This window comes from Puma concolor, chromosome C2 (genome assembly GCF_028749965.1).
Source record: "Puma concolor isolate L17-30 chromosome C2, mPumCon1.1.hap2, whole genome shotgun sequence".
Classification (NCBI taxonomy): domain Eukaryota; kingdom Metazoa; phylum Chordata; class Mammalia; order Carnivora; family Felidae; genus Puma; species Puma concolor.
In genome coordinates this window covers 2,531,412-2,675,590 of record NC_141675.1, presented here as the reverse complement: position 1 = coordinate 2,675,590, position 144,179 = coordinate 2,531,412, and the positions used below count along the sequence as shown (strand labels likewise).

At 44.3% G+C, this 144,179-nt stretch overlaps 1 protein-coding gene across 2 annotated transcripts; it reads right to left on the bottom strand.

Moving 5' to 3' along the window:
• Positions 1-66,322: 66,322 nt before the first annotated feature.
• PDCD6IP (programmed cell death 6 interacting protein) lies at positions 66,323-141,954 on the bottom strand. 2 transcript variants are annotated; one of them, XM_086720346.1, is made up of 18 exons: positions 141,596-141,954; positions 124,927-124,981; positions 123,169-123,238; positions 118,474-118,601; positions 115,430-115,583; positions 115,156-115,256; positions 112,625-112,756; positions 100,984-101,206; positions 99,849-99,972; positions 97,392-97,569; positions 92,973-93,084; positions 91,320-91,489; positions 82,832-83,080; positions 82,354-82,488; positions 81,093-81,187; positions 72,326-72,449; positions 70,969-71,189; positions 66,323-69,883 (listed from the first exon to the last, which is right to left on the bottom strand). In XM_086720346.1, the coding sequence occupies exons 1-18, from the start codon at positions 141,802-141,804 to the stop codon at positions 69,709-69,711; spliced, it is 2,655 nt and encodes an 884-aa protein (XP_086576472.1). In that variant the 5' UTR covers positions 141,805-141,954; the 3' UTR covers positions 66,323-69,708. The 2 variants fall into 2 exon arrangements, with proteins under 2 accessions (XP_086576472.1, XP_086576473.1); XM_086720347.1 differs by having other exon boundaries at positions 112,625-112,741.
• Positions 141,955-144,179: the final 2,225 nt, after the last annotated feature.

Here is a 144,179-nt window from a genome sequence, read left to right as displayed (position 1 = left end):
TGAGGAGACCACTGTACCCTGCGCGAGAAAGAAGTTTACAACCGTGGTGGGCATTGAAGTCCGGGTACGAGTTGGCTCTGTCCTCCCCCGAGAACCCTTGCCAAGAGGGAAGCCGCGTCCAGGCCAGGCTCCCGCAAGGACTGCATTAGCTCAGAAGGAAAGGGAGCCCAAGCCTGGTCAGGAAAGCCCTCCGTGACCGGCGCCAGCGTCCTCCCAGCCTCGGGCCTCACGCGCTCCCCTCTCCGGCCTCCCCGGTCCCCAGAGGCGCACGCGGATCCTTAATGAGCTTGGGGTCCCACAGCAAGCGTCAGGAGAGCAGGGCCCGGGCCTCTGATCGATGTGAGCAATATTGAGCCTTCCCCCAGCCCTACCGGTCGCTCTCCTCGTTCAGCAGTTCTGCAGTGTTATTTTTGGCGTGTCAAGTTAACAGAGCTCCCTGGAGTGATGTGGAAAGCGGAAAGTCACCAAAGGTGCACTGCTCAATTCGTAACCTGAGAGAGGCCTGCGGCTCCACGGTTTCGTGAGGGACACCGCCGGAGGGGGGGGGGGGGGGGGGGCGGGACGGACAGCACACCACTGCTTTGCATCTGAACGGGGAGATACCGTGTGAGGCCGCTCCGCTCCACGTCTGGGAGGAAGGGAGGCCAGCACAATTCTCCCGCTGCCCCAATGATAAAATAAAGAGACGAGAAAATAAAAAAAGAGCACACGATCAAATAAAATGAAAACGAAGGTGGTATTCAGGAAGGAGAACTCAGCCAGGAAGTTTACGTTACAGTAAAAGAGGTGTTGGGAAATAAAAATCATTCACTCTTAACTGATGTCAAACCTTTGGTTTCATATTTAAATAACCTCTACCCTAACATTCCTTCTGAAAAGCTGTCAGTATAATTAGAGCTGTAACAAAGGACATACAGGCTCACCCAGGAACAAAAATTATGACAGGCCTGATCAAAATTACCCTATAAATATCACTTCACGGTTTTAACTACCACGTTTTAGTTCTAGGGCCATGAAGAGGAGTCCTATGCTACCAAAAGTAGGCAGCGAGTTGAATTTTGATTCATTCCTTTGATGGCAGTGACACGTACAGGTGTGCCCACTAGATTTCCCCTGTGATTAACATATACGAGGTCCCTCGTAGGCATGGCCCATAAAGGCGAAAGGTATACTAAAAGGAAACGGGAGAGAATAAACAGAGAGACCGAGAAACTTTCCTCCACCTTCTGCCACTAACCCATGAACATGCAAGTTGAGGCTTCCCCAGCCACAGAGGTGGCACAGGTGGCCCCAGCCACAGAGGTGGCACAGGTGGCCCCAGCCACAGAGGTGGCACAGGTGGCCCCAGCCACAGAGGTGGCACAGGTTGGCGTAACTCTTGACCAAAGAAAGTCCTCTTGGTGGTACAATCCAACTGCTCAACAGCGTGCAGCATTCTGGCTTTGTATTCCTTGATAACTTTAGAAGGTGACAGCTGTTAATCAAACTTGGGAACTACACCAACAAACGCAAAGGCCATTTGGGGACAAAGAAAAAAAAAAGAGAAAGAAAAAAAATCTATAGTTACATCTGCCTTCTTGGAACAATAGATTGCCTAATGAACATTTTTCAAATGATGATTTTTGTCATTTTTGATGCTGTTTATTGAATGTCACTACGAAGATTGAAGTTACAAAGTAAAATGTTTCATGAAGGAGAGAAATGACGTATTTCCATCATAAAACAAAATGAAGGGAGCCTCTATACCATTTCCTAGATTTTTCATATAAACATGAATCGTTTTACCTTGTTTCTGGACAAGGACACAGTCATAGATCACTTCTTCTAGAAGTGGGAACCAGAAGCTCTGAAATTTGTTCACTGATGTAGGAATTGATTTTGGTGGACTTCCCAGAGGAAAACAGGAAATTTCCATCTCCCTCTGTCCAGAGGGAGTAATGGTTAGACTCTTTCATAAAGGCTCTTGTTTAAAATATTAAATATTATTAACTAAATTGAGGGAGATGATTGTGAAAAGCAAGACTTAGAGTTTCCAGAACCACTGGTTCAAAAAAAGTTGGAACCTAAAAGATCAATCCAGGTAATTTACTTAAAAAAAAAAAAAAAAGTTTATGTTCAGAGAGAGAAAGAAAGAGAGAACGCAAGCAAGTGGGGGAGGGGCAGAAAGAGAAAGAACCCCAAGCAGACTCTGCACGGTCAGCACAGAGCCCCACGTGGGACTCAAACCCACAAACCACGAGATCATGACCTGAGCCGAAGTCAGCCACTTAACCAACTGAGCCACCCAGGTGCCCCCAGGTAACTTACTTTTGAACAACGTTTTCCAGATTCATTTTGATTCTACAGAGACACGTCATCTACTCAATTCCTCTTTGGTATGTGGAATCTGAGAAGCTAGAAGGGGAAACAGGTGGACAGAAAGTGTCCCAGAATCCATGGTCATGTACATTCAGCCTCATCATCAAGAGGATGCTGCTGCTCCTGCCGGTTTTGCTAAGGAACACCAGCTAAAGAGGTGGGGGGGGGGGGGGGCAGTGGGGATAAGAGGATGCAAGGTGGGATGGCACGAGGACATTCTCGGGGGCAGAAAGATCTTCAAGGTGCCAGAGGAGGTCTCGTCCAATCCCCCTCAGAAACTGCGGGAGCGGGGCACCTGGGTGGCTTAGTCAGTTGAGCATCTGACTTTGGCTCAGGTCATGATCTCTCCATTCTGGAGTCCGAGCCCCATGTCGGGCTCGCTGCCGTCCGTGCAAAGCCCACTTTGGATCCTCTGTTCCACTCTCTCTCCGCCCCTCCTCTACTCACTCTTTCAAAAATAAAAAACATTTTTTAAAAACAGAAATTACAGGTGGGTAGGATTCATGATCAACACATCACTATCAGCTGGAATCACCTTCAGGTTTTGCCTTTAGCACCACAGGGAACACGGCTGTTTTCCAAATGTCATCGAGGCTTACCATCCGTCTACGCCACTGAGGAATTACTGGTTCTTACCGCCCGTCTGAATACACTATCTGTTCCCATCATCAATTGGCTTTTTGGTTACAAGAGCTAATAAAAAAGCCAGGCATCAAGTTTTTCTAAGCCAAGTCCCACTAATGTCTCATCAGAAGCTTTGTGACAAACACTGTGCCTGAGGTGCACTCTTTTTACAGTGAGACATCGGGAGGTTTTCGTTTTCCTGGAGTCCCCACTGAAGCCATCTGAAAAGAGAAGAAGCTTGAGAAGGATGGTTCTGGGCTTTTCCTAGCTTCTCAGCCTCCACCGTCTTGGCACATCAGCGGACTAACCCATTCTGCAAATCCAACGGCAGAGATTTCAGACCTTCTGGGCTCCATTCGTATAATGAAAAGGACCTTTTGTAACAGATGGCTTGAATTCCCCTGACCGCAACTTAAACGTATTCCCTCTTGTCCTCTCCCACTGAAGCACGAAGCCAAAAAGCCAGGAAATACAACCCAAAATGGCCACACTGCTAATCTGACCTTCGGTATTTCATTTGCAGATTTCGGTCTGACTCTCAAATCTAACCGAGGGTGGGGGAGAGGCAAGCAGATTAATAAGATTCACGGGGAAATAATGATTACCTAATTTAGCAGTGAGGGAGAATGGGAGCAACCTTCAAATGTCATCATCGGAGGCAGTGTTGAAATGCCTCCTTTTTCTGACACAGTTCTGTCAATTAGCTGAGCAGAGCAATTACCATTCCTTTCTCTTTTTTATTTGCAAAGCACCAAAACTTTCTAAGGATGATAAATGACTCCCTGGAAAATTCAATGCTAGTTCTGCTAAATTTGCACTTTCCGTATTGTAAGGGTCTGGGTGGACTTTTTCTCCCCCTGGTTATTTTTCGTAATCAATGGGGCAAGCCGCTAAGAAAGCGCCCTGTGTAAAATTCAGCGATGGGCGCCTTCCAAGAAACCAGACGCACTCAGATCTGTCCAAATGGCCAGCAAATGAATACATATCTCGGTGTAATTCGTACAGTCGAGGACATGGTTAGCCAAATGATGAAGTAAATTTCATTTTAATTGTTTTGAATCCCATCCCCATCCCCCTAAAAAGAAGAAAAGGCAGCATATTCAGATTAGGACCTTTGAGAATTCTGGACTCATTAGCATTTCATATAACACCGCACAGAATTAAAGTGGGAAACCGATCCACGACGTCCCCCTAACTGCAGCGTGTACATCATTAATGGCACATAATTAAGGAGGGGTCCGGGTCGGTCTCAGGTCTCAGTTGACAATGGCTCACAAACAGCATTTGCAGGCCAATAGAACAGCCAGCTTACAGTGGCTAAACCTGTTCATTAAGAGAAAGACAAAGGAGACCTAATTTGGCTCCTGTGCTAGGATAGCGACAAAAGGAAGGGGGGCAGTAATGCGTATCCAAGTCTCAGATGTTCCTGTAGCCTTGAGGGCTCCCCACAGCTATGCGACAGGAAGAAGCGGGAAGGCAAGGAGGAAAACCAGGTGTAGATTCAGGCCACGGGAGAAATAGGGAAGGGACAAGGAGAGACCAGGGAGACGGGTCTGCCCTCCCCAAGGCTGCCCAAGCCTCCCCAAGGCTGCCTCCCCAAGGCACAGCCTGCCCTCCCCAAGGCTGGGGCTCAGGACAAAGAAAGAAGTAACGAAAGAAAACGTCTTGGCAGAGGGGCCTGAGAGAGTTCCATTTTGGAGACTCTACCCAGAAAATCCCAACCGTAGCCTGGTTCCCCCCACTTTAATCTATCAGAAGAGGTCTGTTTCAGTTATCTGTTGCCGTATCACAAACCACCCAAAACTAAGTGGCTTAAAACAGCAACGGCTTGGGGGCACCTGGGTGGCTCAGTCGGCTAAGCACCTGACCCTTGATTTCAACTCAGGTCATGATCTCACGGTTTGTGAGTTCGAGCCCCACATCCAGCAATGTGCTGGCAGCATTCTCTCTCTTTCTCCCTCTCTCTCTCTGCCCCTCCCCTGCTCATGCTGTCTCTCTGAAAATAAATTAATTTAATTTAAAAAATTATTAAAAAAAAAAAACCAGCAACAGCCTGTCCTTCTTCCTGGTTCTGTGGGTAGACAGGGTTCTGCTCCAGGCACTGTGGCAGTGGTCACCTCTGTGGCTGCACCCAGATGGCAGCTTGGCTGTGCCGGAATTCAAGATGGCCTGTCATCACACACGGCGCCTCTCCATGCAGCGTCTCATCATGCAGTGGTCTCCCCGGGCCTCTTTACAGCCCGCATCCAACTTCTAAGCCATCTTGACTTCCAAGCCCCAAAGTCAAGAGCTTCCCTATCCTCGGCTTGCTTTGTGTACCAGTGTCCCATTGGCCAGAATAAATCACATGACCAAGCCCAGGGACAATGTGGGAGGGGCCATCCAATGGTGCGTGCCAAGATCCATGGCTTACTGGAGCACTCCAGTGAAGCACATGTGCACAAGCCTTCTCAGATCAAAGCCCCCTTCAGAGGCTTCACCTCTTATTTCCGCTGAGGCCTGTGGAATGGACCTAACAGCCATGTGGCAGAAACGGTCAGATTCAAGGTTTGCTCCCACCCCCCCCCCCCACACACACACACACACACAGACACACACACACATGCATACACACGTCTCCGATGGTCTTCACTTTGGGAATGGTACCACAATCCATTCCACTGTGCATGGTAGAAACCTGAGATTTCCCCTTGAACTTATCCCCTCCTTCTCGCCCCTACCTGGAGTCCATCACCAAATCCTGTCCATTTTGAACCCCGAATAGCTCCTGATTTGGTCACTTCTCACTAACTCCAGGCAGTTCTCCAGACAACCACAATGGCCTCCTAACTGGCCACCCCAAGGCACTGACCATGCTGTAGCCAGAATGTACTTTGTGAAACACAAACCAGATCACGCCATGCCTGCCTGCCTCTCTTCCACTCTTGGTCCCTTCAAAGTCTTCCCGTCACTCAAGATAAGCACCAAGGCCCTTGCATCACCTGCAGGGCCCTGGATGTTCTGGCTCCCTGCTGCCACTCAGTCGCTCTCTTCCTGGCTCCCAGCCACACTGGCCTCCTCAGACATACCCATGTCCCCTCCTGCCACACAGCCGTGGCATTCCCCACATGGTCACTTCCAAGCCCACAATCAAGTCTCAAGTATCCCTCACTCAGGAAATCTCTCCCTGGCCTCCCAAACCAGCTGAAATCCCACTCACATGCTCTCTCCTTCCCTTAACCCCAGCTGTTCTTTACATCTGTACGTCTTAGTTACTAGAATTCGAGTCTCACGAGCTCAGGAGCTGGGTTTGGCTTTGGTTACCTGGCATGGGTAATGTTAACAATAACTATTTATTGAACACTTACTATTTGCCAAGCACTATTTAGGTATGCAGCAGTAAACAAGACGAGGTCCCTGTCCTCACAGAGCTTCCAACCGGGTTGGGGAAGCAGGAGGGAAAAAAAAAAAACCCACAAATATGCATACACGTTGCGATGCCTATGAGGGATACGTACCAGGAAGAAAATTAGCAGAGTAAGGAGTCAGAGGCAGACAGAGGAGATGTGGTTTTAGAGAAGATATCAGAACAGCTCTCTCTGAAGAGGTGACATTTGAGCAGAGAAGGGAGTAAAGTCTGGGACCAAGACATGGGACTATCTGGAAAGAAGTTCCAGGCAGAAGAAATAGCAAATACAAGGGCCCTGAGGATGAAGGGTGTTCAACACGTATGAAGAGTAGTCAAGAGGCCAGACTGAGGGGAGGATGGTAAAAAGTGAGGCTGGAGGGGCGCCTGAGTGGCTCAGCCGGTTAAGTGTCTGACTTTGGCCCGGGACGTGATGTCGCGGCCCGGGACGTGATGTCGCGGCCCGGGACGTGATGTCGCGGCCCGGGACGTGATGTCGTGGCCCGGGACGTGATGTCGCGGCCCGGGACGTGATGTCGTGGCCCGGGACGTGATGTCGCGGCTCGTAGGTTCAAGTCCCACATCAGGCTCATCAGGCAGAGTCAATTTTGGATCCTCTGTTCCCCCCTCTCTCTGCCCCTCCCCAGCTCACACTCTCTCTCAAAAATAAACAAATATTTGTTTTCTTTAATTTTCAAGGAGGCTGGAGAAGCAGCCTCGAGCCTTGCAAGCCACCACGAATATATTGGTTTCCAAGAGCTGCTCAAAGTACCACAGACTAGATGGCTTAATGTAAGAGGATTTCATTCTCTCACAGTTCAGGAAACCAGAACTCCAAAAGCAAGGCGTCAGTAGGGTTGGTCCTTAGGGGCTCTAGGGAGGATCTGCTCCGTTTCTCTCTCACTTCTAGAGATTGCCAGTGGCTCGTGGTGCTCCTTGGCTCATACACACATCCCCCAACCCCCCCCCCCCCCCCCGCCAGTCTCTGCCTGCCTTTCTTCTGTATTCGGAGTCTCTTCTGTTCTTATAAGGACATCAGTCATACTGGATGAAGGGCCCACCCCACTCTGAGGCCTCACCTTAACTTTACCAATTACATCCGCCAACGACCCTGCTTTCAAAGAAGTTCTCACCCTGAGGTTCAGGGAAGGACATCAATTTGGGGAGGACGCCATTCAACCTAGTACAATTAGGACTTGGGGTGTTAGTCGAAGCGTGTGACAGCAACGAAGGAACAAAGGAGCAGGCAAACACACGAGTGCAGGAGTAAGTGGTAAACCACCCCGTCACCCGCCGAGGCCACCAGATGGGCCTTTGTGAGTCACCGACGGACACCGCTCTGTGAAGAAGAAAGGCTTCTGCTACGTTGGCTCTCTGACCTCCCTCTCTGAATGGATATTCTAACTATCCTAGTTTTTCAGAACCTTCTAGAAAGCGGGAAATGTCTGCTTTCCCGAGTCAAAAGGCAACAACGTTCACAGTGGTGAGCTTCCGGATTCCACGGAGGGGGATTTGGGGAGCACACGGTATTTCTGACCGGGGGGCCTCCTCCCTCGCCTTGTCCCTCGCACCCCCAAAGTCAGTTCTCCCGGCGCTCGGTGTTTTTTTTTTTTTTTCTTTTCTAATTAGACCCGACTTCAGGTCCATCCAACATAATGACAAGTTCCCAGAAAGGGCCAATCTTCTTTCCCCCGCTCAGCCCTCATTATAAGTCTCAGCTGATAAGCTGCTGAGTCCTGACACTGCACATTTATTTAGAATTGCAAACACCTGTGCACTAGAAAACCAGGCCAGCAGAAAGCCTTCCTCCTCGCCCACACCCCCTCCCAGCAGCCTCCACTCTCAGGGGCGGCCTGTCCTCCTGTCCCCCTCGCAGCCCGAGCGGGAAGCCAGAAGTCACAGTGATTCGTGCCCCTCTTGACGGCCAGCCTCCCCCACCCCCGCACCTGGGACGACCTCATTCAGCTTCCCTGTCAGTTCAGTCCCGTCCCCTGCCAGGGCGCCGTCGCACCAAGGGTTAAAGAAATAATTATTGTGGGGCCAGGAGACTTGGAAAATAGCGTTAGCCTAAGGAGGGAGCAGATTTCCCGAGCCCAGCTGAGAAATACAATTAAGTTGTAATATTTTGTCAGGGCTTTTTCCTCCTCCTTACTGTTTATCAGTGTTAAGAGACAATTTATACGTTGCAATTCTCTGGGATGGTGAGTGTACCTCACAGCAGGCAGGTAAGATTAAACTGTCTGTCACAAGGCACTGCCCTTCCCGTTTTGCCACACAGACACAGCTGGGGACAGGAGAGCCTCCAGCGCTGGAGAATCTGCCGACTTCCAACTCCAGCAACCGGAGTAGGGCCCACAATCGCCTCCTCTGCCGTCACTGTGGTCTGGAAACCGGAATCAGGATCCCCGACCCACCCCCAAACACACACACACACGCAATCGCCACCTTACACACTCGGAGGGAGGCAGCCTGTGGTCCCTCTTCACAGAGTGAGATCTCTTAACTTTACTCCCAAGAGTCTCTGCTTCCCCAACAAGTCAAAAGTGAGGCCCATGGGGGGCGGGGGGGGGGAACTCCCTTCCTGTAGGAAAATCTGCGACTAAGCTGAAGGCACCCTGATTAATTCATTTCCTCACACGGCCTCATGTGAGGAGCACACTCAGATGAGAGAGTGCATCTCAGAGGAGATACGTTTAGCCTGTGTCAAAATCCAGTCAGCCTTGGGTTTCTGTTGTAAAGGGTTTCATCACATCGAATAACTGAAAATCTGTTGACTCTCCTGATCTCCCTAGGTCTCATTCACTTCAAATTGAACGCTTGTGTCCACAAAAAGACTTGTACGTGAATGTCGATGACAGCTTTATTCAAAACAGCCAAAAGCTAGAAACAGCCCAAGTGCCCATCAGCAGAAGAAGGGATAGGCAAACCGATACTCACACGATGGAATACTGTCCATCAGTGAAACGGGACAGGATACGGATACATGCAGCATCGATGGTCTCACAGATGTTGTGTTGAGTGAAAGACCAAAAACGTATATGCCATTCGATACCATTTCTCTGAAGCGTCAGATCAGCCAAAACTGATTTTGGTAACAAGTCAGAATAGTGGTTATCTACGGCAGAGGGTGACAGGGGTGGGGAAGATTGACTAGAAGGGCGTTTTCTGGGATGACGGAAATGTTCTGGTGGCCGCATGGGTATCTACACTTGCAAAAAAGTCATCCCGTTGTCCTCTTAAGATTTGTTCGTTTTACCATATGCAAATTGAATCTCAATAAAGAACTTCTAAAATTCAAGCATGATGTCATTTAATTTAAATTATATCCTCCCCTCCAACCTACCAAACTGTCCCAAGCCTCCAGCAGTCTGCTCAAAATAAATTCTCTCAACACCCTGGGACTGTTGGCTCTTCTACCAGACTGTGAACTCCCAGCTCTTTATGGGGACCTCAGAAGTTTGCCGGACGGATGGACGGGTGCACGAGCGCATTACGACCTCTAACACACGGAAAGAGAATGAGCTGTCCCACAAAGCTCTAACGCTCTCCCAGAAGGGAGACCAGATCTGTGTCCATTCAACTAGCCACAACACGCAGCTGGGAGATGACCAGCCAGAGTCAGGCTAGGTGATCAAAGGGCAGACTTAGGTTAATGGGTCCACGTTTAGAAGACGCAGGAGGGTCAGTAATGTATCCTGCAGACAGAGAGGGCATTTTAATACTGAAAATCGAAGCAAGCCACCCCATACCATTCACATAGAGTCTCATTCAGGGTAACTTACTGACCGGGGGGGATCGGGCAGATGGACTGATGATCCAGGGTCCTAAGCAGCTCTACTGCGTAGCTCTCCTGATGCCCCTATCCTCTGCCCATCCTCTGCGGCTACGCAAACCTTAACCCCCAGCTTTTATGGAGTGAGGGGCATGGTGGTGAGATCACAAGCTAGTTAGTTACCTAAAGTGGTACCACCTGTGCGCCAAAGGCGCTCTACCAGTTATCTAGAATGATTCCACCTGTGTGCCGGAGGGGAGCCCAAGATGGAGGGCGGAAGACGGAGTCAGTGTTGTTAGCACTCCTACAGTCCACCAGGTGATGAAACCATAACTCGCTCCATTCATCTGAGCCACCAGGAAACCGCGTCTATAAACTGTGATGACAGAAACGCACTAACTTGAAAAATCCAGACTTGGTCCGGAAACAAGCTGCATGCATCTCAAAAATCGTTACTGCTGCCTAGTTCAAGATTTTCTTACTTGCTAAGTGGCTACAAGGAGCAGGAAGTGCACCAAATTAGCTAAGGAGATAGCAGGCTGGGAAAGCAACTTTCATAGGCAATTCATGTCTGAGCATCTAGCAAATGCAGTTTATCTCTGGGTCTCCATCGTTGGGAGTATCTTGTTTAGGCTGAAAATTGCCCAGGTCAGATCCACGTTTCTGCTTTGTACCAGATTTGGAGTCTTTATCCTTTTAACTCTGAATATATGCACAGGATTCTTTCCTCTGAGGAACAAGAAAAAAAAAAAAGTCTTGGCTATAAAATGTATTCTTCATTACTTTACAGAAGGAGAGAGAGACAGAGATCCCAAGGGAAGGGGCAAAGGGGAGACTACTCCCTTGCTTTAAACAGGGGTTCTGTTAACCTTCCACAGTAGAGTTGAGACGGAACAAAGTTTACACATGCGGAAATGTTAAGAGATCTTAGTTAATTGTTTAAAGTGCTGAGGTAACACAAAGATAAAATAAAAAATATTTTATTTTTTTAATGTTTAGTTTTTGAGAGACAGAGAGAGACCGAGCGTGAGCCAGGGAGGGGCAGAGAGAGGGAGACACAGAATCCGAAGCGGGCTCCAGGCTCCGAGCTGTCAGCACAGAGCCCAACACGGGGCTCGAACTCACAAACCCTTGAGATCATGACCTCAGCTGAAGTTGGACGCTCAACCAACTGAGCCACCCAGGTGCCCCGAAAAATATTTCATTTTTTACACATTAATTCTGAACCAAATTGGGCACCCATTTCTTTTTAAGTCCTGGCCCTCTGATATTGTGGACACAACCGGCTAGGCTTTCAGAAATGAAGATGATGTTGATCTTTAAGGCAACTAAGCTGTGCAGCCATAATGGATTCTATAGCTTCCAGAGGCCTGACCCTGGTGAGCCACTGCCTGTGTTGACAAAGCTACCCTATGCAGGGTACTATCCTCAGACAGCCAGGACTCCCGGCCTGCAAGGACAGAAGTCAGTCAGGCGACTGATGTTAGCGATCCCCGTTGACAAGCCCCCGCATGCACACACACATGCCCTCGACACTCCTGCCCAGCCCCCGTCCCATCACCGGGAACCAGAAAGCTCCCACCAAGAGCAGAACCCTTGGTCTGGACACCCCACAGACAGCTTAGGAAGACCTCTGAAGTGTGCATCCCTCCATCCGTAGACCCAGTTTCCCACACAGCCTTCCTGCCCGGGACCCAGAGAACCCCCACATCTGGTGGGGGGGGCCGCTGGTGACACAGGCCTCTCCCGTTGCTTTTTCCCCATTTCGCAAGCTTCTGACAGGCACAGCTGCAGAGTGCCTGCTTGGCCTGCTTCACTCTTGTGTACTTTAGAAACAAATCCCACCCTCTGCCATTTGTCGTATTCCCACAGGGGATATGAGGGTGTGGCCCACAATCGGCGCCTGAGGCAACCATGGGTTTGCCTGCACCAGCTGGGCTGACAAGGAACAGAGCCACACTGGACTGGACGTTGGGGCCAGCCAGTCTGGCTCCGGGTAGAGGCGCTCCCCTCTGCAATGAGCCGAGCAGTCAGGACGCCACAGGAGAACTGGCCCCATGCGGCAGGGGCAACAGGAAGGGAAACACCAGGTGGCCCCCATGAGAACAGAAGCCCAGCCTCAAAGACGGCGAGTGGCAAGACCCGCTCCAGATCGTGGGTCCTGACGCCGGGACTTCAGCTCTGGCACTCACTGGCCGGGTCACACTTAGGAGACTGTGCTGCTTTGGGCCTCAGTTGACCCGTCTGTAGAGTACAGACGATAATGGTCCCAACCATAGGCTTGTCTTGAGGGCTCAAGGCGTGATGTGTGGAAGGCCCAGAGCATCACGCTTAGTGCATGATAAGTACTCAGAAGTACATCACAGATTCACGCAAAGATAAAAATGGGCTTCGACGGGATTTGCAGAGCTGCTGTGAGCCCAGAGCTACCATCGCTGATACGGTTTCCCAGAGAAAAGGCATCCTTCCCATCTGTGGGCTCTTCTGTTCACACTTTCTGAGGGCAGCAAGTTGGACCCTCCTCGGGCTCAGAGCTGGGTCAGGATGTCCTGGGTCATCACTAGCAACATCTCTTGGGAACAGGGAGGAGGGAGACGTGGGGAACTGCTGTTAACCACCCTACTACCCGCCATCACCACATTCTCACTCAGAAACACCTACTGGCCTGCCATTCAGGGCTCAACACTCCCCTCCTGGAGAAAGCCCCAGGTTCAGGCCTGCCCTCGGACCCCGGGCCAGCCTCCTCGGTGGCGTCCTCTGCCTGCCCCTGCCCCACCACCAGCCCACCCTTGGGGCCTCGTACACGCACAGCCCAGGGAAGTGAGGCTTCTATAGGCAGGACACCTGACAGTTTCCAAGCCCTCAGTCAGCGCCTTTTGATGGGATCACTTCTGTTTTAATTCAAAATGGAGCGGAGAAAGCCATGAAATCCCCCAGCCCACCTCTTTCTTCTGCACAAGGGTCCTACCGGGAAAAGCGCGTCTTGTTCTCAACCTGAAAAGATCTAGTGTCGGATCCTGGAAGCTCACGGGCCTAAGAAGATCTGAAGCTGGCAAGAGGGAGAGAAATGGTGGCACACGGCAGGTTTGCGATGGGAAACTGAGTCTGGAGTGTGAAGCAGAACAGGAAAAGGAACTGGGGGGGAGGGGGGGAGGGGGGGGGCGGGGAGGGTGAGAAGTCTAGGGGCCCAGGACGGGCCAGGGAAGGGAGACAGGAAGACAAACGTTAGATGGAAAAGCCCGAATCTCCATCTCACATTCGTTGTCTGAAAAGTGGGGTGCTGGCCCACCGCCCCATCCTGATCTTGGCAGGGAGCACTTCCGAAGCAAGCCATTCCATAGGGGGGGCTGTAACACTGACCGCCCGTCGCCAGGCCTCCTCCCCGCTCCCTCCTCTCTTAATCACCTAAAGCAGGGTCGTTCTGTTTCCCAGAAAAGCCCCTTCTGAGTGCTCTCAGTGTTCAAGGACTGATGGCATGCCTTCAGGTTTTCATCCGTAAAGGAACATTTGTGAACGGCAGATAACATAAAAAGGGGAAATCCTGAAGGCAGAGATTAAGAGGGAATAAAGGGAGGTGAGTGAGTGAAACAGCTTCTCCATCCCAGTTTCTTCAATTAACTACTTTCTTCAATTAACACTTGGGTGGTTGTAACCTCCCCCAAATGCCCAGAACACTTGTTCCTTAGGATCCACACACTTATGCCCCCTACAACCCGGGAAGTGGCACCCCGTGCAGAGGGTGCTGGAACGTGCCAGAAGGTGCTGGAAGGTGGGCGCAGCCCCTGTTGACTGCAAGGCACCAAGATGACTGGGGGATCCTCAAGCTTTTCCCTTCCCGTCTTCATGATCCTGCTTAACGGGGTTATCCAGGCGCACCCCACACCGCGTCCACACCTTCATCCTCAGAGCCCGTCACTGGGTACACACCTCTGAGCTCAGGGAGTTCTCACGCACCGGTTTGGAAAAGGGGGCTCATGAATTCAATTTCACACGCCCCAACAGGGTGCCGATGTGACAGGTGTGGTTACCTAGTTAACCCAGCAACTTACAGTCCGTCTCTGTTATGACTGCGGAAGCGTCACAAAGAGCAGAGACGGGGAACAACCACGCAATCTGAAAACACAGCAAAAGGGGAGCTAAAGGAGAGAGACGCACATCGCAGTCCGGAGGCATTTGGTGCAAACCTGCGTGCCGTTGCTCACAACGTCTCCGGAGCGAAGCTACCGGAGCTGGCGCTGAACCGCAAAGCGAGACAAGCCCCATCGCACTCGTGCCGTAGGTGATGGATTGGGCGCACCTGCAAGTCCTCATTTACGTCTCAAAATCTTCCTAGGGGCGCCTGGGTGGCGCAGTCGGTTAAGCGTCCGACTTCAGCCAGGTCACGATCTCGCGGTCCGTGAGTTCGAGCCCCGCGTCGGGCTCTGGGCTGATGGCTCAGAGCCTGGAGCCTGTTTCCGATTCTGTGTCTCCCTCTCTCTCTGCCCCTCCCCCGTTCATGCTCTGTCTCTCTCTGTCCCAAAAATAAATAAACGTTGAAAAAAAAATTTAAAAAAAAAAAAAATCTTCCTCAAAAATTAGTGGTTTTCCATTTCTTGGCATCGATTAATAATGACTTCATTCTCAAAAAAAAAAAAAAAAAGGCACACAGTGTGATAAAACACTTCCATTTTTAAGAGACAAAAAGTGTTAAACCTCAGTCCTCCAGAAACAGCCTGAGAAAGCCCAACATAAACCCAGTGTTAACATCTAGGAAAGATGGCACCCGGCTGGCTCAGTCAGTGGAGTGATCCCCGGGGCGTGAGTTTGAGCCCTATGTTGGGCGTACAGCCTACTTAATTTAAAGAAAAATGTTTGTTTGTTTGTTTGTTTGTTTTTCAAATCCAGGTAGGAAAGGCTCTCTCAAATCCCGTGGGCTCTTACTTGACGCAGGATTTTAACCACCATAGCTATTATGCCTTCTGAGACTAGATTATAGGAGACAGACTGGAGGGTCCTTGTAAAGGCAGGGACAGATACAATAAATACACGGAAGGGAGGGTGCATTACACATGCTACATCGCTATAGTCATAATAATGACCTTAGGTCAGCACAAACAGGGTGAATTTAAATAATCTGAGATAGAGGCAAGTGGGGAATAGAGACGAACAAGGTTGGTCATGAACTGGTCACCACTGTTGAGACTGGCTGTTGGGTCCACAGGTTTTATTCCAGGATCCTCTCACTTTTGTATATGCTTGCAATTTTCCATAATAAAGAAAGATATTTTAAGGCTGCATTGATCTCAGAGTACTCTACTTGGAAAAGGTGGAAATCACATCATGCATTTTAAAACCCATTTCTTTCCAAAACAATGCAGCTAAAATGTGAAATATGAAGGTACTTTAAAGGATGTACTCTAGAAAATACACATGTATCTAAAAATGCCTCATTTCTTGGCAGTAATCTCTTTATGTGGGAGGGGGAGAGAAGCGTATGTGTGTGTCACACTCTCTCTTTCCCTCTGCCAGATCCCCAATCTGTTCTTTCTGCACTGATAACCTCTCTCTCTCCGCGTGACCATGTCAGGTGAAGAAGCTGGGCTTGTGCCAGATCCCGCCTGAGAGAGACACAGCGCCCGTCACCCCAGGCTGCTCACAGGTGCCCGAAACCAGGATTTCGATCTGCTGCTGGGCGCCCGGGTAGCCTAGTGAGGGCCAAGCTGGATTCAGTTTCCGAGGTTTGGGCTCAGGCTCGTATGCATCACCACCGGCCTCCTCCTGGAGCCTGAAGGGTTTCACCTTACCCCCTGGGGGTTGGCCATTCCAGAACATCCGTGCTGGAGAGAGCAGTGCCCTCTGTGAGACCAAAAAGAAATTGAGTTTTCAGGAAATACAGGCAACCCACTCTGAGGAGGGGGGCACGCAATCATTCATTCCAAAACACATTAATTTAGTCTTCGTTTGTTCACATCAATGATGTGTCGATGGTTTGATCTCAACAGCCCAGGGCTGAGGAGAGCAGCCAGGCTTGGCATTCCAGGGGGTGCCCTATGGTGGCTCCACATTATTTCCTGTTTGTGAACACTTCGAGCTGGCAGCCTTCTCTGTATGCTACTGTCAAGGACCATTTGAGGTCATTATTCTTGAGGAAACAGAGCATCAAGATGGCTAACGACTTACGGACAGTCACTCAAGGCAGTAGCGGCCGTCCACTACGTTTACAGCAGCCCCCATCCCACCAAATGGCACCATCTGCCAGTTTATTATTCACAACAAACCTGGGCCCTAGCCCAGAAGTACCCTTCCCACCGCCCCCACATCCAAAACAGTCCATCTGAATTCCTAAATATCTCTCAGATCCATCCAACACTCCACTTCCGTTTGCAACAACGCATCCACTCTCGTTTCCTTAGGCTTAGCGGTACCCGTGAGGAAGTGCAAAACGGGGCCAAGGAAGGCAGGAAGCATCTCTGCACCCCGGAAGGAAGACGTGCCATCCTTGCAGGAGGCGCTTGGCGTCATGGGATGTCAAATTCTCCCTGTGTCTCAGCGTCTGGCTCGACCCATCCCCCAGATATGGAGCCGATTGGACCCAGAATTCATGAGGAGCATTCGCTTGCGGGGTTGTCCCTGAAAGCCACTCAAAGTGGGGAGCAGAAAGTCAAAAGTTCGATCCAAAGGACAATGGGAAGGGAGTCAGGGGACCCAGGTAAGAACTTCTCAAAGGGTTGCTAGGAGAAAAAACTAATGGGTGCATCTTCCAAGAAGGTAGGCTGGCTTCGTGTGAAACTCATTCTAACCCTTAAGAGACTCAAAGAGGAGGCAAAAGCAGATTTTGGCCATGGTGTTCTTCCAAATTGGACTTAAAAGGCCTTTAGCTGGAACACACCATCTTCATTTCTCCAAGGCCCCACCACACCTGCAGCATGGCATGTGGCCCAGGCCACATATTTCTGCCACTTTCTGAACCCTCAGGGAGTTGAACTGTTTCACCCTCGTGACCTGAGCATAGATGGCAGCAGAAAGCGCCAGGGGAGCATCCCATATGGCTTTTCTTCCTGGAGCCCGAGGTGCCCACACAGAGGCCACCATGGGGACAGGTGCAGTTCGCCCACCAACCATGCTCCAGCCTGGGCTTCCTTGCCACCGAGGGCAGAGCAGCCCAAGTGAAAGGGCAACTGAGGATTCCGGCTGCAACCGACCACCCCCGGGCTCGCTCCACAGGAGATGCCACTACCAGCGGACCTCACGGGGCAGGAGGCCATGGTCAAGTCCTCCCCATCCCAAATGGGGTCCCTCACACCCTGTGAGCCTCTTGCATTTCCATCTCCCAACTTTATAAAGAATGGGGTTCTATCCAATTATGTTTTTGTTTTTGAAACCCTTTTTAGAAATCTCAACTATCCAGAAGTCCTGATAAAACAAACCTATTCTTGGTGGTCCTGGAGGAGTTAGCGACGCCTCGGCAGGCAGAAGTGTGGCTATCTAGGAAGCCCGGAGGAACCATCACAGACTTGAGCACCAGAAGGAAGATTTCATATCATCCATAATGAAACTGAAGTCAAGGACAGTTAAGTGACTTTCACAAGGTCACGCATCTTTTTTACAGCAGACCAGAACTAGAGAGTATGTCTTCTTATGGAACAAGCCTGGAGCTCTCTCCCCAGGCATCACGTTCTCGTCCTAACTTTAACAGCACGCTCGCCTCTCAAGGAGGGTCATAGCTCTGCATGGATGGTCTGAGACAGGCATAGAAGTATGAGTCTAACTAATGATAGCATAACTGTGCATAAGTGAATCATGCTCTGTTAAGAATGTTAAAAGGGCAGAAAAATTATTTGGCGAATTATACATGATCATCATATGTCATCATACTTTCCAAGGAAAGTTAGTTCCAAAAATATCCACCTATAATTATTTGGCAAGTTATTTGCAAATTATACATAATGGTCATATGTCATCATACTTTCCAAGGAAAGTTATTCCCAAAAATATCCACCTATGATTTCAATTACATGCAACTTGCACAGATAAAATCATAAAGCTTTATGCCAGCCATATGAATTAGCATAGGCCCCCCCGGCCTGGAAGAAATTAAGCAAATTTAAAAACAATCAGTTTCTCAAAAGAATGCATTCAGGTAAAAACAAACAAATAACAACTCCCTCATACTCTGCAATGGACTGTATGCAAAAATAGTCATGAATTAAAAAAAAAAAAGTCACAAATTCTTTGCTATATGATTTCAAGTTTCCTCCCATCAAGAGGTGGTACCTTCTGTCCCCCTCCTTGAATCTGGACTTGTCTCGAAATTGGTTTCGGCCAACAGGACATTGACAACCAGCATTAGGTAAGCAGAAGCTTGAAAAGGCTTGCACGTTGGGGCTTGCCCTCGTGCTGCACAAGGAACCTAGTGGCCACACCACCATATGAATGAGCCCAAGCACACATCCTGGAATATAAGAACCCACGTGCCCCAGCTGACAGCCGGCCAACTCACTCAGCCCGTGTGAGTGAGCCCATGCTAAATCTGTCTCAAGCCAACCCACGAACTGCCCACACACTATGCGAAAGCCCAGCTGAGATCAGTCATACAGTCCCACATCAGGAGCATCAGGAGCCATTAAATTTTGAGATGGTTCGTTGCCAGATTCATTCTCCAGCATTACGGTACCCTCATGTTATCAAAGCCCAATAATGTCATGAATATGTTTCACTTTGTTGCAGGGAAGCAAAATCTCTGTTGAGTGGGCCAGCAAAAATTTGGATGTGGGACTGACAAATAATTTCTTGAGTTTTCTCCCACATCAGCCCAAGGAGCCCCATGGCAGAAGGCCTCCCGTTTATTTTTGTTTGCTGATAACAATGACTGCACTGTGGCTGAACCCTCAACGTGAGTATCAGAAATCAGTAATCAATATCAGAGTTAATCTGATGTCCCCCTGGGGATCCCGAACCGGAACAAAAGCAACAGAGATCAGATTACACGGTACCCACCGCTTGGTGTCTGTTTTCTCCAGCTCTGTCCCTTATGCGCTGAGCCTATCAAGCCACAGGATGGGCTTTGCTCTCCTTGGAGTTTCAAATCCCAGATGTGCCAACCATGGCAACAACAGCTGTTCACTTGGTCTGTTAGGAACCACGCTCTTTCATTGTCCTCGGTTAACCATTCACGCCTGCGTCCATCTGTTTGCTCCTTTGTTCGTTCATTGCTATCACACACTTAGAATAAAACTTGAAGCTCTCCTCATGGCATTCGAGGCTTCTGGCTACTTCTCCAGCCTCATTTCTTAGCACCCTCCCCTCAGTCTGGCCTCTGGACTGCTCTTCATATGCACCAAACATCCTTGCCCCTCAGGCCTTTGCACTTGCTAGGATGATTCATCTGCCCCATGTGTTTCCCACCACCCCCACCCCCCAGCAGACCAGCCTGGGTTTGCTTACATGGTGCCTCATAGACTCTACCTCTTGACGGAACAGGTGTCAAGGTCACAGAGGAAAGAGGTGGGCAAGGGAGCAAGGGAGGGAGAAGAACTATGGCCATCTTTGTAATCTATCACATTAGCTTCGCTTTGCTTTCCCACTAGGAGGCCCATAAGAAATCTCCCAGGGTGGGAGATGGGCTTTTCTTTACATGTCTTCTTACGTCTTTCGGATTTGGAACCCATTGGGCAATAAATAAACAATTTCAACTAAATCTTATTTGAAATGCCTAGTCAGGAAGAAGGTGGAAACTTTTAGCTAAAGAAAATCTGAGGGTTCGTGATCCTGTACCAGGAGAGACGGATGACCACATGTTGGCTGGGTCTGTGTTCCCCACAGTCCAGTTTGTTAACGTCTTTGTATTTTGGTTCTTCCTAAACTTCGGTGTGTCCTTAAAGTGTGAGGTGGCTGCAGGGTCACCCCAGGGGGGGGGGGGCACTTGGGCGATGCTCTGCACGTGTGCTCTGAGGTCACACTTTGTGGTTTCAAGTGCTGCTGATACCACGTCTGTAGATCCTCAGGCAACCCGGATTCATTCTATTTAAGTCCCGGTTTCGTCCTCCGTAAAATGAAGATAATAGCATCTATGCTGCAGGGTTTGGGCAAGAATTCGAGGAAATATATATACAGAATATATATTAGCACATAACGTAACAGGTGCAACAGGTGGTGAGTATCGCCAGAAGTAGAAACTTGTGTTCCCTTTCTGCAAACCCTTTCCCACATTGCTTTCGAAACAAACCCTTTCAGATCAGATCACCGGCTAGTGCTCCCACAGGAATCCCCGCTTGCCAACCCTTAAAAAAGACATGGCAATCTTATTGGTTATGATTTTCCAAAACCCAGGTCTACTTAAGGTAAATGATGCCAATGTTAATCACTGCCACTCAGAAAGCAAAGCTATCTCCCCATCCATTAAATACGCCATCAAAAGACAGTGGGCATTTTTTTTTTATATGCCTCTGGATGAGTCAGGCCTTCAGTAACCCACAGAGAAGTAACCTCTTTCCAAGTGAAGTGTGGGGTTTGGAGGAAATTCAGAAATTGGATGGCTAATAAGAGAACCGTATGAAGCCGCTGGCTCCGAGTGGGGTGGGGGTGGGGGGTGGCTCCTGTTAACCCCAGAGAAATGAGACTCAGGTAGACAAGATGCCTCCTGGGATTTGGATGGATAACTGGGACGGATCAAGTGGATTATCAAGGCTTTAACTAGGCTGATTGCATCCTTACCAGCTTAATCACAAAGGCACTTCTCCGGAAGGATAGGGCTCCACCCTTGCTGGGAGCTTAGAAACAAAGCTTCTGGAACCCAACCAGTGGGGTCAACATGGCCCCGGGAAGCCAAGCCGTGGCTAGCTGCACGGGGGGCCTGCTGGGCGGCTGAAGGCTGAAGACAATTGCTTTCCAAAGACAAGCTCCAGCTCACACTTGCTCACACACACAGATTTATTACCCAAACATTGTCTGGAAGCAAAATTTTATGTCTTTGACAAAGAAAGAGCACTTTGAACTGGGGATTTACAACGACCAAGGAACAACAGAAAGATCCAGTCCTTTGCATCCAAGCAGTGCAGCAGTCTGAGAAATGATTATCACTGCATTCCTTGAGGGCATTCATCAGAATTACAATGAGAAACTGGAAACTTCCACTGTGGAAGGGCCAGGGCTGGCAGAAGGGTGAAGAGGGCTGAAGTGCTCCTCCAGATTTCTGGGCCATTCTCCCCTCCCAGCTAACCTGCGCTGTGACTCACCTGTAGCGTTCTGTCTCCGGCATCCCACAACCCCCCAACCCTAACATCAAAAGCTAACCCTAGCAAATGATCTACTCCAGAGGATGGCTAACTTCCTGTAAATGGCCAGCTAGCAAATATTTTAGGCTTTACAGGCCACGCAGTCTCTATTACAAAGATTCAGTTCTGCCACTGTCGTGCAAAAGTTACCGAAGACAATATGTAAGTAAACAGCATAATATTGAGGAGGCCACCTGTTGGGATGAGCACCGGGCATTGTATGGAAACCAATTTGACAATAAATTATATTAAAAAATGTAAAACATAAATAAATAAACAGCATCATTACGTTCCGGGAACGCTTCTATCTAAGGACACAGAAATTTGGATTTCATATCATTTCCGTGTGTCATGAAATATTCTTCTTACTTGGATTTTTTTTTAGAAACAGGTTGGAAGGCAGAACATGGCCCTGGGTCACTGAGAATCCTGATCTAATCCATTCACGCGCCCTGCGGAGTAAACAACACTAAGGTTGAAAAGATTACCTCTCCCAGGGTGACTTACATGTAAGGGAGTCAGTGGAATCCATTCTTTCAGTAACTTTGAAATGGAGCACCTTCTAAGTGCCAAGTATCATGCCACACACTAGAGATATACTGGGTGGCCGCTCAACAGCCTGGTCTCTGAATCCCTGCAGCTGAAGGCTTAGCGGGAAATGTCCCTAATGGTGCTAGGTAAACAACATATCTGAGAGAGGGAGAGGCTATCTTGGCATGACCAGGAAGTTCCCCAGGGTGCCAAACCCACACCCCTGTGCCCAAAATGGCCCTCTGACGAGCCCAAAGGCAGATCTGGTCACGACACAGCCCTGACATGCCACGTCTTCTGGCTCCCGGATCCCCCGAACAAGCCACGTCTGCTTTCTCCCTGCGCCGCTGTTGGATTCCAGGCTGGCTTTAACTGTATCTTAGAAAGACAGATGCTTTTTGTTTGGGGGTCAGAATGCAGCAGAGAGGTGAAGGGACCAAGCCAGTGAAATAATCGAATGATATTAAAGCTCAAGCCACAGAGTTATGACGGGATTAACATCTGTTCCCAGGCATATTTACCGGTGATAATTCAGAACTTTTCATTTGCAAAGCAACAAGACTCATTTACGCAGAGCGTTTGAAAATTCTGTTGTTCTATCTCCCCAGCCTGTGAAGGGCACAGAACGAAATCTGTACTTGCTTATTTTGTATCTAAGCAACTGTCAGATTCCATATCTACTAATAAGAAAGGGTATAATTATACCCTGATACTTTAATTAGGAGCAGATGCCTGTGTTTGGGAATAAAATGTAAGATTTTTAGAGGCCCAGAAGCTCGATCACATGCAAACTTCAGGTGCCTGATGTTCAGGCTTCTACTTCGTTCTGTCGATCAGCAAAGACACAGACGCCCAGACGGTGGCCTTTACCAGATTCGGCCACAGTGAGAAGGATGAGGGGTCTATTTACAGGCAATTTTCGTATCACTGAATATCACTGTGTAACATGTGCAGACATTCTGTAGTGATTTTCCAGTTATGGTCATGTAACGTCTTTATTTTTAATTCACGATTTCCTTCTACTCACAAAATCTACTCAAGTAATATACCCTAAAAGAGAGGAAAAGTCAGAACTTGGAAAATTAGGGCAGTCCACCATAAACCGTAGTTGGATTATAGTTTGGATAGCATCATCCAGAGGGTATTTTTGAGCTTATCTATCACAGAAGGTGTATTTCCTCAGGCCACAAAAAAAAAAAAAAAAAAAAAAAGCCTTTATGTTTGCTAGCTTGGTTTATTTTCCCCTCTCAGAATTCAAGGCCAGTTCCTACAAATAAAAAAATAAACTTTGCTTCCTCAGGTCTGAAAGCACTATGTCTTGTATTGAGGCCTTTCAGGAAGGACAGAAGTGATCAAACACGTCCTTGGAATTGTTAGTATTACTGCTTACTCACTTCCACCTGGTAAATACAAAGACCCTAGGGCTTAAAAAATTGTCAGAATTCAAAAACAAAGAAGAATAAAGAGAAAGGGAAACTAACATAATGTAAAAAAGGAAGGAAGGAAGGGAGGAGGGAGGGAAGGAAGGAAGGGAGGGAGGAAGGGAGGGAGGGAAGGAAGGAAGACCGACAGAGAGAAGCCATCCTCCTGTACCTCCATTTTTGCCCACTTACCAGCAGGGTGATCTGGGCCATAAGCTGATCCATAAACTGGATGGATGAGCTGGTCACTGATCTGTAAACGGATAGAGACCGTGTTTCATGCTCCTTGTATTGCCTTGGTCCGGGGCACAGTGCCTGGCATAGAGTGGCCTCTCATTTAAGATTTGCTCAAATAAACCAAATGGAATTCTCTAGGCCTCAGTTTTTCCATCTGAACAAGACAGGAGAGGGACAGGGCAATCCCCAATGTCCATTCTATATTCTACAACCCGATTACCAATAGGCTTACAGACTTCTGCAGAAGGTAGCTGTCCAGCCAAGCCTACATTTTGACTAGAGATAGAGAATAACTAGAAAAAGTCCAGACCCTGAACTTAAACTCCAAAATCTCTAAGAATAATGGCTCTCCGCCCACCTGACATGACTCCAAGATGTTTGCAGATAGTCAGGAAAACATTACTGTCTCTTAAATGAATTTCAAAAAAAGTTCTCCCACTGGAACCACCTACTACAGGGCAAAAGAGGCCTGGCTCTACAGGGTGATCTCATAACTGGGAAATTTCAGGAAACTTCCTTTACCTCGTTTTCTTGGAAGTCAAGTTCACCAAGTCTAAAGATGGACTCCAGCCTCTCCAACATGGGAGTCACAGGGCTGCACCCTAGAGGTTAGTCCTAGGGAACCTATGGAGAATAAAGAAGAGAGAGCCTTAGCAGCCAAGATAATTCTGCATATTCTGTTCCCAGTCTGGGTTCAGCCAAACGGCTGGACACAGGAGGAAAACAGAGCTGTGATCTAAACACTTCTCCAAGCCCTGCCCTGTCCCCTTCAGAGCGGACAGGGTGTTTCCGGGGCCTCTGGGCAGCATGGCGGCATACCCTGCAAGCCCAGTGCATGGTGGGAAAGGATGCTCTCCTTCTTGACCGGCCCGCTTCGACTCACTCATGCTGCCGATGGCTGCCCCCACTTCCCCTGGCCTCAGGGGGCAGAACAAAGTGGATTGGGAATTTTTACCCCCACTTAATTCCCTTCAGCTTCACCATCCCAGCTGCTGAAATCCCTCTCCTGTGGGGAGACTGTGTGTGTTTAACATAGCTCAAGGCAAAAAAGAAGCAATTACTCCTGCCCAAATCTCTCATTCCACAAAACAGCCTTCCCGGACTTGCTGGTGAAATCTCGATTTCTTTAATATCATCCCCCCAATCTCCTTCCACGACCCAGCTGTGCTCGGCAACCCCCCCCCCCAACACACACACACAGACACACACACCTTTATCATTTCATCTTGACCCTGGGCAGTGATGGAGCCTCGCCTGCTTCCTGCCAATGCCTGTCCATCCATTGCCATCTAGCGTCTACACGCTGTCAGGACTGCCTCACCCTCAGGCAGCTGCTGCGTGCATCTCCCGGGGCCACTGTGTTCCTTCCCCTGGAAATAGATACTCGGAGCGGGTTTGGCCTCGTCCGCCGCTTACAGGGGACTTCCTGACCTGGGACACAGCAGCCTGCAGATTCTTGGCCTTGCAGCTGCCCGAGGCCCCATGCTGAAAAGAAGCCCCTTGAGCCAGCTTTCTTGAGCTTTGAGTTTAGGAAGAACGGTGCTTCTCAAGACTTCGCGTGCATTCCAATCACAAGAGGATCTCGTGAAAATGCAGCCTCTGCCGCAGCAGGACCGGGGTGGGGCCTGAAAGTCTGCGTCCCTCGCAAGCTCCTGGGCAATGCCGATGCCTTGGTCCAGAGACCCCTCTGGAGTATGGAGGAGCTGGAGGGGCAGTGGAGACCCATCAGGCCAAGTCTCCGGAGGGGCCTCAGCTGTGTCCCGCGTTGCGCCGTGTCCCCCACGCCCAACCCGCAGTCCACAGGACCCCGCTCTAGCCTGCTCCGGTGAGAGGGCGGCTCGCCCTGGTGGGCTGTATGAGGAGGGCTTCCATGCTTGGGCTTGGGGGTTAAAACCTGCCTCCACCACTTACAGGGCGACCTGCAGAAGCTCTCCCGTCCTCGGTGTTCTCCCGTGTGAAACCAGGATGGTAACACTCCTCAGGGATAACTCAACAGGCAACGGTAGCAGCCCCGTGGCTGCTACTTAGTGGCTCCGTGTCATTCTCATTCATTGGCAGGAGAGCGCCAAGCTGTCCCGCTGCCCCTTGACATTTACTTTGTTCCATGAAAGACGACAAGTGCTCGATCAGACAGGGGCTTCCAGAGGCCAAAAGAGCAGACCCTCGTAGTCGGGACGGTAGAGAGGAGGGAGGTGTGGACCAGACCAGCTGACCCCTGCCGCTGCCTTTCGGTGTCTGCTGAAGCTTCTGGAACGCGCCTGGCCGGTGGTAAGTGGCTCCCCGAGGGGAGGCAACGACACACAGCCCAGGGCAGGAGCTGTCGTCGGGATCGGGCCACGCACACGCGCCCCCACACCCTTCTACTTGGTGGCAATGGGCTTTTACTGCCGCACGACGGGCCTCGCTGCCCCCCCACTGGGCGCGAGGCAGTCCCCCAGCCCGGGGAGCTTCGTGCCCCACGGTGAACAGCAGCAGGCTGGCACCGTGGGCAGTGGGTAGGCAATCCTGCCGGGTCCCCACGCTGGGGTCCCAGAGGGCTGACGGTGTGAGGGGTTGGGGGGCACAAGAGATAATTTTGCTTATTCAAATGGTCATTTTGACTCAACTGACCTGTGTCAAAATTCCCGCAAAGGGGAATCGAAATTACAGATGATTTTTAACAACGTTTCTCATTCCCGATTTCCACTTCTGCAGTCTGATAGCTAGAAAGTGTTTTCTGCCTGCTAAATCTCTTTGTTGTTTGAAGCCGTAATCGGCCATGAGAAGCAGCCAGAAGCCGAAGCTTTAGAAGCACTGAGAGGTGAATACATTTGCATTGTTCTAATTCTTCCCAAGGCCTTTCCATTCTGTTTTGCTATGGTTAAATGGCAAATAGATCAAATGATTTTTTTTTTAGTGTTTTTAAAGGCATCAAATCTTTGGAGGGCCAGGAACATTTTACCATGAAACTCCAGAAAAGCCTTGGGGGGAAAAAATGACTTCAGGGTTACAAAGAGGACACTGAGGCAAGTCCTTCAAAGCAGTGGCGTCAGAACTTCTGTTCGAGGTAAGCTCAGAGCTGGCCAGTCTTGTCTTCATTCCAGAAGAGGTCGACGGGCGGTCTCCTACTGATGATCTGGTGGAGGCCTAGAACTTTCCCTTTATGTCCTCCCTGCCTGCTCCCCTGTCTGTGGAGCCGAAACGGTGCTCCTACTGACCCTAAGACCCCTTCCTCAACCTCACCGCCACAGACGGCCTTCTGAAGACGTTGTCTGGAGGATGCTGCCCGTTGTCGCTCCAACAGCGGCCCCAGCCTGAGGCGTGAAGGACAAGAGGCAGCTGCCAGTCCACGCAGTGAACAGCGAGGTCAGAAGGGCCCTGGTGCCCACCTCGTAGCCCTTCCGGGGACAGAAGGAGAAAAGAGGTCGCACAGGTTCACGCTGTGTCACAGGCAGGAGGCCACTGGGGCTGGCACGGAGAGAACGAACAGGGCAGCGGGAGGAGAGGAGGCCATGGAGACCAGACGTCAGATTATCCAGGGCCAGCTGGGAGGAGCAGGGATCGTCGGACCTGTCAGACACACCTCTCTCTGCCTCCAGCCATTTGCACATGCTACAGTGGGTTGGTTACAAAAGGGCTCTGAAGGAAGCCTTCCCACTGACACCCCTAAGGCTCACTCCTTCGGAAATTCCCTTCTCAGGGAAGCCTTCGCTGACCACCCACCAACTCTTTATATCCACCTTTCCTCCTTGGTTCTTCCCTCTAGGCATTTATCATTACCCACCTTACTGTATTCAATGGTGTCTATATTCTATATATATATTCTATGTGGGTCTCCTCTACCTTAAGATAAGCTCCATGAGGGCCGACACTACTGATTCCTATGTGCCTAGAGCAGTGCTCAGCACACAGTAGATTCTCAATACGTTTGTGTGGAATGAATGAATAAATCACTGGGCTCACATCAAGCATAAACCCCCAACCGTATCAAACAGTCATGGAGCCTTCACCATCGGCAAAGCCTTGCGCTGGGGGCTGCAAGGAATTCAATGAGCAATAATGCCTGACTCCTGTTTCAAAGTACACTCAGGCTGGGGCGCCTGGGTGGCTCAGTCGGTTAAGCAACTGACTTCGGCTCAGGTCAGGATTTCACTGCTTGTGAGTTTGAGCCCCACGTCGGGCTCTGTGCTGACAGCTCAGAGCCTGGAGCCTGCTTTGGATTCTGGGTCTCCCTCCCTCTCCACCCCTCCCCTGCTCACGCTCTGTCTCTCTCTGTCTCTCAAAAATAAATAAACGTTAAAAAGAAATTCAAAGTACACTCAGGCTTATTTGGAACACAGGTCAAAAATATTAACAAAGGATTTCACCCTTTGTGACCTGTCAGGAATATTTGGTCTCTCTGAGACAAAATCTCTATGGTCTAGGATGCTGGACTTCTGAGCTAATGGAATTCACGATCTAATGGAATTAGTGGGGAATTAGCCACTGACGGGGCCTCTGTCCTCACCAAATGGTGAAATCCTCTTAGTACACGAGTGAGGCAGTCTTACAGACACAACAGGACCAGCGTATCAGCCAAAACAGTGAAAGGAAGATACACAGAAGCTCAGTGTATTAAAAGTTAAATAAGAATTTTATTTCTTTTAATTTTTTTAATATATATTTATTTTTAAGAGAGACAGAGTGTGAGAGGAAGACACAGAATCTGAAGCAGGCTCCAGGATCTGAGCTGTCAGTGCAGAGCCCGACGCAGGGGCTTGAACCCATGAACCATGAGATCATGACCTGAGTCAAAGTTGGACGCTTAACTGACTGAGCCACCCAGGCGCCCCAGGAGAATTTTAAATCATCGTACAAGGTATACCATGAGTAGGTATGTTCAAGTTACCATGTGGGTTCCAGAAAAGATTATTACCAAGAGAGTCCGGGTGGTATCTTGGGATCACCTAAGGCAGGGCAAGTCAGACAGGAAGCAAGTTTGAGCCAGGGTCTCAGCTTACAAAGCCAACTTGAATACTGCCATGGAGAGACCTGGGCTCCCTCAGGATAGATGAAGGGACTTTCCAGAGAGGAAAGGAACCCTCTGACCCACTAAGGACACCACTAAACCCCAGAACACCATGCTTTGGAAGCATCCCCTGAGAAGCCCTGTCTCCCTTAGGAGTGCCTCGTTGAAGATCCTGAGCGTTCCCACCCCTTCGGAGCAAGGATTGGTTGATGTCAAGGATAGCAGCCTTCATTTCTCCACAGATTTCCCTCTTGTCCTCATGTCTAAGTAAAAAAAAGCTGAGCCTCAGGGAATTCTGAGGACTAACTCATAGCTCATGTCTGGTAGAACGGGCCTGTCTTCTTACCCCCTGCTCCAATTTCCATCTTTCATTCATAAGTGACTCTCACCCTCACCTCCAGGCTCAATGAGTTGCAAGTTGGCGAGGCTCTGTTGGGTTGGAAGTCTCCAGATGTGAGCAGGTGTCATGCTCGGGGGAAGGGGAAGACAATTATCTACTGAAATGCACAGTCACCAAAATAGCAAAGTGGTGAGTCACCGACACATGCCATCCAGGAGGATTATGACAGCGATACCATCACAAAGAGAAAAAATGAGGAGGAAAGAGGAAATATCCTCGACAAATTCATCTCCTCTTTTAAAAAGTTGGAATATGAAATGGGGGTGGGAGCAAGAAATGGCCCTCGGCAATGAACATGGCAGCCTCCCCACTCCCACCTGCCCATCCACACACCCCTCCTAGACAAGGGGTCCTTGCTGCCCTAAGGAAAATTCTTGGGATGATTCATTCAGCAGGCATTTTCTGAGCACCTACTATGTACCAGGCTCCATGTTCAAATAAATCAAGTGAGCATTTAAAACTGAGGAGTTCAGCCTTTGCAAGGAGCTCAAGTCTGATTTCAAAGTTCTGCTCACAATGTTATCTCTTGACCATTTGTTTTTATCTTAAACCTGCCATCTAAAAATCAATCCTACTCAACTCAGTCTCCAGAGAGCAGCCTCATTTGCCTCTTGGAAAAATCTATTACATCCCGTATATGACAACATGTGAGCTGCGAGGGGAAAAGAGTGTTCCTTTAAACTGTAAACTGCAAACGTCATTTGGCCGGCTTAGTTGGTGGAAAGTGAGACTCTTGATCTCGGAGTCATGAGTTCAAGCCCCACTTTGGGCATGGAGCCTACTTAAAAAGAAAGAACTCTGTCACCCCAGAAAAGCACGCTGTGGTAGACCTTAACACCCTGGGGAGTTGGAGAGCCCACCTGCATCCAGGGGCCCCTCTCGGGGGTCAAGAGAGCAAAGACAAGAGCAGTGGCCACATTGTGGGGCCTTGTAGAGCCAAGGAGAGTCGTTTCCCAGGAAACATTAGACCTTGGGTCACCACCCCCTCTTGGGAACAGCCTTAACACCCTGTTGAATCCCTTATGAATTAATGAGTCAAATATATCTTTTGACACATTTTCATTCCATATTTGCATGAATGGCATGTTTAACATCCCCAAAATTATATTTTGGCAACTCCGATTGCATTAGGCAAGCAAAGAAGTTCCAGTTTGGGTGTGATCCCATTCACCAGAAGGTTCGGGAACATTGTTGGTGGGGGAGGGGGCAAAGGTGATGCAGCAGGAATGTACGGCTGGGACGGGGCGGGGGGGAGGGAGGTTGGCCTGACCGGAGCAGCCCCTCGCTCTAGTTTGGGATTCACTCGTCAGACCCTACCAAGCTCCTTTTATTCACAATCCTATTTTTATCCCTTCCTACCCTGCAAACATCTCAATTCATCCTCTTTCACAAAGAAAACTTATCGTAAGGTCTTGCCCTCTTTTCACCGAGGAGAAAGGAAAAATGATATTGCTTTCTGCTTGAAGATTTATCAGGAAATTCTAGAAGAGAAAATTAAATCTGAGATCAATCAAAACCTCAAAGAGCCACACTTGAGGGCTAAGGCCTGGAGAGAGCCCTGCCACCCTGGTGGGGAGAAGGGACACGCAGAAGAGGGAACTCAACAGCCAGGAAGCCTCCCCAGTGGCCCGGTCCCGGCGGCCTGGTCTGGTTCTGTGTGGGGCCTTCCCTTCTGGACAATGTTAGTCTTCCCGACCTCGCTCTGATTCATGGCTCCTGATGTGTTCGCCTGGTCTTCTCTCGCCACCTTTCCCTCAGCAGTGATGTCATGGTTAGAAAGTGAGGAGTCGAGAAAGTGCTTATTTTAAATACACTGAGGACAGTCTGGGTGGGCTGTCAGAGAATGGCCATTAGCGGCTCTGTGTCCTTCCTCTGTCATTTTCCTTCACTCGGGAACGAATCGGTTAGGTTGATTTGGGATTTTCTTTTTTCACTTTCAGTCGCAAGTAGCTGAAGCCTAAAATGTCACAAATACAAAAATAACATCTCTTTGCATTTCGCAGCTTAAAGGCATTTCACGGGGAGAACTATATGTTCTGTTTCTCTACATTTGTTTAAGCTTTACAGCATCCTTCCCCGCCCATGTCCTGCTGAAAAAAGTCACTGCTTCCTTTCTGTCCTTCTGGCTTTGCTTGCTCGCTTGTCTTCCACAGGACTTTTCCTCTCTCAACCTCCCTCTCTCCTCCGGGTTCTAAACCTGCCCCCTCAAAGTCTCCCCAGCAATGGCCAACAGCCCAGGAAGGGTCGCCATCTTGTATACAGGACCCAGTTCCCTTCACTTGTGGGGAGTTTCTTCCTGCTCTCAGACCTGCCCCGCCACTCTCGGGGCTGAGGCCTGGCGCACAGTGGCTGAATCTAGGACCACTTACCCTGGGCACCAGGGGTGAGTAAGACCGAGTGGCTGCTCCCAAGGCTAGTGGGAGAGACAGACAAGCACCAGGTGGGATGGGCCGCGAAGGAGGAACCGAGAGGGGTCACTCGGGCAGGGAGCTTGCGGGGCCTGTGCTCATTTCCTTGGCCATCTGAGGGGTGGCCACTTACTTTCTCCCTCGGAGTGCCGAGGGCCGACCACATGAAACCTTGAGGTGCTTGGAGGAGACAAAGCCTAAGGCTCATAAATAAGTCCACCGTGTCCTGTCACCCAAAACCCTATTAGCAAAAAATAAATAAATCAAAGACTAAAAAAAAAAATTTTTTAATTATAAAAGGTTCTAAGCGTCAGGAGGCCTACACACCCTTGTCAAATTGAGACACTGAACAAACATTCTCTCTCTCCCTCTCCCTCTCCCAATCACTCCCTCACACACACACACACACACACACACAGACACACACACACGCACTCACTCTAAGGGAATTTGGCACATCATTCACAGGCAAGGCTTTAGTCTCTCTCCCCGCGCTGCGTTAGTCATGGCTGAAAGGGGTCACAGGGGTTTTCTGGACGCAGCTGGAATAAATTCGGGTCGTATCCCAGCCTGGCACAGAGCTGCCGAAGCTCATACGGAGGATATCACGGCGTCGGGAGGCGATGAAGGCCTTTGAGCTATTTATAGACTTTTCAATATGCAAAGCTGTCGCTTCACAATTTCCATTCACCCCTCCGAGGTTTTAGCTGTCAGATTAATTTCCCAGTTCCCCGAGGAAGGCTGACCTTTATTAAACCCCATTAGACCATTTCCTTTTGGGGTTCATTTCTCTGTATGTGCAAACACCCCTGGCTCTGCTATCCCCCATCTGCACACCCTTGGGCACAGCTTTCTACATCTCTGGGCTTCGGATGCGTTTGTGTACAACAAGGGAGTTGGACTCCTTCGGTGACTTTCCACGTTTTGAGCACCGGAATTCTTCAAATGATTGTAGAGATGCTCAATATATGAGATGTTCTAATGAGTAAAGGAGATGCTCCAAGGGGGCCGTGTGGGTCTTGAAGCCCATCCGATTGGCTCACGTGTTGGAGCCTTCAAGGCACCTCTTGGAACCCTTTGGAAGGAACCCTTTGGAAGGAACTCCCTTTGGAAGGAGTTCAAGGTGAAGCCCCTTGAACTGAGTGAGTTTGAAATCCTCACCAAATCCCGAACTGTGTTACTCTCGTTGCCAAGTTCTTGCCTCCATTGGGTGAGCTCACCCACCATCTTAGAATGTTCTGCCATTTTAAACAGTCAAAACCTATAATAGGGAAACCTCCAGGACCAGAACTCCCACCAGACACTTCCCTTGGGCAACCACACGTGACTCAGCTTTCTCACCCCCAAGCACCAGGGGTATGGGTAAGAGACAACCAACAAGCGTGACCCCACTTCACACCAAGATGCTAGAGACGGAGATTGGACAAACTTCCAAGACCCAAAGTGATAATCCAGACCACCCCCCCACAGCCCACTACAGAGCACTTCTCCAGTACATGGGTCCACCAACTTCTCACTGCAGAAGAGAATGCAAAGACAGAGGTGGATCCTCACAGAAGTCACATCCCCTTGGGACACATTCGGCTCTGAGTATGAGTAACCCAATGAGAGGGTCCCGGCAGCTGCCGGCAGAGCATAGTGTCATCCTGAGGCCCAGGGCTTCAAACCCAACCCTCCTGGATGGGGAGGGGCCGCTGTCACCTCCATTCCAAGGGCATGGCACACAAACGAGAGCCTCCAAAACTGCAAAGCTCTACAGCTGCCAGAGCCCTCAATCAAGAAATCAACCGAAGGAAGAGTTTGCAGGCTCCCCTGAGTATTCCGCCCGACTATTTCCCACCAGACCTAGTAAGGAAACACAGCAACACATCCCTTCCTTCAACAGATAGTCAACGTCTACCACGTGCCCTGAGATGCACCAGCAATTAAACAGGAAGACCAATGTATTCCCGGCCAAGCCACCAAATCTAATAGACATTTATCAGTCTTCGTGTCGCGGAACTTTCCACCATTTGACGCAATTGATCACTCACTTCTCGGATCGCTTGCTTTCCACGACTTTTACAGACAAAACCCTCATTTTCCACCTACCTCTCAGGGCTTTCTTCTGCCCCTTTTCAGCCTTGCCCTCGTCTGCTTGGTCTGAGACTCTGTCCTAGCATTCTAAGCACCCTCTTACTCTCACTGTAGACCAAGGGACTTAACCTTGGGGTCCCAGGCCCCTTGTCAGTGAAATTTGATGTGAAAAAACCTGCGTCTTTATTCTCACCTACCTCTTACTGTAATTTAGCAATTCCTTCGATTGTGAACGCAGGCAACAAACCACAGCAGGATTAGCAGGACCTGTGTCTTTGTCCCCAGTGAAAACCCCAGGTATCTCCATCCCACACAACAGTTGTTGCCAGGGTCTTGAAATCTATATTCATCACTATTTTGAAATTATAGCAGCTATTAGAGCTGGCATGAGTATTGTTACTTAATGAGTTAATAAAGAAGCATGTATACTTTCATATCACAAAATTATTTTTAATATTTTGATAACTACATGCCAGCGTAATTGGTACCCATTGTTATCGAATGCATTTTATTTCACACATTTAAAATCAAAGGTGTTCCCGGCTGCCAAAGGAATCCAAATCACACGCATACACACACACACACACACACATACACACACACACACACACACACACACACACACACACACAAAGAACAGCTGCTTTCTAGAGAGTCTTATGTATGATTGTGGCTTTAGTTATCACCAATATCTTCACGTAAACATCTTCAGCTTAGACCCCTACCCTGAACTCCAAACCTGTACACCCACGTGCCTCATCCAGATCAACCTTTGACTCTCTCAAAGTGGCCCAAACCTAGCATGTTCAAAGCCAAGCTCATGGCAGGCCCCCTCCCCAATTCCTCAACCCAGCAGAGAACACCCTGCATGATCCAGCCCTAATTCCCCAGCCTCGTGCTGTCTGGGTGTCGGGTCCCCTACTCTCTGCCCTCTGTACCCCAACTTCGTCCTCCCACCAGAAGTCTGGTCACAGCTGCCTCACTCAAACGCCTCCTGCCTCACTCCCACCTAGTGAACATTTACTTTCTATACCTCAGCCCTCAGCAAAGCCTTTTCCGACCTCCAACGGCTCCCAGTTGATCCACCAGCTGACCCCACACTCATGAGTGAGCCCACACAAGTCCAGAAGAACCAAGTTACAGCCCCGAGCCACAAATCATTGTTAGTTTTGGCCACTAAGTTTGACACGGTTTGTTACACAGCAAAAGCTAACTATGTAAAACCACGCGTAAAAGCCAACTATGTAAAACCATGGCCTTGAGCCGAGATCATGGGAAGCCATTACAGAGATTTAAAGAGCTGAGTGACAAGGGTGGGATGTGCTTTTTGTAAAAGTTACTCTGGCTGCTATGTAAACAATGCATGGAGAAGGGCAAGACCAGCTCAGAGACCAGTTAGTGGGCACTTCCGTCACCCAGAGGGAGGTGATGACCGCCAGCCCAGGAGGTGGCGGTGGATGTGATGAGAAGTGGAGGGACGCGAGAGCGCCACCAGAAGTGCTGTCAGGAGGCCTTGGTGACTGATTTGGTGCTGGGGTAAAGAGAGGGTTGTCAATAATGGCTCCTCAGTTTCTGCTTGAGCAACTGAGAGAAGAGCTATATTAGAGTTCTCCAGGACGTGGATATGCATAGAAAGAGATCTATTAGAAGAAAATGGCTTGTGTGGTAACGGACACTGGCAAGTACAAATCTGCGGGGTGGGCCAGCAGGCTGCAGGCCAGGAGAGCCGATGGTGTGGATGAAGTCCAAACGCAGTCCGCTGGAGAGAGTTTTTACTCTGCGGAGAGTCCGTCTTTTTGTTCGACTCAGGCCTTCAACTGATTGGATACTGTCCATCCATATTATGGAGGACAATGGAGGGCAAGGTGCTTTGCTCTACCGATTAAAATGTAAATCCAGGGGCACCTGGGTGGCTCAGCCAGGTAAGCATCTGACTTCAGCTCAGGTCACGATCTCATGGTTCATGGGTTCAAGCCCCACTTCAGGGTCTCTGCTGTCAGCACAGAGCCCACTTGGGATCCTCCGTCTCCCTCTCTCTCACCCCTCCCCCACTCACTCGCACGCGTGCGCTCTCTCTCTCTCTCTCAAAAGTAAATAAACACTTTTTCAAACTTTTTAAATAAATAAATGAAATGTAAATCCATCTAAAACACCCTTGCAGAAACCCCCATAATAATGTTGACCAAATATCTGGGCACCCCGTGGCCCAGTCAAGTTGGCACATAAATTAACCACCAGAATGGCACCACCAACTACTGAGATGAGGAAGCTGGGAGAAGCGGGCTTGTGGGCTAAGGTGATGAGTTCAGAAGGCACAAGGCCCAGTGGACAGAGGGCACCCTGGGCACGCCCAAGGTCCCCAGGACTCCTGAGCAGTGAGGGTTGGTTTCTTCCATTGCAGCAGTCATTCCATCATTAGGTCATGGTGTGACCCTAACACCACGGCAGCCACAAGAGACCAAGGACAAGCAGGTGGCACAGCCCCTACCCTGACAGACCTCGAAAATCTCAGAGGGAATAAAATGGAATACAAGGAGAATGGACCCCAAGTGGACCAATGAAGGAGACCCTAGGGCTGCCCTTCCGAAGCAGCTTTCCACCACAGCTGTGGGCAGCCTGATGCCAGGACTGTCCTGCCCAAAGGCGATGGGCCTGTGTGCCACATGTAAGGCCCTTTGGGGTCTGGGACCTATCTGCCTCCTCTAGACCCACTGTCCCTTCTCCACCCTTCCAAGGAAGGACACCAGGGAAAAGGCAGCACTTAAGAGAGCATGGCCTTTGCCTTAAGGCTGCCTGGAATCACATCTCTGACCCACTGGTTATGGGCTTCTCTCCCTGGGCAAGTCACTGAACCATTCCTGGCCTCCTCGTCTGTGAGGTGGCAATGGAACAAGACAGACTTGCATGTGGTATGAATCGACTGAAGCAGTGCTTAGCAAAGTGCCCGGTACTTGGCGAGTAGGAAGTGTTAAGTCCCACCATTAGATTACTGCTAACATCATTATCGTCACCAGGGACTTTAAAGTCCAACAGCCCTGTCAAGTCCACTCCTTATCAACTACTTAGTAGCTGTGAATCTTGGATACGTCACTTAACCTCTCTGGGCCCCAGTTCCTGAACTGTGAAAGGGGACAGCGTGTCTTACATCTCAGGGATACTGTGAACACCGAAAGTGACGAAGCAGAAAAAATGCCTAGAACGTTCCCTGGGCCGAGGTAATGAGTAATACGTTTTAACCAGGAGGAGCATAGTGGTGTGCTGGTATTCACAATGGGCCATGCTGGGCCGTGCCGCTCGGCACCTTTGTGACTTTCCTGTCACAGAAAACGGCCGTGTCCGTCTTCCAACCATCCATTCATCATGCGGTTCCTGCTCATGCCCCTATTCCCCTGGAAACTTCCGCGATCCCCACCCCGCTTGGCCCACCAGCCCCTCTCGGGTTCACCTGCTGTCTTGGGTATGCCTTTACCACTGCCCGTGTCTCTCCACACGGCGGGTACCTGCTTGCGTGTCCAATTTCCATGAGTGCCCCCCACGGGGCCTGGAACAGAGCAGGAGTTCAGTAAATATGGGCAACACCGAGCAACCCCGGAGAACCTCCTGGACTCATAGGTCTACAGCTGCAGGGTGCACCGCTCCCCGGACACGTGGGTCCCTGAGACAAGGGTGGAGAGACCCTGAGACACCTTCTTCTCCCCGCCACCCCCCACCCCCTTCCCTCCAGCCTCCCCTGGAACCTCCCCGAGACAGAAAGAGGGGAGCCCTAAAAAAGCCAGACGACCTGCAGGTGTGGATATGCCAGTGGGCCTTCTTCTCTCCTGCTAAGTGGCCCAAGTTTGCGGGTTTCCTGAGGCTCCAGCCCAATCTTTAATGACTTGGCAAGAAAACATTTCTCAGCCTGGCTTGCTGCTCCAGCCAGAATCAAATAAAAAAAAAAAGGCTAAATGGCATCTCTCCGTTCCACAAGGCAGGAGGGTCGCGCCGGGCCTGCCGTGATAGATAACACGCCAGCAGGCCCGGACTCGTGTGAACCCGAGCGCACCTTCCCGCCACCTGCACACCCGGTAATTGGCCAGGTCTCTCCAAGTGGGCCCTGTCCCCTGTGCTAATGGCCTCACAGCCCGGCACCACCAACGGCTCCGTGCACTCTACACGGTGCTGTCTGCAAAGGCTCTCGAGGCTCTCCTCCAGCGTTAATTCAAAGTTCCTCGTGTCCACGCAGGCCCTGGGAGGTAGGCCTGGAAGCTGCAGCCTGACACGAGAAGCCACCCACCTGTCCTATTAACTGTCTTGTCGAACGGCTGCCCGTGGGCGGGAGGGATGAGCTGGGCGGGAGGGGGCAGAGAGGTGTTCGCTGTTCTCTCCCTGGGAAACCTGCAGCAGAAGGGCAACGGCTCCTTCGTTCACTTACTCTTTGGAAATTTACTGAGCACTCACTATAGCCACGTTCTGTACCGGGTGCTGGACCCCGTGCGGCGAGCTGAGCAGACACGGCCCCTGTTCGCTCTCGGGGGTCCGTGCTGGTGGTGGGCCCGGATCTGAGTCAAGGAGTCACCACAGCGAGAGCTTAATGATGCTCCGCAAAGGTGCTCCAAGCTCAGAGCGGCGGGTGCAAGAGGCTCACGCGGAGTCAGGTGCCAGGGGTTCCTCTTGTCCAGAGATGCTTAGAAGGCACTTAATGAAATTATATACATGCTCAGGCTGCTTTCATCCTCCGTTAAAACAAATAAAAAAAAAAAAGGAACCATCTTACTATCTTACAAGCCTTAGAAACTGCTAGTTGCCCCTGATATTCATCCTTTCCTTCTACAGTAACTCAACACCTGATTATTAGCTGGGTACTTGGCTACCTAGGCTAGCAACCACATTCTCTCCGCTGGTTTGAGTATGTAACTCAGTTCTCCACCATGCGACAGAAGCAAAAATGGTCTGAGCAACTTCCGGGACATTTGGGAAAGACCGTGTCCCTTTTATTCCCTTCCCTCCTTCCTGCTCATGGAAAAGTAGGCACCACTCCTGGTGCGGGGGCAGCCGCCTTGGGCCACAAGTGGGAAAAGGACGCTGAAGATTATGAAACCGCAATTAATCCTAACTTAAACAGAACGTTGTACCCGCAGGTGGGGCGCCTCAAGCAAAACGTAAAACGAAACACTGTCCAAGTGGGATTGGGACAACAGCGGATGGCAAGGATGCAGACGTGACATTGCAGCACATCTGAAGTGCACATATTTTCCCCATTTTAACATCTCTGAAATTGATTTGCATCTCACAGCTGAGAACATATTGCAATTGCTATGGGCCAATTTTCTGCATTGTGACAGTGTTGAATAAGATGTGCAGAGCAATCACTCACATCTTACGTACAACACGGTACCACGGGCTGGTCATCTGACGATTCTGGATATTCCACACAAAGCTCTTGGGTAGGCCGTCACCAGGGGAAGACAAACAGCCTGCCAATGGAGATGACGCATTGGGGAAATTTCCAAATTTTGGTGGGCATCAACTGCCTTTCTTTTTCTTTCACCCAACATTACAAGAGAGGTGAACTCAGTCTAGAGACAATCACAGAGATGGGAAGGGACATAATTCTGCTAAGAAAGGGACTCTCTGTCTGTGGCCAGCAATCTATCTGATTGGGAGTCTAGTACCTCTAAAAAAATTTTTTTTTACTTTAGAGATGGAGAAAGAGCATGAGCAGGGGAGATGGGAAGAGGGAGAGAAAGAGAGAATCTCAAGCAGTCTCCATGCTCAGCACAGAGCCCAACTCGGGGCTCAATCTCACGACCTTGGGCTCATGACCTTAGCCAAAATCAAGAGTCAGAGGCTCAACCAACTGAGCCACCCAGATGACGCCAGGAGCACTTTTATGACCTTGAAGAATAAAAGACAGGGAAGAAAGTCCAGGCAGACCTGGGGACTTCAAGAGACAATGACCAGAGACATTTTCCCCAGGGAACAGAAGCAGGTGATCCGAATGAACCAACCATAAAATGTGTTCTCCAGCCAGAAAAGAGGACATTTGCCATTACAGCCCAGTGTTATCTCTGTCATCGACCAATGTCTACAGAATTTCCCACTTTCTCCTTTCAAGATGGAGTTTGGGTTGTGTGATTCTCCTGTGTCCACTGAGTCATATATATTGGCCATGTTGTGGCTAGATCATTTTCTTTTTAGTTTAAAGACCACCAGATCGGGGCGCCTGGGTGGCGCAGTCGGTTAAGCGTCCGACTTCAGCCAGGTCACGATCTCGCGGTCCGTGAGTTCGAGCCCCGCGTCGGGCTCTGGGCTGATGGCTCAGAGCCTGGAGCCTGTTTCCGATTCTGTGTCTCCCTCTCTCTCTGCCCCTCCCCCATTCATGCTCTGTCTCTCTCTGTCCCAAAAATAAATAAACGTTGAAAAAAAAAATTTAAAAAAAAAAAAAAAAAAGACCACCAGATCGAGGAAAGCCTATTGTGATCTGATGGACAGAACTGTGCATTATCCTGAGATCCTGGCCTTTGACCCAGATGCAGGATTCAAATGGGACTCTGTTCTCTTCAGGGGATGGGTAAGTAGGTTCTACATAAGGAAAAGGCATACAGATACTTGGCTATCACAGAAGCCACTAATGATGGATGTGTCCCTAATGTAATAAATCTATCTCAAGCTTTTTAAAACCAGACCCATGTTTAATGGAAAAAAACAAGAAACCTCCTATTAAAGCCCAGGACAAAACAAAAACGTCCACCAAAACTCTTATTATTAACATAGTTCTGGAAATACTAACAAATGCAAATCAACAATAAACAGAAATAGTTTTAAATATTTACAAAAAAAATGTTTTAATGGAGGCAAAGTTATCAATATTTGGACTTGGTGTGATTAGCAACTAATAAAAGTCCAAGAGAATTAAATGAAAATCTATTGCAAACATCTATGAAATGAGAATGGATTTATGCAGTATAAATCTATTACAAGTAAGAACTCCAGTAGGTTGACTAGATACAAAATAATACAGAGAATTTAATAATAGCCAGTGAGAAGGGATCCACAAAGAAAAATCTCATGTGCAATAACCAAAAAGGATAAAATATATAGAAATAACCCAATATGTGAAAAGTCTATGTGAAGAAAATTTAAATCACCCCTGAGGGACACAAACAAAACAGGATTTGCATTAATATGGAAATAGAAAATAAATAGAATATTAAATAGAAATTAAATAAAAATTAAATAGAAAATGCCTCACACACACACACACACACATACATACAAAAAAAAAAGAAGAAGAAGAAGAAGAAGAAGAAGAAGCAAAATTCTTCCAGAAAAGTCTTGTTTTCAAAAGCACTGTAAGGAGCACCTGGGTGGCTCAGTCAGTTAAGCATCTGACTCCAGCTCAGGTCATGATCACGCATTCGTGAGTTCAAGTCCTGCATTGGGCTCCAAGCCTGCTGGGGATTCTTACTCTCTCCCTCTCTCTCTCTGCGCCCCCCCCCTCGAGTTTTCTCTGTGTCTCTCAAAATAAATAAATAAACTAAAAAAATAAATAAATAAAAGAAAGCACTGTGAGAAGACAGCCAAAAATGAAGATATATTCCAATACTATAGGAATTAAAATAACAAGGTACTGGTCTGAAAGGACAGACAGATCAAAGGAACAGAATTTCAAATCCAAATAGAGATCCATGAAGAAACGTGAGTGTACATGAACACTTCACATATGATAAAGATGTTTTGAATCAGTAAGAAAAAAGGTTTCTTCAACAAAATAATGTTGGGAAAACTAAATAACCAGACAGCAGCCTGCCATGTTACAAACACAGCAAAACTTTGGTTTGCAAGCATAATTCGCTCTGTAAACATGCTTGTAATCCAAAGCACTCGTATATCAAAGTGAATTTCCCCATAAGAAATAACAGAAACTCAGATGATTCATTCCACAACTCAAAAATATTCAGATAAAAATGATTACAATACCGTAATACCATCTCACTGCCTTTCAAAACTTTAGAAACTGTTAGTTGTCCCTGATTCACACGAGCTGTCTGTCACCGGTGGTCCTGCGTGGCCTCCACAACACAGGTCAAAGGCACTGAGGACCCGACCCTGCTTTTCACCCTGGTCTTGCTTTGGCTCGCTCCCTGCCCCAGAGCACCCCCATCATCTGGGATGAAACGCCTTGTGCTTACGGGAATTCACTCTTCACAACTGTTGTGCCGCTGACTCATTTTTCAAATCTAAACCCAGCCGTCACCTTTCGGCTGCCTTGCCTTACACAGCACACATTCCCCACCCACAGCCCTCCGGGCCGCAAGTCCGTGCCCCAGATCCTTCACACGCACCACTACCAAAGCCGAAAATTCCAGTCGTGTTCACCGTGGTGGGTCTCCTCTCCTGGACTGCCAACAAATGTGTCTGCTGCTCCCACCACCCCTGCAGCCAGGGCAGAGGGGTGCCGCATCCAAAGCGTTCCCCAACGAGCGAAGATCTCCCAAGCCTGCTCAATTTTTAAGTATTTTTTTAACGCCAAGAATGGTAAAATCATCAAGAGGAATGTGATGGTCATAGCGATGGCATATAATGTCCCCAAACATGCGAATCATGAAGGCTTCACAGAGCCAGTCATTCTGGTATTCAACAACATGGTCCTTTTCTGCAAAAAGGGCCCACGTTATTCTCTTCCCTGTAGAGTTACCTCTTTTCATTGGGATTTTGCGGCACGTTCCATCCGGAGGCGGGGTCTGTCTCCTTGTCCTTGAGTCCGACCTTGGGACTTGATTTGGGCAGTTCAGTGTGCCAGAAGGAGGCCTGGCGTGTCTTTATTTTTTTAAGAAGATTCTCTTAAAGAGAGAAATAAGTTTTTAAAGGCTGAAAACTTTTATTCTTAGGATGTAGGAGGCATTTCCCCTCATAGTTTTGTTCCCCCTCAACTTGAGCCATCTCATGGACCACCATTTGAGTTTTCTTCGACAATTTCGGGCTCACTTTTATCTTGGTCTGATGTTTATAGAATTCTGTGTCTTCTTCACAATTCAAGTGGATGGATTGTAAGAGGAATAGAAATTGTGACCTCGTATGAATAAATAGCGTTTGGAGAGGGGTCAGCATCCAGCAGCTCTGCTCCTAGAGCTCCTATTAGAACTTTCAGACAGCTGGGATGTCCCTGTGTCCTCAGATTGACAGAGTAATACCTTGTATATCTTGTATATGGTTGACCCATGAAACTGAAGACCTGTCATAGGTAGAGGCACATGTGTCAGAGCTCTGTTCTCTTTTCTCAAGCCTCAACACTTACACAGCCAGTGCTGTGAGAAGAGTTACCCAGCCCAGATCTGGTATCAAGCTGGCGTGTGTGTGTGTGTGTGTGTGTGTGTGTACGTGTGTGTGTGTGTGTGTGTGTGTGTGTGTAAGGATTCCTCCACCTACTTAATGAACACATCCATCACCTCACATTTTGTGTGTGTGTGAACATTTAAGTTCTACTCTTCTAGCAAATGTCAAGTTTACCATACAAGGATATCAACTATAACCACCACGTTTTACATTGTACCCTCAGATCTTAATCATCTTATAGCGGAAAATCTGCACCCGTTTACCAATCTCTCCTTATTTCCCTCATCTCCCCCCTGTCCCTGGCAACTATTTCTCGACTCCCTGTCTCTATGAGTTTGACTTTGTTTTTTATTTCACACCATGCAATACCATGCAATACCATGGTAAATGAGCAATACCATGCAATATTTGCCTTGCTCCGTCTGGCTTATCCCTCAAGGTCCATCCATTTGTTGCAAAGAGTAGGATGTCTTCTTTCTCGTGGCAGAACAATATTCCGTTGTAGACACATACCACGTGTTCTTTCTCCATCCATTCATTGATGGCAACGTAGGTTGTTTCCATATGTGGACTATTGTGAATAATACTGCAACGAACACGAAAACGCAGGTATCTCTTCCAGATCCTGTTTTCATTTCCTCTTGATACATATCCAGAGGCGGGATTCCAGGATCATATTGGAGCTCTATTTAAAAAAAAAAATTTAAGGGGCGCCTGGGTGGCGCAGTCGGTTAAGCGTCCGACTTCAGCCAGGTCACGATCTCGCGGTCCGGGAGTTCGAGCCCCGCGTCGGGCTCTGGGCTGATGGCTCAGAGCCTGGAGCCTGTTTCTGATTCTGTGTCTCCCTCTCTCTCTGCCCCTCCCCCGTTCATGCTCTGTCTCTCTCTGTCCCAAAAATAAATAAAAAACGTTGAAAAAAAAAAATTTAAGGAATCTCCACACCGTTCCCCATAGTTGGACCAGTTTACATTCCCACCAACAGTGCACAGGGGGGTCCTTTTCTCCACATCTTCGTTAACACTTCTTACCTCCTATCTTTTTGATGATAGCCCTTCTAACAGGTGTGAGGCCATATCTCACTGTGGTTTTGATTTACATTTCCCTAGTGATTAGTGAGCATATTTGCATGCACTTATTGGCCACGCGGATGTCTTCTTTGGAAAACTTTCTTTTCAGTTCCTCTGCCTACCTTTTAATCGGGCTGTTTGTTCATTTGTTTGTTTGCTTTTGCTATCGAATTGTATGAGCTCTTTATATATTTTGGGTATTAACCCTTTATCAAATGTATAATTTGAAAATGTGTTCACCCATTCTGTAGGCTACCTTTTCATTTTGTGGATGGTTTCCTTTGTTGTGTTCAGCTTTTTAGTCTGATATGGTCCCACTGTTAATTTTTGCTTCTGGTGTCAAATCCAAAAACTCATCACCAAGACTGATATCAAGAATCTTCCTGCTTATGGAGTCTTATGGCTTCAGGTCTTATATTCAAGTCTTCAATCCATTTCGAGTTGATTTTTTTATGGTGTAAAACAGTGGTCCAATTTCATTCCTTTGCATGTGCCCGTCCAGTTCTCCCAGCACAATTTATTTAAGACACTATCCTGTGCTATATATGCATGTGCACCTGTGCATGCACACACACACACACACACACACACACACACACACACACACATACCCGTTGGTTCTGCTTCTCTAGAGAACTCTGACTAGTACAACTGTTATTTTTGCTAGAAATAGAATTCTGGCTTAAGTTTTTTTCCTTTCAACAATTTAAATGTGTCACACCATTTTATTCCATTTCCTTTTTGCTTGCATGGTTTTGGAGAAACAATTTCTGTAATTCTCATATTTTTTCTTCTCTAGTTAACATGGTCTTTATTTTAACCTCCCTCTGGCTTCATTCATAACTTTGCCTTGGGTTTCTGCAGTTTGTATGTGAAATGTCTGTGTGTGTGTGTGTGTGTGTGTGTGTGTGTATTTATTTTGCTAAGCATTTTATGAGATTCACTGATCATTTGTTTAACATCTACCACTATTTTGAGAAATTCTCACCCATTATTTCTTCTGCCTCTTTCCCTCTTACTTCTTCTGGGATTCCAATTATGTGAGTGTTACGGTGTTGGCTATGACCCCACTCCTGGAAATCATGTTCTCTATTTTTCTTCATATATCTCTCTTTGCATTTCACTTTGATTTGCATTAGCCAGTTCAAGCTCTATTTCTTTCTTCAACTGTGCCCAGCCTAGTGATGACCCTATTGAAGGCATTCTGTTTTATATTTCTATGCTTTTGATTTCGGAGTGTCTTCCTTATTATTCTTATATCTCTGTCAAAATTACCTCTCTGATATTGCATGTTGTCTGCATTTTACATTAAAGGCTTTAACAGAGCAAGCATTGTTATTAATTCCCTGTGTGGTAGTTCAAACATGTGTGTCCTATCAGAGTCTGGTTCTGAGGTTCGCTTTTACTCCTGAAAATACGGCTGTCCTGACATTGGACTATTCCTTGTAATATTTTTGTTGCAGTTCAAGATGGAGGTGCTATCTTCATGCTCCTTCGACATGTTCCAGGATGTTCCGGGGCACCGGTATCTCCCAGAAGGGAGCTTTTCTATGCAGCTGGTGCCCTGATTTTTGCAGCTGCCACCTAGGGGACATCCCTTGATTGCCTAGCTCTGAAGGCCAAGGGAGTGTGGATTCCTGGTACCATGAAACTGTAACGATCGGTTTTACCCAGAAAGGCACTCATACCCGTCTGGCACCCTGATTTTTGCAGCTGTCGTCTGGAGACACCTCTACATCGCGTGGCTCTGGTGGCCAATGGGGCTTACACTTGTGGGTCCCCCAGGACCGTCACCAGTGAAGAAAGAGTTCTTCTTTCTTTAACGTTTATTTATTTTGAGAGACAGAGAGCGAGCGGGAGCGGGAGAAGGACAGAGAGAAAGGGAGAGAGAGAATCCCAAGCAGACTCCTGCTTGTCAGCACAGAGCCCAGTGCAGGGCTCAAGCTCACAAACCGTGACATCATGACCTGAGCCTAAATCAAGAGTCGGATGTTTAACAACCGAGCCACCCAGGCGCCCTGAAAACAGAGCTCTTAAATAGCTCCCACCGGCAGGGCACAGAGGAAGCCACGGACTCAGGGGTTCCGACTTTCTGTGAAGAAGATCCATTAGCTAATCATTATGAATGCGATTTGAGGGATAGACTTCTAACTACATACATATCCAGGGGCTGACTGTAATCCTTTCCAGAAACCTCAAATGGTGGGTGCTGTCTTTCCACTGACCACCTGCCTCACCCCAGAGCGCTAGTGTCTCCTGGAGGAGAGCTTTACACATAGCCGCCGCCCTGGTTTTCATGTCTGGCACCCCATTTTGTGACTACCACCCATGGGCACCCCTTGATTGCTCGGCTCTGGCCAAGGGGCGCTTGTATTCCTAGGTCCCTGAGGACTGTGGCAATTAAAGAAATGGTTCTTAGCAGGCTCGAATGCCAGGGCCCTGCGCAGACAGCAGAAGGCACACTCCCCAGGCCTTCTGTGAGGAACACTGTCCAGGAACACTGGCCTGAGGGACACGCTTCGAGGTTGGCACACATCAGTGGTCCGTGGAGCGGCTCTCCAGAAACTTAGGCTTGGCTGTCATTGCAACACATCCCAGCTCGCTGATATCACCCAGAAAAGAGCTTACAAACTCATCCGGAGCCCCGATTTCTGTAACTTCCAGCAGGGGCCACCTCCAGGTCACCTGGCCAGTGGAGCTTATACTTCCAGTCCCACAGGATTGTATATAGTCGCACTCTTAAAAGCTGTTGCCCGAGGGTCTGGCGTCCCGTCAGCATGAATCTAGGTGCAGAGATCCTCCATTTTGAAACACTGAACAGGTCATAGCACACCCTCAACTAATACAGTACTGGGAACTATTAAAAGCAGCCGCTTGGACAAGCAAAAGGTTTGAGACGCAACAAATCGCTGAGGCAACATTGAACAAGATTCATCTACACAAAGCCATTCCATCAAGACTAGGAGAGGTGTTTGTTTCATCTGCTGTACAGAAACCAACACAGAGAGTCAAGCAAAATGAAGAAAGAGAAGAATATGTTCCAAATGAAAGAACGAGATAAGACCTCAGGAAAAATAAGACCTCAGGGAAAAAGCCTTAATGGAACAGAGATAAGTAATTCACCTGATAATAGGTTCAAAGTAATGTCATAAAGGTGTTTACCACACTGGAGAGAAGAATGGATGAACACAGGGAGAACTTCAACAAAGAGAAGGAAAATATAAGAAACCACCAAAAAGAACAGGGCTGAGGAATACAGTAACTGAATTGAAAAATACACTAGTGGGCTCAACGGCATTCTAGATAAAGCAGAAGAAAGGCTCCGTCAACTCGAAGACAAGACAGTAAAAGTCACCCAACCAGAGCAGCAAAAAATTTAAAAACCGATGAAAAAAGTGAAGATAGCTCAAAAGACTTATAGGACAACATCAAATGGAATAGCATTTGCATCAAAAGTCTCCTAGGAGTAGGAGAGAGAGAAAAGGGGGCAGAAACCTGGCTTGAAGAAACAGTGGCTGAAAACTTCCCTAACCTTGGCAAAGAAACAGACATCCAGATCCAGGAAGCCCAGAACATTCTAAATTAGACGAACCCAAAAAGATCCACACCAAGACACATTATAATTAAAATGTCTAAAGCTAAAGGCAAGGAGAGAACGTTCGGAGCAGAAAGAGACAAATACCTTGTTACCTACAAGAGAACCCCCATGAGACCACCAACAGATTTTTCAGCTGAAATGTTACAGGCCGGAAAGGAGAGGCACAATACATTCAAAGTGCTGAAAGAAAAAAAAAGAAAACTGTCACCCCAGCAAAAACGCTCATTCAGAATCGAAGGAGAGATAGTATTCCAGATAAGCAAAAGCTAAATGAGTTCAGCACCACTAAACTGCTTTCACAATAATGTTAAAGGGACTTCTTTCGGCTGAAAAGGAAGGGCACTAATTAATAACAAGAACACATATAAAAAAAAATAAATCTCACTGAAAAGGTAAATATATAGTAAAGGTAGTAAATTAACCACTTATCAAGCTATTATGAAGGTTGAAAGACAAGCGGTAAAAGTAACCATGATTACGATAATTAGTTAAGGGATACACAAGGTAAAAAGATGTAAATTGTGACCTCAAAAACATAAAACTTGGGGGGGTAGTAATAATGTTTAGCTTTACAGTAGTATTAAACTTAAGTTGTTATCAACTTAAAATAGCCTCTAACAGATATATTTGATATCATATATATAAGCCTCGTGAGAACCACAAAACAAAAACCTATAGCAAATACACAATGATAAAGAGAAAGGAATATAAGCATACCACTAAAGAAAGACATTAAACTACAAAGGAAGACATCAAGAGGTGAAAAGGACAGGAAGCAACTACGAAAACAGAAAACAAAATGAACAAAATGGTAATAGCACATACTTAATAATAATTACTTCAAATGTAATCAAAAAACATAGTGGCTGAATGGGTAAAAAAATAAAACAAGAACCGTCTATGCTGCCTACAAGGGATTCACTTTAAATCTAAAGACACACAAAGGGAGCACCTGGGTGGCTCAGTCTGTTATGTCTGACTTCGGCTGGGGTCATGATCTTGATCACGGTTTGTGAGTTCGAGCCCCACATCAGGCTCTGTGCTGACAGCTCAGAGCCTGGAGCCTGCTCTGGATTCTGTGTCTCCCTCTCTCTCTGCCCCTCTCCCGCTCACACTGTTTCTCTCTCAAAAATAAATCAACACTGGGGTGCCTGGGTGGCTCAGTCGGTTAAGCGTCTGACTTCAGCTCAGGTCACGATCTCGCGGTCCGTGAGTTCGAGCCCCGCGTCGGGCTCTGGGCTGATGGCTCAGAGCCTGGAGCCTGCTTCCGATTCTGTGTCTCCCTCTCTCTCTGCCCCTCCCCCGTTCATGCTCTGTCTCTCTCTGTCTCAAAAATAAATAAACGTTAAAAAAAATTAAAAATAAATAAAAATAAATCAACACTAAGAAAAAAATTAAAGACACACGAAGACTGAAAATGAAGGGATGGAAAAATATAATTCATGCAAATGGAAACCAAAAGAAAGCTGGAGAGGCTACACTTACATCAGATAAAACAGACTAAAACAAAGACTTCATAAAAGACAAAGAAGAATGTTACACAATGACAAAGGGGTCAATCCAACAAGATGATACAACATTTGTAAAGAGCTATGCGCCCAATATAGAAGCACCTAAATATATAAAGCAAATATTAACAAACCTAAAGGGAGAAATAGTAGTGGACCTTAACACTCCACTTAATAACAGTGGACAGATCATTGAGATAGAAGATCAATAAGGAAACATTGGCCATACGTAGCACCTTAGACTAGACGGACTTAACGGACATTTACAGAACGTTCCATCCAAAAGCAACAAAATACATATTCTTCTCAGGTGCACCTAAAAAATTTTCCAAGATGATTTGTATACTGGTGTGAGGTCCCAAAACAAGTCTTAACAAATTTAAGAGAACTGAAATCATATCAACTATGTTTTCCAATCACGATGGTTTGAAACTAGAAATTAATTACATAAGTAAAACTTGAAAATTCACCAATATATGAAAATTAAATAACATGCTACTGACAAAGAAGAAATAAATAGAGAAATCAAAAAATACTTTGAGGCAAATCAAAATGAAAATGTATCATACCAAAATTTATGGATGCATCAAAAGTAGTTCTCAGAGGTAAGTTCATAGTAATAAATGCCTACCCCAAGAAGCAAGAAAATTCTCAAATAAACAACGTAACTTTACATCTCAAAGTTCTAGAAAAAGAACAAAGCCCGAAATTAATAGAAGGAAGGAAATAATAAAAATAGAGCAGAAATAAATGAAATCAAGACTACAAAGACAATAGAAAATATTAAGGAAACTAAGAGCTGGCTCTATGATAAACATAATTGACAAACCTTTAGCTAGACTCACCAAGAAAACAGAGAGAAGACTCACATAAATAAAATCAGAAAAGAGATGTTACAGGGCACCTGGGTGGCTCAGTCTGTTGAGCATGACTCTTGATTTCAGCTCAGGTCATGATCTCACAGTGCATGGGATCCAGCCCCCGCATCAGACCCTATGCTGACAGTGTGGAACCTGCTTGGGATTCTGTCTCTCCCTCGCTCTCTGTCCCTACCCTGCTCACTCTCTCTCTCTCTCTCTCTCCCTCTCAAACATAAATATTTTTTTAAAAGGAAAAGAAATGTTACAACAAATACCACAGAAATACAAAGGATCATAAGAACAATTATACACTAACAAATCTGACATAGATGACATGAATAAATCCCTAGAAACATACAACCTACCAAAATTGAATGATTAAATAATCTGAACAAATCAATCACCATAAGAAGATTGAACCAGTAATCAAAAAACTCCCAAACAAACAAAAGTCCGGGACCAGATGGCTTCACTGGTGAATTCTACCAAATATTCAAATAAGAATTAATACTAATCCTTTACGAACTCTTCCCTCCCTCCAAAAACTGGAAGACGAGGGAACTCTTTCAAACTCATTTTCCAAGGCCAGCGTTACCCTGATACCAAAACCAAACAAGGATGCCACAAGAAACAAAAATTACAAGCCGATATGCCTGATGAACATAGACGCAAAAATCCCCAACAGAGGGGCACCTGGGTGGCTCAGTCAGTTAAGCATCCGACTTTGGCTCAGGTCATGATCTCACAGTGTGTGGGTTCGGGCCCCGCATCCGGCTCTGTGCTGACTACTCAGACGCTTCGGATTCTGTGTCTCCCTCTCTCTCTGCCCCTTCCCCATTCATGCTCTCTCTCTCTCTCTCTCTCTCTCTCTCTCAAAAATAAATAAACGTTAAAAAAAATCCCGAGACCCCAACACCCCAAAGCGGCACGGATAGGCCCCCGGGAATCTCAGCACCGAGCACCCACCTGCTCCGAGCTGTTCCTCCCCTCGGTCCCCGCCTCGTGCGGAACCCCAGGACGGGAATGTTCCAAAGTTGCTCTTCCCCGCACTTCAGACGCCGTTTCTCGAGAACGTCTGCCTCGTGTTCTTAAGTTGGCCAAGTGGCCATCGCACGGAGGCCACCCCTGGGACTCTCGCGTCCCCCAACAGCGCCGCGCCCCTTGATGGGAAGCAAAGACTGCGTCGGCAGGCGAATCACGGGAGCACGAGTTCATGAGCTGATCACGCCCAGACCCCTCACCGGAGGGAGGGAAGGGAGAGCCCGAAGGTCGGAATCACCTCCGTAAAACACGGGCAAAGAGGAGTCGGGGGGCCGCCGGGTGCCCGTTCCTGTTCGACACGCACGACCGGCCTTTGGGGAAGCAGCCTCTCGGAGACAGGTGCGTCCTGCAAGGTGACCTTCCGTCGTGTGTCAGCCGGAACCCGACGGCCCGAGGGCAGGCCGCGTGGCCCGGGCTCACGCGCCCCGCGCACCCCTCTCCCCACACCCAGACCGCAGCCTGTCCTCAAAGGCGTTCTGGAAGCAACAGCAGCAGCCTTCTCACATCGAGGAAGATGCGATTCTTCTCCGCTTTCCTGAACGTGGAGCACATCGTTGAAGCGCCCCAGCAGAACAGGTTTGCTTGGCGTTGCTTTCTTTTCTCTCCAAAACGGTCCCTGGACGGCAAGGGGGGCGCACGTACCCCCCCCCCTCGCTCACCCGAGTTTCAGCTGACAGTTAAAAGTCCACCCGTGTGTGTCCCCTGCTCATGTGGCAGCCTCGGTCCTCGGCCCAGGACCTCGCTCCCGTGGGGCAGGACCTGGGTTCACACGCACACACACACACGCGCGAGACAAGGTGCCCAGCAGGACTCTGAGAAGGAAAAGAAAGAGCTTTCCTTCTCTCTTTTTCCATAGTTGAGGGGAGGCTGAAAGCAAACAAAATGGTCCCGTTTTTGCAACGAAAAGTAATCCTGCAGGGAAGCCTGTCAATCAGATGCCAGTTCTCAGCGTTTAAGAAACATGGGACCCGGACAATCACCGCGATTCGGTCACCCCGCCAGAGGAGTTCCTTCATCTGACCCCAGCATCGAAGGGCTATTAAAAGGAACATTTATAGGGGCGCCTGGGGGGGCTCAGTCAGTTAAGCATCCAACTCTTGGTTGCGGCTCAGGTCATGATGTCACAGTTCGCGAGTTTGAGCCCCGCGCCGGGCTCTGTGCTGACAGCGTGAAGCCCGCTTGGGATCCCTTCTCTCCTCTCTCTGCACCTCCGCTGCTCACTCTCTGTCTCTCCCAAAATAAACAATCAAACTTAACAAAAAACATTTCCGCAATATCTTTAAAGCGTTTGTGGTTTTCGGGGGGGGGGGGGGGAATGGTGGATAAAGTGAAGCTACGAAATGAAGCATCGGAAGATGAACGAAGACAAGTTCTCAGATCACATGCCAGAACTGGTCTTGCCATTTGGGCTTCGGCACCCCCGAGATGGGTCCTGGCCGAGGGCACCCTGGGTTCCCTCTGGGAGCACTGCCAGGGACACAGCTCGTTCCCGACGTCAGTCACAGCACGGACGGCTGCTGAGGAGCCACAGAATGTTCCGTCCTCCCGCCTCGGCCCCTACTCTCCCTGGCACCCCCACTGCTCCGTCACCCCCACCTCGACGACCAGCAACTGCCCCCCACCACCCTTCCAACACCCATCCGCCATCACGCCCGGCCCTCGACCCCACACGAGGGCTCGCGGGCCAAGCAGGGAGAGACTGAGGAAAGAGGCTGGCCCCGCCAGATTGGCAGGTGACCCTGGTGACAAGTGAGGAAACTTACGAGGGTGTCTTGGGCGGCCGCGAGGCGAGAGGACCCCCACACCTGCCGCCTGAATCTTAAGGCTCGTCCGGAGGCCTTGGCGGGGTTCGGCCACGTGTGCCATCCAGAAGGTCTCAGAAATACGTTGCTCTCTCAAGGCTGCGTCCTCGAACACACAGCCCCGCCGTGGGCAAGGGGGCCGGACTGTATGTTCCGGGGACGGGGAGGAGGCGAGGCGTCTCCGACTGCCCACGCGCAGCTCGCGGGCCAAGCTGGGGTCACGTCCTCTCCGTGACCCCCTGCAACACCACGCGACCATCACTCATTTCTTGCTGCCACTCACCGTGGAATATTGAGGCAACCGGGGCCAGGGAAAGAGACCCAGTCTAGGCTGCGCGGTAGATTCTCACGACCCTTTACACCTGTCATCGGGAAACACTGAACAAGTTGCCTTGAGCAATAACAGTGACAATGGCTCCTAATTGTGAGCCTTACTACCTGCCGGGGACCATCGTGCGTGCCCTTCACGCACGCATTCATAAGAAGCTGATGCCGAAAGCGTTCTCGCTGGTCCTGTTCTCAATACGGGGAGACTGACGCACCGAGGGGCTGGGCTACTTGCTTAGGTCTTGCAGCTGCTAAGTGTCAGCCCTGGGACCTCAGCCCCGGCCACCCGCGCGCTTGGCCACTTTGTCACAGTCACCTCACCAAATGATGAAGCGCATTCCTTAAGCGCACCGGCTTCGTGCAGGTACCACGGCACGGGCAAGGCATTAGGCCACCACGGCTCACGGTCCTGGCAGCTGACACCTGCCCCGCGCGCCCCAGGCTCAGGCACCCTCGGGAGCAACAGCCAGGCACGGCGCTCACGGTGTTCTCTGCTTTCCTAACTCTCAAGAGGCAGATCGTATCACTCTCGTTTTGCAGATGAGGAAACTGAGGCTCAGAGCGGATCCACAACTTGCCTGAGGGTCACGCAGCACACGGATTGGAGAGGACCCCATTCGGAAAGGTCACATGTACCCAACACGTGCCGAGCACCCCGTAGATCCACAGCGTTCGGGGGCACGGGGGGCCTCTCCTGTGCCCGAGCACCGAGGACGACGGAGCCTGAAAGGACAGCTTTGGATACACGAAGTCTTCAGTAGATGCTTCTGTGGATGCACGCGGGAGGGAGCGGGAGGGAGTGAATGAAACAGTGTTGCTCGTAATTAAAACTGCGAAACTAACGGCCAACAAGCCTTAAAGGTCAGAGAAGCGGGGAATGTAACAAATGTTAATTTCAGGGTTGCTGCCGAGGTCGGAGGCTTCAGCCACGGAGTGGTAGTGACTCCACCCACGTGGACATTTTCTCCAGCCCAGTTCCGTGCTCGTGAGGGTTTGCAGAGCCTCTCCCCGGTTCGATGCTGACTTGTAAAAGTGGCTGCTGCCCTTTGCAATTAGACACCCTGGACCTCCATTCTGAGCCTTTAAATATATACAGTGACCTATGTGCTGATGTGGCCAAAGGACAAGGAGCGTGTGAAATGGTTCCCATTAAAATCAGCCCCGGGGGCAGCCACTGCATAAGCAAGTGGCAGGTCTGACCAGGTCCTCAGATTTGTGTTACGGGATCGTGGCCTTTCTCTGCCTGTTGAGTTCCGTGGGCTCCTCCCTCCCACGCACTAACAGGCACCTTCTCTTAACAGCCGCTGATTTCATGGAAAACCTTATGCTACATTTCTGATAGAGCCTCCGTACCTACTGGAATAACAGGCCAAGGATACCGTCCGCTTTACAAGGTGGGGGTGTTCTGGGGGATGCCGAGGGTGGAGAGGCTGGAAACACAACACACTGGATGTGGGCACTGAACTTCAGGTCTTCTCCAGGGCCTGGGAGACTCAGTTTTCCATAGCACGTCTTCCTGGGTTCACAGCACAAGAATGCTTCAGCTCTTGGCGGGCTATCAGCCGCAGAGCCTCATGACAGGGCCCCTGTTCCATTGCTAACAGTAAAGAAGAAAACGCGAAGCAATTTTAGAACTAGAGTTAAAAGGGAATGCGGAAAATTCCCTGCTGGGCTCTTTTAAAACATTACTGGGGAAATATTTCCCTCTTGTGGTCTAACTGGAAATTGCTGCTCTTACCTAGAAAGTTTTCCACGGCTTGAAACTAGCAAAAGCTTTGGGGCCACACACCCTACCGGCAATCAGGTAAAGTCAAGGGACCCAAATTCATTAGGCAAAATGCATAGAATTATAAATTAGATAGATAGATAGATGATAGATACATAGATTTATACTCTCCATTATTAAATAAGTGGGGGGCTATATGAATATATGTGTTTCTTCATGAAAAGATGCTCAACGTCGCTCCTCATCAGGGAAATACAAATCAAAACCACACTCAGATATCACCTCACGCCAGTCAGAGTGGCTAAAATGAACAAATCAGGAGACTCTAGAGGCTGGAGAGGATGTGGAGAAACGGGAACCGTCTTGCACTGTTGGTGGGAATGCAAACTGGTGCAGCCACTCTGGAAAACAGTGTGGAGGTTCCTCAGAAAATTAATAATAGACCTACCCTATGACCCAGCAAAAGCACTGCTAGGAATTTGCCCAAGGGAGACAGGAGTGCTGATGCATAGGGGCACTTGTACCCCAATGTTTACATAAGCACTTTCAACAATAGCCAAATTATGAGAAGAGCCTAAATGTCCATCCACTGACAAATGGATAAAGAAATTGTGGTTTATATACACAATGGAATACTACGTGGCAATGAGAAAGAATGAAGTCCGGCCTTTTGTAGCAACGTGGATGGAACTGGAGAGTGTGATGCTAAGTGAAATAAGCCATACAGAAAAAGACAGATACCATATGGTTTCACTCTTATGTGGATCCTGAGAAACTTAACAGAAGACCATGGGGGAAGGAAAGGGGAAAAAATAGTTTCAGAGAGAGAGAGGGAGGCAAAGCATGAGACTCTTAAATACTGAGAACAGGGGCGACTGGGTGGCGCAGTCAGTTAAGCGTCCGATTTCAGCCAGGTCACGATCTCGCGGTCCGTGAGTTCGAGCCCCGCGTCAGGCTCTGGGCTGATGGCTCGGAGCCTGGAGCCTGTTTCCGATTCTGTGTCTCCCTCTCTCTCTGCCCCTCCCCCGTTCATGCTCTGTCTCTCTCTGTCCCAAAAATAAAATAAAAAACGTTGAAAAAAAAAATTAAATACTGAGAACAAACTAAGGGTTGATGGGGGTGGGGGAGGGGGGAAAGTGGGTGATGGGCATTGAGGAGGGCACTTGGGATGAGCACTGGGTGTTGTATGGAAGCCAATTTGGCCATAAATTATATTCATTAAAAATAAATAAATACGTACATACATACATGAGAATGTATGTGTTTAACACAATAAACAAGGCCTAGTGGCGAGGCTTATAAATAAATAAATAAAAAGTAGTGATGAGAATAAAAGACATTATGAGAAATCAGGGGCAACTCTAATGCAATATGGAAATAGCTAGGATTTCCAGAAGTGACAAAGTCACAGGTTCCAATAATACTAAAAAGGTCAGTATTTGACCTTTTATTGCCATTTATAAAGGAAATTCTTACTTCAGTTGGAGGTCAAGCTCCAATCTTTCCCCATCCCAGTACGCGGTCTCCTGAATCCATTCATAGACCCCTTGGGGTGGGTGGAGCCCAGCTTTTCTAACCCAACTTAGTCTGTTCGATGAACAGGTTCTCCATTTGAGGCCAGGTTACCAATCTGTACTATTCCAGGGACAAAAACGCTATTGTTATCTCCAGGGTGTGTGTGAACTAGAAGATCAGAATACAAGGGCCATTCCAGGGGCGCCTGCGTGGCTCAGTCTGTTGAGCTTCCGACTTCCGTTCGGGTCATGATCTCATGGTCTGTGGGTTCGAGCCCCGCATCGGGCTCTGTGCTGACAGCTCAGAGCCTGGAGCCTGCTTCAGATTCTGTGTCTCCCTCTGTCTCTGACCCTCCCCTGTTCATGCCCTGTCTCTCTCTGTATCAAAAATAAATAAAGATTAAAAAAAATTTTTTTAAATAAATAAATAAATAATAAAAGGGCCATTCCAACACGTTTATTGTAACAGAAACGACAGTGATCTAAAAGGCAGGAACCCTAGCTTCTGACCCGTCCTGGCTGAACACACAGGAAACGGAAGCCGGATAAAGTACAGATAAGCCTGAAGTCATGGAAAGGCCAAAAGCCCACCTAATTCTCCACAAGGAAGGGGAAAGTTTCCCTGTGCGAGTAATAACTGAAACAGCCAAGCGTTTGAGCACGTGGATCCGGGGCCAGTCTTCTAGGCATTCTGCCATTATGTGGAAGGGGTTATTACCTCGGTTTCACCAACGAGGGAATGGAGGCTGACGGCGAGAAGGGTCTCGCTCATGGGGCGCCTGGCAGCTCCATTGGGTAAACGTCTGACTTCGGCTCGGGTCATGATCTCGCGGTCCGTGGGTTCGAGCCCCACGTCAGGCTTTGTGCTGACAGCTCGGAGCCTGGAGCCTGCTTTGGATTCTGTGTCTCCCTCTCTCTCTGCCCCTCCCCCCTCATGCTCTGTCTCTCTCTCTCTCTCTCTCTCTCTCAAAAATAAACATTAAACAAAAAAAGTGTCTCACTCAGCATCACACGGCTGGGGAGTGGTAAGTCCAGGACTGGAGCCCAGGTCAGTCTGCTTCTAACTACAAACTCTTCAACCCCTGTTGGTTTGTAAAGTCAGGAGCTTCCCCGAGTGAAATCTGAAACTGGCCCCCTATAGTCGTAGGACAAGGAGAGACAGAAGAAAGAGGGAGGCCACTCCGGATTGACAGGTGGCAGGTTAACCAGCAAGGGAACTTAGGAGCCTTGTCTCGGGCGGCTGCAGGATGAGTAGATCTCCATACTCATCCAGGATCTTAGGGCTTGTAGAGAGACCTTAACAGGGGTCAGCCGTGTATACCATCCAGAGGGTCTCAAAAACACATTGCTCTCTCAAGGCTGCATCCTTGAGAGATGGCTCCCACGGTGAGAAAAGTGAGAGGAATGTACACTTCGAGGACAGAAGAGGAGATGAGGAGCTTCTGATTGCCCTGTCCAGCTCCTGGGTCAATTCTCGGTCACATCCGCTCGATGACCTCCTCCAACATTTTACCCCGTGTGCCTGGTTCTTACAATCCTACAATCCCCCTCCTCTACGATCGGCCCTGCCCTGTTGCAAGGAGTTTTATTAGCGTGGAAGTGGCTTGTTTGCTGGCTCTCTGGCTGCACTGGAGGCAGATACCATAGCAACAATATAGGCATGTGGAAGAGAAAACACAGAGTAAGAGAATGACCCCCAAAATAAGTAAGATTATTCCATCAAGAGCTCCAGGATCCAAACCACAGATTTATTAAGTCTCCTAAGGGTAAGAGGGGGTCGGATCCGTCGGGCCATTCACTGGCGTCCTCGTGTGACTTAATGAAGAAGATACGTTAGCAGATTCATCAGGTCAGAACACAACGTTCTGTTTAGATAACGGCCCAGGTGCCTCCTCACAAGGTAGCAATGACGTCCAAGGCCACCATATTTTGGAGGACGGCTTTTCTCTTTGGAGACATTTCAGCGTTCAGTAAAGACAGGTTTTGTGGGCTTTCATCTAAGGCTTATTGGGTGCATTCGAGCAAGAGCTTCTATTTGTGCTGCGAAGTCTTTCCAGGGCGACGGAGGGAACAAAGACAGCGGCCAAATGGTTGTTAGCGGTGGAAAACAGAACGCCCCCTGGCCTCGGGGAGGGGGAGGCAGGCAGCTTTAGAAACCTGACCAGGTTGTGCAGACCATCCACGCGGCCAGAGGAGACAACACCGTCAGGCACGAGGAGGACACACTGGGGTCAGGACGTGCCAGACAAGCACCCCCCTCCCCACCGTCGATGTGGGCGTGCATTCCGGGTACAGTGTGTTTCAACGGGTCCGGTTACAGCAAGACACTGGGATCCCCGGGGATACCCAGCTGTTCCGTCTCTCCCAAGGGCGCAGAGTGATTCAGCCATCCCGGCAGGACGTCCCGCGGCAAAGTGCGCGGATACCTCCTTCCGAGGAGCGCAGGCAGCCGGGGTTCTCAGCAGCACAGCCCGTTGATCCCCGGCGAGAGCTGGGCAATGGCGGCCTCCCTCAGCTTCCATACCTTCTTGGTGTTGGGTGCCTCAGCGGGGCTCTCCAGTGTGGCCTATGAGGTGACAGGCTCTCCTGGCTGACCCTCCAAATGCATCAGAGCCTGGGACTACACTTTCGTCCTTCCGGCCAAGGTGGCTTTACCTGTTCATAATTCAACATTCTATCTTAACCCCTTAACGGTGGCCTGGTTTACATGGCGGCAGGGGAGAGCCTGGGTCGGTCGAGCTGCAGGGTGCACACACCCCAAGGGGTATGCAGAGTCCTCACTCAGACGGAGGGGCCGGTACAATCGATTTGCTGCCTGAACAGCCGCCTCAGTGGAAGGGACCCCTACCCCAAAAGATCCCAGTGGTGGCTACCCCCGGGAAGGATGAGTTGAAGGGGAAGCCAGCACACAGGGCAAACTTCGGTCCCATCAGCGCTTCTGGGAAAGGCAACTCGTGAGCCATTGAGGACATAACAGGTCCACTGAGGGCCCCACAGCCCGGGAGAATGACCCACACAACATGGCAACTGAGAACCCCCTGGCTAGAGTGCCTGGCCCACTTTCCACAAGCCTCTCTAATTGACCAGGCAATCCCACAGCAAGTCCAAACGTGTCCCTTCTCCCCCCTGGGCTGTCTGAACTTCCTCTGACCACATCACTCCTCCGCCTACAACCCTCTCGGGGCCTTTGACTGCCAGCTGAGGTCTCTCACACGCTGCCCTTTCTCACCTCTAGAACTTTCCACATATTGCCTTTGTCTGCCCAACCAGCACCACCACCCCCTCCCCGGCCACACGCGCGCGCGCGCGCACACACACACACACACACACATGAAGGGAAGTCTCTCTTGCTCATCTAGACATAATCGGAAGGAACATCACTGGTATTGCACTGGCTACACTCTGTCTGCTCTGGGTCCCACTCCACGCTCTCCTCAGCCATTATCACCACTGCAATCTCTCTCTACGGCTGAGAACCCTGTGAAATACCCCTATGTGTCCCCCCTTGAGCATGCAGTGCGTCCTCAGGACCACTTTCCTTTTTAAAAGTTTTTTTAATGTTTATATTTGAGAGAGAGAGAGAGAGAGAGAGAGAGCAGGGGAGGGGCAGAGAGAGAAGGAGACGCAGAATCTGAAGCAGGCTCCAGGCTCCGAGCTGTCGGCACAGAGCCCGACACGGGCCTCGAACCCACGAACCATGAGATTGTGACCTGAGCCGAAGTCAGACGCTTAACCAACTGAGCCCCCCAGGCGCCCCAGCATTTCCTCTTTTGAACTCAAGTCTCATCCTGCACCCGACAGAGGCTCTGTGCCCTTATTTCTGCCCGCCAATCTCCAGCGGGAGATACCTTGGCCAATCCATGAAAACGCATGCGGGGCTCTCATCGGGCCGTGGGTGTGGGTGCGCGCAGCATAAACACTCTTTGCCCCAGACACGGACCAAATGCAGTAGTTAGTCGTGGCTGTGAGTGGCAGCTGACCAAGCCGGGTGCACGGGAGACATCCACTCCTTTATTCAGTGAGGTCCGTTTCTGCCGCTGAAGCCCATCCCACGGGTGATGAGAAATTCAGTCTCAGCCACTCCGGGCTCCCCATACAAATGCCCAAGGTGGAGCCAGGTCTGGGGTCACCATGCCACGCTGCCCAGCCTCATGGTCCCTTCAGAGGCGGACGCTCCACTCCATCTGGAGGGAGACACCCTCTGGGAGAGCCGTGATCCCTCTACACCAAAACGCGGTCCCCTCCGAGATTTTGCCACTTCCTTCAACTCCCGGTCCCGGAGACTCCAGCCTCCGTGCCCCAGGCAGCAAACAACCCCTGGGGCAGGAACATGAAGAGGGTTTAGCTAGCTCGCCGGCTGGCACAGAAAGCAGGGAGAAAAACACAGAGAGCATCCTCAGGCGGATTCGCACCTTACTGTAACGGCCCCTTCCAAACCCACCCTTGTTCCCGGGTCAACTTTACTCTTTCCTAGAATATAAATTCCTGAAGGGCACCGCATCGCATCCCAGGGCCTAGAACGGTAAGCAGTCTCTCGACATACACCCTTGAACTACTAGAAAGAGGAGAATGGACGGGGAAAGGGATGGATGGATGGATGTAAGGAATGGGAGCCACCGCCCGCTCATAAAACAAACACTCCGCGAAACGGGAGGGACTTTAGAAACTCTCGGACTTCTCTGGAGGACACCCCAGTCCCTCACATGCCAGCTCCCGGTACTCAGCCTCCCTGCGCCCTGTTTCCCCCGCTCCTGTAAACGGCGGGGAAAGCAGTGGCCACCTCAGAAGTGGCTGCTCAGATAGGTCAATGGGCTTTGAATGCCCAGACGACGGACACTCGACAAATGCGAGCTATTTGTAGAGTCGTTGAGATCAGAGGCAGCAGGTGAGAGAGACCCCGGCCCCGGCTCAGCTACTAGGCGGCCACGTGACCGCGGACAAGCGGCTCAACTTATCTGCAACCAGTTGACTCCTCTGTTTGCAGTGCGAATAAAACTAATGTCACTTTCATGGGGTTCTTAAAGAGCGTAAATGAATCATTTGAAGACGCAGCGCCTAGAACTTTTAGCGTGCCGTTGATGTCGACCGAGTCGCCACGAAACAGAGGAACCACCACGACAGCGATGAAACGCAGCAGCAGTGGACTGTGGAGGGAAACGGGAGGTCGGTAAAGATGGGCACAAAATGTATCTGTGACGGCCAAACGTAGAGACGCTTCGGAGATGGCGCGTGGAAGACGAAACGCGGTAGGAGAAACGAATTCTGTGATGGTTGACGTTACGCGTGGACCTCACTGGGCCAAGGGGTGCCCAGAAATCCGGTCAGACGTCATTCTAGGTGTGGCTGAGGGTGAGATTAACTGTCTGGGTGAGATTAACGCTTGAACCAGTAGACTGGGTAAAGCCGACTGCCCTCCAAACGTGGGCGGGCTTCGAGGAACCCACCGGAAGCCTGAATAGAACAAAAGGCTGAGCGAGAGAGAATCCGCTCTCTGCCTGATGGTGTCGGAGCCAGGCGGGTCTTCTCCTGACCTGGAATTCGTATCACTGGCTTTCCTGGTTCTCAGGACTTTAGACTACAGATCGTGGAACTGTCCAGCCTCCATAAATAAGCAAGTCAGTTCCTTACAGCGGATGTAAAAAACCTTTCAAGAAACTCTCCCAGAATTGAGAAAAAGTTTGAAGATTAAAATAATTGATAAAAAGAAAAAAGAACGGCTAATGTTATTGAATATTTATACGCTAGGTACACAGAAAATATATGGGGGGATTGAATTGTAACAATAGAATTGTTGTTGTAACAACAGAATTCCAGAGAACGATTAAAAAGCACATGGAAAGGGGCGCCTGGGGGGGCTCAGTCGGTGGAACGTCTGACTCTCGATTCGGCTCAGGTCATGATCCCAGGGTCGTGGGATCGGACCCTGAGTCAGGCTCTGCACGGACTGTGGAGCCTGCCTAAGATTCTCTCTCTCCCCGTCTGCCCCTCTCCCCCACTCGCACACTCTCTCTCTCTAAAAACAAAAAATACAATTTAAAAAGCACATGGCAGAAAAATAATCAATTCTCTTAAGTTTAAGAAAGGCGTGAGTTTTTTGGTCTCCCGGTTTCTGCCCTACGTGTGAAAAGCCCAGAAGTCATCCCTCCAAGCACAAGAAAAAGGCTGCACGGACTGAAAATCCACAATTCTTTTTAGAGCCGTCAGAAAACTGAGGTCAGAGGGAAAACAGATGTGCCCCAAACTGGAGAAACAGGAAAAGGCAAGAAAACCACAGCTCTCCAGGAGTAGAAGCCGCTGGAGCCTCGATCTGGGAGGAACACAAACCACAACGGACAAACCGCTGGAAACACAGGGTGGGCCAGCGTGGGCGGCAAAGCCTTCTGGGGGCCCAGTCTCAGAGGGACCCCACTCTGTCGTGAGTTCGGCCGCCAGGAGCCCCACCACTGGGGCCAGCGGGGGGGGGGGGGGGGGGGGGGCGGGGCAGACACTTTTCCCATGTCTGGAGGCTGCAGCTCTCCTCGGCTCAGGGCCCGGTGGCTCCGTCTTCCAAGCCAGCAGTGCCGAGGGAGCCGAGTCCTTCTCAGGCCGCCATCGGTCTCTCCCCGTCCTGTCTCCCTCTTCCACTTTGAAGGGCCCACTGGAAAAATTTAGGATAAACTTCCTGTTTTAAGGGCAGCAAAGAGGCATCCTCCATTCTACCTACAACCATAATCCTCCCTTGCTGGGCAGCCTAACGTGCTCGCAGGTCCCAGGGAGCAAGACACAGAGGAGTCTGGGAGGCCGTTGTTCTGCCTCCCGTGAAGCAAAAAGAAAATTCAATGTGCTTATGCTCTGTTCTCTCTCTTAGCTGTGGCTGTTTTCCATGACCCAATGTTAAAAGTTTTCTTGCCGAAAAATTATCAGTCTGAAATGTAAGTATTGTCAAAAATTATGGATGGACAGGGGCGCCTGGGGGGCTCCGTCGGTTAAGCGTCCGACTTCGGCTCAGGTCATGATCTCGCGGTCTGTGAGTTCGAGCCCCACGTCGGGCTCTGTGCTGACGGCTCAGAGCCTGGAGCCTGCTTCTGATTCTGGGTCTCCCTCTCACTCTGCCTCTCCCCTGCTCACACTCTTGTCTCTCTCTCCTTCAAAAATAAACATTAAAAAAAAAAAATTATGGATGGACACACTCTGGGTAATTATGAAAACTCATCCGGAAGAGTGGGATTCGAGATTAGTGATCGTTCAACGCCTGTCATTGGCGTTAACAATGCCAGGTGTGGCTGACCTTCGACTTCCGTCTCCAACTTTCCAGCTAAAAATGCAGTCTTCTGTCTCTGTGAAAGAAGGCAAAGCCAGGGCGGATTCTGGTTTCAGATCCAACTGTCACAACCCACTGCGTCCCCTCCACAGAAGGTGACACAGCACCTGCTTCTGGGAGTGAACAAACCTGGAGACCTCAGTCCGAACTCTGCACGCACTGGTAGCAGAGACAGTCTCCGAGGAAGGGAACCGGGTAAGAGAGACTTCCCACACGAGAAAAAACACTTTTGAAATTTCCTTTGTGCCTTTTGAAAGGTATACCATGTACATATATTCTTATTCAAAAAGTATACTAATTTCTGAGACAGAGCATGAACAGGGAAGGGTCAGAGAGAGAGGGAGACACAGAATCTGAAACGGGCTCCAGGCTCCGAGTTGTCAGCACAGAGCCCGACGCGGGGCTCGAACTCGCAGACCGCGAGATCATGACCTGAGCCGAAGTCGGTCGCTCAACCGACGGAGCCACCCAGGCGCCCCAAAAAGCGTAATAATTTCTAAAAGAAGATACTATGCAGCCCAGTCTGCTGTGGCAGGTGGTGAAGGTTGAAGGGGTGAAGGTTCTTCACCCCCTTCTTTCAGGTTCTGGTAGAAAAGGGAGGCATCGCCCTTTAGGGGTCCCTTGTCTGGAAATGGTGCTTACTGGCCACAGAGGAGCCCCAAGGCTGGAGGCACTAGCACACTCGATGTAAGAGACACAGCGAGAACAAACACCCGCAGTGCTCACAGGCCACCCCAAGAAGGAAAAAGGGGGGAGACGAGCTGTATCATGTTTACATATTTTGTAAATTGAGTAAAACTGAATGAAAACCAAGAACAAACTGAAAGCAAAGGCCAACTATTATCAAGAGTAATGTAAGAATACTGGTGCATTAACAGCAATGTAAGTCTAAACCCTGCCAATAAAGATAATTTTTTTTTTTTTTTTTTAATTTTTTTTTTTTTCCAAACGTTTATTTATTTTTGGGACAGAGAGAGACAGAGCATGAACGGGGGAGGGGCAGAGAGAGAGGGAGACACAGAATCGGAAACAGGCTCCAGGCTCTGAGCCATCAGCCCAGAGCCTGACGCGGGGCTCGAACTCACGGAGCGCGAGATCGTGACCTGGCTGACGTCGGACGCTTAACCGACTGCGCCACCCAGGCGCCCCGATAATTTTTTTTAAAAAAGGTAAGATTTGGCTGAGGATGGGGGGGAGGGGTGGGTGGGGAGAGTGAGAAAATAAAAATATCAGTGTTCCAAATAACTATAAGAGAGAAAACAGAATTCAAGCGATGCAAGGCAGGAAAAGGAAATAGAAAGGACAAAATACTTACACCAAACAAATGTCAAAAGATCATATAATGTAACAAAGTTGCAAGTTAAAGTTTCCTATTAGATTACCAAAAAAAGAAGGAAGAAGGAAGAAGGAAGAAGGAAGAAGGAAGAAGAAGAAGAAGAAGAAGAAGAAGAAGAAGAAGAAGAAGAAGAATCATCATCATCATCATCACCATCATCTGACTGGGTCAAATAACTAAATCTAAACACCTAAAATTAAAACAAGCACACACAAGTTAAAAATTTTGCCAACGCATCTGAAAAGAAAACAACAGTGGCAACGTTAGTAACAAAATACATTCCAGGGTGAAAAAGGAACAGAAGTCATTTCATGTTCACAACAGACACAGTTGACATGAATATGAATCACACGGCTCCCAGATGTGTACAGATTAAGAGAGTTACAAATGCAGGAAAACTTAAAAAGACATAAACCATAATAGACTTGAACCTATTCATTCACCTGTCCCACTTGGGGGTTCGTTAGCTGAAAGGGACTTTAGCAACTTGTAACAGGAAGGAAGGCCTATCAGGAGCCCCAGAACTGACAGAAGCCAGGGCCCCTCGTGGGCGGACACGTTGCAGGTGCCCGGACTGATCACCTACAAAGGCCAGGCCCGTCCATCAACAGGACGTTGGTCGGCAGTGGCCTGAGGCTCTCCAGCGCGCAGGCTCCGGACAAGTTCAAGTCTGCTCCCCCGCAGCTCCCGAGCCAGCCCCGGCTGCAGTAGTGAATGCTAAAGTCACCCAAGCACAGGGGGCTGGTCACGTCCCTTCAGGCTGCGGCAGAACCACGCTCCAGGCAGGGGCCCGGACAGCCCCGTCGATCCCTCCCCACACACATCTAGGTGTCCAAGCCCCTCCGGTGAACTCTGTATTCTCCGACCCAGATGCCACGTGAGTGACAACAAAAACAAGATTTAACTACGCCCATTCGTGATATATTGAATAGTCACGTAACAAGGGTCCAGACTATCGACGCGTCCCTGGAGCTAGCTTGTTCAACTTCAACAAATTTGGAAGACCTACAAGATCAGCGCATTTTCTGATAAAACTGTGCACTGTGAGCTACATGGTAAAACAGGTGCATCTGACTTTAAAACATGGGAGAAGTAGGAAGAAAATAGACATTTTAAAAGATGAATGCATTTCAAAAGATTTAAAAATAAAGGATGAACACAACTCACCGTCTCCTTTCCTTAACCAACTGAATATGATAACATGCCAAACATTTCCAAAAATCAACCCCCAAAAGGTAACACTGGAAGAGATTTCTCATCTTAAAGAACCGGGGAAAGTCGTAAGTAATGAAAAACACGGTCCAGCCATGGTCAAGTACGTGGCTGACAGCTGTAAGAAAACATTTAAACACGGTCTCATGCATTTAGTCCAAGTGGATATTTTCTTATTTCCCCGACCACCATTTGTCAAATAAACTGCAGAAACTATAAAGCTAAAGGATAAACACTTCAAATAAGAATTCATACTCCAAGGAAGTAAGAATCTTTCAACTTTTATTTCTAGGATACATTCATCGGGAACCTTTTTGTTGCTTTACAATTTTCCCCCTAAGAGAAATGAATACAATAAAAATATAATCCAACTACCAGCAATGTCTGTAACCAGAAAAGAATCTAAAATCTCTGGTGTGATAATATAGGATTTTTTTTTAAAAATATAAACTTCATACCAGAAATAAAGCCTGAATATTCTCTTTTTCTTTAAAAATATAATTTTTCCTTCTTAGCTCGTCCATGTAAACCTTATAATCAACCATTTAATTCTAAGGTCTATTTTTAAACTAGTCATTGTAACACTACAGCATTTTTTTTTTCCTACTTTGTATCCTGTTCTGTGCTGTGAATCAGCTAATAGTTGCGGAAGTGTTTAAGAGAGAGAGAGATGCCACTAGGCTGTAGCAAGATTCTTCAAGATGTATCGATCATTAAAAGAAAAAAAAAACCCATTGGCAAACTGAAACCTACTTAATAAATTGCATTTCATCACGTCTGTGAAATCAGAAGATGTGTATGAAGCGCTTTTGCAAACTCTCTAAAGCTCTAAGGAGAAACATTTTTTAAATGTTTTGACCAGAAAGGCTGCTGACTGGGGATAAAACGGCGTGAAGGTTCTGTGAAATCTTTTTTTAACTGCTTACATTTAGGGAGGGAGAGACTGTTAAGTTGCAAACAAGTTGGGGGTACGGGGACAGGAATATCTCACAAAGACGGACTGATTTGCAGTGACCTGTGTTTTGTCTCAACGGAGAATAAAGACCAGGACTTCACAGCAGACTGAGAAGTCAAGCCGTCCGTCTCCAACTGGGAACAAGAAATAGGAGAAGCGAGGCTTTGCCCCCCCACTGCCGACTAGCTCCGCCATGCGGTCAGTCCATTTAAAAACAGTATTCCAAACCCGAACGTAAATGGTCTGGGAACGGTTTCTTTGGTTTAGGAAAATCATCAGAAAGCCTAATTAAAAAGAGGTAACAAGATCTCTGAACCAGAGGCACACTTGCAACTACAATCGAACAGCACCGTCCGTAACGACTTTTTAGGGTATTTTTGTGGACTACAGGTAAGAAACTGATTGAGCAAAGGACAAAAACGTTTGGTAACAAAGCTCATGCCAGCGAGGGCTTCCTTGTTTGCTAGGAGGTGAAACAGATGGGAGGAGAAACTTCTTTCCATGAGCCACCCCACTGAAATCAGAAGGGCTATGGAGACTAACCCAGCAATGAAAGGCTGCAGAAATTTGGTCATCTGTACCCACCCACAGGTGACCAAAAGAAACTGTCCTCAATTACCCGAAGAATGAGTGATCTGACGGGAGGGAATGGGGCCGGGTTACTGCATAAAAAAAGGCTTTGAGCAACTCGGGCAGGCTGCAAGAGGCTGCCACTTGGGGCTGTGGAGCCTCCTTTCCAGAAGTTTCTGAAAGATCTTCCCGTGGCTCTCTGGGAGCCGGCCTACTTAGCACATGGAACCGGCTAAGGGGCCTTGTAACCTCTTCTGGCCCTGATGCACTTCCTCTCTTCTCAGTGACTTCTTTCCCCAAGAGAATATTCAGGCCAATTCATTTTTGTTTCTTTCTGCAGGAGTAAGAATAGTAAACTAGCAATTTGGAAAACCCTTAATTCCCACTGAGTGTCTCACGTCAGCATATGCCACCTTGAAAAATAGTAAGAATGCAGAACTTGAATGCCTTTTACATAAGAGTCAAACAAGCCTAGGTCATACTTTGATGGTTCCACATTAATAAAATTTAGCTTATGGTACGTAAAAAAAACTACTTTTGCCAAGGTTTTAACTACTGCACTTTAAACCAATTTCAATATTCCACGGAAAGGTCATTTATATTAAAGTAACACGCCTTTATGTTTTCTACGTACAACAAAGTGATATTTTTTAAATGTACATATATTTTTAAACCAATGCACTCCCTTTTACAATCATACCTTCAGTCCAACATTTAAAACATAAACCCAAACTGTCGATGAAAATATAACAGTGGCCCAAATGACAGCATCATTTCAATGAAAACAATAACGCCAGAAAAGGTGAGCATTAAAACTTAGAAAATAAACATCAACAGACTCACTGGAAATCTGCTCACACGCCTGATGTGTTCAGAAATGAACCTCACACAGAACAGTCCCCGCTATTCAACAACCCCTTCCTTTCTCATTTACTCACTCCATGATGCATGTCTCACTACTTTTACTGAGGTTTTATACAGTGATTAGTTATCCTAACAGCAGAGACTAGTATTAAATATTCATGCCTATTCAGAATTGGCATATGTTCCCAGCAATTGTTTAGTATGCTCCCTGAATTATAAAATACTCTAATCTTTTAGGAGCATAAAAACCAAAGGGCTTAGATCTATTCGTATACATTGTGCATTAAATGTTACTAAGTTAAGACAGTAAGGTGGAAAAAAGGAACAGAAGGGGTACAGTAAGCTTTCTTTAAACAATCCCATTACATTAGACAGTCCTGTCAATGATATGTATTCATTTTAACCAGGTTATGGGAAAAAAAGGGAAAGAACTATTACCAGAATTTGTATCAATTTCTTGGAGAAGCTAATAAAACTTTAAATACACATATTTATTTGAAGAATCTTTGGTAGCAATTGTGTTTCTTCCACATTATAGGACTTTTCAAAATAAATGCCAAAATTAACATACTAATCAGCATATGAAAGATAAATTACGGTACTGTTTTTTTGGTTTTCCTATAAACCTGACTATTAACTTGAACTAATCATGCACTTAAACACAGTTATCTGTTTAACTTACGTACATATAAAATGAGAGACTAACACCAGAAAGAAATTAGACAGTAATGAGAATCAATGACAAAACATAACAATGACAACTGTTCTCAAGTAATTTATTTTTAAATTATAAGATTTACAATACTTTGATTATGCAAAATAGTGTAATGGAAATTAAACCAAACTGACAAACCAAAAGAGAAAGAAAACGTAGCTTTCTTGAATATCAGTACTTAAACCATCATTGTAAGTATCTGACGTCCCAACCATGTCTTATGCAGACAGAAGTATAATAGTTTCACACGTTTCACTTGTGGGTTTAACTTCTCATTTTTCAACTTTGATGAACTGAAAAGTAACTTATTTCAAATTCTATTACACCTATTATGGTGTTTACACTGCAACAGCAGCATCTCTCGGTGTGCGATCGAGTGTGGAACTGGGGCACAGTCTCAGCTCGCAGCCGCGGACAGAAACTGCACACCGCGTTCGGCACGACAGAGGACGTTACAGTAACCAGAGCACAGAGTTTAGTATGCTTATTGCAGGGCTGGTGTTTCCTTCCCTTTGAACTGAACCAGTCGAGCTTCTGGGCTGGCATGTTACTGCTGTGGGTAGTAAGACTGCTGCGGGGGCTGAGGGAAGGGGTATGAAGGCTGCGGGGGCCCTGGGTATGGAGCCTGTCCGGGGCTCTGGTGATACACTGGCGGGTACGGCATACTATACTGACCGTATGCGTAAGGATTATAGCCCATGGGCATGGGCATGTGGCAATACCTGATGGAAAGAAAACAAACAAAAAAATGGGTTGGTAAATCACACACTAGAAAATGAGACGTGTAATAATTACTCGAAACCAAGGTTTTTCAGGAAAGTCATTTTTCTCTATTTCTCACTCTAGTAGAAGACAGTGGAAAGAAAAAGCAGCAGTTTCAAGGTTAATGTCCCGTTAATAATTGAGATGAAAGAATATCAGGTGCTTACTACCATCCAGAAAATAATACTGTTGACAGAAATAAGCCGAAATATTCAACTGTTAGCAAAGAATAAAAATGGAGACCCTTCATTTTAACGTGACAGTCTAAGTACATTCCTAACTCACAAGATTCAATATTCACTGTAATGTACATATTTTACTGTTTACAGAAGTTTTTTTTTTAATGTTTATTAATTTGTGAGGCGTGGGGGAGGAGCAGAGAGGGGGGGGGGACAGAGGGTCTGACAGCAGCAAGCCCGACGCGGGGCTCAAACTCACAAACCGTGAGATCGTGACCTCGGCCGAAGTCGGACGCTTAACCGACTGAGCCACCCGGGCGCCCCTGTTTACAAAGTTTCAATATTTAGAAGACAGAATGTACTTACTAACAAGTAAAGCTTGGAGCACATCTTAGGAGGTAGTCAAGGGTCTGGACTTTTAAGATTAAAAACTTATCACACAGAAAGTCGTTCTTTAAGAAAGCACACGCCAAGATTAGAGTCGTGTCAAGCAGTGTGTCAGAATGGCAATTCCTCAAAGTACGGGTGCGCGAACAAGGCCTATCGGTCTTGCCACGCTCAGCTCCGGAAAGGCGCCTCTCCGTTCATCGCCAAAATAAGGACAACCAAGGAAACACAGTCTGCGTTCCGTACAGAAGAGGCGGATTTCCTGTGAAGCCAGCGTGTGAAAACTAGAGACGTCAACAAGCCTGGGAAAGGGCCGTTCGATTACTCACATAAGTGAGTCTGACATTAGTTCCATTTCTGCGTAAGCTGACCATGGAGCTCGCTCGTTCATGACGCCTCCATTCGGAGAAGGGGGGACTGTTTCTCAAAGGTTAGCCAGAGCTAGGAACCTCAGCCCATTCATCCAGTTTCAGCCTTACCCGGGATATCCTGGATAGGTGGGGTAGGGGGGTCCCTGTGGCGGGGGCGCTGCTGAACCAGGAGTGGGTGCCGGTGCCGGTGGAGCAGTGCCCGTCCCCGCGGGAGCCGGAGCCGGAGCCGGAGCCGGAGCCGGAGCCGGAGCCGGAGCCGGAGCGGGAGGAGCTCGATTTGCTGGAAGCACAGGCGGTGGAGGCCGGGCCGGGGGCTGGGGCTTGGCGGGCTGTAAGAGAGTCGGCACTGACTGCAACATGGCTCACGTTTCCGTCAAATTACCGTCGTTAAAATAACGGAGGGCATATGAGAAGCTCTAGAATCCACCCGAGCGTATTTCTAATTCCCATTCTTAAATGTTGACTGAATACTCTAGAAACGTATCACAGCGGAGGAATGATTCTCCAACCTGTTAACACTCCACGGCCACTGCCCTGTTGCTGAGGCCTAATATTTAGCCACTTACTGCCCATTACTGCTCCCATCCGTGGTTAGACATTTGAGACGGGAGGAAGGAGCAAGTCGGGCACAGACAGGTCATCACTGGAATCTCCCCCTGGCCACGAGATTCTTTATGTGCATATTTTCAAACACCAGACAACTTAAAAGACTAGTACAATAAACGATCGCGTATTTATCAGTTAAATTCAATAATTACTGACATGTGACCATATTCACTGTATCTGTAGCTGTACCCATACATTTATGTATCGACATATTTGCGGAACCATTTGAAAGGAAGTTGCAAACTTCAGGACACCAGCCCTAAAGACTGCAGCACATAAGTCCTAATAATCACATACCATTTCGTCCTAAGGAAGTGAGTAATTATTTCCTAATACCATCGAGTATCCATGCCACATTCAAGATTCTCTATCACAAAAGAAAGCTCTCAAAGAAGAGGTTCTATGAACCAAGATCCAACCGAGGTTCACGTATTGCAGGATTATTATGAATCTTTCCCTCTCATTGAAAACAGAATGCCTCACATCTATGTGTTTTTTCTCTCCATGACATTCACTTTTAGAAAAGACAAAGCCAAGGGTCTCCTAGAATGTCCCAGTTCTAGATTTGTCCAACTGTTTCCTAATGGCACAATTTAACTTCTTGTTTTATCACTGTACTTGCGATAAACCGAAAGGTGGTTCTAAAGACTTGATGAGATTCAAGTTAAATGTTTTCTGGCAAGAATTTGCGAGTGATGCTGTATTGTTTATACCGCAGAACATGAGAAGGTTGGTCACCTCATGAAAACTGGTGCCCACCAGATCTCTACAATGTCAAGGGTGTTTTCTCCTTTACGGCAAGCAGGCAAGCAGTCACTAATGCAAAAGGCCCATTTAAAAAACGAGGTTGCTTACTGACCAGCATGGTTCTCGGCGCGGGCGTTGGCACAGCGGGAGCATGGCCCCCTGCGGGAGAAGACTGATAGGCAGGCGTAGGGATTGAAGGAGCACTGGGTTCCCTGGCAATGCTTTGCTGCAGATCCCTTAAAGACAAAGGTGTTAGGAATTAACACAATTCAAAAAAACCGCACACCTGAAATGCCAGGTCTTTAAAATCTTTCTTCTCTGCGTATATGAAACATGGAAAACAGACTCAAAACAATGACGGTATTTTAAAATACACTACACTTCTGCTCTTGACTAGAACGAACTTGAATCTTTTTTCCTACGATTTTCCCTCCTAAGAGGAAAGGTAAACTTTTTCTGAGGTCACAGTTACAGCTGGAGTAAGGAACATGTCAAACTGGGCGGGCGGACGGCCCTAAAAGACCGCCCACTCTCTGGCAACAAGCCATCCCCTGGCTGGGCCACTCCTAACACAGCAGCGTCTCTAGAAGTTTTCAGAAGACCAACTGCTCGCAGTCTGCCAGCTGTGTCACACGGGCGCTTCATCACTGCATCATACCGGCGTTTCCAGAAAACGAAGAAAGCCAACCCATTCAAACCATGATGCAAATTTCTTAATAAAAACTTTCTGAAATTTGAATTCAAAGAAATGCAGCACTGAGCTGTTTTATGTTAAAAGATACCTCATAATCTGTAATTAAGGTAAATGCAGGATAGATTGTTGAAAGGACCATTAAAACAGAATTAAAACTTAGCAAAATTGGAATCCATCCCCAAATCTCACTAACCAAAACCCTAAGGTAAAATGCACTCTATGAAACAACATGATATTGATCAACTTCCCCCCAGCACTGATTCCTACACACATGAAGGAAATACAATATGTCCCAAAGCGTGAACAACAGCATCTATTGTCCTGATATAACAATTAACTGCAACCCTGGAGTCCCCCAGACCATACTTTCACTCTCACAAAGGGTCCCAGTTGGAAATTAGTCACTCCCCCTATTAAGAAAGTTAATACATTCATCAAGGAACCAAAAATACTTCTTAATGTTTGTAAGCTTAATAAATGTTACAACACAAACTAGAAGATTTTCATCAATATTAAAATTTTGAAATTTTTGAAACATTTTGTTATGTAGCTCATATATGTACTAAATATACTTAATATTTAATATTTTGTTTTCTTATTTATGTAGTTACAGTTAGATATTGGAGTATACCACAAATATAGTATCTAACGTATGTAATTATAAAGCCTTAACATAATACTTTTATTTTCCTTTGACAAACGCCAGAGATGGTCACAAGACAAATAAGAATGTCCTAGCTACTCACTAATTGTATAATTCAAAGCTATTAAATCATGAGACTAATAACATAACAAAGCAAGGATACATGAACTAAAATCCCACGTGTTTCAATGCCAACAACTACCATTACTAACATCAGTTTCAAATCACTAGTGTAAAGGCAGAGATCACAGTAAAATATTTATTCTTTCTGCACACTTATGAGAGGACACACTAGTCATCAGGAAAATGAAAATTAAAACCACAATGAAATAACTAGATACCCACCAGAGTAGCTGGTGGCAAACTCTCAGACATTGCTAGTGGAATACAAATAAGTACAACCACTTTGGAAAACTATCAACGTCAACTAAAGCTCGATACACACACACCTTCCGACCCAGCAATGCCACTCTCAGATATACCCCCAGCAGCACCGCACACATCTGCTCCCCAAAAGCATGATCTAGAGCTGCCCAGGTGGCCATCGAACACCCGAAATGTGCCTAGTATGAACTGAGAAGGGCTGGGAGTGGAAACTACACACCAAATCGCTAAGACTCAGTGTGGACAAAAAGTAAAACATCCCATACATGATTTGCATGATTATATGTTTAAATTGTAACACTTTGGATACACTAGGGGAAGTAAAATATATTTTTGAAATTAACTTCATGTTTACTTTTTAAAACATGGCTGCTAGAAACTGTAAGTTGTAGGGGCGCCTGGGTGGCTCAGTCGGTTAAGCGGCCGACTTCGGCTCAGGTCATGATCTTGCGTGATCTCGTGTGATCTCGCGTGATCTCGCGTGAGTTCGGGCCCCGCGTCGGGCTCTATGCTGACGGCTCAGAGCCTGGAGCCTGTTTCGGATTCTGGGTCTCCCTCTCTCTCTGCTCCTCCCCCGTTCATGCTCTGTCTCCATCTCAAAAATAAATAAACATTAAAAAAAAAAAAAAAAGAAACCATAAGTTGTGCGTGGCTGACACTACTTTTGCCATAGAGACGAAGCTCGCTTTATGTCACCAGCCTTGCACATCTGGTTTGTTTCCATTCTTTGCTTCCAGCAAAACCGGAGAGTCAGGTTTTCGAACGCTCACGCTCACTGTTCCTAACACAGTGGCCAAAACCACACGCTACTCAAATACTCGACAACAGCGGACTATACACACAGCTTCCAGCATATTCACACACTGAAAGCTGCACAAATATGAAAATTAAAGACCTATAACCACACACAACCGTATGGATGAGTCTGACAGTGCGAACTGTGACCAGTCACAGAACAGCACATGCGATCCCACTGAGTCCAGCACGAAACAGGAGAAGCCCGTCAATCCTCGCACAGAAAGGACGGTGGTCACCTTGGCAAGGTAATGACTGGGGAGACACAGGGACGATGCTTCTGGGGTGCTGAGAATGTTCTGTGAACTGACCTAAGTGCTCGATACGTGGAATTTTCAGTTTGTAAAATTCAGTAAGAATTACGTGGACTTTTCTTATGTTTTTATTTTATAGTCAATAAACATGTTTCAAGGAATTTAGGCCCTCAGTATTAAGAGTGATTTTAACAAAATAAACCCTTGGATTTTTAAAAGCTAATGTTATATCTATTTGGTCTACTTTTCCATTCTTCATTTACTTTTTAATCACTGAGATAAAACCACGTGACAAGTTGATGACTATTCTGTTTATAGTACAAATATAGAAATATACATGCAAATAGTAACAATCCTAATTTTCTCTTTTAAGTTTATGTATTTATTTTGAAAGAGAGAGAGAGAGAGAGAGAGACAAGGGGAGAGGGACAGAGAGAGAGAGAGAGAGAGAGAGAGAGAAAGAGAGAGGGAATCCCAAGTAGGCTCCACGTTGTCAGCACAGAGCCTGACGTGGGGTGCAATTCCACAAACCATGAAATCATGACCTGAGCCAAGATCAAGAGTTAGACACTTAACTGACTGAGCCACCCAGGCACCCCACAAACCTAATTCTCAACCTAGAGATTTGAAATAGGAAATATTTGAAAATGAGAATATCCCCAAATTTCTTCCTAAGCCATGAACTTCTATTATACTACACAATTCTAAAAATAGTGATGTTAGCCCATTTTACACTGAAGGTTTAAGTGGAGAAACTGAGAGTGCAACTAGAAAGTAAATTATCATGGACAAAAAATTATTTCAAGCAGGGGTTGGCAAAATTTTTTGTGTAAAGAGCCAAAGAGTAAATATTCTAGGCTTTGCAGGACACAGGGTCTCTGTCACAAATAATTAGTAATACTCTGTTGTTAGTGCAAAGTCAGACACAGACAATACACAACTTAGAAAGATAAGCAGCAGACTCAACCTGGGTGCTGCAGTTTGCCAACTTAAACTTAGAAACCTTTGTTTGGCTCTTTCTGGGTCCTGAACTACAGATTTTAAGGGTTCTACACAGTCACCTCAATGGCTGCTGCTTGGATGAAGGGAAGAAAAGAGGGGCAAAGAGGTCCTGTTCCAAGCCCCCCACCCTGCTCACATCTGAGCCGGATCCATTGTTATCTGTTTTACAAACTGGGCTTCTCTGTAACACTAAGCTTGAGCAAAGGGTTCTGCAGTTTTAAAAAAAAAAAAAAAAAAAAAAGAGGCAGTGAGGAATGAATCTGATAATTTAGCTGTACAGTCTGAAAAATAAAAATCAGACTACTTGAATGTGGCTATAAAAACATATGAAGTCCCATTAATTATTAAGATTACTTTCATATAATTTTCTGAACAGGTACTGTGCTGTTCACTTGACTCACAATAAAAAGGGAGTCGAAGGCCCCCGTCTGCAGGCTCCCTCCCTACCCCTCACACCCCAGAGGCACACTACTCTGGGTCATGAACCTTCCAGAGCTTCCTGACACATAAACAAACCAACTCGCATGTAGATTTTATTTTCTCCCTTTTTATACAAAAAAGCGTACTTCACACTGTTCTGTATCTTTTTTCTTTACTGTATTTATCTTCAAGGTCTCTCCATATCAAAAAATAGAAAACCTCTTTTTTTTCAAATAGCTGATCTTTTATCTAAAAAAAAAAAACAAAAAAACCTGCACAGATGTAACTTTATTTATTTCACCAGTCCTGGACGTCTGATTTGTTTCTATTCTTTTACTGCTACCAGCAACTCAGAAATGACTTAGTTTATAAACGTGTCGTTTCTAGCATATGCTAACACATACTCAGAATAAATTCTCAAAACCAGACTAGCTGGATTAAGGATGTACGGATTCGTCATCCAGACCTTCAGAGCAGAACCGCCCCCACACAAGGATGCACCCACACACATTCATAGCCGTGGATGAGACCTGTTCCCCTACATACGCCAACAAGGCATGTTCTCAAACTTCCAGATTTTTGCCCTTCTGAGAAATGTCATTCTGGAGTAGTTGTAATTTGTACTTACATTATACTGAATGAGGGCAGGTTTTTGTTGTTTTCTGTTTTCTTACGTAAGCTATAGGCACAACGAGGGGCTCAAACTCACGACCTCAAGATCAAGAGCTACGTGCTTTACCCACCGAGCCGGCAAGGCACCCCAGAAAGGTATTTTTTCATACGCTTAAGAACCAACCACTTACATTTCCTCATATGCAAAATCTCTGTTTACAGCCTTTGCCAACTTTTCCTAGTGGGTTTTTCTCCTCCTCAGTAATATCGAGGAGTTCTTCATAAATTAATTTTTTTAATGTTTATTTCTTTTTGAGAGAGAAAGAGCGGGGGGGGGGGGGGGCAGAGAGGGAGAGAGGGAGACACAGAATCCGAAGCAGGCTCCAGGCTCCGAGCTGTCAGCGCACAGCCTGATGCGGGGCTTGAACTCATGAACCCTGAGCTCAGGCCCTGAACCAAAGTGGGCCACTTAACCAACTGAGCCACTCAGGCGCCCCTCTTGATAAATTAATAAATTTGCTTTTTGCCTTTGTGAGGTTTCAAATATTTTCCCCCCAACTTATTACATAATAACTCTGCTTTATGTTATGATGCACTTATCCTTTTTTTAAAATGGCTTCTAGATTTAAGTCAGAATAAGAAATACTCTTCCCTTTTCAGCTCTATAAAGGAATTCTCTCATATTCTCTCATATTACATGAAATGTAAACTTTACATTTCCTTTTACACATTTCAAGTTTGATCCACTTGAAATTTATTCTGGTATAAAAATAACTTTTGTTTTCTAAATGGCTAGGCGGCTAACTTCTTCTGATTGGCTTAGGATCTTTTTTACATTAAATTCACAATGTATTTGAATTTATTTCTATTTTGCCTTTGGTCTAATCATGTACCAGGACCACTATGTTTTAATTAGACACAATAATACATATTTCAGTGTCTGGTAGAATTACTTTCCATTACTATTTTTATTTTTTCCTGGCTAATAGTTGGACAGTTTTTCTAGATGAGCATTAGGATCAACTCATCTAGTCGTAAATGAAAATCTATGTATTTATTTTAAATCAAATTATGTTGAATGCTTAAGAACTGATTTCTTTGTGCATCACCTTACCCAAAAACATGACACATCTTTCAAATTCCAGTCCCCTTTTGTCCCCTTCAACAGTGTTTTGTACATACTGGTCTCATACACAACAAACTTATTCTGATGTAAGTTTATCTTACATCTGAATACATTCTGAAAAGTTTATCTTTTCTGCTGCTATTGTAAGTAGGGTCTTTCCTCCATTATATTTCCTATATGATTATTTATATGAAAGCTACTGATTTCTACAAATCTTTACGATCAATTGTCTTCAGTAAAGATTCTTCTATTGTTTGCTGAGTTTGGGGGCTGATTCTCTTGGGTTTTCAAGTTGTACGATCATAAAGTCTAAAGTAGTGAAAATTTTACCTCCTCCAGTGTTTATCTTTCTAATTTTATTCTATTGTCTAATTGTGCTGGTTCGTACTGCCAAAATAGTATTAAATAATAGGGTGGACGGTGCTCATTTTGTCCTTGCTTTTAGAAGGAATGTTTACATTGTTTCTCCATTAACCATGATGCTGAGTTCCGTGCAGATATAAACAAGAGTGTGTGTGTGTCTCTCTCTCTCTCCATACACACACACACACACACCTATTTTACTGTGTGTGTGTGTGTCTCTCTCTCCATACACACACACACACACTCTCCTATTTTACTGAATACCAGAACAGCTTTTTTCTCAATTGCTTTTCCTCACCCATGAAGAGAATCTTTTTCTCCTTAATATAAAAATACGGAACCAATCACTACATTACTGGAATAACGTAATCCCGCTTGATCATGGCTCTTTTTCTAAGATACTGGTGGGTATCAATGGTAAGTATTTTATTTAGGACTTCTGCATCCATAACCATAAATAAAACTGGGCTGAAGATTGTTTCCGTCTTAATCTTTGTCAGATTTTCTTATCAATAACACTAATTTGGAGGGCTCTTTTGTTTTTGTTTTTTTTAAACCTCTGAAACCATTAAAAAGCATTCTAAGGGCGCCTGAGTGGCTCAGTCAGTTAAGCGTCCAACTTCGGCTCAGGTCACGATCTCACAGTTCGTGAGTTCGAGCCCTGCATCGGGCTCTGTGCTGACAGCTCAGAGCCTAGAGCCTGCTTCTGATTCTGGGTCTCCCTCTCTCTCTGCCCCTCCCCTGCTTGCGCTCTGTCCCTCTCTCCCAAAAACAAACATTAAAACAAATTTTTTTAATAAAAATAAAAGGCATTTTAGTTATTTGCTTTTTAAAGGTTTAGTAGAAAAACTAAAAATAACACTGCTCTTTCTTGGGGGGCGGGGGTGGGTGGTGCAGGGAGGTAGCTCTTAGCAAGTTCTCCAACAGCTTCTATGAAAAACAGTTTAAATATGGACGGGGGTGAATGATGATGGTCAGGCTGGCTGCAGGGCTCAAGACAGACTCAGGAGCAGAACAGTCTGAGTTCTCCTGGTGTATCACCAACGAATGTACGGTTCTGTGTAAGCCCCCGCAAGGCAGTTTCACCGGGTATCAGACCCCTGGCTCATACCTGCCTTCCTGGAGTTCCAGTGGCCATCACTGCCCCCCACCCCCACCCCTTTCTAGCAGGCAGTGCTGTGAGCCTAAACGTTTTTTCACCTTTTTATGAACTGTCTTGATCTTTTTGCCCAATTGCCTAAAGGATTCTGCCATCATCTTTTAATGAGCTAATGATTTATATCCCTTGATGTTGACGGTTCTTGTTCATTTTTCTTAACCGTAAGATATACCTTTTCGACACGCCTTCCTTTATTTTCCTAAAGGAACATATTCTTAGGTAATACCATTAAATATTTGTTCTGAACAGAACGTTGAACAACGAACATTTTTTGCTTTCTCTTCTTTGTGGAAATTCACTTTTGCGCATTCAGATCTTCTTTGCCTGTCTTCTAACCCTTCTTCTGGTTTTACTTTGGCTTCATTTTCTTTGATTTCTTTTTACTCTGGGTGCCGATGTCTTCTTCACGGTCTAGTCTCCTTTTTGCTCCTTCCCATTTCATTTTACATCTGTGATGATTTTGTTCTTCTCTCTTCCACTTGCTTCCTGAATCCAGCACCTCACGTTTTATCACCTCCTTTCTTCTCACCACCTTCCTTGATTCTGGTACTTCCTTATGTGGTGTTCCTCAGAGTGACTGCTTCCTAATCCTTTTCTCCTTTTTTTTCTTTTTTTAAATTCATGATGAAATGTTCATCCAGAATTTTCATCTGTTCTATGACAATACTATTCTGGTGAATATTCTCCATGTATTAGGTTTTATTAAATTCAGTTCATTTTGGGGGCACCTGGGTGGCTCAGTCAGTTAAGCGTCCAACTTCAGCTGAGGTCATGATCTCATGGTCTGTGGGTTCGAGGCCCACGTCGGGCTCTGTGCTGACAGCTCGGAGCCTGCTTCAGACTCTGTGTCTCCCTCGCTCTCTGCCCCTCCCCCACTTGTGCTCTGTTTCTCTCTCTCAAAAATAAATAAGTGTAAAAAAAAAAATTAAATTCAGTTCATTTTTTTACCATTAAAAAAAAAAATACTGTATCTTTGCACCAATGCTGTGTCAACTCTACTGGTCACTCAGCACAGAACGAGTCCTATGGTACTGGTTTGACCTTCTCAGCAGGTTCCTTCAGAAGGGAAATCTGCTGATCTTTTCTAAGCCATTCATCCTGTCCTCCCCATATTCCGTACCTCGAGTTTTATGTGTAAGGAACCTGCTGGCCATTTCCAGGTAAATTGTGTATGTTTATTGGCATTTCTGAGACCTGTCACCCTGACTTGTTGCATTGTCACTTCTGTGACACACTGTGCTTCTGACACCGAGAGTTTCTGCTCTTCTCCTTTATTCTCAGGTCATGCAGCTTGCTAGCTGCCTGTAAATGTCCAGGAGGAAAGAAAGGAAACTGCTATCCCATACTGCCCAGTTCACCCCGAAGTTTCCACATGTAACTTTTCAAAAGAAAAATCCTCTAAAATTTGATACACAAAATAAACTTACTTTAAGAGTTCATCTCTTTCTGTCTTCCGTGCAAACACGATGTCACTGCACTTGTTCTGGAACCTGACCAGGATTTCAGTCAGCTCATTGTAAAACTGTAAGTAAAGAAATACAAGTAATAAGCCAGAATGATATTTTAATCTGAAGAGGAACACAGTTTAAAGCTCGTTTGTCAATCACGGTTAAACCTAAACAACCAAAATCCTCCGCATGACACAGTCATACCACTAAGGTTCAACAAGTTAATATTGAATATGACCTAATAATATTCCTAAAGAAAATGAAATAAACTCATTTTTGGAGAACACCTGTCACCAAAAATCAAATGGAACAAACTATAAGTTTCATGATCATGAGTATGTTCCCAATTCCTGGAGAAAAGGCAAGTACTTAAAGATAGGAAACCTATTTCAGTGGAAGGATTAGATTGCACATTCACTTCAGAAATACAGACATCACTTCAGAAACTCTTAGAGGCATTTCCAAAGGCTCTCTGAAGAATTTTCTCAGCTTATCTATTTGAACAAACCATTTTAAACCAAATTAAAACGGGATCTTCCTATCCTATTTCCAAGGCTTCGTCGTATTTCTACCTCTTCAGAGGTTTTCACCTTACATCCAAGGTATTTGTATCAAAATAACTTTATTCAATAATTACCATGGAGTTAAAATACCACAAGGTATTGTGTATCTGAAAAACTAACGATCACCTGTTCCCTCAAAAGCAAAGTAAATGTTAAAAACAAATATAATCATTTCCCTAAGCTATTTAAAGGAAAGGCAAGAAAATACTTAACATATTTAGTAAGCATCCTGAGACTCAGGCAGATAACAAGTCCACCGTTATCCAAACCATCAGCACAGAATATAAAAGCCATATCCTCCCCTCCCTTCCCCACCACAGTTCAGCTTCGACTACTCCTGTTCCCGCATAATTCACTCAAATTGGTCAACTTCCTGTCCCCCCAAAAAGCGTCACTGGCTTTTGACATCTCTGTGCTAATTTCTTTTACCTGAAATTCCTACATCCTCTTTCTGTCTGGTGAAATACACAATTCATTCTTCAACATTCTCATGAAATATTGCCACCTTTGTTAAGGCTTTCCTTCCCTTATGACAAGCCTCTCAGAGGAAAAAATCATTAAAGCTAGGAAGTTCGAGACAAAGAATAATAATAAGGTCCAACTGGAAAAACTATTAACTTCTCAAACTATATTTTCACTCTGTACTGGTGAACTACTGTTTCTTTTGGACTTCATACCTTTGTGCCCTCCTTCAAATTAGCCACAAGCTCAACAAAGTTGTCATATGCAGTAGCTAAATTCTTCAAAACTTCTTCTCTTAAGTTAGCTTCATTATTAGATTGCTTCATTTTTGAAAACTCCTGGTGTGAGACCTTGTTAAAAGAAAGATTTATGTATTTACATTTATTTATCAAATTAATATAGCCTGTAACACTTTTACTGATACTTTCCCAACTATATATGAAAATCATATGTGATTACATGCAGGAATCACTAGAAATTTACCTAATAGAATTTTTGGAATAACACAGTACCTTAATTCTTAAAGTAAAAATGTCACAAATTCAGTGGTTATCAAAATACAACCAATAACGATTACAGATTTCTATTAGTATGTACTACTTGCAAAACACAATCCTGACATAGATTTAGTCCAGGTTTATCCTTTCTGTGATTTTCTTAAACATAAATCTTACTAAAGCATATAAACCTCACCTGAATATTTTTAAGAAGTTCTTCCTGTTTCCGTAGAGATTCTTGGACTTTCGTCGTAAGACCTCCATAGATTCGATCCAGCTCAGTGACAGAAAGAGCTTCTTCATTTATTACACCATCTTGAGCCAAAGCAGTCAAAAATTTGCTTGTCATGTCAAAATTCACTGATTTCAAGTCATTCTCTAGCCCTTCTCTTTCCTTCTTTACTTCATCAAGATTGGTCAATAAGGATTTTAAGACATTTACAACCTAAACAATTAAAACAAAACAAAGCAAACAAAACCCCTTAGTTTAAACTGCCAAAAAAACCAGAAGCCAATTTCAAGAAGGGAATTATGTACACAAAGGTTCACTCCTTTGAGACGAATTCTCAGACAGCCAAGCATAAATTGCACATCAGCTTTATTTACATTGTACCTTTAGTGGACTCAGATTATAAGAGCAGCGGCAATAATGATAACACCAGCAAGCATGATGATTTACATGAACATTTATTATGTGCCAGGGACTGTCCTAAACACTTCACAAATTTAGTATTATCCTTACAATATCCCATAAGGTATATATTTATTACTTCTCTTCCACAAATAGAGAAATTAAGCCTCAGAAAAATTAAGTAACTTGCCTAAAGTTACACAGCTACTAAAGGAACACAGGTAAAATTTGAGACCTCAGTCTGCCTAACTCCACAATCAATCTCGTAACCACTCTACACTACACTATCTCCCTGTCATGGTTCCGAGGTAGAGGGAGATATGTTCTTGCCAAGTAAGCAGATACTCTATTTTGCTGACATGGAGAGACAGAGATATACAGAGAGAGACATGGAGATAGAAACAGAGATACAGATCTATACGGAGAGAGCATCTTAGATAGAGAAAGAAGAGAGCCAAAGAGGTAGATACAAAGCTATAAACTACATGTTTATGTTATATACTGGTAGAGAGAAAGGAGAGAGGCCTCTTGTACATCTCTTCATTCCACTAAGAGTTCTATCTCTGATTCGGCCCAGGCATCTCGAACACCCACATGATTCATAAACAGCCCTTTGGAGTCCATGTTACAGTGCCCAAGTGCCCCGCTGATGCCACTTACAAACTGTCCCTTTTCACTCACATCTCTCCGCACTCTTGCTAAGACCACCAGGGAGAAAACCAACCGCAGAGCCCCCATGCGCTTGCCCCCATGATGCTCAGAGAAAGTAAGCTGGGGCAAAGACAAAGGAAGAAGGGGACACCCAGGAACCCCATCTATATCCGTCTGTCTTCTTACCATGGCATTTCCAACCCCAATGGCTCTCCCACCTACCGCCGGTGTCTAAGCATTTCTGTCCTACTCTTCATGAGACAGCCCTCATTAGCTCCTTGGCAAGTGTCCAAAATAACCTTCCTTTGTGAAGACTAAAAATCTGAGGAAAAATCTGTAATTTCTTCTAAATTTTGGCCTCTGTTCACCGCCTACACCTCTTACGTATCCTATCTTAAATGCAGAGTCTTTTAAACACTCAGAGTAGTGGAGAGAACTGTGACTCCGGGAGGTCCAAGAAGCCTCAAACCACAGATACTGTCGATGGAAGGAAGAGGACAAATAATCACACCTACATGGAGATGGCAAGTCTGTTTCAGGGATCTGGTGGAATCTGATGTTAGACCATGTGCATAAGAATCTTGTTTCCAGATGACTTCCGGGATATATTGTTACATGAAAACCAAAGGCACCAGAGCATACATACAGCATATTACACTCTGAGTAAAGAGGAGGGAAATCAGAAATAGGGGCTCCTGGGTGGCTCAGTCAGTTAAGCATCTGATTCTTGGTTGTGGCTCAGGTCATGATCTCAAGGTTCCTGAGATCAAGCCCCGCGTTGGGCTCTGCGCTGACAGCATGGAGCCTGCTTGGGATTCTCTCTCTCCCCCTTTCTCTCTGCCCCTCCCCCACTCATACGCACTCATTCTCTCTCTAAATAAGCTTTAAAAAAAATAGACATATACACACATAATATAGTATATGTGTGTGCACATGTAATTTTAAAAAAATAGAAAAACAGGACAAACCAGAAAGTAACAAAAAAGGTTGTTTATAGAGAAAGGATGGAAACAAGGTGGAAAGAACAGAGATGAGATTTGTCTGCATGCACCTTTGGAATTATGAACATTTTTTACACATTCAAAACACAAAATTAAATCACAACTTGAATATAGGAACACAAGTACCTAGTTATCCATCAAAGTGAAACGTAATTACGTAGAAAAAACTATTTCAACCCTGACTACGTTCCCTTAATGGACATATTATGACTTAGGTCCTGTGTAACCAAGGATACTGTACCTCCTGGAAAACTCAATCTCGTTACCTGCAAAGCAAGAATAAGAGTACTTATCCCAGAACTGTTGTGAAGACTGAAATCATATCAAGTGCTCAACGAAATTTGTAACACAGGGTAAGCACTCAATCAGTAGCAGCCATTATTATTAACTGGTAGTTAGGTGTTACAGTTTAACACTATACTTTGGGTACACTATAGAATAAAGAGGCTTAGGCATCTACGCAGTAAGAAGAGAGGAACAATGAGGAATAGATTAAGAATTAAAATATTTAGGGGCGCCTGGGTGGCTCAGTCGGTTAAGCATCCGACTTCGGTTCGGGTCGTGATCTCACGGTTTGTGGGTTTGAGCCCCCTGTCGGGCTCTGTGCTGACAGCTTGGAGGCTGGAGCCTGCTTGGGATTCTGTGTCTCCCTCCCCTCAGCTACGCCCCTGCTCACACTCTGTCTCTCTCTCAACATAAATAAAGACTTTAAAAAAATTCTTTTTAAAAAGAATTAAAGTATTTATTCTGCTGTAACTACGGGACACATTTTTTTTTGGGGGGGGGGTGCAATAGGATATAATTTTAAAAGGCTGGGGCAGTATTATCTATTGTCTTATTTTAAACAGATAATGGAACCTCAACCATGACTGTGGCTCTATGTGAAGGTTGTTTAACTATTAGAAAAATGCCACTTATCTTTCTCTCAGTTATGTCCAAAAAAAGCCAGAAAGAAAATAATAAAACAGTCAAGTAAAATAAAGCTGGGGGAGAAACAGGAATATGCAAAACCCGTTCAAAAAAAAAAACAAAAGTCTACTAAACAAAGCTGAAAGTCAGGGATACCATAACACATTATCTAGAAACAGACTGGATGTGTCTTTCATAGCAGGCAAATAAGACCCTCTCATCAAATAATGGGTCCCCAACTGCGGTGGTGGTAGCCCAAGTTAGCCAACAAGTAATATGAGGAGACAGACGTGGTCCACGAGGATATAACCTCGTGTTCAGTGAAGAGCTAAGCATTCACAGGCGACAGAGTAATGTGGGAAGAGGACCCCAGCAGAATGTGGAGACCCCCAAGTTCTAATCCCAGCTCCACTATGAAGAAAAGCTAATCCTAACTTTTACGGTGGTCAGTTTTCTAATCCGTGATAAAAAAAGGGCCAAAGATCTATTTAGTAAGTCCTATTCTATTCCAAAATGCTATGATTCTAACTCTCCGGAAAAAAATGCTATTTAAAACAACCAATTTATAAATGAACTTTTAGACCACCACACAAAGATAGAAGGAGAGTCCTTGTATGACAAACATTCTCTTTTTTTTTCTTCAAACTATCATATATACTAGTTTAACCCTAGTTTAGACTGTATGATATCGGCCTCATTTTAACAGAACGAATACAGGAGAAAATGAAGTTTAACTGCTTCCACAAATGACCAGAATAGTTAAGAAAAGTAAACCACGGTCTACTTTCTTATACACTCAGGGCCTAACATGTTATCAAGTTAAAGCATATAAGTAATTAGAATACCTACACACCTCCATGTTCAATGCAGTGTTATTTACAACAGCTGAGATATGGAAACCTAAATGTCCATCAATGGATAAGTGAATAAAGATGTGGTGTATATACACACACACACACACAGACACAGACACACACACACACACACACACACAGGAACATCAGCTATAAAAAAATGAAGGACTGCTAAGGTGGGTCAGTTGGTTAAGTGTTGGGCTCTTGATTTCGGCTCAGGTCATGATCTCACAGTTCGTGAGATGGAGCCCTGTGTCGGGCTCTGTGCTGACAGCACGGAGCCTGCTTGGGACTCTCTCTCTCCCACTCTCTGCCCCTTCCCCACTCACGCTGTCCCTCTCTCTCTTAAAATAAATATACACTTAAATAAAAATGAAATCTTGCCATTTGTGACTTGAATATGCCTTGAGGGCATTATGCTACATGAAATTAAGTCAGCCAGAGAAAGACAAACACCCCATGATGTCATTTATATGTGGAATCTAAAAGAAAACCAAGCTCACAGATACAGAGAACAGACTGATAGCTGCCTGAAGTGGGGCGTGGGGATGGACAAACTAGATAAAGGGAGTCCAAAGGTACAAACTTCCATTAATTAAATAAGTCGGTCACGTGGATATAATGGAAAGCATGGTAACTACAGTTAGGTATACCATATTACATATTTGAAAGTTGCTGAGAGTAGATCTTAAAAGTTCTCAACACAAGAAAAACAATCCTGTAACTACTTGTTGGACTGATGTTAACCAGAGTTATAATGATCATTTCACAATATAAACAAATACCGAATCATTAGGGTATGTACCTGAAATATAATGCTGTATGTCAATTACACCTCGATAAAAAAAAATTTTTTAATAATAATTACAACCCTGTTGTATTTATTTCTGTGTTTTATAAACAGCTCCGATTACCTGTCAACTGCAATTAACTACATCCCTTTATAGTGTTAGGTTACCAGCAGCTATCATTCCAACAACACTTTTTGAATCCTCACATGTTGGGCACTGTTCTAGGTTCTAAAATACAACTACTAACAAAAGCAGAGTCTTCCCTTCATGTGGGGGACAGAAGAAGGGAGGGGAGGATCAAACAACTACACAAAAATAGAGCAATACGGTAGACAATGACCAAGAAAGGGAAGGGGTGACATCTGGAGCTTTAATGAAAAAGAAGCAGCGACCAAGCAAAATGGAAGAAAGACCCCAACAGAAGGAAGGCAAACGTTAAAGTCCTGAGGCAGGAACAAGCTTCACATGATCAAAGGACCCAAAAAAAAAAAAAAAAAAAAAAAAAAGGCCAGTATGGCTGAAACACAGTAAAAGCAGGAAGGCAGAAATGAGATCACCTAAGCCATTTCACCTTTAAGACCCATGGCTGTTGCAAAGTTTTCCTGTAAAGAACCAGACAGAAGGGAAAAAAGAAAAAAAAATTTTTTTGGCTTTGTGAGCCATAGTCTCTGTTACAACTATTACAACTATTCAATTCTGCCTTTCTAGTGTGAAAGCAGCCACAGACGAAATGCAAAGGAATGAGTATAACTATGCTCCAACAAAAATTTATTTATGGATACTAAAATTTGAATTTCATATAATGTTCATATCCTAAAACATCATTGACTTCTTTTCAACCATTTAAAAATGTAAGAAGCATTCTTGGCTCACAGGCCACACAAAAACAGGAGGCAGTCTGGATTTAGCCCGTAGCCCACTGCGTGCCGGCCCCATGTGGATGACCAAACTCTCTGTGGCATCTAACATCACCAAACACAGGCAGGCACACACACACCAAATACTCTCAGTGAGATATCAGCTTTACTTTTCAGACCCTGCCAATTTAGTTTCAGAAAAGGGAGACATGAGACTACCTCGGTAACAGAACAGCAGGAAGCTGACCACACTTACCCTACACTAAAGCTAATCTACAGTTTTCCATCTCTCTCTCTCACGAACCACCATGCCATAGTTTCTGGCATATAGTAAGTCTTCAACAAGTGTTTGGTGAGCAAATGAATGAAGAGATGCCAGTCAATCTGGACACCTGTCTATATATTTTGTTATGAAAAACTAAGAGTAAATAAAAGCTGTATTTGCAGATCACCCACCAGTCTAGAAGATGACTTTGTGGGAGCCAGAAAAAAGCCCTAGAGGGACACACGGCTCTGGACAGCGCTACTTTATGAACTATCTCTGAGGAGATGGGAGCTTTTTTCCCCCCAAAGCACCCCTCCATCACCTGAGGCAGATACAGCACTGTGAGTATTAGTGGATATCACTTTTGTACAAAAAAAACAAAAAAAGAAAACACACCCCTTCCTCTGGGCAGACTCAGCCCTACTGGAGGGCCAAGGCTTGGCTGCCCAAATGTGGACCAGATTCTGTACCCTAGCTGATCAGAGGTGCACTATCACAGCAGCAGTCCTAGGTATTTAAAAAAGGATTTTTCAACACAAATTACCCACAGCTGCAAAATTTTTAAGAGCAACTCAATACATAAAAACAAATGGCCAAAGAGACCAAGATGGACAGTAGGCTCCTTCACAATAAAAGAAGAAAGAGCCTACCATTAAGATCGGAGCTGCCTTAATAAAATGTGCACTTTCTATCACTTTAATACCAGAATTCAAATGACTGTGTTTTTATCATAAAAAACTCCGGCTGAAATGCGTCATCAACCACAACGACAACTACCTGAAATAGCTTTGATAAAGGCACATGATGAACGAATATACAGAGCACTGAGGTTTTCTGTTGCTTCCATCCAGAGAATCTAGCTTCAGTAAAGTAACTTCGTATTGACCATACAAATCTTCTTCCCCTATGTAACACCACTACGAATCAACAACTGCATATAATAACACATTAGTGCATGCCAATTCCAACTGTGCTCCGCATAGACCATTTTTGCTTTTCTACTGCAAGCAGGAGAATCAAAGGACAGAAGCCGTGCTAAGTTCTAAGTCACAGACAAGACGCCAAAAAGGAAAAGCTGAGGGGAGACCTGACCAGCTCAGTTAATAGAGCATGCGACTCTTGATCCTGAGGTTGTAAGTTCGAGCCCCGTGTTGGGGGTAGAGATTAGTTAAAAATAAAATGGAAGGAAGGAAGGGAGGGAGGAGACAAGAGGATACCAAGCAGGGATTTTCTCTTTCCCGAAAATAAAAACAGGGCCAGATTTTGTTGCTCTTCCGTGGGTCTGTAGTCTCTGTTCCTCACAAAGTAATCTAACCACCTTCCTTCTTCCTTCCTCCCACTTCCTTAAAGCATCTAATGGATATTCTTTGTTCCGTCAGGTTCCCCCCACCTTGAGAGATCTGGGTTCTGTGCACATTCAACCATGCAATCTTCACCGTGGGGGCTCATTTCCACTGAACCTCTCTGACAGCGTCTCTGGACATACCCACTCACTCAGTCTTCCTCGGAGTTTATGTATTCACTCTGTCTGCCTGTCAACTCTGTTCTCACCATGTGCCAATTTCTTAAGAAGCTTCTTAAGAAATGCTAGCATTTAAGTGCTTAGTCATCTAAATCCTCACAGCATACTTTTTTTTTTTTAATGTTTATATTTATTTTTGAGACACAGAGAGACAGAGCATGAGCGGGGGAGGGGCAGAGAGAGAGAGAGGAAGACACAGAACCCGAAGCAAGCTCCAGGCTCTGAGCCATAAGCACAGAGCCTGACGCGGGGCTCGAACCCATCAACCTCGAGATCATGACCTGGACTGAAGTCGGATGCTCAACCAACTGAGCCACCCAGGTGCCCCAGCACACTTTCTATAGTCACAACACTTCTGCATTTCTACCCTGTATTACAGTTCTCCTTGTATATGGCTAATCTTCCACACTGGACTGAAAATTGAGGGTAAAGGTTGTTTATGATTCATTGCTGATTTTTCCAAGTACCTAGCATAGTGCCTTACAGAGTAGGTACCCAAGAAGTCTTGGTTGAATAAATACGTGAAATGTTTCTGTGGAAAGACAATGCACAACACTGATAACTTTTGAGACCTACTACACCCCAGGAAATTCACCTATTTCAAGAAGTTTTCAGCAAACATTTCTTGCCCTTTGGCTTATTTTCCTATGCACTTCAGGGCCTCTATTTTATTCTACTACATCACGGCACAGTTATCAGCCACTAAGGCATATTTGCACCTTCTCCTCTTAGGACTTTCTGACTCACATGCCCTACTATTGGTCTTCCCCTTCCTGTCACAGGTAGAAATGCCATGATGACGTTACCCACGGGTTAACACGCACAGCTGGTTGATTTTTCCTTTAGAGATAGTCCCAGTGGAATACAGTGGAAGGAAGCAGAGAATGATGGAACTAAAAACAAAAAAAGGTGTGGTCAGAAAAACATCTGGCCAAACCCAGTCCTTCTACTTCACGGTTCATGAGTTCCAGCCCCTTTTATTGAGAAACACTCAATAAATGGAATTATTATAGGATAGTAATATCACCAATGTAGTTACATATGACACAATGTATATGTTCTACTTTATACATACGAACCTCAATTTATGTCTGCATTTTTTAAAAGATGACAATATGAAACTGGCAATTCATTGTGCTCATAATGGCTCGAACGTCGTTTTCATAAGCAGATGACCACCCACATGACAATGCATCTTCTTACCTCGCTGCCCTGCATGGTCCTTGCTGGGTTAGCAGAAGGGATGGCCGCGTTCAGCTCAGGCTCCGGCTTACACAGAAGGGCAATGGTGTCTCGGTGAGACTGGTAACGTTCTTTCACCTGCCCATCTGCTTGCACAGCTTTATCCAAAACTGTTCTGAAGTTGGTTCCCTCTGTCGGGGGAAAAAAATGTCACTTGAGCACAGCACTGATTTGAACAGTAACATCTATGGGTTGGTTATACTTTTAGTTCTGCGCTCCAAATTTACCTTTTCCCCCTCTTCTATGGGTTCCATCTCACTACATAACAGAAACTGAGCTCCTGTCACTCTTGGCATTTTTTATTTCTGGAAAATTGCAGTTAAACCTTAAAATACATTTATGGTTATTGTCCACCAAAAAAAAGCTGACATCAGTTTAATGTATTCCTCCAACTCATTAAGATAGAAACACTCCAAAAATTGTTACAACTTACTCAAAAGAGCAGTTTCAACTTGACTTTAAAGAACAGCAAATATATTTTTAGAAAAAATCAATTGTATTAATTCCTTTTACAGAGAAGTATAACAAGTCTCTAGCAACCGTAATGACATTTATCTAACAAACACAAATCTTAATAACTAAAGTCTTAAAAAATGATAATTTGACTTCAAATTAACTGGTGGGGCACCTGGGTGGCTCAGCTGGTTAAGTGTTCAACTTCGGCTCAAGTCATGATCTCATGGTTCATGAGTTCCAGCCCCGGGTCAGGCTCTGTGCTGACAGCTCCGAGCCTGGAGCCTGCTTCGGATTCTGTGTCTCCCTAGCTCTCTGCCCTTCCCCCACCATACTCTCTCTCTCTCTCGAAAGATAAACGTTTAAAAAAAGATTTTTTTAATTAACTGATAAAACTCCTATTTTCCACCCACTACTAAATTAAATGAAATTACAAAACCATATGTATATAATATGATCTCATTTATTTTTTACAAATATGCTTCCCATGGGGAAGCTATTTAAAAAAAACAAAAAACAAAAAAGATGCACAGGCCTTGGAATAGGAAAAGAGAGTTACAGAATCATTTTTTTTTAATTTTTTAATGTTTATTTATTTTTTTAAGAGACAGAGGGACAGAGTGTGAGTGGGGAACGGGCAGAGAGAAGGAGGGGAACACAGAATCTGAAGCAGGCTCCAGGCTCTGAGCTGTCAGCACAGAGCCTGATGCAGGGCTCGAACCCATCAGCCGTGAGATCATGACTTGAGCCGAAGTCGGAGGCTTAACCGACTTAGCCACTCAGGCGCCCCCAGAATCATTTTAATTTTTACTTTATACCATTTTTAAGAATCCAAACTTCTTACAATGAAATGAACATGGACTACCTCTGTTACTTATTTAGTTTTTATCTTACAATGAACTGAGAAAAACACCTGTGTTTTCATAATAGTAGTTTTAGTAACAACTGGTTTACACATGACCCTAATTTAATCAATCAAAAATGTGGGTTCAAATTGGGAATTTATTGCACACCTGACTGGCTTAGTCAGAAGAGCACATGACTCTTGATCTCAGTGTTGTGACTTTGAGCCCCGCGTTGGATATAGAGATTACTTAAAAATAACACCTTTAAAAAAACGGGGAACTTATGCAAGCGAAAGCCATTTATGCACATTTTTACCTGCTCTTAAAGGCTTATAGAGATCATTAGATGGTGTCCTTTGCCAGCGTTCCTTGAATTTTGCTCTTAAATCATTGTCCGTGGCTTCTTCTTCATCCAACAATCTTAATGACTTTTAAAAAGGGGGCAAAGCAACAATGAAATATCATTTCTGATAATAAAAAATTTAAAACACTTTTTAAATGATCAGACTCAAGACAGGTGAGAATTAGTGAGATGGGAGTGAGTGCCCCTACGTTACTGGCTGGGGTACCAACTGGTACAACAGTTTTGTTGCACAAATCCAACTTACGACATATTTAACACAAAGTCTTATAAAATGCAGGGCTGCATTTAGCCATTACCTTATTCAGTAAATTAAAAAGGAAGAGTAACTAAGAGAATATGTATATCCATACACCAAAACTACTTTAAACAAAGATTCCAAAAAGGAAGAAGTAAAACGACCTCTACGTGCAGATTACGTGACCTTACATAAAGAAAATCCTTAGGAATCCACAAAATAACCATGAGAAATAATAAACAAACTCAGTAAAGTTACAGAATACAAAAGAAACATACAAAATCAGTTGCATTTCTATACTGTAGCCATGAACAATCCAAAAAGGAAATTAAGACAACGATTCCATTTAAATAGCATCAAAAGAATAAAACACTTAGGAATAAATTTAACCAAGGAGGTGCAAGACTTATACCCCAAAAGTTACCAAACACTGTTGAAAGAACCTAAAGAAGACCTAAATAAATGGAAAGACATCCCTTCCGTATTCACAGAAGATTTAATATTGTAAAGACTGGCAATACTCCCCAAATTGCTCAAAACATTCAGTGCAATCCCTATTAAACTACTAACTTTAGGATTTTCTGTATAAAGGTTAAGTCAAAACCACAATGAGATGCCACTCCATACCCACAAGGCTGGCTAGAATTAAAAAACAGAACAACTGTAAGGGTTGGCAAGGATGTAGAGAAACTGGAACCTTCACACACTGCTGGTAAGAATGTAAAATGGTGCAGCTGCTCTGGAAAATAGTTCGACGGTTCCTAAAAAAGTTGCACATAGAATTCCTATATGACCCAGCAACTCCACTCCTCTGTATATACCTAAGAGAATTTAAAACAGGTGCTTAAAAAACGTTCCCAAGTAACATTATTAATAACCAAAAAAGCGAAACATCCCAAATATCTACTACTGATAAATGGATAAACAGTAGGTGATACCTCCATACAATTGAAGTATTATTCATCCATAAAAAGAAATTAAGTGCTGACACTATAACACGGATGAACCTGAAAACATTGTGCTCAGTGACAGAGGCAGAAGGTGCACATGCCGTCTACGATTCCATTCACATGAAATGTCCAGAGTAAGCAAATCCAGAGGGAGAAATCAGATTAGCAGCTGCCTAGAGACGGGGCAAGGGGTCATGAGGAGTGACTGCTAATGAGGATGGGGGTTTCTTCCGGGGGTGATAGAAGCACTCTGAAATTGGACAGTGCACGCTTGCACAACAAGACGAATGCACTAAATGCCACCATCTTGTACACTTTAAGGTTAAAATGAGGACTTTTATGTTATGCAAATTTTACCTCAAAAACAAACAGACATGCAGTTGTGAAATAAACACAGGAGATTGTTTTTTAAGAATCAGATATGATGAAAACAAAAGGTATCAATAAAATGAAAAACAAAAACTCAACAGAATGGCTGAAAAGCACAAAAAGCACGGCTAATAACCAATTAATGAGCCGAAGGCGGGCCAGAGGCACAAAGAGAAAAAGTCAAAGAAATGTTAAGAGATATGAAAACTGATCATCATCAAAAGAACCATCATTCACTAGAGGAAATTCGTTAGGAGATAACGGAAAAGAAATAACTGAAGAAACAGAAATCTATGGACAGGGAGTGAAGATTAAAAGACCCAACAGATCCCTAGCAATGATAAATTGATTATCTAAAAATTAAACTAATTGGACACTTCAAAATTCTGAAAATCAAGACTAAACTAAACTTCTAAAAGCCACCAGAGAATACCAGCTTCACAACCTGACTCCACAACTCGCAACTTACTTAAAAGGAGACTCTCCAAGTACAGTTGACCAGGTAAGAGTGACTACTCCAGAAGGCTGTTAGAAACATCAAATGAGACAAGTAAAAGTACCTCATGTTAAGACAGGCAGGCAACAGACATGTACCATACACACTCAGAATGCCAGTTTCACTGTCATGAGAAGGTAAGCTTTTCACACACTAATATTTCTAACAAAAATGCTCCTCGCAACTACACTGAAATACAGTATTTCAACAGGCAATGTTCTTTTTCCATAGAACTCGTTTCAAAATCAAATATGCACCTTCTAGTCAATGACATCTTAAAGTCAAGGAAATACAGTGATATTTAATAACTACCAACTAGCAGGTACACGCATGATCCCACTTCGTAGCTATCTCATGTGATACACACTATTCTCCCATTTTTGGGGGTAAGTCAAGTGAGACAGGATTGTTGAGTAATCTGCCCAGGGTCACAGCCAAGAACAAAACCCGGGAATCAAATCCAACTCCAACTCCAACATTGAAGAATGGTTTACGACTGTAACTTCCACTTACTAAGTGTCCCCAGACTGATATTTGCCTTGTGATGCCTGCATTTTCCAGCATCTGTCTTCTCCCTCCCTGCCAATTACTTCCTGCTGCTTCCACTTTCGTGTGACCTTAAATAGCACTCTCCCCCTTGTCTCCCTATGGCTCTCTACTATTGTAACGTCCTTTCAACTGCAACACCAGATAAAAGCTTGCTTGACATAAAAATCAACCAAGTCTATGACCTCAAGAGCAGTGTCTGTTAAATATTCACGTACACACAAATGACCCTGCGGTCTTGTTAAATGCAAATCCTGATTCAGAAGGTCTGAGATGCGGTCTGAGATGCTGCACTTCTAACAAGCTCGGTACAGCAAGGTTTTGGCACTGAACTCCGTACCATCAATTCTGTTTGCTTTCAATTATCTGATGGCGGACTACCTCTACATAGATGAGGTTGGTAACATTGATGGTATAATTAATGCAGAACCGCTCATGAATCAGATTCCCCAGGCCAATGCTGCAGTAAGTTTTCATTTAAGTTTTCTAACCTTTTTCAGTAGCTAATATGCCACCACAACCACTTCTGCATCAGTTAGTATAGTGACTATACTCTCATCATCACAGTAATACGGTGGTAATAGTAATAATAGCTATCATTTATTAAGCATGTACTATGTTCCATAGGTTACAGGTTTCACTCTTTTACTTTAGAAAACCCTTAAAAAGAAAACAAACAAACAAACAAACAAAACCCAGGAGGTAAATATTCTCCTCCCCATGGTTCACACTGTACAGATGATCCTTGAATGACATAGCTTTGAATTTTGTAGGTCCACTTACATGTGGATTTTTTACAGTGCAATATTATAAATGCAGGATTCTTAGGATTTTATGATTTTCTTTATGATTTTAATAACATTTCTTAGTTTAAGAATGCAGAATATAATATATATAACATGCAAAATATGGGTTAATCAACTATTAATGTCACCAGTAAGGCTTCCAGTCAACAGTAGGTTATGAGTAGTTATGTCTGAGTCCAAAGTTACACTCAGATCTCTGACTGCATGGGGGAGGGAGGGTCAGCACCCCATGCTGTGCAAGGGTCAACGCTACTTAAGTCCTCTATCCCTGTCCCAAAGTACTTGGAAATGATGTAAATACAATATTCTCTGCAAGTCAGCTGAAAACTAAACACCATGGACTAAAGCACTGATTAACAGAAGTCACCTTGAAGACGTGACTCCTCAAGTGGCAAAAGCCTATATAACCAATTTGAATATATTTATCACTAAAGGAAGAAGTGATTCAATAAGGAGAAAGAGGTGAAGGCATTGTAAACGGAGAATTAACACTGTCAAACAGCTGACTTTGGCCAAAAAACTTTAGTGTTCCATACCCATTGATAAAATGCCCTCTCTTACTGGAAGATGGATACAGTGGGCTTATAAAACATTTGATGGCCTAACCTCCTCAGTCTGATTCTACATTTACCAAGAAATCTAATCTTTCATAGAAAAGAAATCATTAATTATGAAGAGTCTGAACAGTTTGTGTGACAGTTATTTCTCACAGTATATCAATACTATATCATGGTCACATGAGTTTCATTAATGTGCATTTATACACCCTTAAGGCATGTATGAATTCATTCTCCCTCCATTAGAACTCCTCTTGAAGTTGAAAGGCAGGCCCTCGGCCACAGTAAATTCATCAAGATGGTGAGTATTACCCTACGAAACCCAACAAAAGAAAGCAACCAGTCCTTATCCCCACTGGACACCAAGGCGTAGAGCAGTTTTTACTTGAAAATCAAATCTCTTAAAACATACCTCATCTAGGATTTCTCTATTTCTTTGTAGTAGTTCAGGTAGCTCTTTGATCAATTGATCAACAGTCTGGATGCCTCCCTGTTCAATCACAGATGTGGATTTAGTCAATATAGACTGAGGTACAGTATCTCCAGACACATCTTCAATTGCTGCTGGAAGATTAAGGGAAGCTAACACCCTGAAAAAATGAGATACTGTGTCATCTTGAGGTCTAAACCATCTTTAAAGCATTAATCTCCTCGTTAAAAAAAAAAAAAAAAATTAAAAAAGGGGCGCCTGGGTGGCTCAGTCGGTTGAGCGTCCGACTTCGGCTTAGGTCATGATCTCGCAGTCCGTGAGTTCAAACCCCACGTCAGGCTCTGTGCTGACAGCTCACAGCCTGGAGCCTGCTTCGGATTCTGTGTCTCCCTCTCTCTCTGCCCCTCCCCCACTCATGCTCTGGCGCTCTCTCTCTCTCTCCCTCTGTCAAAAATAAATAAACATTAAAAAAAATTTTTTTAACATTAATCTCCTGTATATCCTAATCAATTGCAATGGAGTTCACACCCCAAAATAACTGACAACCCTCATCAATGGAAAAATACAAGGATAGCAAAGATACAGGAATAAAAAAATGAAATCAGTGATTGATAAAATTAAAACAAAATTGTTAAAGAATTAAGATCACAGTTCAGAATTAAAAGCCAAAAAGTAAGAAATATACATTAAAAAACATGAGCTACCTTGAGCTCAAGCTCAAACTTAACTTCTTTCAGTCTAAGAAATTAAAAATCAAAAATTCTATCTTAAAAAATACAAACTTTTACCATACTTCTGGTTGTTATACTGTCACTGGCGAGTCAGAAATATACAAAATAGTTGTAATTTCATGTCATCTAAGCAGAACGTCAAGACTACAAAATTGATCTAGGTATTAATCACAGAATCTTCATCTGTTCTCAGTTTTGTAGCACAGTATCAACTATTATTTCATTTACATAACAGAGGGGTTATTAAGGTAAACTTATGTTTTCTTTCTAGAAAAAGAAAAGTCAGGTCAAAATCCATGCATCCATCAAAATTAAAAACCTGAAAAATTAAACTAACTAGGAAAAAAAATTCTCAATTACATATACCTGACAAAGGACTTGCTCTAAAATATACTAAGAACAAGAAAAACTCGATTTTAACAAACGAGCATAAAATATCAACAGATACGTTACAAAAGATAGATGAATGGCTAGTAAGCACACGAAGAGTTACTCAACATCATTAGTAATCACAGGAATGTAAACTGAACCGCAATTAGATTCTGCTACACACATACTAAAATGGCTAAAACTATTAAAAAGACTGACAATACAAAGTGCTGCCACGGATGCAGAGTTCCCAAAAAGTGCAGGTGGGAATATGAACTGGAGCCACCACTTTGGAAAACAATCTGGCTGTTCTGCATGAAGTTAGGCTTACACCAACCGAACAATTCAGCAACTGTAATCCTAGGTATTTACCCAAAGGAAATAAAACCTGTCCACACAAAGGTTTGCACATCCACGCTCACAGCACGTGAAATGTCCACCAACAGGCAAATGTAGAATAAACTGCTATTTAACCATAAAATGAAATACTGCTCACTAATAAAAAGGACCAAACTGATACATACCACACAGATGAATCTCAGAAACATTATGCAAAGTGAAAGAAGCCGAACACGTTTTGAGGACACACTATATGCGCTGAACATACCGCAAGGGTTCCATCCATACATACTGTAGCAATACCCTAACGTGTTGTATACCGTAATGTACGTGTAATGTAATGCACACGCCATAATGTTTATATTAACCTGTGTAAAAAGTGACACCAACCTAGGGTGACAGGGAGCAGATAAGCAGTGGCTAAGGGCCAGGGGAAGAAGGACTGAAGTGGCACAAAGCAACTGTTTAGGGTGATGTAAATGTTCTCTATCTTGATCACAGTGGTGGTGGTTACATGGTATAAATTGATCAGAAAGAACTGAACTATACACTTCAAGTGGGTCTATTTGTTGTACTTCATTGAAAATTATACTGAAGACACTATAAAAGCCAATGAATTATTTTGTTACTCTTCAATCCACCATTAACAAAAATTAGTTCAGAATACTGAACCATGTACCATGCTATCTATCTTAACTTACAAGTTCGTTTCTACTTCTCATTTCCCTCAAGTAAGTATCTCCTACCATGTAAATTAGTGGTCAAAAACTCTCACTTGTTTCAGTAATCGAATTTCTTCCAAGTCTATTTGCTAGGACTTAACAGATAGAGCATCTACCCAAAGTGCATAGGAATGTGTATTTGCTGCTTCACACAGCCTTGACATTCAGTTCCAAGCTCAGAAAACGAAACTTTCATAAACTATTTAGTTAGGGTAACAATCAAACAGAAAACATTAGAACTTTACAGATGTATTTATGGAAGTTAAAGCTGTACCTACCCATTTGCCAAAGTGGTGGCTTCTCTCATTTGAGCAATTGATCTGTTAACTAAGTCAGCTTTCCTCTGATTATAGGCGGCCAACGACTGCTGCACTGACACAGGAACCATATTTTCAAACAAATCTAAAATGAGCAATGTGAATTTCAACAAAATTTCAAGACAAAAAGTCCATCTGTAAAGTGAATGCTCATATTCCCTTTCCTATATTCACATAAAAATCTACAAATATTTAAAAATCAAAACTAAATCACTACTGGAAGTACAACGATGGAGAGAATTTTTAGAGCACTATATTCATGAACAATGAGAGCTTTTTCTTTGAACTTAATTTTCTTAACGTTTTAAGATGTGTTTGTCATTGACTTCTTTGGTGAAGAAGATCTACACTCTTTATTAGTTGATTACACTGGTTAAGCAGTCCACATTGCCTGGGTTTAATTTCCAGCTCCTTCCACCACCTTCTAGCTCTGCAACATTGGGCAAATTATTCAAGCACTCTGTGCGTCAATATCCTCATCACTCAAAGGGGGATAACAATAGTACCCATCTCATGAGACTGCCGTGAGAATATTAATTATGAGCTAGTTATCTGTACTTAAGAGTCCCTGGCACATGGTAAACACATCTTGTTTGCTAAACAGAAATAAATAAAATAATCAGCCTTTCCCAATAACGTACAATACTATCCTTGGGATCTCAGCTAGAAACTACTATACGTTGAATACATCTACAAAATCCAAGGATATTATAACATTTATCCCATACAACCATGACTCTGTAAGTTTATACATTTAAAGTCATATTTATGAATGTTTATTTTTAATAGAATCCTAAATAATATAACAAATGTTAAAATGACAAATGCTTAAAGTCTCAATCATTACTCAAATGTAGTTTCAAATTTTCTGACTGTGTTGGATAGTTTACACATGCTTTATTACCATTTACTTTCCATCTTGAATTTTCACTATAGATACAACACTTCATTTTTATTCTCATATTCATTTTGAACATGAATGCAAATCATATTCAAAACATACAATAGCAGTTATGTGATTTTCGCTACCAAAAACAACAGATTAAACTGGGGAAAAGATGAGTAAGATTAAAGCGTATCTGAGTACTTGACATACCAGTGAATTTCTGGCTGATGGGGACAGTGACTGGGGTAGATTTCACAAGTGTGGCTTTGCCAATTGGGTCCAGATCTTTAAGGTCTGGAACTCGATCATGATAGATGAAGTCATTATCCTTCTTTGCTGCAGAAAGGGCACGGCTGATTTTGTCAGAAAAGTCTTTCACATTGACATATTCATCATAGCGAGATGCCACTGTTTTAATCAATTCTGCTGCGTGCTAAAAAAAAACAAAAATGTTAAAAAAAGTTTTGTTTTTCTCAACCAATGATCTAAGCAATGGTTTTTAAAAAATTTCTTTGAGGACATGCATTTCCAGCAATGTGGTCAACAGAATAACCTAGAAATCATCCCATCCCAAAATTCCAAAATATCAAAAATGAAGAATAAACATAGTAGGCATCTGTCCCAACACATGCGTGAATTACCAAGAAAGTAAAAAAAAAAAAAAAAAAAAATCCAGTAAGTATAGTAAGTGAGGCCAGTAAGTATAAACCAACATTGAGGAAGGCTGGCTGTCGAATATTTCTATAACCCAAAGGACTAGCAATTAAAACGTCTTACAAGCTCTCATAAAGACCTGAAACAGGGGTCTTACAACAAACACATCTCCATCTACGGAGAAACACTCGTTTCACTGCCCCACATGGAGGCAGGAACCTCAAATGTCTACTCCAACAGTGAAAGGCTGGGTCAGAAAAAAAGTACCCAGCCAACACAAGAAGTCAACAAAGAAGCATGTTACCTCAGCATTGACAGGAACATATTTTTTTAGGGGCGCCTGGATGGCTCAGTCGGTTAAGTACCCAACTTCAGCCCAGGTCATGATCTCACAGTGTGTGAGTTCAAGCCCCGCATCAGGCTGTTTGCTGTCAGCACAGAGCCCACTTCAGATCCTCTGTCCTCCTCTCTCTGCCCCTCCCTCATCTGTGCAGTCTCTCTCAAAATAAATAAACTTTAAAAAAAAAAAAAAAAAGGAACAGACTTTTTTAAAAAGGTCTACTCTCAGGCGCCTGGTGGCTCAGTTGGTTAAAGCATCTGACTTCCTGATTTCAGCTAAGGTAATGATCTCACGGTTCATGATACTGAGCCCCGAGTCGGGCTCTGCACTCACAGTGCAGAGCCTGCTTGAGATTTTCTCTCTCCCTCTCTCTCTGCCCCTCCCCCGCTCACGCTCTTTCTCTAAATAAACATTTAAAAACAAAAATAAAAGGTCTACCTTCATAATTCATAAGATGAGCAAATGCCTCACATAAATTTAGAGCTTAAATTACATTACTTAGGTGGTTTCAGATATAATAACAGCAGATAAAAGAGGCAATGAAGCCAAAGGCATCGTCAGGGATAAATTCAGTGCTTAATGTTTGATATCTGCCAATCTGCCAGAAAGACCTAAAACTTCTTAAATTTTGCATTTAACAAGACTCTATGTATATAAACAGTTACAATGAGAAACTGATAAATTTACCCCTCATCAGAGTGGAAGATGTTAACACTCCTGTCTCAGCATGACAGACCAAGTAAACAAAAAAACTGTAAGATTATAGAAGATGTGAATAACATAATTAATGAGTTTGACCTACCAGACATTCAGAACCCTGGACACCACAACTAGAGAATATAAAATATTCTCAGGCATGTAAAGAACATCTATAGAGAGTAACCACAGGAGAGAAAGCAAATATGAAACACCAAAGTTATAGAAATACAAGAATGGTTTAAGAAAACCTATTTATGTATTATCCAAATAATAGATTTAAATTTTTAAAAATCAAATTATTTCCACAGATACTGAAAAGCATTTGATAATATTCAATATTCATCACTGATATTTTTGAAAATCTCAGTAAAATCAAAATAGATATCCAATTCATTAACATGATAAAATCTCAACCCCCAAACCTGCTAACATACTTAGCAGAAAATATAACATTCCTGTAGTCAAAATGAAACAGTATCATCAACAACCTTAGAATGCGTCAAAACATCTAGATAAAAAAATGAAATTAAGAGGTATAAAGAAGGTATAAAGAAAAGGAAAAAATGATCATCTACAGATGATGTTTTATATACCAGGAAAACCTAAAACAGTCAACTGAACTATTCTAAATAAGAGGTAGCTCACATGCAAAATCAACAGAGCAAAACAAAAGCTACATCTTTAGTTATACTAGGAGATGAGAAAGGGCACAAATTTGAATCGCTTTTCAAATTTGATTTGTAAATATGTGGTCGAACACTCCCCTCAAATAGCAAAGTTGGTACCAGAATGATAAGACATACCAAGTACACTGGGGAAAAAAAGGGATTGCTAAGGACCCACCCCCATGAGTGAAAAGGACTTGAAGCAAATTTGAAAACAATGAAACGGAATAAGGAAACAAGTGCCAACAGATGATAAAGGCAAAGCCAACTGGTCCACGTCAGCCACCAAGAGGTCGCAGGAAAAATGGAGTGCTGAGAGGCCTCATCCCGAGAGGGAACTGCTGAGAGCAAGAGGCAGGTTAATCGAGGGCAGGGAGGCAGGGGGAAGCAGATAGGAGGAGTGAAACCAGGGAAAAAGAAGAAAGGGGGCAAGCACTCCAACAGGTCAGCAAAGTAACAGACTCTCAGAGCAGACACAGCACCTCGCAAAGGAAAGGCTGTGAGGGATTCAGGGACACACAGGTTCGGAGGAAGAGTCCTTCCTCAAGCAGGCTAGGCTTTGAGAGCCAAAGAAGTGAAGCCGAGGAGGGAGCTCAGAACACTACCACACGACCGGAGGGGGGCATGCCCCCACTCAGGAGCCTCTTGCGACTCCTCTACTAAAATCAATCTCATCCAAACACAAGTAATGGAAAAGGCATCCCATCTGCTTCAACACAAAGAAACCAGAAGGAAAAGGATGAAAATGAGCATGTAACTTTCCAATAGGTAATGAAAATTCACCAAGGAAATATTGTCACAAAGCAGATGAAAACAGCATGCTGAAAACACGAACAGAGGACCAGATGGCCTAGACAACAGCAGGTGACAGCAGACAGCGAGAGAAATGTGGAACAGGAACTGACAGAACTCAGGCAAGAAAGTGAAGAAAAACTCAAAATCATTTTTAAAAAGATTGAAATATGGGGGCGCCTGGGTGGCTCAGTCCATTGAGCGTCTGACTTCCTCTCAGGTCATGATCTCACAGTTTGTGAATTCGAGCCCCATGTCGGGCTCTGCGCTGACAGCTCGGAGCCTGGAGCCTGCTTCTGATTCTGTCTGTCTGTCTGTCTGTCTGTCTGTCTGTCTCTCTCTCTCTCTGCCCCCCCACCCCCGACTCACACTCTCTCCTTCAAAAATAAACATTAAAAAAATTTTTAATAAAAAATATAAGAAGATTGAATATTTACACAAGTAACAAAAAAGGGGTAACAGACATCATGTAAGAAACACACAACTCAATATGGCAGGCAAGGAGAGGGAGGTGGTTACAAATTAAAGATTGGTAAGACACCTGCCAGATGCCATGTGAGGACCTTGTTCTGCACAGACCAGCTGTGAAAAAACACCACAGAAAACGTCTTGGAAAACTAAACTAGGTTTCAGTAATATTACATTACTAGTATTAATTATTAATCAGTATTAACTTTGCCAGGTGGGCAGACGTTATAGTTTTAGAGCTTTTTTTTTTTAAGTCTTATCTATCAGAGATATGACTTGGTTTTGTTTTTTTTAATTTTTAATTTTGATTTTTTTTTTCTCTTTTGTTTCCTTCTCTTCACTCTTTTCCCTTTTTCTTTCTACCCTCCTCTTTTTTTTTCTTCCCTTTGGAATCGAGCTCATAGTTTCTGATTTGATTTTTGGTCAATTCTTATTCTGCTTGCTTGATCAGGCATTTAAATCTATTCTTTATATACCTTTTCTTTAATTTTTTTTAATGTTTTTATTTATTTTTGAAGGAGAGAGAGAGACAGAGCATGAGTGGGGGAGGAGCAGAGAGAGAAGGAGACACAGAGTTCAAAGCAGGCTCCAGGCTCTAAGCTGTCAGCACAGAGCCCGATCCCGTGAGATCATGACCTGAACCAAAGCCAGACACTCAACCGACTGAGACCCCCAGGCGCCCCTTTTTATTTCCTATTTTATATCTCCTTCCTATTTTCTTCTCTCTCTGGACTAAGCCTTATAGTCTCTTTGATTCTCTGCCTGGTGTTTTTTTTCACCCCTTTCATTTCTTTGTACAGGATAAGGTTCCCCCGCCTTCACTTTATTTTCCTTTTGCCCAGGGTTGCTTCAACGGACAAATCCACACACACCTGGTGGAAGGTCCAAACAATCCACCACTAAAGCAGTGGGACAGAGCAGCCAAAGATGCAACAACAGAGTGCAGGCAACACAGTCAAAAAACACTTTCTGAAGTGCCAGGCCCTGAACAGCGTATGACCCCTTTTAAAATATGGTAGTACTCACAGGTGCAGGACACTTAACAAGCGATTAAAACCCATAAAAGACAGAAACCTAGCCAAATAGATGAAACGGAAAAATTCTCCTCAAAAGAAAATCCAGGAAGAAATGACAGCCAGAGAATCGCTCACAACAACATATCTGAACAAGAATTTAGATTAATAGTCTTAAGACTAATAGCTGGGCTTGAAAAAAGCATGGAAGACAGCAGAGAATCTATTGCTGCAGAGAGCAAAGATCTAAGGTATTGTCACAATAAATGAAGAAATGCTATAAATTAAGTGCAAAATAAACTAGATGCAGTGACAGCAAGCATGAAAGAAGCAGAGGACAGAATGTGTAAAATAGAAAATAAAATTATGAAAAATGATGAAGCTGGGAAAAAAGAGGGAGAAGAAATTACTAGATCACAAGAGGAGAATTAGAGACCTAAGTGACTCAATGAAACGAAACAGTATCTGTATCCTAAGAGTTCCAGAAGAAGAAGAAGAAGAGACAGAAAAGGGCAGAAGGTTTATTTGAACCAATTATAGCTGAGAACTTCCCTAATCTGGGGAAGGAAACAGACATCCAACTCCAAGAGGCACAGAGAACTCCCCTCAAAATCAAAAACAGATCGACACCGTGACATATTATAATGAAACTGGCCAAATACAAAGATAAAGAGAGAATTCTGAAAGCAGCTCGGGACAAACAGGCCTTAACCTACAAGGGGAGACACATAAGCATAGTAGCAGACTTGTCCACTGAAACCTAGCAGGCCAGAAGGGAGTGGCAGGAAACAGTCAATGTGCTGAACAGGAAAAATATGCAGCCCAGAATCCTTTATTCGGCAAGGCTGTCACTGAGAATAAGAAAGATAAAGGCCTTCCAAGACAAACAAAAACCAAAGGAATTCATGACCACTAAACCGGCCCCGCAGGAGATCCTAAGGGGGACTCTGTGAGTGGAAAGCAGCAAAGAGTACAAAGGACCAGAGACATCACCACAAGCATGAAACCTACAGGTAACACAATGGCACTAAATCCATATCTTTCAATAACAACACTGAATGTGCGTGGACTAAATGCCCCAAACAAAAGACACAGGGTATCAGAATGGATAAAAAAACCAAGATCCATCTATAAGCTGCCTACAAAAGATTCATTTTAGACCTGAGGACACATGCAGACTGAAAGTGACAGGATGGATGTCAAAAGAAAGCTGGAGCAGCCACACCTATGTCAGACAAACTGGATTTTATTTTTTTTTAATTTTTTAATGTTATTTATTCATTTTTGAGAGAGAGAGAGAGCACACAAGCAGGGGAGGGGCAGAGAGAGGGGGAGACACAGAATTTGAAGCCAGCTCCAGGCTCTGAGCTGTCAGCACAGAGCCGACATGGGGCTTGAACTCACGAACAGTGAGATCATGACCTGAGCTGAAAGTCAGAGGCTTAACTGACTGAGCCACTCAGGCGCCCCTGATCAAACTAGATTTTAAAACAAAGACTTTAGCAAGAGATGAAGAAGGGCATTATGTCATAATTAAGGGGTTAATCCATCAAGAAGAGCCAATAATTGTAAATATTTATGCCCCAATGTGAAGGCACCCAAATATATAAATTAATCACAAACATAAACATATTGATGATAATACTGTAATTGTAGGTGACTTCAATACTCCACTTAAAACAATGGACAGATCATCTAAGCAGAAAATAAATAAGGAGATAATGGCTCTGAATGACACACTGGACCAGACAGACTCAACAGATACATTCAGAACTTTTCATCCCAAAGCAGCAGAATACACATTCTTCTTGAGTGTACACAGAACATTCCCCAAAAGTGATCACACACTAGGTCACAAAACAGCCCTCAACAAATATAAAAGGACTGAGATCATACCATGCATATTTTGAGATCACAACACTATGAAACTTGAAATCAACCACAAGAAAAAATTCGGAAAGGCCCCAAATACATGGAGGTTAAAGAACATCCTACTAAAGAAAGATGGGTCAACCAGAAATTAAAGAAGAATTTTAAAAATACATGGAAGCAATGAAAATGAAAACATGACAGTCCAAACCCTTTGGGATCCAACAAAGGCAGTCCTAAGAGGAAAATACACTGTAATCCAGGCCTATCTCAAGAAGCAAGAAAGGTTCCAACTGCACAACCTAACCTTACACCTAAAGGAGCTAGAAATAGAGCAGCAAAGAAAGCCCAAAGCCAGCAGAAGAAGAGAAATAATAAAGATTAGAGCAGAAATTAACCATGTATAATCTAAAAAAACAGCAGAACAGATTAGTGAACCTAAGAGCTGGTTTCTTGAAAGAATAAACAAAATTCATAAACTCCTAGCCAGACTTCTCAAAAAGAAAAAGAGAGAGGACCCAAACAGATAAAATGATGAATGAAAAAGATCACAACCAACACCACAGAAATACAAACAGAATTTTGTATTTTAGAGAATACTATGAAAATTATATGCCAACAAACCGGACAATCTGGAAGAAATGGACAAATTCCTAGATACCCACACACTACCAAAACTCAAAAGGAAAGACATAGAAAATTTGAACAGACCCATAACCAGTGAAGAAATTCAATCAGTTATCAAAAATCTCTCAACAAATAAGAGTCCTGGGCCAGATGGCTTCCCAGGGAAATTCTACCAGAAATTTAAAGCAGAGTTAATACCTATTCTTCTCAAGCTGTTCCAAAAAACAGAAATGGAAGGAAAGCTTCCAGACTCATTCTATGAAGCCAGCATTACCTTGATTCCAAAACCAGACAAAGACCCCACTAAAAAGGAGAATTACAGACCCTGATGAACATGGATGCAAATATTCTCAACAAGATACTAGCAAATTAAATTCAACAGTACATTAAAGGAGTTATTCCCCATGATCAAGTGGAATTCATTCCCAGGCTGCCAGGGCTCGTTCAATATTCGCAAATCAATCAACGTGGTTCCATATTCACAAATCCCAAAATTTGTATGGAATCACACAAGACCCCAAATAGCCCAAGTAATGTTGAAAAAGAAAACCAAAGCTGAAGGCGTTACAATCCCAGACTTTAGCCTGTATTACAAAGCTGCAATCATCAAGACAGTCTGGCACAAAAACAGACACACAGACCAATGGAACAGAATAGAGAACCCAGAAACGGACCCACAAACATATCTTTGACAAAGCAGGAAAGAGCATCAAACGGAAAAAAAATAGTCTCTTTAGCACATGGTGCTGGGAGAACTGGACAGCAACATGCAGAAGAATGAAACTGGACCACTTACACTATACACAAAAATAAACTCAAAATGGATAAAAGACCTAAATGTGAGATAGAAAACCATCAAAATCCTACAGGAGAAAACAGGCAGCAACTTCTGTGACCTCAGCCACAGCAATTTCTTATTTGACATGTTTCTGGAAGCTGGGAAATAAAAGCAAAAATGAACTACTGGGACCTCCTCAAGATAAAAAGCTTACACACAGCAAAAGAAACAATCAATGAAACTAAAACGCAACCAATGGAATGGGAGAAGATATTTGCAAATGACATATCTAATAAATGGTATCAAAAAATCTATAAAAAACTTACCAAACTCAACACCTGAAAAACAAATAATCCAACGAAGAAATGGGCAAAAGACATGAATAGACACTTTTCCAAAGAAGACCTCTAGATGACAAACAGACACATGAAAACATGCTTAACATCGCTATCATCAGGGAAATATAAATTAAAATCACACAGAGATACCACCTCACACCAGTCAGAGTGGCTAAAATTAACAACTCAGGAAACAACAGATGTTGGCAAGGATGTGGAGAAAGGGGAACCCTCTAGGCTCTGTTGGTGGGAATGCAAACTGGTGCAGCCACTCTGAAAAAGTGTTGAGATTCCTCAAAAAATTAAAAATAGAATTACCCTATGAACCAGCAATAACACTAGGGGGAATTTATCCAAAGGATACAGGAGTGCTGATTTGTAGGGGCATATATAACCCAATGTTTATAGCAGCGCTTTCAACAATAGCCAAATATGGAAAGAGTCCATATGTCCATCATAACTGTTAGAAGTCATACACATACACATACATACATACATAGACACACACACACACATACACACAAATGGAATACCACTCAGTGATGAAAAAGAGTGAAATCTTGCCATTTGCAACAATGTGGATGAAACTGGAGAGTATTATGCTAAATGAAGTAAGTCAGTCAAAGAAAGATCTATGATTTCACTCATAGGTGGAATTTGAGAAACTTAACAGAAGACCATAGGGGAAGGGAAGGAAAGATAAGTTACAGACAGCGAGGCAAACCATAAGAAACTCTTAAATACACAGAACAAACTGAGGGTTGATGGGGGTGAGGAAAATGGGTGATGGGCATTGAGGAGGGCACTTGTTGGGATGAGCACTGGGTGTATATGTAACTGATAATCAAGGAATCTACTTCTGAAGACATGACTAGTCTGTATGTTAGCTAACTTGACAGTAAAATTTAAAATAATAATATATAAACAGAAGAGAAATAAAAAACAACAATGAATAACAGAAGACTCATGCTTAGGTTCAACAACTGTTACCAATTTGCCATATTTGCTTTACCATTTTCATATTGGGGGGGGGGGGCTTTTTTGCAGAATCATTTGAAACTGAAGTTCAGACACCATGACCCTTGATCCCCAAACACTTAAGGATATATCTCCTGGTAAGAACAATCTCCTTAAAACCTACAAACTGCTGTCACAACTAAGAAAAAACAATACTTTCACAAAACCAGTTTTACCATCTTACTTGGTCCCTCATTAATGAATTAAATAAATCTGACACATATCCATTCTATTGAGACACATTTTTGTATCTATATATTTTTACGCCTTTTTCAAAGCCATACTTTGTCAGTGTTAGGGATTCCACCAAGATGATCAAGTATACAGGCTTCTGTAGCCAAATAAAGGGCACTATCCTGGTAGGGCATCTCATGAGCCCTATATGCCCAGCCACAATTTGTCTTGGCCCCAGATGTAAATTCCAAGCAACAGTCTTAACTTTACTGTTATTTAATCTGCTGTGTTGTATTTCCCTGACATTTCCAATGTTTTTTTTTTCCCCACTGCTCACAGCAATGACTGAAAAGCTGGTTTCTCGGTATGACCATGTAATGATCTTTATCAGGTTCATGGGGTACTTTGAGCCACAGACTACAGAGATTAGGGTTTCTTGGTCATCTTTTTTTTTTTTTTTTTTTGTCTATTTGTTCTGCTTGCCTATTTCTGAGTTCAAATCAAGCAACAACAACAACAAAATCTCATGCCTAGAAAGAGGCACGGCCCTTTTGTGCTAACTTCTGACCTATGACTAACGCTATAAAAACTGAAGCTACAAACGCTTACGTGTCTAACTGGAAAAAGTCTTTATCTCTCAGTGCTCAAGGTTGAAATAGTTTCCTTTTTCCACACAGGACTTTAAATATCAACATTTCAAAAAGAACTCTTACATGACTGGTTTAATAGACAGAGACACTAAGTAAGAGCTTCCTTGAAACTAATAGTCCTAGAATTCTAGAAAATAAAGAAACTAAATTTCTAATACTTTAAATTTGCTAGACTGAAAAAATCCTTCCCATGGAAACCCCTTTTTCAGAAGCATTTTTATGTAAGAATCTAAGCTACTGTAATCAAAGTGAACTCTGGACAAATGAGATATGTTTGAATATCTGTGTTTTATTAAAAAAATATGTTGGGGCGCCTGGGTGGCTCAGTCGGTTAAGCATCCAACTTCGGCTCAGGTCATGATCTCGCGGTCCGTGAGTTCGAGCCCCGCGTCAGGCTCTGTGCTCACAGCTCAGAGCCTGGAGCCTGTTTCAGATTCTGTGTCTTCCTCTCTCTCTGACCCTCCCCCATTCATGCTCTGTCTCTCTCTGTCTCAAAAATAAATAAACGTTAAAAAAAAAAATTAAAAAAAAATATGCTTTTCAAAAAATAAATAAAAAGTATGCCTTTCTTTGATTTCGTCCGTTGTGAAGTGTAAGCATACATTTTCTTTTTTACAAGACTTGGGGTTCTTTCTCTCATAAAAAGACAAATTAATCTGAACTTCCTAAATAATACTTGCAGAGTATCTTCTAATATCCAGGCCATATTTAAAATTCCCTAACAATCTTCTCCCTACCCTCTGCTTACCAATACTCAAAATACAAACAACTCCTATAAACAGCCCTTGCCCCTCTCATGAAATTGACCCAGATTCACAGCAGGTTTCTGACAACCTCAATGCTGAGATGGACAACCGCACAGAAGGCACTCTGCTGTTTACAGGATCTATTCACATATACAGTTGACCCTGTGCAATGCAGGCGTTAGTGGCCCCAACACCCTCCCCCACAATGGAAAATCTGCCACAACTCTGGGCTCCCCCAGAGCTTAATTACTATCAGCCTACTGTTGACCAGAAGTCTTACCTGTAAAATAAACAAATAACATATATTTTGTATGTTACATGCTTTTCACGCTGTATTCTTATAATAAAGTCAGCTAGAGAAAAGAAAATATTAAAATCACACAGAAGAGATGACAGATTTACAGTTCTATAAAAAATCTGTGTATAAGTGGATGCACACAGTTTAAACCAGGGTTGTTCAAGGGTCAGCTGTACTACAATGTCCTTCTCAAGCTGTGGAACTGCATATCCCAATTCAGACAAAGGGTATGCCACAAGTTAAGCAGCTTGGTAGTTAATTTAGACTATTTTATATTAAAACAGGGAGGAGCACCTGAGTGGCTCAGTCGGTTAAGCGTCTGACTCTTGATTTCAGGTCAGGTCATAATCTCACAGTTCGTGGGATCGAGGCCCGCATCGGGCTCTGTGCTGACAGTGCGTATCCTGCTTGGGATTCTCTTCCTCCCTCTCTCTCTGTCCCTCCCCTGCTCGCATGTGTGCTCACACGCTCTCTCTCAAAGTAAATAAATATTTAAAAAACAGATAAATAAGAGAACTGAATGAAAATCTTACATAATTTTTTAGATACAACATAAGACTTCAAAAAGCACCCAGCACGTAAAACTTAAGGATAAAAACAATCACTTTTCTCTGCTGATAGGGGCAATGAGTAGAAAAGGTTTTTATGAACAAACCTGGGAATCTCACTAAGGAAAAAAAGAGAGAGCCAAGTTACTCGAGTATTTATTTCCAAGAAACTCACCTGTAACCTTGCAATCTCTTCTCCAAATTTCTTCTGCTGTTTTGCCAGGATAGACTGGTGGTACTCAGCATTGGCCTGCATGATACAGTGCTTTGCAGCCAAGACAGGGAACACCTCCTGGAAATAAAAATACTGACCAGGGGAGAGTCCAACCACACAAACCACCACAGACAACACGGGATGCAGGAAGAAAAAGGAAAAGGAGACAGAAATTAGAAATCACCCCATTAATGGTTTAGAGACAGGTTAGTCATTAGGTGTAAACAGAGAAGACGACATGATTTTGCAGGAACTGAAGTCAACGAATTCAATTTTTTTCTTCCAATTAAAATTAAGGGGTTTTGTTTTTGGGTTTTTTTGCACTGTTAAGTGAAGCCAATTTAAGTTTTTATAAGGTCTTCAATCAAGCCATGAAGTCAACATTTTGTTTACAAAGAAGAAAGGAAAGCATGCATTAGGAAGAGAAGGAAAACAGACATTCACAGAGGAATACCAAGCACGAGGCTTTAGAAGCTTTCTTAGGAGTCCTTACCCAGCCCTTAGAGTTAACTAAACCACCATTACTCACATATACTAATGAAAATGCTCTATAGCTGACTGTTTCATCATGTTTTTAAAAGACAAAAGACAGTAAATTAAGTTCCCACTTAAATTCATATCTAAGAGACTTTTTAATAAAGATGATTTCTAGCCATAGAAAGACTATTTAGTATAAACACTAACATTTCAGATTACATACTCAAAAACACATAGCAAACAGACAAACACACTAAGTTAATATCTAATACGATAAAGTGTTACTTTGCCCTAATTTGTTTTGAAGATTCCAGTCAAAATTAATTTTAAAAGATCCAAACGTATGAACCAAGAAGCACTTATGTCGGTAGATGCTCTTCCAAAATGGCAAATCGCAGCCTGCAACCTCACTGTCTTTAGGAGTACGTGCCACATGAAATCCAAGAATTAAACTAGGTGATCACTGTCCAGACAAACATAGGAAAGACTCAAACACTGAATTACTACCTGGTATGCTTTCCTGTCTCCCAGGGAGTAACTTCCTAGCTTCCTGGATCACTACTTGCAGATATTCCAGTTTTACAACCAGAATATGAAAATACCTTATGAGCTTTATTAGTCAAACGGCCAAAAGACATCTAAATCTCAAACTGTACTCAGGTCAGTTCTCAAGGTAAGGCTGGAGCAGCTTCGTTTTAACCGGAGACTCTCCAGGAATACCAGGAATGCTGCAGAGGGAGTTTCCAAGTCTTTGAAGGTGACATTCTTCTCTCGGTGACACGACTGAACTAATGGCCCAACAGGATGTTACGGGACACTGTGCAGCTGAACGTGAAGTCTTTCAGATGAAAACAAGGTGAGAGAAGATCCCAAGGCTCTTTTCAGGAGAAACAGTATGAACATCCAAGAGTCCTGGGCAACTTTCTAGTAACCTCTTGGTGTATTTTAAATCTCCAGCAATTCCCTCACATCAATTCCTAATTCTCTGACTAAACTAGGGTGTGCCGTTGATATATTTATGCTTTTTTACTTCACCACGAAACTGTCTGCAATTTCATAATTTACAAGGCTTCCTGAATGACTTCTAAATCAATAAATTCAGGGCGCCTGGCTGGCTCAGTCAGAAGAGCACGCGACTCTTCATCTCGGGGTGGTGAGTTCCAGCCCCATGGTGGGTGTAGAGATGACTTAAATAAACTTTGAAAAAATAAAATAAATCAATAAATTCTCCTAGAAAATATCATGTAACAAAAACCATATGCTATTATCATACAGACAAAACTAATTACCTGAACATTTCTGAAAGAGTAGTTGAAACGCACTACATTTCCCTCAATCTGTAAGTTTCCTTTGAAATCATTCTGAGTTTACGCGTTAGTCTAATCATATGCTTTGCGGATGACCATCACTGACTAGTCTTTTCAAATGCCACTTCAGAAAAGCTTACATTAAAACAATTAATATTTTCTCTGATATGCGGCAGCAGGTAGGTGGTTGTTTTCCTTAGCTGTACAAGAGCAGCCCAATTTTCTATCTCTGTTGGCAAAACTTAATTCTAATCAAAATCCTGGATGAATTTGCTTTCTTTTCCTTTTGCTTTATGTCTGTTTTGTGCTTTAAGACTCATCTTTAAGAAAACAGGACAATAATTAAAAGTGCAAATAATCAACATGCTCAAGTATTCATGCTTGTAGCAGATCACCAATGAATCAGAATTACACAATGCCTTGATGTAACAAAATTACTGGAGACAGAGGCTCAACAATTTCCAGAAAGAATTTTGGAAAAACAAGTTTAGTAAAGAGTAGAGACAAAGGCATCCCTTAAATACAAAAGAATTTTTCATGCTTCTTAAATAAAAAATTATTTCTACGAACATATTCTTCAAATGCCTCTCCTAAAACTTCAAGTTTCTTTTTTATAAAACATAATTTCCAACGTTTTTCTTCTATACAAAAACCTCTAAGTATTTCCACATGCAAAATAACCAAGTATTTGCAAAAACAATAACTGACCTTGGGAAGAGTATCTTTGTACTGACACTGTTTAAAAGCATCACCAAAGTAATCTGCGGCCTGATTAGCCAATTTGGCTATGATGGCATCTTTCATTTTATCTGGAATAAAATATGACATTGGCCATTGTAATTAAAAAATATATATAAAATAATCCGACACATCATAACTTAGTATGAACTCTGAGATCACAAGTTTGTACACTTGTCTTCCTATTTTAAAAGCTGATCGCTTCTCTTCACATGTAACAGAATAGAGAAAAAACTGGAATTACCTCTTGTGGCTTTTAAAAAAAAGACTTCTTGGGCCTGTGCCAGCATAATAAGACTGAGGGTCCCAACAGTATCTGGAGACAGGTCCACCGTAGGCTCTCGACTTAAGGCAGATAAAACTGTCTCTTTAATATGTAAAAAGGCACCACTAGCAAACTAGAGGGGGAGAAAAAGAACTTCTTTAAAATCTATGTAAACTCAGCAAGACTTAACTTTCTACTGTTACACACAAATCATTTCAAATGTTAATTCAGTTGAACAGTTACTATATTTAAATTTTTATATTGTTACAGATCTAAATATATGACCTACAGACAATAAGGGTATTTTTCCAAAATACTATACAGGAACAGATTTAACTAAGATTAAGAGTAAATTGCAGCAAAACATACAGCAACTTCATGGGACAAATTAAACTTATTTTTAGATATATTTCCCCAAGACTAATATGAGAATAGAGGTCGGGATAAAATAGTATTAAGGACCTTTTAGTACCGAAACGATCTTGCTTTGGTCCCAAACAATTCCATCTGTCCCACAATTAAACACGCTGTACTTAGGGGAAACCTCAAATAGCACAGGTGATCTGAGGAACAGCATTTACTGTCCACTGATAATGATTTCTATTTGGTTTTCAAAGGTCCCTGGTGAAATGATCCCCATCAGATTTTTTTATTCCGAATTATATTTTGCTGAGGTTCACCCAAAATAACTGCTTTTATGGAACACATGATCCTGGGAAAAAGAAAGAAATCCGTCTGGGATTAAAAGATGTGGGTTATATGGAGGAGCTGCGTAGAGATTACTGAAGATTATGTACTACAAGTGAACATCATGTTTTCTGCAGTCATGAGGAATCATGAAACCAGAGTATCTGCAAGGAGCAACGAGCTGACCTTGCTTAAATACACTAAGAGAATCACAGACCAGAACAGCAAGGGACCCAGCCTCTGTCACAAATCTGGAACGAGAGGCCGACAAAGGTCATTAAAGAACACGTCCAAGGGTACACAGCTTCCTGGTGGCAAAGAGCCTAGACAAGCCTATCTAAGTCTTCTGATATCACCACCCCCTTTCCATCACACTAGGTGACCTGCTGTGAATCGCAAAGGCGACTCACGGAATGGAATTTATTATCACATGCCAATTAGCTGAGTTACAGTTAACAGAAAAGTAAAGTTGACTTCATTTTCACATTTTAAAATATTGGCCCTTTAGAGGCTCAAAAAGAAAAGTATGTCTGTCATCCATGCCCACTGAAAACTGCACGGCAAGCCGCAATTTGGAGCGTTGTTTGCTTAAAATGCATCTTCCTCTCACTTTCTTAGAAGAGCATTCTTAATCTCACTTGTAAACTGAAACAACAGGAAAAATCAGACTCCACCTCTGGGACAAGCAAATTCCACAGCCATGGAAGACAGGAAGCACCTTTGGAATTCCATAAAATTTGGAATCAGAACCTGAAACCTCAACGGACCACTTAATTAACACGCTGGCCTTTGAGTCTCCTTGTGTGTAAAATGGGGTGGCATTACACATACAACATGCATCACGAGGTTCATCTGAGAGTCAAATACTGTATGTGAGCACATCTGTAAATTATAACACAATCTAAAGCATGAACTAGATCATTCAACAGCAATCATTTATTCTTTACGTTAAAAGAAAAATAGGGGCGCCTGGGTGGCTCAGTCGGTTAAGCGGCCGACTTCGGCTCAGGTCATGATCTCGCAGTCCGTGAGTTCGAGCCCCGCGTTGGGCTCTGTGCTGACCCGCTCAGAGCCTGAAGCCTGTTTTGGATTCTGTGTCTCCCTCTCTCTCTGACCCTCCCCCGTTCATGCTCTGTCTCTCTCTGTCTCAAAAATAAATAAACGTTAAAAAAAAAAATTAAAAAAAAAAAAGAAAAAGAAAAGCTGAGTAAATAATACACTGCCACCAAATAATATGCCATATTAGTGATAGTACCCAAAATCTAAATTTAGCTAACTTGAGAACATGACATATCTGACCACATTTAAATATGACCTCTCCACAAGCCAGAGTTAAAATTTCCTTACTAAGAGGTCTTAACTTTTGTGACAATGGTAAAATATCAGCTGTGTCTCTTAAGAAAAAATATATTTAAATAACGTACATCTGACCCTTGAACAACAGAGGTTTGAACTGCGCAGATCCACTTATACATGGATTTTTTTTTCAATAAATACAGCACAGTACTGTAGAAGTATTTTCTCTTACATATTTACTGTAAGAATACAATATATAATACATAAAACGTACACAATACAGGTTTTTTTAATTTTTTAAGTGTATTTATTTTGAGAGAGAGAGAGAGAGAAAGTGTGAGCAGGGGAGGGGCAGAGAGAGAGAGAGAGAGAAAGAAAGAGAGAGAGAGAGAGAGAGAGAGAGAGAGAGAGAGAGAGAGAATCCCAAGCAGGCTCCATGCTGTCAGCGCAGAGCCCAACACAGGGCCTGATCTCACGAACCTTGAGATCATGACCTGAGCCAAAATCATGAGTTAGATGCTTAACTGACTGAGCCACCCAGGCGCCCACAGACAATACATGTTATTCAACTGTTTATGTTATCAGTAAGGCATCCAGTCAACAGTGGGCTATTACTAGTTACGTTCCAGGGGAGTCAAATGTTACAGTGTATTTTTGACTATGCAAGGGGTCACCACCCCTAACCCCCACGCTGTTCAAGGGTCAACTGTACAAAATTTTTTAATGAGATCAATTATTTAAAAGGGATTTAACCAAGAACTTCATCTCAAACATTCAATCATTTGTTCTCCCAACATTTATTGAGCCTTTATTATGTGCCAGGCACTGTCCTAGGTGCTAGGTATACAACAGTGAGGAAAAATAGAGCTGGTCTATAGGTAAACAGTTTAAGGATTTCAAAAGTGTGAATCAATTCATTAAAAAGTACATTACTTTTCAAGAACGTATCTGGGTATAAAGAGACATCTATAAGCCTAAGTACAAGTTATTTGCAATTTAATCCAAGTTAGTGTTGATTATGTGGTTACTGTTCTGCATACCTGGTAATGCTTAGCAGCGACTTTCAATCCTTCATCATTATCCAGGTTCTGTTCTGCTGCAATCTGGCTAGCTAACGCTGCACAATTGAATAACACACAGCTCTTTTCATATCCTAAGCTTGCAAGAGCTGTAAAAAATCAAGAAGGAAAAATTTATCAGATTATTTTCTCTAAAGGAAATAAATGTTTCAAAGATAAATACTATGAAATCTCTCCCACCGGCTCTCACAAAAACAAGTTTCCAGGGGCGCCTGGGTGGCGCAGTCGGTTAGGCGTCCGACTTCAGCCAGGTCACGATCTCGCGGTCCGTGAGTTCGAGCCCCGCATCAGGCTCTGGGCTGATGGCTCAGAGCCTGGAGCCTGTTTCCGATTCTGTGTCTCCCTCTCTCTCTGCCCCTCCCCCGTTCATGCTCTGTCTCTCTCTGTCCCAAAAATAAATAAACGTTGAAAAAAAAAAAATTTAAAAAAAAAAAAAAAAAAAAAAAACAAGTTTCCAGACCTGTTTCCTCACCCATAATAGTACCCATATTTCCAATGCTGCCTGGCCAGGCAGCAATTTATTTATTTCCACAACGATAATCCCATCATCTAAAATTCAAAAGATCAAGGAGTTATTCTTTCCTTTCCTTTACGTCCACAATGCTACTAGGTTCCAAATGAAAAGTCATTCTCACGTCAATTCTCACTTAAAGTCAAATAAATTGTTTTCCCATCACCTCTCAAAATTTTACGGAAGATTGGTGTGTGTGTGTGTGTGTGTGTATACACACATATATCTTCTCACCGCACTCAAGCCAGTAAGTCAGTTCTTCCCTATGACAAACCTAACCCAAGGCAGGCACCTCCAAGTCTCACACCCTTATCCCGATACATCCATCAGAAGGCTAGATTGTGCAAGCAGTTAAAATACAGCTCTGATCAAGAAACCACACACCTCACATCCACTGGGACAGCTACTATCAGGAACAGAAACAACAAAAAATAACAACTGTTGGCAAGCATGTGGAGAAACTGGAACCACTGTGAGCTGTTGGTGGGAAGGTGAAATACTGCAGTCCTGTGGAAAACAGTATGGCAGTTCCTCAAACACTCAGAAATAAAACTCCCATTGGATCCAACAATTCCACTTCTGGGTATATTCCAAAGAGAACTGAGAGCAGTCACAAAAAGACATTTACACACCCACGTTCGTAGCCAAAAGGCGGGAGAAACCCAAGTGTCCACTGATGGGTAAACACGTAATGGAATATCATTTGGCCTCAAAAAGGACGGACTTCCTGTCACATGCTACACCACGGACGAACCCGGAGGGCATTGTGCTAAGTGAAATAAATACGCAGATCTCAAAAGGCAAATTGAGGCATGCCTCATTTTACTGTGCTTCACTCTATTGCACTTCGCAGATAATTGCATTCTTTTACAAAATGAGAGGTAGTGGCAACTGTATCAATCAGCAAATCGATCAGCACCACCTTGTCCAACAGCATTTGCTCACTTTGCATCTCTGTGTGACATTTTGGTAATGCTCACAGGATTTAAACCTTTTTCGTCATCATTATTATATATGTTATGGTGATCTGTGACCACTGATCACAAGTCCCTGAAAGCTCAGATGACAGCATTATTTAGCAACAAAATTTTAAATTAGGTTATATACATTGTTTCTCACACAAAATGCTATTGCACACTTTGAACAGACTACAATATACTATAAACATAACTTTCATATGCACTGAGAAACAGGACAAAGCTTTACACTTGAACAAAAATATACTTGCACTCTCGTTCTTAGTATCCTAAAATTACACAATATTCTAATGAGTGGGTAGCCCATGCTTTATTTAGCCAAGACATTACTGAAGGACATTTTTTTTTTATTTTATTTTTTATTTTTTTAAATTTACATCCAAATTAGTTAGCATACAGTGCAACAATGATTTCAGGAGTAGATTCCTTACTGCCCCTTACCCATTTAGCCCATCCCCCCTCCCAGCACCCCTCCAGTAACCCTGTTTGTTCTCCATATTTGAGTCTCTTCTGTTTTGTCCCCCTCCCTGTTTTTATGTTATTTTTGTTTCCCCTCCCTTATGTTCATCTGTTTTGCCTCTTAAAGTCCTCATATGAGTGAAGTCATGCGATTTTTGTCTTTCTCTAATTTCACTGAGCATAATACCCTCCAGTTCCATCCACGTAGCTGCAAATGGCAAGATTTCATTCTTTTTGATTGCCGAGTAATAATCCACTGTATGTAGACCACATCTTCTTTATCCATTCATCCATCGATGGACATTTATTTGGGCTCTTTCCATACTTTGGCTATTGTGGATAGTGCTGCTATCAACATGGGGGTGCACGTGCCCCTTTGAAACAGCACACCTGGATCCCTTGGATAAATACCCAGTAGTGCAACTGCTGGGTTGTAGGGTAGTTCTATTTTTAGCTGTTTGGGGAACCTCCATACTGTTTTCCAGAGTGGCTGCACCAGCTTGCATTCCCAATATCTGCTACCAGAGTGCCTTGATGAACTATGTCCTGCTCTATTTCTGTTAAGTCCTTTGCTTCCCACGTCTCTCAGGAAGAACCTACCTCCCTCAGGTACCTTCTAGTTCTGGCACGTGCTCCTTGTTCTCAGCCTACCAACATGGCACTGCAGATGCCAAAGAAAAAGAAAAATCCTTTTCTTGACCTGGTCTCCCTCTCAGCATAATGCCTTGTCCTTAAACCCTTACTGAAAATCTTTTAAGATGAGCATTCCGCATTTGCGGTTCCCATCTCCTCACCTCTGTCCACCCCTCAACCTGATGCAGGGGCATGCCCCTAGTGAAACTTCTTTCATTACCAAATCCACTGACTTCTCCAACTTTATGTGACTTCCCTCTGCCACAACGATTCTGTCAGTGATGTTCCAACCTGGATAGATACTAAAATCACCCGGAGGAATTTTCAAGGATACTAATTCCAGTGGTCCACCCCGGAAATTCTTCCTATCACATCTGGCATTCTGTATCTTTACAGGTGTACCTTTCACATTTTCCTCAGGTAATTCTAACATGCGGCCAGGTTCAGGAACCACTGGACTATGTGACCTCAGAAACCCTTCTGTCACTCAATGCCGTGCCTCTATTCTTCTCTGGTTCCTCTGAGATCTGAAAGCTTTTTCTCACCCTCATTCCCAGGAACCTGTTCCTGTTTCCTTTGAACGTTATTATCACCTAGCTCTGGCCTTCACACTTTTCCCAATCTACGGACCACCAGAGGAGATAGATTTATTATTATCATTTAACGATAACTGTTCCCAAATCTACATCTCTACCACTCTTGACTTTTAAATCTGTTTCCAAATGCCAAAAAAAAAAAAAAAAAAAAAAAAATTCTACCCAGACACAGCATACAAAAGTCAAACTCAACTTGCCTTTTGGAAGGAATACCCAACAAGTCACACTGAGTTATAAATCTTAGAGTCAACCCTCAACTACTCCTCTTCCTTCTGAGAGACATTCGGCAGATCCGGTCAGTTTCAACTCCGAAACGTCGCTCAAATCCCCTCCTTCTCCTCTGACCCACACATACCACCCTCTCTCATCTCACCTGTCACCAGTCTCCTCACTGGCCTGTTTGTCTCTAGTACCTGGAGTCAGGCTTTCTGGAATCACATCCCACTTCACCAAATCCTTCCCTTACGACTTAGAAAGTCGCTTCATCTTTCTAAACAAGTGTGTTCAACTGGTAATAACAGTGCCTTTCTTCATTGGGCTTTTGGGGAATTCAGGAGGATAATATATGTGAAGCCCTTTCCACAGTGCCTAGGTGGAATAATACTCAATAAATTCTAGCTATTAACACATAAGAGAGAAGAGTACACATGCACACTACATTCGCACCTCTTCACAATCTGCTTTCCAATGTCTTTACCCTCCATAATCCTCAATTCAACCTATGGTTTCAAGCCTTACGATAATTTTATTAATATGCATCATACATAATTTGTACCATATACTATGTGTTATATTATGTATTCTCTATAATGCACATGTACCACAAATAATGTGTTACGTGTACTTATTTACAATAAAATACATTCCTATTACTTACTGCAGCTAATATTTACTGCACACTCTCCTAAGGACTCTGCATGTATCCACCCATTTAATCCACACAAGAGCCCAAATGAGATAAACAGTATTTCACAGTACTATTTATTCCCCATTTCAAAAACAAGAAAATTAATGCACACGGTGGTTAACCTGCCAACCCGCCTTCATTCTCCCGACCTTTGGTTATAATGGTCTACCTGTAACATTATTTTTTAGCTGGGAAAACCAAATTCATCCTTCAGAGCTTAACCTGAACACAGCTTGCTTTCAACAAGCAGAAGTCATGTCTTCCTCATTTACGGGCTCACTACTTTGTTCATATCCTCATAGACTATCCGTTATATTTTGGAATGATGAGTTGTTCTCCTAAACAGACTGAATACAACTGTCTCATTTGTTGTTATAACTAGGACAGTGTCTGGCAAGGCATAGGCTCTCTACAAGTATTTGGAAATTACATTAAAAGTTGAAATTTAAAAAAAAAAATGTGAACATTTTTATTATTTACAAAAAGCTGTGAGGAGAGCAATTTTTAAAGCCTAAAATAATACAATGCGTTTAGCCCAAGTGTCTTATCATTTTTTAAAAAGTCATTACATACCCAATTTCACAGATCCTCCAAAAAGTGAACCTTTATCAAAAGCATCCTTCCAGGTAAATGTCAAGCAGATCTTGATAGAAAAAGAGCAAAGAGAAAATTATCTTACCTTCTTGCTTCTCATTAAATATTAGGTCTATTTTGAAGAAAAATCCACAGTGAGGAAAAGGACTAAAGCTTGTCAAAACATTATCTTCTGTAGACAACTAACTCCTTTCCCTTTTCCTGGACCACAGAGTTTTCTTTTTTAAAAGTAAAATACTAGCACTATGATATTTCCGATGGTCATTCTGCCTCAGTAATTGTGCACATATTGTCCTCTCCAGAAAACACTATCTTACTCATCTTTACAACACACAATGGCGTGAACAGAACAGGCACTTAATAAATGATTGTCAAGCCAAGAGAAGCAAAGGTTTCCTTGAATATAAAATTAAAAATTACTCCCCGATGACAAAAGGAGAAGGGTTACCTTTGGGGGAATGAGATAATATGTTATTTCTTGATTTGGGTTGTACTTACACATGTGTATTCGCTTTATAAAGATTCAAGCTATACACATGATATTCACTTTTGTATGTATGCTATACATAAATTAAAAGTTTACTTAATAAAAAAAAACTATTTCACTCTGATTCTAATATATTCCACATATAAAGGTTAAAAACAACTTACCTCTTTTAAATTATGTATTGCAATCCCATGCAAAAATTTTAACTCTGGATTAGAGAAATTTTCAATATACACAAAACTAGAGGGAATAACAGCATGAACGCCATACAGCCATCACAGTTTTAGCCTTTTGAATGTCTGGATTCACCTACTCCCACTTTCCAGTCCCCTCCCAACCCTACACACATACTTTTTCCTCCTTGAGTATCTTAAAGCAAATTTCAACATATTACATCACCTGTAAAAACTTTACTACAAGAATGTGTAAAGCATTTTCCATAAACTACGTATTTTGAAACTTAAAATGTCACACAAATTGAAAACGTTTAACAAGTCTCTCAAACAAAACTGTGAGAAATCATCAGCATTTTTAGTATCTAGCCTTTAAAAGAAAGCAAATATTCTTATAGTATAACATCTAATCAGAACAGCACTTGCAACTTTATATGCAAATATAATTTGTGTCAATTTTTAAAACACAGACACTGAGACTAATACTTCAGTTTCCTTTTTTATTCTGTGTAACACAAAGGGAAGGACATCACAGACTATGTTAATCAGTCAACAGATCATATTGATATAAAATACAGGGGGAAAAAATGCAGTCCAATGCTCCACATAAACCCAAAAGTCACTAAGGAATGACATGAACAGGAACAGAATTCCAAGAGACTCTTCCAAAGATATAGATTCTCATCAGATGGGCTTACAAGCTTCTAATTTGTATCAAAAGGTCTTACAGAAAGATAAAATAGGGAAGAAGCACCATTTATTTTAAAAAGTGATACCATGGGGCGCCTGGGTGGCTTAGTCAGTTAAGCAGCCGGCTTCGGCTCAGGTCATGATCTCGTGGTCCGTGAGTTCGAGCCCCGCGTCAGGCTCTGTGCTGACCGCTCGGAGCCTGGAGTCTGTTTCGGATTCTGTGTCTCCCTCTCTCTGACCCTCCCCCGTTCATGCTCTGTCTCTGTCTTTCAAAAATGAATAAATGTTAAAAAAAAAAATTTTTTTTTTTAAATGATACCATGTGTTGGAAGAAATGGGTGTTTGCCATTATTATAACTTTAAAACAAATTAAAATTAATAACTTACCTGATTTTCAGAGAATGGGAATTTGGGTTCAATGGAACAAATTTGATCATAATATCTAAAAAAAGAAGAAAAAAAGGAAAATTTATAATTACCAAAGCTAAATATTATATACATTTACGTATACACAACTAGTTTATGAGTACACAAAAATTATTCACGCTTACTTTGAGCAGCCCACAAATCAAATTCAATCAGCCATTTTAAAGTTAATAAACACAATCTTTTAATGTGTAAATGAGAATGTGAAATGCATGCAATAAAAAAATTTGTGAACAAAAAACTCATACTCACCACTAAAGAAAAATACGTACCAAGTGTATTGGCTAAAAGGAAACTAACATCTGCCCAGAAGCAAAGTATTTCTTAAAATACTACTTATTAAGGCAACTGTTTATATCCATTGAGCAAATTAACATCTCTGATAAACTGCTATTTAAAAACAGGTTTACTAACTTTCACATATGCCTTGGACATCTCCACTTCTGCCCATCTCCACTGTCACACCCTTCATCAAAGCTTCCACCCTGCCCAGAAATACACTCACGATTATATGGTCAATTAATTTCAACAAGGGAGGCAAGAATATGCAATGGGAAAAACGCAATCTCTTCAACAAATGGTGTTGGGAAAACTGGACAGCAACATGCAAAAGAATGAAACTGGACCACTTTCTTATACCACACACACAAATAAACTCAAAATGGATTAAGGACCTAAATAAATGTGAGACCTGAAACCATAAAAATCCTAGAAGAGAGCACGGGCAGTAATTTAAGAAACAAAATAAACGAGGGACGCCTGGGTGGCTCAGGTAAGTGTCCGACTTTGGCTCAGGTCATGATCTCACAGTTTGTGAGTTTGAGCCCCACAACGGGCTCTCTGCTGTCAGTGCAGAGCCTGCCTCAGATCCCCTGTCCCCCTCTATCTCTGCTCCTCCCCTGCTCACTCTGTCAAAAATAAACATGAAATAATAATAATAATAAATGAAAAAGAAAAAAAGACACAAATCAAAAGGCACACTCTTAACTATAGACAACAAACTGATGGTTACCAGAGGCGAAGTGGGTGAGAAAATGGGTGAAGTAGGTGAAGGGGATTAAAAAAGAGTACATTTAATTTTTTTTATTCTTATTTTAATTCCAGTTAACATACAGCGTTGTATTAGTTTGAGGCGTACAATATAGTGATTCACTAATTCTATACATCAGCCAGTGCTCATCACAAGTGCACTCTTTGATCCCCATCACCTGTTTCACCCACCCCCACATCCCCCCTCACCCCCGCCCCGTAACCATCAGTTTATTCTCTACAATTAAAAGTCTGTTTCTTGGGGCGCCTGGGTGGCGCAGTCGGTTAAGCGTCCGACTTCAGCCAGGTCACGATCTCACGGTCTGGGAGTTCAAGCCCCGCGTCAGGCTCTGGGCTGATGGCTCGGAGCCTGGAGCCTGTTTCCGATTCTGTGTCTCCCTCTCTCTCTGCCCCTCCCCCGTTCATGCTCTGTCTCTCTCTGTCCCAAAAATAAACGTTGAAAAAAAAAAATTAAAAAAAAAAAAAGGCTGTTTCTTGGTTTCTCTTTTTTCCTTTGCTCATTTGTTTTCTTAAATTCCGCACATGAGTGAAATTACATGGTATCTGTCTTTCTTGGACTTCTTTCGTTTACCATTGTACTCTCTAGCTCCATCCATGTCATTGTAAATGGCAAGATTTCATTCTTCTGTATGGCTGGGCAATATACACACACACACACCACGTCTTTATCCACTCACCTATTGAGGGACACTTGGACTGCTTCTGTAGTTTGGCCATTGTCAATTATGTTTAAACAAACAGAAAATGCATAGACCTTTTCAAATTAGTGTTTTACTTGGGTAAATACCCAGTAGTGGAATTACAGAATCATATGGTAGGTCTATCTTTAATTTTTTGAGGAACCTCCATATTGTCTTCCACAGTGGCTGCACCAGTTTGCACTCCCACCAACAGTGCACAAAGGTTTCCTTTTTCTCCACATCCTTGCCAATACCTGCCATTTCTTGTTTTTTATTTTAGCCATTCTGGCAGGTGTGAGGGGATATCCCATTGTGGTTTTGATTTGCATTTCCTTGATGATGAGTGATGTTGACCATCTTTCATGTATCTGTTGATCATCATGTCTTGTTTGGAAGAATGTTCGTGTCTTCTGCCCATCTTTTAATTGGGTTATTTGTTTTGGGGTGTTGAGATTCAGAAGTTCTTTATACATTTGGATACTAACCCTTTATCAAATAGGTCATTTCCAAGTATCTTCTCCCATTCCATAAGTCGCCTTTTAGTTTTGTTGTCTCCTTCACTGTGTGGAACCTTTTTATTTAAGGTAGTCCCAATAGTTTATCCTTGCTTTTGTTTCCCTTGGCTCAGGAGACCTATCTAGACAAAAGCTGCCATGGCCAATGTCAGAGAAGTTACAGCTTGTGTTCTCTCCTAGGATTTTTATAATTTCAGGTCCACATTTAGGTCCTTAATCCATTTTGAGTTTATTTTTGTGTATAAGAAACTGGTCCAGTTTTCCCAACACCATTTGTTGAAGAGACTTTTTCCCGTTATTCTTTTCTGTTTTGCCAAAGATTAATTGGTCATATGTAACTGCATGTTCATTTCTGGGTTTTCTATTCTGTTCTATTCATCTATGTGTCTATTTTTATGCCAGTACCATACTGTTTTGATCACTACAGTTTTGTAATATAACTTGAATTGTAATACTTCTAGCTTTGCTTTTCTTTTTCAAGATTGCTTTGGCTTTTTAGGGTCTTTTCTGGTTCCATACAAATTTTAGGATTATTTGTTCCAGTTCTATAAAAAATGCTGCTGGTATTTTGATAAGAATTGCATTAAATGTGTAGATTGCTTTGGGTAGTATAGATACTTTAACAATATTTACTCTTCTAATCCATGAACATGGAATGTCTCCATTTGTGTCATCTTTAATTTCTTTCATCAGTGTTTTATACTTTTCAGAGTACAGGTCTTTCACCTCTTTGGTTAGGTTTATTCCTAGGTATCTTACTATTTTTGGTGCAATTGTAAATGGGATTGCTTTCTTAATTTCTCTTTCTGCTGCTTCATTACTGGTGTATAGGAACGCAACAGATTTCTGTATGCTGATTTTGTATTCTGCAACTTTATTGGACTCGTTGATCCGTTCTAGCAGTTGTTTGATGGAGTCCTTCAGGTTTTCTATACATGGTATCATGTCACCCGCAAATAGTTAAAAGTTTTACTTCTTCCTTACCAATTTGGATGCCTTCTATATCTTTTTGTTGTCTGACTGCTGTGGCTAGGACTTCCAGTACTATGTTGAATAAAAGTGGTGAGAGTCGCCATCCTTGCTGTGTTCCTGACCTTAGGGGAAAAGTTCTCAGTTTTTCCCCATTGAGAGAACATTTATCTTGATAAGCACTGAGTAATGTACAAAAATGCTGAATCACTATATTGTACACTTGAAACTAATATTAACACTGAATGTTAACTAAACTGGAATTAGATTTAAAAAAAAAAAAAAAAACTTCTACCCTCCCTTTAAAGTAGACTAATCACAAAGTCTCCTTGAGTCATTTGTCATTCTTCTCAGTCTACTCTCCACCCAGCAGCCAGAACAATCATCAAACAAGAAGCAATCTTCTCCCTCATCAGGCTGACCTTTGAGCTAACATGAGAGATTGGGGATATCCAAGGCAAAGCCTTCTAACTGGCCTCTCTAACCCTTCCTCCTTCTCTTAACCTCCCCTCCCCTCCCCACCTTCTTCAGGGCTATCATTCCAGTGACTGTTTCTGAGGCCAATCTTCCAGGGGGAGGGGCAACATGTGTGAGACCAAGTTTTTGGCTGACATGGCCACAGGTTTGGTTACAAACAACAAGATCTGAGCAATTAAGTAAACACAATGAAGATAATGGACACTAATTTCTAACTGTCAGAGAAAAGAGTTACAGAAAGAGAAATGGCTAGAATAAATTCTGTAGTTTTTGCTTGGAATTGGAGGTATCAGTGTGATTTTCTAATATGGTGGAGAAATCCAGGGGTGCCTGAGTGGCTCAGTTGGCTGGACGTCTGACTTCGGCTCAGGTCATGATCCCACGGTTCATGGGTTCGAGACCCACTGTCAGTGCAGAGCCTGCTTCGGGTCCTGTGTCTCCCTCTGTCTCTGCCTCTCTACCCCTACCCTGCTGGCTCCCACACACTTTCCGTCTCTGTCTCTCTCTTTCTCAAAAATAAACTAAACAACAACAAAAATACACACACGTACACACACATGTATATACAGTGGAGAAATACAAAAACAGGTATAAGTGTGTGTGTGAGTGTATTTCCTAAACATATATGCTCTGAGGGCCTAGAAGCAATAACACCTTGGTGGCATAAGCACATCTAGAGCCCAGATGAATAATTCTCTGCTTTAGGAGCCAACACTCCTTCAAGAAGTGACAGATTCCACGGTGGAGATGGAGAAAATTCAAGAATCAAACCTAAAACATCTTGCTATGTCAGATAGTCAAGGAAGTACTCAAAAAATGAGGCCGTGTCAAAAAGACGTAAGAACTAGCTTTAAGGGACTCCTGCTAGCCAAGTCCAGAAAAAATTAAATGAAATAAACAAATCGTAACCCATTGAGAAAAACAAGAACACCAATTTGAAGCAAATAAAATAAATAGATGAACAGGGAAAGCACTACCCTACTGCACAACGGCAGCTCGTAACACTAGAAGCTATAACAGAGTTGGAAAAATCACCACGGCACCTTTCAGAGTATCTGTTTCAGTTAAGATATATCAATGGATGCTAACACAAGAAAGTCTGATGGAAACAGGGTATTACAAAGATTCTCCCCACAAAGTACTTACTAATTTGTTCAACATACTCATCAACTGTAAGGTCAAGAAACCCGGCAGACATCATCTTGATCAAATCATTAAAGTTAAACACAGGGCACCAAACAACATCAAGTTCTTCCTGACATGCACAAAACCAAAAACAAAACCCAGCTGCACTTTGGTGGTACTGCTGCCCAAAAATGCATAAATCCTAAGAAAAAATAAGACAAACCCTTACCGAGGGACATTCTACAAAGTAAGCAGCTTATACTCTTTAAAGATGTCAAGGTTGTGAAAAACAAGGAGAAACTGAGGAACTGTTCCAGACGTAAGCAGACTAAAGAGCCAATTAAATGCCAAAGGATCCTGGATGAAATCCTGAGCCTGTAAAAATATCATTGGGACACTTAGCAAAATTTGAGTGCATTTTATGGGTTACACGGTAATATTCAATCAATGCTAACTTCCCAATTTTGAAAGCTGTACCGTGATCATGTAGAAGAATATTCTTGTACCTAAAACATTCTTGTAGTCTGAAAAAAAAAAAGAACTATGAATTATTAAATGTTGAAACGCTTTACCTCATTCCTATCATACTTAAAATTTCATCCAAAATTTTTGACAAGGCCTGGCATTATCCAGCCATCATTCAACCTCTCCAGCCTCATCTGAGAATATTCACTACACGTCCTATTCATTAGTCTATGCTCTCTCCTGGCTCAGGGCCTCCACCAGTTTTTTTATCCCCCTCTGGACACTTTTCCTATCATGATTTCCTGCTTTTCTTATCTAGACTGATATACCATCAAAAAAGCCTTCCCTCATCCATTCGTTTATCCATTCATTCAAAAAATATACACTAAGAATTTACTATGTACCAAACACAGTTATAGGACATAGAAATTCTGCAATAAACAAACATTTAAAATTTTGAGCTCTTGTAGAGCTTTACTTGTAGAGGGGGAGAAAAAATAGATTAAGTAAAAATATAGTACAGGGGACCGTAGTAAGTGCTATGGAGAAAAAAGTAAAAAGGATAAGGTGCTGTACAGGGTGAGAAGACTGTGGTCTTCAAACAGAACATGAGATAACTTGACTACACAGAAGAAATAAAAACAATTTTGAAAACCACAGATAATAGAGAAGGTACGAAGGAGGTGATGAGATGAGGCCAGCAGGTAAGTGAGATAAAAGATCAGCAGTCGTGGGACAATCAAGTGCCAAAAACTGGGACAAGAGCATGCCCGAAGACACCCAGCCACGGCAAGGAGGCCAGTATGGTCACAGGGCCAGCACAGGAGAAGATGAAATCAAAGAAGTAACGATGTTCGGAGCAGAACCGTAAGACTTTTGGTTTCTACTGTTCGGAGGAAGAGGGGAAACCATCAGAGTCCGGACAGAAGAGTAACACGAGCCCATCTGTTTTCACAGTCACCGTCCACGCCGCCATGGGGAAGACGGACTTGCAATTGTGCAAGAGCAAAGGAGAGAGGTCGGTCAGGAAGCTCTTACAGTAATCCAGGCAGGAGATGGGGGAGCGTAACTCGGCTGTTCCACAGTGGTGGCAGAACTGAGAAGGATGGTCAACCTCACTCCTGTTTTAAACCAGGAGTTTAAACTCTCCCTTTATAATCTCTTGGGCCTCTGAATTTGTCCTCCATACAACTTACCAGTTTGTAATATACCCACTTACGGAATTATGTATGGTATCTTTTTCCTCAAAGGATTCTAAGCTCCATGAGAGCAGAGAATGCGTCTGTTTGCTATTTAACTGCTAGCCCCAAATACGTCACTAAGCTGCAAATTTTTTAAAAGTAACCTTTTTTATCTCTGGAAAGTAAAACCCAAGATTCTCTGTTTTGTGAACCAACAGGAACTACCAAAGCGCAGCCCACAAGGAGACACCAGCCAGGTCCCAAGGGCTGGAGACAAAAGAAGGCAACAGCACGCAAGGCCCAGCAACAAGGCTGACAGAGCAACTGTTTCTGAGAAGGGCTACTGTCGGCTTGGCCAAGCAAAAGGCAAAGTCAAGATAATACGCAGGTCTTGACACAACAAGAAGGAAAACTCCTGGGGCGCCTGGGTGGCGCAGTCGGTTAAGCGTCCGACTTCAGCCAGGTCACGATCTCGCGGTCCGTGAGTTCGAGCCCCGCGTCAGGCTCTGGGCTGATGGCTCAGAGCCTGGAGCCTGTTTCCGATTCTGTGTCTCCCTCTCTCTCTGCCCCTCCCCCGTTCATGCTCTGTCTCTCTCTGTCCCAAAAATAAACAAACATTGAAAAAAAAAAAAATTTAAAAAAAAAAAAAAAAAAAAGAAGGAAAACTCCTGCCAGCCCTGTAAGCTTCTTCCCTGACCTGGGCCATCTCAGATGGAGGGCACTCTAGGTACACAGCCACCCAACTGTCATTAACTAGATTCATTCTCCAAGGAAGAGTATCCGGTCTGGTTGAGAGGGCCCCAGGGGAGGGGGTGGGCAGTCACAACACAGTCACCTTCACTCTCTGCCTCAGTGACACCCAAGTTCCAGCGCGCCCTCCTCTTCTCCCAGAAAGCCCAGCCATCTCAACTTGGGCAGCTGGCTCAGCTGCTGGAGACAAGCAATGTGCTGAGTCACCAACTCCCAGCCTGAGACTGTACATTCCCTGCCAAGTGTAGGTGGCCCCAGAGCTAACCCTGGGCGGCAGTGAGGTGCAGCCAGTGAATGGCCAGGGAGGCAGGCACTGGGAAGAAAGGGGACGATGGAAGAGAGGGGAGCACTCCAGTGCTGAGAGTTAAAGGGAAGATGGGATAGCGGGGAGCACTCCAGCGCTGGGAAGAACGGGGACGATGGGATAGAGGGGAGCACGCCGGCTAGGTCTCCAAGGCTCACAGCCCCGACCCACTCAGAGCGGTGGCTATGAACAATACAAAAATAGGCAGCTGACCAGGCCTTGGTTTGCTGACTCCTCTGCAGTAAGCACGAAAGGAAGTAGTAGGAGATAAAGCTACCTCCCCTGCAAATGGATCGGCGGGGGGCGGGGGGCGCTAAACAGAATGTCCTGAATTGTTTATAGCTATCTCCATTCAAAGCTTTTGGGCTTGACTCTCAAAACTTAAGCCGTGTAGGGAAAAAGTACATTTATATCATATATTGAAAGACTAGAAGCTATGCGATGGAATCCTCAAAGTAAGATAGCTGTCTCAGGACAGGTGATTAATTTAAAAAAATTTTTTTTTCAACATTTATTTATTTTTGGGACAGAGAGAGACAGAGCATGAACGGGGGAGGGGCAGAGAGAGAGGGAGATACAGAATCGGAAACAGGCTCCAGGCTCTGAGCCGTCAGCCCAGAGCCCGACGCGGGGCTCGAACTCACGGACCGCGAGATCGTGACCTGGCTGAAGTCGGACGCTCAACCGACTGCGCCACCCAGGCGCCCCAAATTTAAAGTAAGAACTATGGGAGGACAGTCATTGGAAATAATATGTGACTCCTCTGGACTCAACCCCAACAGAAACCAACTAATGCTTTTTTTTCCTTAATTGTTTTTAACATTTATTTATTTTTGGTTTTTTTTTTTTTTTTCAACGTTTATTTATTTTTGGGACAGAGAGAGACAGAGCATGAACGGGGGAGGGGCAGAGAGAGAGGGAGACACAGAATCGGAAACAGGCTCCAGGCTCTGAGCCATCAGCCCAGAGCCTGACGCGGGGCTCGAACTCACGGACCGCGAGATCGTGACCTGGCTGAAGTCGGACGCTCAACCGACTGCGCCACCCAGGCGCCCCAGACATTTATTTATTTTTGAGAGACAGAGAGAGTGCAAGCAGGAGAGGGTCAGAGAGAGAGAGAAGGGGAGACGCAGAATCCAAAGCAGGCTCTGAGCTGTCAGCACACAGCCCGACGTGGGGCTTGAGCCCATGAACCATGAGACCATGCATGACCTGAGACAAAGTCGAACGCTTAACCGACTGAGCCACCCAGGCGCCGCTCAACTGACGCTTTTCAAAGAAAGCAGCCATCGCAACTGTAGTCACCGCAGGCAAAATGCTAGTTATTCCTACAACACGGAACACAACGAACTACTCCTTCTACATGATTCCACCGCACTATCCCTTGTAATTCAGCCTAAATCTTAGGTCTCAAAATTCTCCACAGAGGGAACAAGGGCAGAAACAAGAAAATCTACCCACCTCTCTATCACTTAAATATGCTTCACTGTATCAGCAGATTCTAGCTTAGAATCTAACAAGTAGACCTCTGCTGCGAGTTTTCCACAAGTAGGAAGAAGGAAAGCCAGTATGCTACAAAGTTGGTGAAAGACAGACAGACAGACAGACAGGGCATTATGGAAATAATGCTGCAAAGAATCCGTATGTACTTTTAATATTTTAGAAATAAGTAATGTTTTGGGGCGCCTGGGTGGCTCAGTCAGGTACGCATCCGACTTCGGCTCAGGTCACGATCTCACGGTTTGTGAGTTCGAGCCCTGGGACAGGTTCTGGGCTGACAGCTCAGAGCCTGGAGCCTGCTTCAGATTCTGTGTCTCCCTCGCTCTCTGCCCCTCCCCTACTCACTTTCTCTCTCTCTCTCTCTCTCTCTCTCTCTCTCAAAAATAAATAAACATTTGAAAGAAAGAAAGAAAGAAAGAAAGAAAGAGAAAGAAAAAGAAAGAAAGAAGTAATGTTTTAATCAACTATAAAATTTCAAACATATTTAAGAGATATAATGTCACAGTGGGCATATCTCAAACTTGCAAGTCCAACAATCCTGAGTTTGAAACCCAAGTCCACCAACTCACACCTGTGTGACTGTGTGCACGTTATGAATAACCTCTCCAAACCCTTCCTGATGTCAGGTAATATCTCATTTAAGCATGAGGAAAAAGATACCATACTAGATTCTTAGAACAGTGTTGATACATAGTACATGTGATACAAGCGGTAGCTGCAGATCATTATTTTGCAACTATTCAGAACTGCCTTTATATGTTCTTCAGTATTTTATAAAACCCAGTCACCTACAGCAAATATCCAATAGCTCAATTTCTCAAATCTCATGGGGGAAAAAAAAACCTAGGAAATGAATTCATTTCTTTGAACATACCAAAGACAGACTCGATTGGAAACTGTAGTTTTAAAGTTCAGGGGTGGGACAGGGCACCTGGGTGGCTCAGTCAGTTAAGCGTCCGACTTCTGCTCAGGGCATGATCTCACGCTTGGTGAGTTCAAGCCCCACGTCGGGCCCTGTGCTGACAGCTCAGACCCTAAAGCCTGCTTCAGACTGTGTCGCCCTCTCTCTCAGTCCCTCCTCCACTCACCTCTGTCTGTGTGTCTCTCTCTCAAAAAGTAAACACTAAAAAAATAATTAAAAGAAAAAAGTTTAGGGGGAACACATGGAGATTGAGAACCAGTCCACACTAGCCAAAGTGACAATGCAATGCAAATTCTCATGACCTATACAGCTCCAGTCAGTACTTAGGGCTGTGCAACCCCCAACTGCCAACCAGAAAGAAAAACAAGAGAATGCGAAGAGTTGGACCGCATATTGGTCAGAGTTCATAGATCCTTCCAGAACCTTATTTCACACTTCTTTCTTCACCCAATTTATCACATGAAGACTCATTAATGAAGCATTGTGCAGCAGAGTATAGTAAAAACTAGTCAGCGAGTCAAGAGGTCTGGATCTTAGCTTAATTCTGCCACAGAGTCAACTGTGTGGGCTTAAACCTCCTGTGTGCAAAAGATTCTCCTTAAGGTTACACAGAATGAAGAGTGTCCTGACAAGCTCTCTTATTTAGTAAACATTAGAAGTCAGAATACAGAAAAACAAATCGGATTTTAAATCTTCCTTTAAATTATGTTTATTCATCTATGCAGAATAAAATTACTGAGCCAAATCAAGGTCTGCCAAGTACAGATATTCCTTGAGACCAAGGGCCAACTATTACATATCTTTACTTCCTCCACACTATTTGCATAACAAATCTGTAGGAGTGTCATTAGTGCTAAAATTATCTTAATATCCTCACTCCCAAACCAACAATCAGAATGTTAGCAACAGTTGTGAAGTAAAGTGGAACAGCAACATCTTCTTTTCCTGATCTGTAAAAAACATTAGTGCTTGAAAAAAATTCAGAAATTATGAGACTAGTTCCATCAACTTTACTACAAATGAAAATACTACCATAACGCAACAAACTAAACACTAACCCACAAGAGAATAACAAAGTTAGAATTTTTACAGAAATGTACATAAATGACTCAAGTTAGAAACAAAACTAAAATTACAAACTATTTAAAAATAAATGCCAATGAAAATATTAATATCGAAACCAACTGATGCAGCCAAAGTAGACGGAGAAAAAGTATACACTCCTAAAATAAATGTATGAGAAAAACAAAAATGATGAGAAACTAATCATTCAACACAAAAAGAAAGAGAAAACAAAAGCGAATGACAAAGGCAGTGAAGAAACCAAAAAACAAAAAAGAAATTAAGAAAACAGACTTGGTTTTAAAAAAAGAAAATGGTAGCTTCAAACCCTTAGCAAATCTGATCAAGGGGGGAATCACACATAATATATGCACATCAAGAGTATGGGGCGCCTGGGTGGCTCAGTCGGTTGAGCGTCCGACTTCGGCTCAGGTCATGATCTCACAGTCTGTGGGTTCGAGCCCTCCATCAGGCTCTGTGCTGACCGCTTGCTCAGAGCCTGGATCCTGCTTCAGATTCTGTGTGTCCGCTCTCTGCCCCTCCCCCGCTCATGCTTTGTCTCACTCTGTTTCTCAAAAATAAATAAAAATGTAAAAAAAAATTAAAAAAAAAATAAAGAGTAAGAAAAAATTGCAACTATCAATTATGAAAAAACATTTTGCAAGAACTTCCGTACGACAAAAAGTATCATAAACACAATTAAGAAATAAGACACAGACACATAATGGAAAAAGGATAAACAACCAGAAAATGTAAAAAAAAAACTCCTAAAAATCAGTAAGGAAAAAAACAAGCAACCCAGAAAATGGGCAAAGAAAAAGAACAGGCCATTCACAGAAAAAGAAATTAAGTGACACCAGTAAATGTAAGATGCTCTACCTCAGAGAAATCAGGGCAATGCAGTGGAAAACAAGGTACTATCTCTCATCCATTGTTTAGCAAAAAGCAATAATTTAAGTTACTAACAGGGCGCCCAGTGGTTCAGTCAGTTGAGCATCTGACTCTTGATTTTGGCTCAGGTCATGATTCTAAGGTTGTGGGATTAAGCCCTACATCAGGCTCTGCGCTGAGCATGGAACCTGCTTAAGATATTTTCTCTCTCTCTCTCTCTCTCTCTCTCTCTGCCCCTCTCCCCCACTCGTGCTCTCTCTCACTGTCTCTCTCTCCCTAAAAAATAAAAAAATAAAAATAATTAACCTGCAAGTATCAGCAAGAATGCAGAGGAATAAAAAACTCACACATAGGTGTTGATGGGAATGTAAATTAATAACAGTCAAGTTTTTTTTTTTAAATGTTTATTTATTTTTGACAGAGAGAGAGAGAGCGAATGAGCATGAGTGGGGCAGGGGCAGAGAGAGAGGGAAACAGAATCTGAAACAGGCTCCAGGCTCCGAGCTGTCAGCACAGAGCCTGATGCGGGGCTTGAACCCACGAACTGTGAGATCATGATCTGAGCTGAAGTCAGACATTTAACCAACTGAGGCACCCAGGCGCCCTGGGAATGTAAATTAATAAAACCACTGTGGAGAGATGAAAATATAAACAACCCTCTCCCAGTTAACCGGAGATCTGAATCAACACCCTTCTCTGTTCCCTCCCAAAATTCCACTAAAAAAAAAGGAATAAAAAATCTTCAAGATGTCAACGCACAAGGACAAAGACAACGGGAAATGGCCCAATAGCATACAAGAGGTTTCAGGAAATTTTCTAAAATATGAGAAGAGAAGTGAAGGAATGAAGCAAAGAGAGAAAGCTGAAACTCTAATTGCCTAGAGGAGAGGGAGCTAACAAAATAGAAGCCAAATCATGCCGGAGAAGCCAGAAAGGATCTAAATTGAGAAACAGGAGGCACCACTCAAAAAAGGAATCCAGTATGAGTCTGGAAAGAGAAGGTACGGTTGAAAATCTTTGAAAGAAACCATTAGGCTCCCAACTCCTCCTCGACTGAGGAAAACATTAAGGATATCAAACACAGCTAAGCTGGGGGATCGAGCACAAGTAAGTGGGGAGGATGGGGACTGAGAGGCCATGGTTGGGAGTGCTAAATGCCTGCATCATTCTCTCTCCTTCTTCCTTACTAACAGAACCCCACATTTCGGCTGGGTATATGGCTGCCCTTAATAAAACTTCCTTTTTCTATCCTACTCTTCTGTGATGTGGACACACGCTAAAAGCCAGTAACATGAGCAAGGTGCTAGGGGGCAGCTTCCAGGAAATATTCTGGAAACTGAGCCCTCTGCCTTTCTCCCGTCTTTCCTACAATCTGAAACGTGGGTATGACTCCTATCTGGGCCTTGAGAACAAAGACTCTAGGCTTTACAGAGCAGACGGCCAGAAGACGCCGGAGCCTGATGAACTTCACAGAAGCACTACACCAGCCTCGGATGACCAGAGCCGCCCATCTACCAACTCTTTACACAGGAATAAAATCATACTTTAACTCACTGATAACTTGAGATCTCCTACATGCAGCTGAATCCAACCCTAATACAGGTGTCACCCTAAACCAGATGACATAAAAGACTGCGTGTATGATTGCTGAAATCCCCAACCTCCGTTTCCCCCTGATCAAGTTTCAGAAAGCTGACGACCAGGCTTTTTCATGGAAGGAGACCGGAAGCTTTCTCTCTTTAAAAGAAAAAAACTGACTGCCACTAAAAGACACACACACTGAGCTCTGAAGTTTCCCTCCTTCCCCTCGAGGTTCCTGAGTTCGAGCTCCATATTGGGCTCTGCACAGACAGCATGGAGCCTGCTTGGGATTCTCTCTCTCCCTTGATCTCTGCCCCCTCCCCCACTTGCGCTGTCTCTACCAAAATAGATAAACTTTAAAAACAAACAAAGTAAGATATTCCAGGGACACCTGGCTGGCTCAGCTGGTAGAGCGTGTGACTCTTGATCTCAGGGTCATGAGTTCAAGCCCCATGTTGAGTGTGGAGCCTACTTAAAAATAATAATAAAAAATTTTTTTAAAAATAAAGATATTCTGCCGGCTTGATTGAATGAACATCTCACAACTGTTTGATTTTTACAGCATATATACCCAAGGAACTTTTATATACACCTCCATCATAAAATTTAATAGACTGTAGTATATATCTATTAGCCTATCCTAGCACACTAGAAGGGCAAGAAGTGAAAAAAATATAGTTGTTGAATGAAAGGGCTAGAAGAGAATAATACAGAGATGACTGATGAAACACGGTTAGTTTCAAAGACACGATCTCTGCAACGACCTTAGTACCCAGGAATAGTTCTCGCATTTATGCCTAAAAAACTAAGGATTGAACAAATGAATGAAGTTTTAAAAGTTCACAGCAGAACTCTATCACAACCACTATCCACTACTCCCTCTTGTATGTTAGTCTTTTTTAAGTTTTTTTGAAAAAGAGAGAGAGTAGAAACAGGGGAGGGGCAGAGAGAGAGGGAGAGAGAGAGAATCCCAAGCATCTGCACTGTCCGTGAGGAACCCGATGCGGGGCTTCAACTCAGAAATCATGAGACCATGACCTGAACTGAAATCAACAGTTGGATGCTTAACTGACTGAGCCACCCAGGCCCCACCTCTTGTCTGTTAGTCTTGAAATTGTGCACCAATTGCCTCTGAAAGCTCCAAGCTCCTTAAGAGCTGGGACCAAACAATCTATTTAACAAGACTGTTATCACAGTGTTTGTTACACCACATCCTTCGCTTTCTTAATACTACTAATGGAAAATCCTCACTAAATACTATTCTGGTCTACATAAAAATCACTTTGGAGGGGAACCTGGGTGGCTCAGTCGGTTAAGCACCTAACTCTTGGTTTCCACCCAGGTAATGATTTCACAGTGTGGGAGGAGATCAAGCCCTGAATTCAGGCTCTGATCTGACAGCACAGAGCCTGCCTGGGATTCTCTCTCTCCCCCTCTCTGCCCCTCCTCCCCCTCTCAAAACAAATGCCTTTTTTAAAAACTTGCTTTGCTTTTTTTTTAAGTAAGTTAATTCTAAAAACAATGACTAAGAATTCCTAGGTTATGTTAACAAAAAGCTCATAATAAGTATCAAACTAATGATCTTGGCAACCCGACAGTCCTATCTTTAAAAATGATACTGAGCCACTGGGTGGCTCAGTCAGATAAGCATCCAATTCTACGTTGCGGCTCAGGTCATGATCTCACCGTTCCTAACTTTGAGCCCCGCATCTGGCTCTGCCACTGACAGTGCAGAGCCTGCTTGGGATTCTCTCTCTGTCTCTATCTCTCTCTTCCTACCTGACTTGTGCTCGCTCAAAATAAACAAAAACAAAAAAAAAAAAGGACACCAAAGGGTCCTAATCTCTCTGGGCAATCTATTCAGTATCCTCCCTTGGAGGAACCAGCCCTCCCCCAGTCCCTATTACTACCACTTTGATCCATGTGGGATGGAAAAGTTATAGCAGAGAGTGACTCACACAAGGGCAAGCAAATTAGTACATTTCCACTCATAAGTGGGCAAGAGCCAACCCAATCAGAGGCCTCCCATGGACTTCGCCAGAGAGAAGGAGAAAAGCACTCTCTTATTTATGTATTACGGACCACTGTAATCACAGTAGAGCTGGGGGGGGGGGGGGGGGGCGGGGCGGGGGGCATGTCTCCCAATACAGAAACAAAATTCACCTAAAAGGGAATCATCATGGATGCAAGATTCTTTAGGCTTAAGTGGTTCTTAAACCTAAAGAAGCACTATTCCTACACTTTTCAGCTACCAGAACAAATAAGTAAACTAGTTTAACCAGGGCTTCTCCTTGCATCCTAATACAGCTGTGTCTGTCCGGTGAGACAAGGAGAATATGTTACACGTAAGAAACGAGGCTGTTCAAAGGTAGGCAAAAGAACATTTTGAACCGCTAAGTTATGTGAAAACGTTGTCATCCGATCCGAAAAAGTACCGCAAACGGAACCCTCATTAAATACAGCATGAGCTCCGTAAGCATTTGTTAGGATAACAAATTCACTCCCTTGGGCGCCTACCTGCTCGGGGAAGAAAAAAAAAAACAACTGATTTTCAACAACCTCTCGAGTTTAATTTCAAATAACCTCAGCTCCTAACCCTGGGAATTCTCCGCCGTGCGATTATAACGAACTCAAAAAGGTGGCTCAGGCCGAGTGACAATAACGCAGTCAGTCCTAGACGTCCGTCCCAGCGTCCCAATTCTCCCACTTTCCTCAAACAACTACGGTTATGAAATCCTAACCCAGCCCGGAAAGTTGCGCGGCGACGCAAAAATGGGGGGAAGGGCGGTGTCTCGGAGACCCCCAAAGAGTGGGGGCAATTACTCGTGGGAAAATGCGGCGAGAGCGCGCGGCGCGCGGGCAACCCCGTTCGCGCCGGGCATCCGATGGCCCGAGTCCCAGCAGAGCCGGGGCCGGGGCCGGCGCGGGCGGGCGGGCGGGACGGACGGGAGGGCAGGGCGAGCAGCGGCCCGCGGGGCCGCTTCCAGCTCACCGAGGAGGAATGCGGGCCACACCTACGCGCCCGGCCCAGCCAGGGCGGGGCGGCCGGGCCGGGGCCGTGCGGGCGCGGGAGGGGCCCCGCACGGGCGGAGGGAGACGCGGGGGCGGCGGGCCACGGCCCACCTCCCCACCGCCCCACCGCTCGCCCCCGGGCCCACCTCAGGAGCGTCTCGAGAGCGCCCTCGTGCTTGTCCAGCGGGCGGCCGAGCGCGGCGCGGCGCAGCTTGCTGAGCTCCTCCGCCGCGCGGCAGTACTGGGCCTGCTCCTCCCCGCCGCTCGGGTACGTCTGCTGGATGAACTTCACCAGCGGCTTGGCCAGGTCCACCTCCGAGGTCTTCTTCAGCTGGACCGAGATGAACGTCGCCATGGCGGGCACCTCGGCCGCGGTTCGGGCCACACAGGCCGCGCGGGACGCCGACGAGGGCCGAGGCGCGCGGACGACCCGGCTGGCGGACCGGCGGACCGACGAACCGACGGACGGGCTCTCCGCCCGAGCTGTGGGTCCGGCCACTTCCGGGAGCTCCCGCGCAGGCGCACTGGGGCGCGCCGCCCGCAGTCACGTGAGGCGGGCGGGGACGCGGCGCCGCGGAGCCGCGGGCCCGGGACGGGGGCGTCTCCCCGGGGGGCTGGATTTTTCTTTCGCAAGTGGAAGCCTCTCCTTCCAGCGCACTGCTTGCGGCGCCTTCACGGAAGAGCCACGATGCCTCCACTCGAACAACTTGTCGGTGAAGTGTTGTTACTGGCCCCTACGAGAGTCTGTGGCGACCTGTCCAAGACGTTGCAGCCTCGGGGTTGTTGTGACCTATGGTAGTTCACGCCACGCATTGCTATACACCAGGACTGAGGGCACAGTGAGCCTTATAGGCAAGGTCCCTGCCACGGTGCAATGCAACTTACAGGCAGGTAAGGACACAGAAACTAAGGTGTACAAAGTGTCCAGAGTATGGTAGGAAAAAACAGGGTGCTCGGAGCGTAGGGTATTAGGGTCCCTTGGAAGAACCTATTTAAACGAGACAATCAGAGTAGGCTTCTCTGGGGTCAACTTAAAACGACCTGCACTTTGAGATGATGCTTGACATTAGAAGAGGGGAAGAGTGGCAAAGGAGAATCTCGCAGACCGATGGGGTTGCAAGTGCAAAGTCCCCAGGAAGCAAACACTTCCCTTGTTCGGGAAGTTGAAGTAAACTGGCAAAAACTTAAAAACCACACAGGGAATGGGATAAAATAAAGTTAGAAGAGTAAGCAAGCATCAGTCATTCAGAACCTTGTAGGCCAAGTTACAGAATTTGTATTATAGAATAAATGCCAAGGAAGCCATAAGTGGGATTTAGGCGATATCGACATGATACAGTTTACGTTTTAAAAAGGCCACCCTGTGCATCAATCTGATGTCGTATCTCTTGATGGGATGTAGCATGAAGTATACAATATCTATGATATATTCCAGGCAAAAATGTGTAACTTGAGTCTATCAAGCCTTTGCACCTAACAAACAGCTTATTAGAAATACAGGGGGTACAGGAGCAAACTAAATGATCCATAGGAAGTAACCAAACATCCAAGAGGTGGAATATTCTGCAGGACAACCGGCTCCATCTCTTCAACGATGGATCGTTATGAAAAAAGCCACTGCTGTATGAAAAAACAAAAAAATTTAGGGTACATAAGAGCAGATTGAATCCTAGTACGAAGAGGCTCCCTACAAAATGCACTTTCAGGACAGCTGAAGAAATTTCGATTTCGAGGGACTGAATATAAGATGCAAATGTATTGCCATGGAAAGATGGAGATCATTAACTGAAAAGAGCAAGTCACAGAACAGTATGTATGTTACGGTATCTCACTTTGATTACGAAATGCATATATGTGTATTTGTGTACTACAAAAAATATCTAGGATTATACTGGAAGGTTTTAGCAGTTTAATCTTTAGAAGTAGAAATGTATATTTTTATTTTCTTTATTGTTGTGTACCTTTTTTTTATAATGGTTGAGTTTTGCGAAGTTTTTTAAATTAATTTTTATATTGGAGTATAGCTTACACACAATGTTACATTCGTTTCAGGTGTACAGTATAGTGATTTTGACAAGTCTGCAAATTATGCTGTGCTCACCACAAGTGTCGCTAGCTACCATCTGTCACCATACAGTGCGATTATCATACCGTTGAGTCTGTCCCCTATGCTGTACCTTTTATCCCTGTGACTTATTCATTCCATAACTGGAAGCCTATGTCTCCTCTCCTGCCATGGCCCTTCACCCATTTTCCCCATCCCCCCCATCAGCTCTCTATATTTACGGGTTTTGCCCATCGTACATACTACTTTTGTTATAAAAGTTTACTTTACCACAATTTTCATTTATTGTTTTTTAACATTTATTTATTTTTGAGAGGCAGGAAGAGACAGAGCACAAATGGGGGACGGGCAGAAAGAGGGAGACACAGAATCAGAAACAGGTTCCTGGCTCTGAGCTGTCAGCACAGAGCCCGATAAGGGGCTAGAACCCACAAACCGTGAGATCAGGACCTGAGCCAAAGTCAGATGCTTAACCGACTGAGTCACCCAGGCGCCCCTACAATTTTCATCTTTTTAGTAAAAGATTCTAGGTTAAAATAAAACAACCACTTTGCTATGTAGACAATGCATTAAAGAAAGGCAAGGTGAAAGAGAGAAGTAAATCATGAGATGATTTCAGAAATCCAAGCAAGAGATCACGAAAGATAACATTAGCAGGAATGAGC

What these genes read in the sequence shown, in the direction of transcription:
- PDCD6IP (XM_086720346.1), bottom strand. Translation starts at nt 141,804, where the DNA reads ATGGCGACGTTCATCTCGGTCCAGCTGAAGAAGACCTCGGAGGTGGAC. An exon ending in GCCACCACTTTGGCAAATGG is followed by an intron (nt 97,570 to 99,848) that starts GTAGGTACAGCT and finishes TCATTTTTTCAG; the next exon opens with GGTGTTAGCTTCCCTTAATC. An exon ending in ACCTATCCAGGATATCCCGG is followed by an intron (nt 69,884 to 70,968) that starts GTAAGGCTGAAA and finishes TCTTTCCATCAG; the next exon opens with GTATTGCCACATGCCCATGC.